Source organism: Giraffa tippelskirchi, chromosome 4, assembly GCF_054371585.1.
Source record: "Giraffa tippelskirchi isolate mGirTip1 chromosome 4, T2T-mGirTip1v1.2.pri, whole genome shotgun sequence".
NCBI classification, from domain to species: domain Eukaryota; kingdom Metazoa; phylum Chordata; class Mammalia; order Artiodactyla; family Giraffidae; genus Giraffa; species Giraffa tippelskirchi.
In genome coordinates this window covers 207,598,677-207,739,785 of record NC_137278.1, presented here as the reverse complement: position 1 = coordinate 207,739,785, position 141,109 = coordinate 207,598,677, and the positions used below count along the sequence as shown (strand labels likewise).

Sequence of the window (141,109 nt, the reverse complement as noted above, 5' to 3'; positions counted from 1 at the left end):
TGGCCTTGCAGCTTGAGGAGGGGCCCAGTGGGCTCAGGCCCTGCTTTCCTCCGCCTCCCGTCTTCCCAAGGAGCACACCTCAATCTGCTCTGGCCCGGCTTCCACCAAGCCACCCAGGTACAGAGCCGGATTCTCGGAGCCGCCAGCCTGGGGGGCCCACAACAGTCTCCCTGGGGTCTCCGGGGGCACCTCGGGGCCTGCGGCCTCCCGGCCCTCTCCCTGTGTGGGTCAGTCCCATGTCCCCCCATCTTTTCCTCTCTCCAGACCCTGTGTTTCCCTCCCCCTTTTCCTCCTTCCTTCTCTCAGCCTGGAGTGGCCTGAAATGAAGCTAAAGTGTCCTCTTTAGCAATTCAAATGTATTAAATGTTTTCTAGCACGAGTGGGGTATTTTCTCTTTGTCTCAAAATCAAAAGCCACTGAATCGAGTTGATTCTTTTCTCCCGCCGCCCTCCTTACAGAGGCCGGAGGTCCTGTCGGCATTCACACTAATCCGATCAGCTTGGCAGGGGGCACCTAGTGCCTGGAACCTGCGCTTCTGGGTCCCTGAGGCCTCAGTGGGGTCCGGTGGCCTCGGCCTCTCCCAAGCGCTGTCCTCCCATCAGATGCCTCCGAGATCTTGTCGCTCCAGGCGAGGGTCATGCTGGTGATGGGGGTAAGGGAGGGGTCGTCCTCTGCTGAACTCACTCCGCAGCCCTGCACTGGAGCACCATACGGTCATCCTCTAGGTGGGACTCTAAGCTCCGAGGGGCCGGGGAACACGGCCAAAGTCAAATGCAGTGTGTAACAGAGGCAGGGCTTGGACTTCTGCACAGAGGAGCATTGGGAGCAGGCTGGCCGACGAGGATCCTCACTCATGACTCCTCCAGCAGGTGTGGTCGCTGCACAGGTCAGGCCCTGGCTGGGCGCTTGCTCCCAGAATGTTCCATTTGGTCATCCCCACGCAGCAGATGAGACCCAGAGCGGGGGAAGGGCCTGCCCAGGTCTCTCAGTGGGTGGCAGGCCCGGAGCGGAGCTTGCATGAGAGGCTGCCTAGTATTTGCTGAGCGTGCAGGGCGGTCCAGGGCTGGGTGAGCCCATGCCCTGTGCCACCGGGACGGACAGCTCTCTTGAGGTGCTGGGGGCTGGGAGGGGGTCTGGAGACACAGGATTTGAAGGCCCTGTGGGCATGGACCCCGCCAGATCCCCTGACCACAGGGGCTTTGCCAAGCCATTACATCTTTAGCTGTGGAACAGCAGCAGCCTACTCTGCCTGTCCCGTGGGGATGTCAGCTGGAGTGGCAGGCCCTGCCGGCACATGGGTCCCCAGGGACCCAAGCACCCCAGGTCCTCTCCCAATCGAAGGTCTTTGCACATGTTGTTCCCTCCGCCAGGAACACTCTGCCCTCCTCTTCCCTCCTGGGGTGGCATTAAGCTGCCACTAAACGCCACTGCACCATGCCCCTGCCACCTGGTGGCACCTAGCACCACCAGTTCGTGCCCGTGCTGTTCCCTTTGTGCCAAAGGCACTTGTCTTCTTGGTAAATATACATTCCCAGTTCAGACATCACCTCCTCCATGAAGCCATCCTGACTTCCTCCCTCTTCCCCACTGGCCCTGTGCAGCCTTCCAGGAAGGCCCTGGTGACAGTGGCCCCCTTGGAGGATGCATGTCTTTCTCTGTCACAAGACAGAAGTCCTTGAGGAGGGGACAGTGGCCGGTGGAGCACGACTGCCCCAACACAGCCATGCCGCTGTGACATGGGGAAACTTGCCTCGTCCTCCCAGCTAGAGAAAAGGCCGTCTGTCTCCACTCACCCGCTCCACCTCTCAGCTCCCAGGGGAGAGTCTAGAGAACCAGCTGCTTCTGGGTCTCCGAGCTACGGGACTGGGAAAGTAAGTTGAGAAAGACACAGAGGGAAGACCTTGACCACCAGGCAGTTCCTGTACTTTCCTATGTTCTAGAGGATTCTGATCACGGACAGGTGGAGCGAAACTGTGAGACAGGCTGAGGCAGGAAGCAGAAGAACAGTGAAGTGGGAGCCCAGGTAGGAGGAGACAGAGAGCTGCAAGGGCGGAAAAAGAAAGAGGATCTGGGGTAGCATGTGAGTCTTCACTGGGGCTTCACAGGTGGTACAGAACCTGCCTGCCAATGCAGGAGACGCTTAAGAGACACCCGTTCAATCCCTGCGTCTGGAAGATCCCCTGGAGGAGGGCATGGCAACCCACTCCAGTATTGTTGCCTGGAGAATCCCATGGACAGAGGAGCCTGGTGGGCTACAGTCCACGGGGTCGCAAAGAGTCGGTCTCGACTGAAGCAATGTAGCACGCACGTGATTCTTCACGGAGCCTGGGCCACGTGGGGCCTTGGGATCCATTCGGGTTACACTGTGTTGTGAAAAACCAGGAGTCCTGCCGTCCCAGTGCATCCCAGCCTGTACTGAACCGCACACGTCCCTGCTGGGGTGAACACCCATATCCGCTAGACCAGGCCGACAACCCCCAGGTTGAACCCTGCTTGCTTCCCAGTTGGGAGTGTGCCAGAAATCCCTTCCCGCCACAGCCCTCGTCTTGCCGCAAGCACTGGGAGGTCCGCGTCCAGGAGCCAAACTGTCCTCTAAACGCAGCTCCCGAGCCGTGTGATCTCTCGAAGATGAGTCACTTGACAGGACACTCTGCTCCTCTCAGACTCCCGCACCCGCCTGCCCATTAGCTTCCGCCGAGGTCTGCAGAGAAAGCGGCTCAGAAATGATGAAAGACTAGAAGACAATCAGGGCTCCTCGGGCCTGCTCGCTAACGCAGTCCTGCTCCCAAGAAGAGCGTGGATGTCATCTGGCTGCCTCAGTGGGAAACCCTCTGCCCTTTTAAGACACGCTTCCCCAGGCCCTGCCATCCAGAATCAGGGAAGGGGCTGGGCACCGTTGAGGGGAGGCAGGGGCGGCCGCAAAGGCGCCAGCCCAGGCATCGGTCGATTTATGGGCCCCGGCTTGGCGGGGTGCAGAGGCGAGAGTTCAGGCTTTGCAGCCTGACTCCATCAAGCCGACATCCCCACTTGCGAGCTGTGGGGTCCTGGGCAAGGGACTCCAGCCCTCTGAGCTTCATCTGGAAAGCCAGGCTCAGCATGCCCATGCCCTGGAGTGGCTGGGATGGATGACTGCGTGGGAGAAGGTAGCAGAAGGGCCCTCTGCACAGCAGAGGCTCAGGCAACGGTGATGACCGTGAAAAGAGGCCATGCTGTCACCAGGTGGGACCCGCCAACCTGGCCAGGAGTGAGGCCCGGATGTAACCTTTGCTCACGGTGTGAGCTGGGGCCAGTCTCCTGACGTCTGAAAACCAGAACTGACATGGTTGTATAGGACTATTGTTGTATGGGCCTTATGAGCTGAAACAGGTGAAGATGCGTGGCAAGCCGTAAAGTAAGTGCTGTGTATATATCATGTTGTTGTTCAGGCGCTCAGTCCTGTCCGACTGTGACCCCATGGACTACAGCTCCCCAAGCTTCCCTGTCCTTCACTATTTCCCAGAATTTGCTCAGATTCATGGGCTACAGTCCATGGGGTCGCAAAGAGTCAGACACGACTGAGCGACTTCACTTTTACTTTCACACTTTCGTGCCTATTGAGTCAGTGATGCCATCCAACCATCTTACCCTCTGTCGGCCCCTTCTTCTCCCGCCTTCAGTCTTTCCCAGCATCACGGTCTTTTCCAATGAGTCAGCTCTTCACATTAGGTGGCCAAAGTGTTGGAGCTTCAGCTTCAGCATCAGTCTCTCCAATGAATATTCAGGGTTGATTTCCTTTAGAATCGACTGGTTTGACTTCCTTGCCTGGAGAACCCCATGGACAGTATCAAAAGGCAAATATCATGACCGTTGCTGACAGCGCCTAGGGTGGCTCTAGGGCTAAGATACACTTTGCGCTGGTGTCTGATGGCTCAGTGGGCTCTCCCAGCTGCATGGCTGGTGGTTAGGAGGATGCACGTGAATGTGTACCACCTGGGCTGTGTGATCTTGTGTGAGTTACTTAACCTCTCTGTGTCTCAGCTGTAACATGGTAAAGTTATCACACTTGACTTCATGTACAGACCCTGGTTCTTAGCAAGTGCCTGAAAGACACGCTTTGATGGCCATCATTCTGAGACATTATGCGTTTCCTCTTTGGTGCCTTTGGTCTCCATTGCCAAGTTTAAGACTCAAAGCCCCTCCAGCCCACTCCCTGCATTTCAGCCAGTGTCTTCTTTCTGGAAGGCACCTTTTGTCATTTGCTCTCCAGCTGATCAGCTTCCCATGACCCTCCCCAGCCCCTTCAGATACAGCCCACCCCCTTCTGACCTCTCCTGCCCAGCAGCTCCAGCCCTGCCAAGGTCTGCCACCCACCAGTGAGCATTTGCACCTGCTGTTCTCCACTCTGGACCCTCAGTGCCCACCCCCCAGAGCCCCCACCTGGGCTCATTCACATTTGCTGTCTCCTCAGTCAACTAACCGATGGCACCCCACTCCAGTACTCTTGCCTGGAAAATCCCATGGATGGAGGAGCCCATGGGGTCGCTAAGACTCAGACACGACTGAGTGACTTCACTTTCACTTTTCACTTTGATGCATTGGAGAAGGAAATGGCAACCCACTCCAGTGTTCTTGCCTGGAGAATCCCAGGGACGGCGGAGCCTGGTGGGCTGCCGTCTATGGGGTCGCACAGAGTCGGACACGACTGAAGCGACTTAGCAGCAGCAGCAGCAGTCAACTAATGTCATTGCATCCATCAGAAGCCGAGGAAACAGATGCTTACCAGCCAAGCAGCTTGCAAAGACCCTGGAACCCAGAAACGCCAGGCAGGGGCTAGGATTCAAGCCTGCCTCGCTTATGTCGGGAGTTTCCCTCTACCTTTCTAGGTTCTTCTGGCTGGTCCAAGAAGTAAACCAACATGAGACAGATCAGCAGGAGAAAATCAAACAGTTTAATAACATGTATACATGGGAGAGGGTCTTTCCCAGTAGCTCAGTGGTAAAGAATCTATCTGAAATGCAGGAGATGCTGGTTCGATCCCTGCATCGGGAAGATCCCCTGCAGGAGGGCATGGCAACCCACTCCTATATTCTTGTCTGGAGAATCCCATGGAGAGAGGAGCCTGGCGGGTTACAGTCCACAGGGTTGCAAAGAGTCAGACACAACTGAGCGACTGAGTACTCACATACACAATATGTGGGAGCGACCCACCCTCTCCCAAATGGTTGAAACTCTTACTGTAAATGCCATCTGCAGCTAAAGACAAAAAGGAATGTCAGCGGTAGTGGTTTGGAACTTCAAAGGGGAGGAAGGCAGTTCACATGGAGATGGAAAAGCAAATGTTTGGAGAACAAATGTCTGAGGGCCTTGCAGAGACAATGGGACCCGGGTGGATTCTGATATCTAAGCCCCGCCCCGGTGTGTTCCCCACCACATCTGTCTGGGGTTCTTTGAAGACACCGCTGGGGAAGCTCTACTCTGGGAACTGGCCCTTTCTCTAAATTCTTTAGGCAGCTGAGAGGAGGTCAAAAGAAATCTTCCTGGAGCCTTCTGTATCTTAAAAACAATCAGTCCGCTGGAGCGGAGTGCAGTCCCTGGGCTGAGGACCTGTGGGTGACTGGCACCGAGTCCCAGATGATTGGGGTGACAGTCCCAGGTGGGAGCTGGACCCCAAAGGAACAGACCCCGGAGGGCCCCCCCATCCCAGCTTACTCCCATCTGACTGTGAGCTCTTCAGAGGGTGCACCACCGCGGGATTCCTTCTGGGCCCCACCACCCCAGGTTTAAGTCCGTAGCCCTGCTCACGCGTTATCAGCCTCCCCAAGCTGCAGTCACGCCAGGCTATAACCTGGTTCCGGAGTGCTCTGTATAATCAGACACCTCTCTGCTTTGCCGAGCTGTTCTTTCCTCCTTGGCCTCTGTTAAAATCCCACTCCTTCCTCAAGGCACAGTCAGCAGTAGGAACTGACCCTCCCTAGGTGGGACCTCCGCACTTCCTTCCACTTCTAGGTTAAGGCTGCTGGGTGTGGGGGCTTGGCCCTCCCGGGTCCCCAGGGCCACAGGGCCTGGCCAGATGTGCATGGACAGCAGGAGAGGGCAATGATCTCACGGGATGGAAGGCCAGGAGCACCCTTGCTGACTCCTGCTGGAGGGGGCCGGGGAGGTCAGCGAACAGCATCCCTGGTACAGGGAACAGCAGGGACAGAGACCTGGGGTGGGACGGTCTCAGCTCCCCTGCGGGGCCAGGATTCCCCAGTAGGCGGGGCTTGAGAGCCCTGGGAAGCGGGTGTCATCCCATTATACAGCTGAGGAGTTGAGGCTGGGGAAGACGGAATTACTTGCCAAAGATCACACAGCAGAGGTGAAGGGGGTGCAGATGCCAGTTGTGAACTCTATCCTGTGCTGTCTCCACCCAAGGCACACCCTGCGTGGTGTTTGCTTGTGGAGCCAGCAGATATTTTGTTTTCTGCTCTTGGAAGGGTGGCAGCCCCGCCCCCTCCAGGCGGCAGGGGTCTGACTGCCCTTGCTCTGCCAGGGGCGCCCCGGGCCATCCTAAGAACCCAGTGTTTAGCGTCCATTATTTCCCGACAAGCTGGAGCCGTTCTGCCTCAGTGAGAACTTCGGAACCATTTCCTCAGAGAGCCACAGGCAGCCCCACAGGGACCGATAGACTCGATTTCTGCCTCGCTCCCTGATGCCGCCTTCCTGCAGCCAGAAGGCTTCTGGATTCTGATGATTTTTTAATGCAGTTATAATCGAATTGAATTTCAGACTCTGGGGGAGCTCCCTGATGCACTGGTCCAGGACCACAGGGCCTCGTTGCAGGAGCAGAACTTGCATCTCGGCCTTCACCTGCTGCTGGTGCTGTCAGGGGACAGCTGGCTGCTGTTTAGGGGGCCATAGGGGATAGGCCTGTCCCCAGCAAGGAGTGGTAGTGGAGAACTGGCACTTGGGCTCCCCAGGTTCAAATCTAGCTCTGCCATTTAGCAGCACTCCAACTCTGAGTGAGCTAAGTCACCTCTCTGAGCCTCAGTTTTCTCATCTGTAAAAGGGGTGAAATTATGCAGGGCTTTTTTTTTTGGTGGGGAATGAATGAAATAGTCCATCTGGAATGTTCCTCTCGGGGCATGGCACCCACCCAGTGTCCACCAGCGGCGTGAGCTGTTGTTGGGGTGCTATTCTGAATGATGAAAGGAACTCATCGCCATCAGAGGGCCCAGGGAGAGGTTGCAGCCCCGAGTGAACCCACTTCACCGGCCCGCCCACAGCCTCCACGGCCTCACACCTGCTTCCCGGCTGGACCTCGCATGTCTCTGGTCCTGTCAGGCCTTGATGCTCATCCTTGCTGTTCCCTCTGTCTGTCTCTTTCTTCTGATTGGCCACCCCTCCCCAACCCAGGTGAAAAATTGAAAGTGAAAGTCGCTCAGTCGTGTCCGACTCTTTGGACCCCACAGTCCATGGGATTCTCCAGGCCAGAATCCTGGAGTGAGGAGTCTTTCCCTTCTCCAAGGGATCTTCCCAACCCAGGGATCGAACCCAGATCTCCCATATTGCAGGTGGATTCTTTACCAGCTGAGCCACAGAGGAAGCCCAAGAATACTGGAGTGGGTAGCCTATCCCTTCTCCAGGGGATCTTCCCGACCCAGAACTCGAACCAAGGGTCTCCTGCATGGCAGGTGGGTTCTTTACCTGCTGAGCTACCAAGGAAGCCCCCCACCCAAGGCTGCCCACCCCCCACTCCATCTTCAGGCTCCGCCTCAGTGCCACCTCTGGGGGGGCTCCCTGGCCCCCCATCACACTTCTCCGCACAGCCTCCGCCCTGACTCCCGTCTCCTCTCCTGACGTTACATCGGCCTCTCACTCTGGAAGCAGAGCCTGCCCCGTCTTCATTTCTCCCTGCCACCCCCCACCTTTTTAATTAAAAATATTACATATGCCTGTGATTATGGCTAATGCATATGCAGACCTTATGGGAACGTGTAGAAGGAAGAGTAAAAGCCGCCTCCGCTCCCATCCCCGCCCCGCACAGACCCTCTCCCGTGAGCCAATGGCTGTTCTCGGTTTCCCTTCATAACTTTAAATAATACACTTCCACCTCTTTCTTATCGACTTCGCACAATATCTGCTGCGGCTCTTGCTCGGAATTGCAGTCTCCTTCACCCACACTCCCTGCCCCTGCCTCTCCACCTCCGATGTTGAGGGGGTTGCCTCTCAGAACCGGCTCCATTGACTCTGGGATTGACCGCGTGGACCGCAGACTCCACCCTGCACCCCTCAGCGCTCCCGGACTCTGGCCTCCTCTGTCTGTTTTGTCACCATCCAGCCAGCAGCTGGGGAGCTTGTCGGGTCAGGACCCTCTCCTACTTAAAGCTCCCAACACAGCTGCATCTACAGTCAAGCCCAGACTCGAGCGATGTGACCCGGCTCTGGGGTCTCTCACCCTCCTCGTCTCTTTCCCCACCCTCCATGACCCCACAGCCCAGCATCACTGGCCCCTCGCAGTTTCTCAATTCTAGCCCTGGTCCGGCTGCTCCCTGGGCAGAAAGCAGGTTCCCCTGCTGGTCCTTCTTGCCACCCACTCCTAGCTTTAAGTGCCCCCCTCCCAGGACCCCCTGCAAGTCCCTTCTGGGATTCCACCCCCCAGATGCTCTCTACCCAATGACCCTGGGCAGTACTTGGCCACCCCTGCATTTTCTCCTGTGTCCTGCATTTTCTATCTGGCCAGGAAGGATCGAACAAACAATATCTGTCCATCTGTGCTTTGTCAGTGGACCAAGCCTAGAGTCAGGAATTAATAAAGAAGGTTTATGAAGTTAGCACGATGTAAATGCTATCTCCCAAGGAGCCATGAAGCGTGATTGGACTGCAGACTTGCAGGTGTGATTCCAACTTTTGAAAATGCACCCCTGGGAGGAGAGCCTGCCTGGCGCCCTGCTCGGATTCTCTGCTGCTCCCACGGCCTGGGCAGCCCCAGCGCCCGTCCACACTGCCCACTCGCCTGGACGCCTGTGTGCACACATCCCAGCCTCAGGTGTGCGTGCAGGGCACGACGGCCCCAGATGCCCGCTCCTCATCCACAGAAGTCTCTGGTCTGCCTTCATCCTGCGGACGTTCAGCTGGCGCAGGGCTCTGTTCAAAACCTCTGCCTTCCAGACTTTGCGGCTCTGACTGTGTGGTCCTTCCGCTTTTCTGCTCGACCGGGAGAACTCTGACCGGGGCTGGCTCTCACCCCCCAGGCTGGGCCACTTTCTCCCAGAGGGAGCTTGCAGGGTTTTTTTCTCTTCCTGTTGTCATTCTGAATTGCGCCAGCTGTGGGTGTTTTCCCACCATCAGTCCCACTCCGCTCTCATCGGCACATTTGACCCCGAAATGTGGGTCTCGCTGCGGCTCGCGGGCGGCACCCCTTCCATCATTATTTCTTAAACTCCGCTTTCGAGTCCTTGTCCCCGCCCTCTCCCGGGAACTGCTCTCAGACGCTCATGAAGCTCGTGATCAGATGCCGACGTCCCTTTCTCACTTTTGTCTCTTCCGTCAATTTGTCCTATGTTTGGAGGTTACTTTGCTGACAGTTCTTCCAGAACCCCAGCTCGATCTCCCGCGGAGCCTGTGCGGTCCTTAGCCCAGCTGCTAGACTGCTCCTGTTAAGCCATCTCCAGGGTTCTGAACAAACCCGCGGCTCTCTGCTACCTTTCTTCCCTCTCATCGCTCAGCACCCAGGCAGAACCGGTCCTGGGACTCTGCCCCTGGGTTGGGGGCGTGGTGTCAGAGGTCACGGTCACCAGCAACTCTGGTTAACAAGAGAGGAGAGACCAGAAGGGCACTCCTCGTCCCCAGTAAGGTAAGGGTCCCCTGCCTCTTACTCCCTGACGAGTTCTAGCCTTTGCACTTGGGCTTCTCTGGGCCCTGCCGGGGAGACCCAGCCTTCCTCTCCCCTCTGGCTGAGGTTTACTGTCCTCTCGCCTCTCCAGCCTGTGCTGTCCAGCCCGCGGGGGAGCCGACGACCGGTCCCTTCCCCCATGAGGTGGTCATCCTTACCCCTGTGCAGTTTCTTTTTTTTTTTTTTAATTAAAAAAGAAGCATTTTGGCATGCAGGATCCCAGTTCCCTGACCAAGGATCGAACCCGAGCCCCTTGCAGTGACAGTGAGGGCCCCTCACCACGGGACAGCCAGGGAAGTCCCTGCCCTGCACATTTTCTGCTCTGAGCAGCCCTGGGCGGGGAGGGCAGAGTCCCAGAGCCCAGTGTGCTGCCCTTACAGGGTGTCTTGGCTATTTTTCCTGCCAAGCGAATTTACGATGTTTCTGTTTCTTTCCTCTAAAGTAAATCTTAAGGCATTGCTTTTCTCCCTGGCTTAATCGGGAACCCGGTCCGCTGTCACCCAGTCATCTCTCAGGCATGCGTAGTTCACCCGCTCTCTGGCAGCTCCAGGGGAGCTGGGCCAGGGGGATGCGGGCTGGGGATGATATGTATGGGCTCAGTCACTTGGTCATGTCTACCTGTGACCTCATGGACTGCAGCCTGCCAGGCTCCTCTGGGATTCTCCAGGCCAGAATACTGGAGTGGGTTGCCATGCCCTCCTCCAGGGGATCTTCCCAACCCAGGGATCGAACCCAGGTCTCTTACGTCTCCTGCATTGGCAGGCGGGTTCTTTACCACTAGTGCCACCTGGGAAGCCCCAGGGAACAATCAGGCTATAGAGGAAAAAGAAGGGGGGGCTAAGGATCACTAGACTCTGGTTTAAAACTGACGTTCAACATGCTGTGTGACTTTCAGGAAGTCACTTGACTTCTCTGAGCCACAACTCTTGCTTGTCTGAAAACACAAACAATATTCCTGCTACCAGGAGCTGTTGTGCCGGGCCCCACAGGTGATAAATGAGAACAGAGCCTGAGAACGGGAGGCCTGTGGCTGCAGGGAGGCAGCTCATCATGGCCACATTAGCATTCATTAATTCTGCCATCCATATGGATGTCCCGCTCCAGAGAGAGAGAGTGCCCGGCCAGCCCCTCCTGGCCTTTCCCATTGGCCACGGGCTCCGAGTTCAGGCCATCAGCATTCGGATGTGATCAGTTGATTTGATTAATGTACATTCCACTCAGCATCACTCCTCGGAGGGGAATGTGGGCTGGAGAGTAATTATAATCAAGTTTGAGGAAGGCTGATGGTATTAATGAAAATCATTACACTCCAGGCAGCTAATCCCAGCAAAGGGAGGGATTGACTCTGTTTGAATTCCTCCTTTTTCAGTTCTGCTCTCCATCAGAACACTTTCAAACGCCTTGTGGGGGAGAGGCCGGCCTTCTTGTAGCCACACTGGCCCTTCCAGGTGTTGCAGGCAGAAGAGCAGGACAAGCGGGCCTGCATTCTTCCCAGCTGCTTTCTGAGCATCCTCTGGACCTTTCCCCTGCCTGTCTCCACCTCTCTCTGTCCTTCTTGGAAAGGCTGGTCGAGCTCTCTGATGAGAACACCAGCCACATGCCGGGGTCCAGGCCTCCTCGCCGGGCTGGATGGAGCTTCCCAAGACCCAGATCAGTGCAGGTCCTTCTGTCCTGCTGGAAACCCTTCCCTGGCTCCTGTTTTAGCCCCCAGGACTAAAGCCCACCCTTCTGCGAGGGCCTGTCTAGTCTGCTTCCCCCACACCCCCTCCCACCAACTCTGCAGCCCCCTCCCCGAAGATGATCGTGTGTCCAGGCCTCAACCCTCCCCTCGGCACGCCCAGATGTCTTGCGGTCTCCCTCATACCTTGTCTACACTGCTCCCTCCCTAGCTCCCCTGGGCAACTCCTACTCACCTTTTAACAGAACCTCCTGCCTCGGCCTCCCTGTGATGAGAACACATGTGCTGTTGTCGGGGCCACTGGGTAACACCCTCATTTGTCTGCAGTCTTGGCCGGGCAGGTAATAACGATGGTGCAGTGGTTCCTGGGCACTGCCACCCCTTTCCCCTCCTCTGGGGACAGAACCTCGGCTGGCCTGGGAGGGGAGCCCCAACTGCCTGCCTCCCCAGGCCCGCCATACACACACTCCCCCGTGTGTTCATGCACACACACCACACACATCCACTGTGCACACACATGCCTGCCCTGGGAGCCCTCAGGGCACGTTGCTTACCAGCGAGCGTGGGGTCTGCACCCCTCGGAGGCCTGCGGCTTTCCTTCCCCATTTCTCCCCAGGGAGGGCTCTCCGTGTGGACCAGTTGAGTGGCACCGGCTGGAGATATCCCCTTTGCTGAGCAACTAAGGCTTAGTTTGGATTAAACTCCATGCCACCCGTGTACACAAGACCAGGGTCCCGTCCCCATTCGCCCCTGCTCCCCAAAGCTGAGGGCAGGTTGCCTGCCTGGGAGACTTGAGTGCCAGGAGCTGTACAAATCCGGGAAGCCCAGTGATGCCCAGGCCAAGGAGTCCACCCTCTGGCACCAGGATGCCTACATCTGCACGGACCCAGGTGCGACTCTGCACGGGTCACAGGACAGGTCACATAGGTCACCGCAAGGTCACATAGCCTTCAGCTGAGCTGGAAGGAGGCCCTGTTCCGGCCTGGGGAAGCCCTGCCCTGGCCTCCTCCCAGCCTGCTTCCCTTCCAGGCCAGTCGAGGTCCTGTCCCCAGGAAGGGGGTGACAGCGCCCAGGAATCCCTACATCATCGTTACTACCTGCCCGGCCCAGACTCCAGACAAATGAGGGTGTCACCCAGTGGCCCCGACAACAGCAGGCACCACAAGTAGAAAACACACAAACACAGGCGCACAAGGCCAGACCCACCCAGACTCTCCTGGGGCGTCTGCAGGGAGCTCCGTTCGGCCGTGTCCCCGCGGCTCTCAGAGTCTGAGCCCCAGGACGGAGGAGCCATGAGAAACCCCAATCCTGCAAGTGTTCGGTCCATGACAGACCACGCTTGTGCGTGCACACGACCCTCGGATCCTCACACGTGCAGGTGTGAGTTACGGAGACAAAGACCATGTGTCCCTCGGCAGACGGGGAAGCCAGGGCGGGGAGAGCCCTTACCTGCTGGTGCACAGGAGTGGGCTGAACACGGACGCCCGGCACCCGGCCAGCACTCCAGGGTGTCCTGAGGGGCTCTGGCCTGGCAGACAGGATGCTGCTTTGAGACCCGGCTTTGCCACCTGCTGGCTGTGAGACATAAGGAAAGCACCTCTTCTGTCTGGGGAGGATGTCGTGAGGGGATGTCTGGCTCAGGGGCCCAGAGGATGGGGAAGAGGCTCCCCTGGCGGGCAGGCCCCCCATCCTGGTGTTTCTGTGGATGCAAAGGTGCACACGTTGGCCATCAAGGCTGCTGCCGAGACGGGGCGACAGCTGGGAGAGTGGGTCTGGAGCTCAGGGAGACCTCAGAGCGCACTCGTGCTGCTGGGCACCCTCTGCGTACAGTGGGGCTAAAACCAGGGTGGGGGCTGGCCAAGGTGGGGGGGCGTGGACACAGACGGGGGGGTGCAGGGCTCGGGGTCCGGACCTCTGGGGGGCTTTGGCTAACCTCCGCCACAGGGCTAGGGTCAAAGGCAGGTGGGGGCGAACACCCCAGCCCCTTAGATCAGAAAACAAGGGACAAGGAAGGCGTGACCAGGTCACCACCACTCACAGCTCTGGGACTTGGGCAGGTCCTGTCTCCTGCTGGTCCCCAGAGCCCTCATCTAAGAAACAGGGGGGGATGTTGAGCCCCTCAAAGGCCAGGGCAAGATTCTGAGAGGACGGTTGGCTGAGCCCCAGTTAACTGTGAAGTGCAAGGGTGGGACCCTGCTCAGCCGCCCCATGGCCAGGCAGCTGGGAGGGGTCCCGGGGGCTCTGAGATCCAGGAGGTGGGCGGGCCTTCCCCAGAACTGATGTCTGACCTCCTCGGCACCCCTAGCAGGCTCAGCTGAGGGGTCTCCTCCGGCAGGTGTCATGCTGAACAAATGTCAGCTGTTCCCTGATCGCCTCTCCCCCATCTTCTCGGGAGCCTATACCCCCAGCATGTGAACCAAGAAGGGTCCTCCAGCCCGACCGACCTTCAAGGCGGATCCCGAGGGGCCCGCTGCTCCGGCCAAGTTGCTCTCTGCGGCTGCTCACCTCTCCCTGCTTCCTGCGCCCCCACCTCCTTAGTCAGCTCCTTATGGACCCCCTCCCCTCCAGGGCTTCTCACACAGCCCATTTAGTGAAGTCAAAGTATTAGTTGCTCAGTCGTGTCCAACTCTTTGCGACCCTGTGGACTGTAGCCCGCTAGGCTCCTTGGTCCACGGGATTCTCCAGGCAAGAATACTGGAGTGGGTTGCCATTCCCTCCTCCAGGGGATCTTCCTGACCCAGGAATTGAAGCCAGGTCTTCTGCATTGCAGGCAAATTCTTTACTGTCTGAGCCACCAGGGAAGCCCACAGACTCTCTGTAAAATACTGTTGGCATCATGTCCCTTCTCCGGAGCAGCTCTGAGGTCTGCCAGTGCACTCAGGATAAACACCAAGGCCACCTGGGTCTGTTCCATGTCCCCCTGGGACCCTCTCCTCATCTCAGGACCCCTCCCCAATCCAGAGCCCTACCTCTGCCCCTAACCGGGATCCAGCCACTCTGACCTCCTGGCTCTTCCTCAAGGCCAGCTCTCTGCCGGCTCCAGGCTTCTGGAAGCTCCTGGATGGTTCCTCTTGGGCTGTCCACATGGTGGACAGTCCTCACCCTTCTGCCCACTTCACACCAACTCCTCAGAGAAGCCACCCCACAGGGAACCTACTGGAAACCAGAGGTTTAACACTCTTCCCTGCGAGTCAGACTGGAGCCCGGGGAAACCAACAGTTTGTAAACACTGGAATTAGGGCGATTAGCGGGGAAGTGGATTCCCTCCCCATTAATTCAAGGCAGCTGCTTTTTATCTCTCCCACGGGCAGGCACAGGGCTGCTCTCCCCGACAGCGCCCAGCGCACCAGCCTGGAGAGAGGGCGGTGGCCTCAGAGGACAAGCGGTGGGAGAAGCCAGCGGGGCTGGACTGAGCCAAGGGCAGATCCCAGCTCCCTGGTATCTCCCTGCGTGACCTTGAGCCAGTCCTTGCCTCTGAGTCTATCAGCGACACCCCGAGTGTCCTCAGTTGGGCTGTGCAGGATGTCCCGGCTTTCAGCTCCCTTTCTCCAAGACAATACGCCCCCATCAGCTACCCTGTGCGCAGACACTCTGGCTCAGAACTGAGCCAGGGGGCAAAGAGAAGGAAGGGTAACTCTGAACACAGGGGAAGCCTGGGAGGCTTCATGGAGGAGGCGGCTTTGATCAGTAAACCTAGACAGCATATTAGAAAGCAGAGACATTACTTTGCCAACAAAGGTCCCTCTACTCAAAGCTATGATTTTTCCAGTAGCCATGTATGGATGTGAGAGTTGGACCATAAAGAAAGCTGAGGGCCAAAGAATTGATGCTTTTGAACTATGGTGTTGGAGAAGACTCTTGAGAGTCCCTTGGACTGCAAGGAGATCCAATCAGTCCATCCTAAAGGAAATCAGTCCTGAATATTCTTTGGAAGGACTGATGCTGAAGCTGAAGCTCCGGTACTTTGGCCACCTGATGGGAAGAGCTGACTCATTGGAAAAGACCCTGATGCTGGGAAAGATTGAAGGCAGGAGAAGGGGATGACAGAGGATGAGAAGGTTGGATGGCATCACCGACTCGATGGACATGAGTTTGAGCAAGCTCTGGGAGTTGGTGATGGACCGGGAAGCCTGGCATGCTGCAGTCCATGGGGTTGCAAAGAGTTGGACACTACTGAGCGACTGACTGAACTCAAGCCCAGAGAGGACATCTGCAGGCAAAAGGGCAGGGAGAGGGGAGGAGCCGGAGCCACGACCTGAGGCAGGAGAGAAGGGAACAGCCCCGGGAGGGCTTGGATGTGTTCAGGGCTGAGTCAGAAGCTTCCAGAGGCCACCCCAAATCAACTAGCCTCCAGGGACACCCCTCTGTGTGTGGGCCTGTGTTGAGTGCTGGGGACCCAGGTCCAGGCCTTGCCCTTGAGGGGCCCCTCATCTGCTCACTGTCAAGTGCTCTGTCCATTCTGTGATGGGGAAGCCCAGGGCTAACTCTGGGCAATCAGGGAGGGCTTCCTGGAAAAGGGCACACCCTGAACGGAGCCTTGTAAGCCAGGCAGGCCGGGAAGAAGACAAAATGACCACAGCACCCCTGGGCTGAGCTGCCAGAGGATCGGGGGTTGAGGGTGGGGGGCAGCAGGAGGTATGTGAACCATCGCTGGTGTCTAGCTTGTAGCTGGAACCGAACCGGACTCTCCCTCTGCGGTATTTGATGATTTTCTCAGCAACCCGCCCTGGGCAGCTGTTACTTTATACCATTTACAGAAAAGAGCCCTGAAGTTCGGGGAGATCAGGTGACCTGCTGGGAACAGCAGGCCAAGGCTAGGGTTAGGGAAGGCTGCCCCAGTGAGGGAAGGCTGCCCCAGTGAGGGCCGTGGTGAAGGAGGAAACAGACAGAACAGGCTCCCTCTTGAAAGCAGGACTCCATCTTGGGCCAGACTGTGGACTCTGAGCTATAAGCCCAGTATCTATGGAAACGACATACCAGCAGGAAAACCAGACACCGCCACCCCCCATGGAAGAGCCCCAGGACTCATACTTAGACTCTCCGCCGCCTAAAAGAATACCCTAATTATCTGTGTAACCGAATAGAATCATACATTCTATTATGCTTCTTGGGATAGGACCACAGGCCTATTGATAATTGTCCACTGTTAACTACCTAGGCTTAAGGCTTATGAATCACGCGTTAAGTTTGATTGTATCTTTCTTTTCCTTTGTTCCTTTCTTTGTTCCTTTGTTTCCCTTCCTAGTTTCAGGGAATTTGGGGAGGTGGGTTTGGGCATGCACACTTAGGGTATATAAGGTTTTCACAAAAACTGGTCGGGGTCCTTGGCTAAGAGGAGACTCTGCCTTGGGCCAAGAGGAGACTCTGCCTTGGGCCAGCCGGTGTAATAAACTGCACTCCCGTATCTGCATTGGTCCTTCTGAGTGAGTTTGTTTCCTGGAATGCGTGGCTACAACAGACCACAGCAGACACTGGCCAGGGGGTATCTGATCCATATCAAGAAAGGTCCAGACAGTATTGGGAGGGCAGCGGGAGCCACTGGAGACTGTAGGCAGAAGAATAAGGTTAGTTAGGCTTGGACTTTTTTTAAAAGTTACTGTGTAAGGGGGGATGGATGAGCCAGGAACGACCAGACCCGTCTGTGGCTGAAAGCTGGGGAAAGGGCGGCCCAGGAAGTCACCGAGTGGAGCGTGGCCAGGGCTCACCTGCCACCACCCCGCGCCCCCCACCCACAGACAGCCCCCACCCGAGCCAGACAGTGGGCCGATGGGGGAGGGAAGGAGCAGGACTCTTGCCACTAGGGTCCCTGACAATGAGGTGATTATGTCTTGAGCTTTGCTTTAAAAAACCTTAATGGATTTTTTCCACTCCATAAAGCCACCCTGTGGTCTAGAAACGATAATTGAGATCTGGGGAACAAGACTTAATGCGGCTGAGAGAGCGTCCGCCACTCCCCACTCCCAGCCCCCGCGATGGAGAGAGAGCTCCCCGGCTGTGAGGTCTGAGCTGTCCACACTGGCCCTCAGGCCTGTGTAACGGTAACCCTACCTGGTGTCCCTCCGTGCCAGCACCCTGCCCAGGGCTCTGCAACCAGGAGCAAACGCGGTCCCCACAGCAGCCCTGCAGGAAGGGGGCCGTTGTTCTCGGGATGACTGTGGTCTCATCCTTGGTACCAACCATCAGCCTCGCCTCTCAGGAGTGGGGGATTCCTGACCCGGGAGTCCCAGCCCTGCCTCCAGCACCGAGACTTGCACACCCCTGGTGATGGGGAGCTCGCCACCATTTTTCACAGTCCCTAAGGTGATCCAGGGGCTCTAACTACCCACCACGTGGGTGCAGGATGTCACAGCTGACTGTAGCCTCTCCTTGTCTTTGTCTCTGCGCTGCCGCCTCCAGCCTCCTTCCCTGCCTGGCCCAGGAGGCCTTGGGGAACCAAGTGGATGGATAAGAGCCACGTGTCCACTGCAGCCCAGCCGTCCCTGTGTTTCTCCTGCACTGAAATCATCCTGGACCCCTGCTCACCTGTCCAAGAGGCTTGAGAAGGAGTGCACACAAGGCCACCTGGCAGCTGGATCCCTCTGTCCCAAAGCCCACTCCTCTGAGTCCTTACCCCCCTACATCTCCTCCCTACACTCTTTGCCAGGAAAGCACAATGACCACAACGACAACCACAATAATAACAGCAGCTAACACATTTGCAAGCACCAGGCCTTGTTTGAAACAGTTCACACATATTGCCTCTCCCTATTCTATGCAGCACACACAGTATTGATTCTCTGTCACTGCTGAGGACCCTGAGGATCAGATGGATTGAGATACTTGCCCAAGGCCACACAGCTCCCTAGGTGTGGGGACCAGGGAGAGTTGTTCTTGCTTGCTTGGCATCAGGAAGCCAGAGGCCCTTTTAGTCCCTGAGGGGCCTCTGACTCTGGGGAGCAGTGTCCCTCTCCCCCCAGAGCTGGATCTACTCCTGGGGCCTGGGACATACAGATTACTGCGCTCCCACTCCCGATGCCAACTCCTTTTCTCTGCAGAGCAGAATACCCCCAAACCCCAATGCTGTCACCAGGCCAGATGTTTACTTAAGGGCCCAGAGGCTCTCCTCAGGGCTTGTACAATGATGGGACCCCTTTGATCCCCGAGTATTTACAGGGTTCAGAGGTCCCTGGCTTGCACCCCTGAGTCCAGCAGTGAATGGGACCAAGGCACAGGAGGACTCAGGGTCCCACATGTGCCTCGAGCAAGTGGCTTCTTGTCCATGGCCCCTTCAGTCCCATCAGCTTTGAGGGCCAGGTCTCTATTTCCTGCACACCTGCTATGTGCCGGGCACCTGGAGTCTTCTTCTACCTTCCTGATCTATAGACCCGTGAGGTGAGTGATGGTCCCATTTCACAGAAGAGGAAAAGTGAGGCCTGAAGAGAAAAGATGGGGTTAACCCAGCCGTCCAGCTGCTGCTGCCAGTTCCCAGTGCAGGCTGGTGTTCCAGAGTTAAGCCTTCCTTCGTTCCCAGACCAGCAGCCACTCTTTTTACTCCCAAGGCTCACTGGTGGCGTTCATCACAGGGCCCTGTGTCACCCTGGGCACAGAAGGAGAGAAAGCTGTTTGGAGCTGACATTTGGATCCGCTTTCTCCTGGCATGATTGGATTTGACTGGATGAGTGAAGAATGCACCCGATTTGCTGAGAATAATTTTTATTTTGCATCTTTGAGAGCTGGCCAAGTTTCAGCTTAAAGAGTACAGAGTCGATCTGCTTGTCAGCTCTTAAGACGGGGCTGTGCCATTAACCCCCTGCCCCCTTCCCCTCCCAGGCCACCCCAGAAGCAGTGTTGTTTGGAAGCAGAGAACATCTGGGCTGTGCCTGATCCAGCCACAGGCCTGCCAGGAAGAGGAAGACAGGGACAGCCCTGCCCTGGAGATGCCGTGCTGGGGGGTCCTGCTTTGCCAGGACATGGAGCAGCCTGTGCCCTACCCCTCCCCACTCTAGAGGTTTCTCTTCTATGGTCCAGGCCAGTTTCTGTTACTAGAAGCACGTGTTGTCATGTCGGGTCTATGTTTGAATCACAGCCCTATGTGATTTGGGGGCAACAGGTTTCATTTCTCTGAGCCTCAGTTTATTTATCTGCAAAATGGGGTAGTAACACATGCTTTGCAGAGCTGCACTGAGAATTCAGAGAGAGCATTTGCAGAGTTCAGTCAGATGCCTGGCAAACCGCGGGTCCTCTTTCCATTCTACCCTGATCTGCCCCCAGCCCATCACTTTCTGAGCCTGTTTTCTTCAGGGGGCCACAATGACACTCCTACCCCCACGAGACACCCCTTTTCATGCCTTACGTGCCTCCTTGCTTTTGTACACTACGCTCACATGCATGTTTGTGTCTGGCTTGATAGTAGGTCTTAAATCCAGTTCTGTGAGTTCCAATTTTGTTCTTCTTTCTTGAGATTGTTTTTAATATTATTGATCCTTTTATTTTCTGTATAAATATTAGGATCAGCTTATCAATCTCCACCCCCAAACACACATACAAACCTGTTGGGATTTGGATTGGGCTAGCATTCAATGTACAGATAAATTTGGGTCAATTTCAACTTGTTACAATATTGAGTCTTCTTATCCATGAACACGGCTTATCTCTCCATCTTTCTAAAGGTCTTATTTGATTTTGCTCAAAAATATTCTGATTTTTCCATGCGAATGTCTTACACTTCTTCCATTAGATTTGTTCTTGGGTGCTTTGTGTTTTGATGTTATAAATGCTTTCTTAAAATGTCATTTTCTAGTTATTTGTGAATGTTATAGAGAAATACAGTTGATTTGGGCATACTGATCTTGTATACAGCAAAGTTGCAAAATTTATTAGTTCTAATAGGTTATCTGTACATTCTTTTGGGTTCTCTGTCATAACCAATAACGTCATCAGCATATACTGACAGCTTTTTCCCAGTTCTTGTACTTTTTCTTTTTCTTGTTTTATTGTACTAGCCTAACGTTGAACACATATAGTGACAATGGGTAGACTTGTACTTATTCCTGATCTCAGTGAGGGGTGTTTTTAATCTCTCATCGTTAAGAATGTTGTTTGCTGAAGGTATCTATAGATGCTGCGCTGCTGCTAAGTCACTTTAGTTGTGTCCTACTCTGTGCGACCCCACAGACAGCAGCCCACCAGGCTCCCCCGTCCCTGGGATTCTCCAGGCAAGAACACTGGAGTGGGTTGCCGTTTCCTTCTCCAATGCAGGAAAGGGAAAAGGGAAAGTGAAGTCACTCAGTCGTGTCCGACTCTTAGCGACCCCATGGACTGCAGCCTACCAGGCTCTTCCGTCCATGGGATTTTCCAGGCAAAAGAGTATTGGAGTGGGGTGCCATTGCCTTCTCCAAACTATAGATACCTTCTATCAGATTAAAGGAATTTCCTTCTCTTCCTAGATTGCAAAATATTTTTAAAATCATGAATATTTGCTGAATTGTATCAAATTCTATCTCTACAACTATTGATTATTTATTAATTTTTGGCTGCACTGGGTCTTCATTGCCGTGTGCGAGCTTTCTCTAGTTGCAGCGAGCAAGGGGCTACTCTCTAGTTACGGTGTGCGGCGGTTTCTCTTGCTGCACAGTACAGGCCCTGGAGCGCAGGCTCAGTAGTTATGGTGCATGCGCTTAGTTGCTCCGCAGCATGTGGGATCTTCCCAGACCAGGGATGGGACCCGAGTCCCCTGCATTGGCAGGTGAATTCTAACCACTGGACCACCAGGGAAGACCTTTACATTCCTTGAGATAAACGTGCGGTTATGCCTTCTATTCTTCTAATGTGATGAATTTTACAGATTGTCAAAAATCAAGTCACTTTTTCAACCTGCAGTAAACTCAACTTGATCATAACATATTGTTCTTTGTGTCTATAGTCAGATTCTATTTTGCTAATATTTTATTTAAGATTTTTGCATCCTTCAGTTTTTTGGACATTGAGTCTTTTCTTTTGCGTTAGTTGCATATTGTTGCATAAAAACTTGCACCCTCAAATCCTGGTTAAAACACTAATCTTGTCTCTAATGGATTCTGTGGGTCAGGAATTCAGTCAAAGGCAGAGCAGGGACAGCTTGTCTCTGCTCTTCAGTGTCTGGGGCCTCAGCTGGAAGCTTTGGAGGCTGGGGACAGGAATTCATATAACGTTTCAATCAACTACATGCTGACTGTTGATGAGGTGCTGGATTGAGCTCCCTCACAACGTGGTGGCCTGAGTCCAGGAACAAATGTTCCAAGAAGGGGAGAGGGAGAGAGGCAGCAAGAGAAGCAGAGAGGCATGGGCGACGCTCTTTCATCCTTTGTAGACCTAGCCTGGGACCTTACCTGACGTAACTCCTGCAGCTTTCTGTTGGTCAAGGAGGTCACCAGACTCCTTCCAGGTACAGAGGGAGTGAGAAGAGGGTCAATCTTATTGTTAGAAGACAGGGCAAACATCTTGGTATTTGTGCCTTTGAAAAACACATTCTTCCCCCTTTCTTGTAAAGTTCTCCTCAGTTTTAAGTATGAAAGCCCTGCTTTGTCTCTAAAATAAGTAGGGAAACATTCCCACTTTTTTTATTCTGTGCCTAGTGTATACGTGATTGATGTTATTTCTTCCTTACTTGTTTGGAAGCTTTCATCACTGAAGCCATGCAGGCCTAGAGATTTCCTTGTGGGAAAGCTTTAGATCATAGATCAAATTCTTTAATAGATACAGGATTATTCAAAATTTTTATTTTTCCTTGTTGGTTTTATTTTTTCTAGGAGTCTATTCATCTCAACTGAAATTTTAAATTTACTGCTTGAGAGAGGTGTTCGCAATACATTTTATTTTTTAGAGCTGGTAAGCCCTGTAGAGATATCAGCTTTTTATTCTTGATACTTCTTTCTGTGTTTTTGATCAGTCATATTAGGAATTTACCAATTACATTATGCATTTGGAAAACAAATTTAATACTTTGTGGATTTTCACTATTATGCTTATTTTCCATTTTATTATTTAAGATCTCTCTCTCTCTCATTTCTTTCCCTCTCAGTTTTTTGAGTTCACTTTGTTTCTGTTGCTTTTCCTGCCTCTTGAGATATTTATTTAAACAACTTCTTTTCAGCTTTTTTCCCCCTGAAATACACATTTTGGGACTATCAGTTTTCCTCTAAGCACTGCTATAGAGACATCCCTTATTTTGATGATTAATTTTAATTATTGTCCATTTCAAACTATTTTCTCACTTTCATTGTGATTTCTTGTAAAACTCACTGAATTTAGAAGTACGTTTAACTAATGATAAATGGTGGGGATATTCTAATTGTCTTTTTGTTTCTGATTTCAGTAAAATTCCACTGTAGTCAAGGAACACATGATTTTACTTAATTGAGATTTACTGAAACTCGCTTTACGGTCTGGCATGTAAGCTATTACGGTAAACCTACCAGGTGCACTTGATGAGAATAAGAATTGTGCTATAAACATAATCGTTTACCCAATTCTCTATATGTCGGTTCAATCAGTCTTGATTGTGTTGTGTCTAAATTTCTGCATCATGAGTGAGTTTTTGTCTGCTCATTCTGTCGGTTACTGAGAAAAATGAATTGCTCTCCCATGTAACTGCTGCTTTTCCTCTTTTAGTTCTGCCCCTTTTTCGCTTTATTTATTTTGAGATTACCTTGTGAAGTGCATACACATTTAGAATAGTGTTTGTCTTCTTGGTTGATTTTCCATCTTTACCTCTATTCATGATTTTTGTCTTAAAGTCTACTTTGTCCGATGTTACTATAGCAGGTGATACTGGTGGTAAAGAACCTGCCTGCCAGTGCCGAAGACCTAAGAGACGTGGGTTCGATCCCTGGGTCAGGAAGATTCCCCTGGAGGAGGGCACGGCAGCCCACTCCAGTGTTCTTGCCTGGAGAATCCCATGGACGGAGGAGCCTGGCTACAGTCCATAGAGTCGCACAGAACTGGACGTGACTGAGGTGACTTAGCACACACGCATGCACTGTAGCAAAGCCCACTCCCTTCTGGTTAAGGTTTGCACGATCTCTATTTCTTTACTTTCAGCCTATCATACAAGTCCTTCTATTTAAGATATCTTCCAAGCAGCATGTGGTTGGATTAAAATTAAACCAATTTAAGTGAGATGATCTTTATCTTATATGAAAAGTTTTTAATTTCTATTTATCCCACCTGTTTTATGTTCCTTCACTGACTTTCTTTATCTTAGAAAAATCAAAAATTTTTTATTACTTAACTTTATCCTTTCCATTAGCTTGTTAGTTACCCTTTCTTTTGTTCTTTTATTGATTACTCTAGAGATGATACCATGCATCTTTGACTTGTTATAAACTAATTTTAGTGACTATATTTACCACTACCTAGAAAATGCAAAAAGGCAAGGACCTTGGTACATTTTAACTTTATTTGCTCCTTCTGTAGATTTTTGTTATTGTTCTGTTGTACCCACATCTACCCTTCATTAGCTCTTCATTTCTGCCTATGTCGTTATGTATCTGCCTGAGATCAATTTTCCTCTCCCTGAAAAACTTCTTTAATAGTATTTCTTTTCTCAAAAGTCGACTGGGAATAAATTCTCTGAGCGGTACTCTGCTGAAAGGATCTTTATTTCACCTTTATTTTTTATGAAATATTATTCGTTTCCACTGTATACATTTTAAAAAATATTCGTTCAGTCGTTCATTCACTCATTCGTTCATTTTTGGCCGTGCCGGGCCTTGTGTGGCACTCACGCCTCCCCTCAGTTGTGGGAGGCGGGCTCTCTAGTTGAGGCGTGGGGGCTCAGCACTTGGAGTGTGCAGGCCTGGCTTCCCTGAGGCACGTGGGATCTTAGATCCTTGACCACAATTCAAATCAGGGTTCCCTGCATCGGAAGGTGGGTTTTAAACCACTGGACCACCAGGGAAGCCCCTATTTCATTTTTATTTTTGAAAGGTATTTTTATAAGGTGTGTAATTCTCAGCTGGCATTTCCTTCCTTTCAGCACTTTAATTAAAGATACTGTTCCATCATCTCCTGGATTGCATCATTTGGTTGAGAAGTCATCGTCGGTCTTATCATAGTTCTATTGAAGGTCACGTGTCTTTTCTCTCTGACTGCTTGTGAGACTTTCTCCTTGTCTTTGGTTCTGTGATAGTGTGTTAGGGGTGACTTAGGGGCTCTTGGATCTTGAGCATCTTGAATCTTGGCTTGAGGCTATTCATCAGATTTGGAAAATTCTTGGCAATTATCTTGTCAAGCATTGTTTAATCCACTTCTTCTTCCCTCTTCTGGGATTCCGATTACATGTATGTCAGACCTTTTATGGGCTTCCCTGGTGGCTCAGATGATAAAGAATCTGCCTGCAATGCAGGAGACCTGGATTCATTCCCCCGATCAGGAAGATCTCCTGGAGGAAGAAATGGCAACCCACCCCAGTATTCTTGCCTGGAGAATTACGCGGGCAGAGAAGCCTGGCAGGCTATAGTCCATAAGGTCACAAAGAGTTGGACATGACTAAGCAACTAACACGTTTCTTTTTCAGATCTTTTAACTGATTCCTGTGTCTTTTATCATCTTTTCTATATTGGTCCTTCTTTTGTCACTCTGCACTGTATGTAATACAGATTTTTCTCACTCATTCATTTTCCAGTTAATTAATTCTCTATTCTGCCTAGTCCACTGTGCTTTCAACTCCATTGACCGAGTTCTTGTTTTCAGTTATTATGTTTTTCTGATCTAGAGTTTCCCTTTGCTTTTTTTTTGGTACATCCTGGTTTGGGCTGAAATTCTCCATCTTGTCACCAATTTTCTTGAATTTACTAATTACAATAATATTCATATCTGTGTCTGATAACTCCAGAATTTACATCACCAGTGCATCAGTATTTTGTCTGCTTTTTTTTTTTTTCTCCTCTCTCTTGTTCCTGCTACTGGTATAGCTGGAAATTTTTAAATGAATGTTGAACACTGTGTACAAATTTGTAGAGCCTCTGTATAATGTTATAATCCTCTTGAGAGGATTGACTTTAGCTTCTGGAGGCATTTAGATTATAAGGAGAAAACATTAAGCCAAACAGAGCTGATTCTGTGCTGGGTGTTAGACTTTCTCAGGCCATCTTTATCTCTGACTTACCCTTATTCCTGGGCTCCCCTGGTGGCTCAGCAGTAAAGACTCCACCTGCAGTGCAGGAGACATGTGTCTGATTTCTGGGTCAGGAAGGTCCCCTGGAAGAGAGCATGGCAACCCTTTCCAGTATGCTGGCCTGGAGAGTTCCAAGGACAGAGGAGTCTGGTGGGCTATAATCCGTAGGGTTGCAAAGAGTCAGACATGACTGAAGCAACTAAACTGAGCACGCACGCACACACCCTTAGTCCTGGGACACAGCCACCTTCAACAGTCAAGCTGTGCTGACACTCCTCCTTGGTGGCTGCTGACCTCCAATTTTTTTTTCTTCTCATGATCATAAATCTGCTGAAAGTTCTGCTTAGATTTTTAGTCTCTTAGCAGCTGCTTTCTGCCAGGCTGATTCTGCTTAGGATACAGTACGCTTTTGGAAGAGTAGTTGGAGAGAGTTCTGGACTCATTTCTCTGTGCTTCTCCTCTCCTGGAATTTAGATCGTCAGGTTCTGGGTGCCTGACAGCCCTCAACTTCAAGTTTCATCTCCCCAGCCCCAAGAGATTTCTAAGAGCTCTGATTAGCTGCCACTCTTTGTCTTTCTTTCTTTTTTTTTTTTTTTTTTTTAAGCTTGGCTCCTTGGCCACTCAGAACAGCTGCCTACAAACTGGAAGATGTCTCTGGGGAAAATCAGCGTGACCTCTTAGCTTTCTGTTAATGAGTTTCCCTCCGCTCTGGATTTGGCCCCTTTGGTCCTGGTTGCCTCTGTAGCTCTCTCATGCCTTTAGACAGACGCTCTGGGCATTTTATCTCACTTTGCTCTTTGCTGGGAGATCAGGAAGGAGGGTGGGCAAGAGGCAATGTTGGCCTCAACTCAGCTGGAGGCAGTGGAGATGGCAGAAGATGGATTGAGAGAGAGGAGGTCGTGGCGATTTATCAGAGGGGGAGGAGGCGTACGTAATGAATGCAGACTGTTTGCTCCTCTGAGATGCCAGGCACACACTCACCAACACTAGCCTCCCGCAGGCTCCTCTCTGGATGCCTAAATCTCTTCCCTCCGCATCCTCTGTTATAGTCCTGACCCCTCCATGGACATCATTTATGTCCTGTCTACCTCCCTCAGGTTTCCCTGGTGGCTCAGTGGTAAAGAAATTGCCTGCAATGCAGGGGACACAAGTTCGATCCCTGGGTCGGGAAGATCCCCTGGAGAAGGAAATGGCCACCCACTCCAGTACTCTTGCCTGGAGAATTCCATGGACAGAGGAGCCTGGTGGGCTACAGTCCAGGGGGTCACAAAGAGCCAGACATGACTGAAGCAACTAAACAATAACCACTTCCTTCACCAGCTGGGAGCTCTATGTCCCCAGCGTTGTCCAGAACTGAGATGATTGTGGCTCACTGAGGGAATGAATTCATTAAAGAAATGTGAATTTGTCTAACAATGACCTGTGGTGAGATGAGTGTCTCCTGGGTCCAAAGGCACCTGGAACAGACTGCTCTGGCCCCAGCTGGGTGTGCAGCATGGTGAGGCTGAGCCTTCCGAGGCCCCATAGGCCCCAGCCCATCTGCTCCCCCAGCAGCTGGCATGCCTGGACCCTACTCTAACTGGGTCACTGGACAAGTCCTAAAGCTGTTCCCAAGGCAATCCCCGGGATGCCAGCTGTGCCCAGCCTTTACCCACTCCTGTCCAGGCCACATGCTCAGCACCATCAACACTTTATCAGGTCAGAGGGGGTGTGTACCAGAGGCAGGCCTCTCCCTGGCGATGGGAGGACCCGGGGAGTGCATGCTTGCAGCAGCTTGGAGGAAGAAAAGAAATAAAAACATCACCACCGGTTACGACTTGGCTTCCCTTGGCCTCTCCTTCCAGGCCAGATTTAGACCAACAATGTGATACCTGGTGCATGCACCCCACCCTCACTCTCCACCTTGCCAGGCCCTCCCCGACTGCCCAACTCCTTCTTTCTCCTGATGACACAGGGAAGAGCTGATGCAGCAAATTACCACTCACCTCTGACCTTCTGGGCCTCCTCTGGGCAGTGGAGAGGAGATCCCTGCAGGGCAGGGGCCACAGGACAGAGGGAGCTCATGGAAGAAGTGCCCAGGCAGGCACAGCTAGGGAAACTCCTTTTGGTCTCAGATGGAGACTTTCTGAGGGGCTGTGGACAGGTGTGGTGGCAGAGTTGGGAGGTAAAGTCAGAGGAGGGGGTACACCAGGCCATGCAGCCTGAGAGTAGTGGGCTGGGGTCTCGGGGGCTGTATTCTCATTCTTTCCAGAAGCTCCAGCAGTTTCTGGTTACAGGGTAAATTCCTAACCACCTCCCACTGCCTCCTCCAGACCCTGGCCACCCAATGGACTCCTATTCACCTCTCAAAACTGCAAGGCTGCCTCCTCCGGGGAGCCTTCCTGAGCCTCCCCACCCCTCCCAGAAAAGGAGTCATTCTTTCTCTAGGATGCCTCCCTGATCTGACTTCATGCTGGGTGGGCGGTCCCTGCTTCAGTCTCCTAGGCCACTGCCCAGATGTGGGCACCTTGAGGACAGTCTGCCTCACCCACTTCCCACTGTGCCCCCAGCTCCCAGTTCCTTGCTTCTCTGAGGCTCAGCCACTCCCCTTAACTGATGGGTCACTTCCCCAACAGGTCACGTCAGGGCCTCTGTCCCCACCATGAGGGGTGACTGAGCTTTCAGGAAGGGGTGACCATCGAGGGCTTGTTTGCCAGCAGGGGAGATATTTTCTAGGAAGCATATCTGGGGCTTCTCTGAACAGAGACCGGAGCCCATCCAGGAGAGGGGCCAGGAACCAAGGGCTGCCTGGCGGCCGAGAACACAGGTGGATCCACCCATGGAGCAGCCGGCCACTCCCCCAGGGCCATCCCGCGAGGCCACGGGCATGCTGCTGCCCTCCCTAGGGCCCTTGTCGTCAGTTTCTGGCCACCGAACAATGGCAAGTTGGTCCCCAACATCCGAGGCATCAGCTGGTCAGAAACACAGGCTGCGCCCGAGGATCTGGTTTGGATATTGCAGGAGAAATGACCAGGGTGCTTTCATGACGATGGGGCCTGGGCTGCCAGGAGAGCAGGGCTGGTGGCCAGAGAGTCCCCAGTGTCCAGCTGGAGAGCCCTCAGGTCTAATGACGTCACTGCACATAAAACCTTCAAGCTCTCTGCTTGTCCTCAGGTAGAGACCAACCATCTTAGCAGGGCCAATAAGGTCCTGCAGGTTCTGGCCCAGCCCTTGACCACCAGCACCCCTCCCCTAGGCTTGGGCCACCCCGAGAGTCCTTCATTGTCTCAGCTACATCCTGAGGTCCTGCCTCAGGGCCTTTGCAGAAGCTGTTTCCCAGGCTGAGAAGGCTCTTCCCCACCTTCCATGTGGCCAGTTGATTTCTCCACGCCCTTGGGATCTCAGCTTGAATGTCCTATACTCAGGTGGGACTCCCCACTCCTCAGTTTGCAGTCATACACTATTGTGTCCCTCAAGGGACTGCAAGCTCCCCCAAAGAGTTGGTTCACCACCGTATCCCTCTGACTAGCCCTGTACCTGACACATGTTTGGTGCTCTATGAATGTTTGTTGAATGACTATGTGAGGGATTTCTGGCCTTGGCAGACTTGAATCTGGGCTCCAGCCTCCCTCTGCCCCTTAACATTTTATGTGATCTCAGACAAGGCCAGCAGAGAATGAGGCCAGCAGAGGCTGCTGGGCACACTCCACGATGAACTGCACCCCAGGGCTGGCTGAGCCCTCAAGAGGCCTGAATGCCCTGCTGGCCACTGCCCCCAGCGCAGTGGACTTTGGAGCTATGCCTGGGGAGTAACTTGCAAGCAGATCTGTGCAAGGCAGCCCCAGGTAGACTTTCATCTCAGTCGATCGGTTCCCAAAGCTCTCCTGAAAAGGAGGAAGGAGATTGTCCCCACGCCCAGCATTTCTTGTGCCCCTGTGCACACACATACATGCGTGCACACACACATCCCCTTTCCTGATGCCTGCTCATCTTGCACACTCCACCCAAACAGATTGAGAAGGGCCCCAGCTGCTGCCTGGTCCTCCAGGTTCCTCCAAGGCAAGTAGGAATTAATCAGGCTGGAAGCAGCTGACGAACATATCCATGGGCTGAAAAGGCCCAGACCCATTGCACAAGCCACCCCATCTTCCTGCTCTGGGCAGATGCAGCCCCAGCCGCCCCCACACTGTGCCAGCCATCCTGGAGGCACCCTAGCCTGCATCCAATTATCTCCAACTACCAGCCCAAGGAACAATGATGGGAGGCTGGGCTCTTATTGACAACTGCCCTGGCCCAGAGGGGCTCTGCCCTCCCACCCCACCTGCGGATCATTCTCAGCTGCAGAGGAGGAGCTCTGGGGGCTGGCTGTGGCCCATGGGTCCAGTGGAGCCAGCTCTGTCTCTCTGTCAGTGAAGGGAGGGGAATGGCATTAATTCTGGTGTGAGTGGCGCTGGGAAAGATTGACTTGGTACGCAGTCCAAGGTGATGGCTGGTTGCAGTCCCAGCCCTGACATGGACCAGCTAGGACCACAGATTCATCAATTCGGTAACAAGTGCATGGATAGGGTCCCCCTTGGGAGGCTGGGTCTTTGGTGACTGCAGCTTTTCTCCAGGCTCTGCCCGTGAGCCCACATAACCTCGGCACAGGACTCCATTCCCTCTTGACCCCCTTCCCAGGGGAAACCCATCCCCTTCCCGAGGGTCTGCTCCCCAAGCCCCACTCAGCTGGCTGATGGCTCTTCACCCCTCGGCAATAGACATGCCCATGACGGACTCAGCATGGGTTGGGGACCTGGGGGTGGGACAAGCTCCATTCTTCCTCCAGCCCCTCACTCCCACCTGGCAGACTCTTTCCATCCTGGTATGAACACTAAGGGTATTTCCTGTAGTTTTTCCAGGTACTTTGGGGTAATACAAAGTCCAGGCAAGTTTAACATTAAAAGTTCAGAGTCTCATGGAATTTAAAGCTTCCGCCTGGCCCAGCCCAGCTCAACATGGTTTTAGGTGCTGGGATGTGGTCACTTTCTCCTCTGTCCCCCATCCTCCCCCACTGCTGGGTGCGGTTCTTACCCCTCAGTGACCGGGCTCACAACAGGGCCTGAAGAAGGGCCAGGAGAGTCTTCAGATGGGCGCAGCCATCTTCAGGGACCCTCCCCAAGGGCCCCAGAGCTTGTGATTCCTTGGGCAATGCCCGTCCTCTGCCTCAGCTTCCAGGATGCCCCTTTCTTCAAGGTTTAATTTGGCCCCAAGAATGAGCCCCTTCGTCCCACAGCTCCTAGCACAGCCCCGCTCCTGGCTCACCTCCAGCCGCCTCTTGTCTGCAAACCTATATCCCCAGAGGACTCCAGGGGACACTGGGCCGACCCTGGGGGGTGGTTTGTTTGCTATCTCCACCCATGTTCCTCCAGCAACTACTGGCACACACCTGTGCTTCTGTGCAAATTACAGCCAGACCCCTTCCTCCAGGCTGACCCCGTGGCATGCCTGGAGTTCAACTCTGGTCACAAAGTGGTGGCTGCCTTTGGGACATATGCCCAGGGCCAGACCGGCTTGGGTGTGCACCCCCTCCAATGCCTCCACCCCGGGCTCTCTTGACACCCCACACTCCCCCATCTCAGCATTGACTACCACTCTCACGCAAGGTCTTGAAGGCAGACACTGCTTCCTGGGCAGGAAAGGGCTCCCCAAGTGTCAGCTGAGTGAGTGGACTGGTGGGGAGCCAGCTCTCCATGAAGTGGGCCCCTCCATTCTGGGCACCAGGAAGCCAGAACCTTGGGGGGTCAGAGGGCAGCCACTGCACCTCGGGAGATTGGTTCCCTATGGGAAGTTCCCCCGTCCCACCCCGTCCCGCTGCATGGGGAGGAGTCCCATGACCCTCTGCCCCCACACCCAAGACCCAAGGGCCCCACCCAATTCCTCTTTCCTTACACCAGGCCCGTCCCTGCGCAGGAGGTGGGGTGCGGGTGGCCACACCTCTGTGATCTCGAACAAGAGGAGCACCTTCTGGAGGGGTGGCCAGGGCAGGGGCAGGGCCTGCAGGAGCACAACCATCCTTCTCTGGGCCTCAGTCTCCGCATCTGTGAAAGGGAGCAGTGAGTCAGGCCCATCTAACCAAGGAGGCTTCTGGGTCAGGGCCCCCCGACACTCCAGCGTCTATCTGTGGACTGGCCCAGAGCTGCCGGCAGGCGCGAGCACCGGCTCAAGCAGTGTCAGATGCGGAGCTGAGCGGGATTCCAGGACACCCTGGGAGGATGCTGGGTGGCGTCCAGACGCTGCTGCCAGCCTGCTCCGCAGGGAACCCTCGTTACCGCTGGGCTGCATCCGGATCCTGCAGGCCGGCCCATCCAGAGGGCTGTCCTGGGCCGAGGGGCCTCAGATCCTGGATGCCAGCCTATGCCCGCTCCTTCTCGGAGCCCTGGGCTTGCTGACATGCAGACCAGGGGCTCCTCAAGGCAACTGCCTGGGGCCAAGGAGGGCCAGGAGGCCCAGGGAGAGGGGCTGATCCTGGGATTCACTTCTCTGCATCTCTCATCAGCTGCTCACAGGATGCCCGCTCTGAGCCAGGCTCCAGGGTGGAGCCCTTCCTGAACTCCCAGAGGTCCACACACCTAGAAACGGGGCCCAGGACTGACCAGTTCAGGCTGGCCTTCCCCTGCCCCTCCTGCAGCCGCCCAGGAGCCTCATGGCGGGGAGGCAGACTGTTTTACAACCGAGGAAGGGAGCCGGGCCAGGCAGAGGGATGGGCCCCAGGCCCCTGGGCCCCTCTTCTAGTGGTCACTCAGCACACGTGCTGGGCGGCAAGGTGGCCCGGTGATCACACACCCCACCACGGGGGCCAAAATGCCGCGGGTGAGTCCTGGTGTCCACCTCCAGGTATTTATCTCGGGCAAGTCTCTCAGCCTCCCTGGGCCTCGGTCTCTCTATCTGTGAAATGGGCTGGATCACAGCACATGCCACAGGTACTGGACACGAGGTGGGGGCGCAGTGTGCGTCTGCTCTCATGGTCACCTGCCATGCAGAGCCTGTGCCAGGTGCCAGGAGAGACAGAGAGAGGCACAGTGCTTGCCTGCCAGACACCAGCAGGTGCCAATTGTGCAATTGGGGTGGGGGGCTTCCCTGGGAGGGGCCGTGGACCAGGACCTGGCGATCAGACTTTTCCTTCCTTTCTGTGGCGAATAGAACAGGCGTGTAGAAGTCGAGTGTGAGAGAGAAGGCCTCCTCTCTGATCCCTGTCCCCAGCCCTGTGCCCCCAGGGTGTGCCCCCTCCTGCCACCATCGCGGGGTGGCCTCACTTCCTCTGCTTCTTTTAAAACCCGCCCTCCACTCCTGGTGGCCACGTGGTCCTGGGCATGTTCTTTAGCCTCACAAAATGGGGTTAAAAAACAACTATCTTACTAAGGATGATAAGAAAAATAAACTAGATAATCAGACCGCCATTCGAAACCCGTCAGCTCCCTCTTCTCGTTTCCCTCTGTTATTTTCAGACAGGCTGAGTTCAAGTGATTTTAGACTCTACTCAGAGGACCCGCAAGGCTCACTTTGCTTCTCTGAACGATCTGCTACCATGATAACCCCAGCGAACCTCTCTGTACCCAGGGCTTCCCCACGGATGGTCCCCGGAGGCAGAAGCCGGGGCCTGGTTGTGACAACCTCCGGCTATGCACCTGTCGGGAACAGAGGAAGGCATTGCCTTTGAGAAAAGCATCTGGGGCGCTCTGAGAGCTGTAAGGACCAGCTCAGGTCGGCCCCGAGGGACCCCGGGGCTCCACTGACATCCCACATAGGTAGCTGCAGGATGTGGGTGGACTCAAGCCCAAGAGGCTCTGATCCTCATTTCACCCCTCTAACATCAGTGCTGGTTGTAATCATTTTCTGAGGCCACCACAGTCCTGGTGGCCTAAACAACAGACTTTTATTTCCCCTCAGTCCTGGAGGCCTGAAGTTCAAGTTCGAGGTTTCAGAGCAGGTTTCTTTTGACCTTCTCTCTCCCCGTGTCTTCACGTGGTCGTCCCTCTGCATGTGTCTACCCATCTCTTCTTCGTATAAGGACCCCAGTCCTGTTGGAAGGGGGCCACCCTAATGACCCTGTGTTAGCTTAGTCCCCTCCTCAAAGGCCCTCTCTCCAAATACAGTCACTCCCTGAAGTACTGGGGGTTAGGACTTAAACATATGCGTTTGGGAGGGGACTCCATTCAGTCCATAGCATGGGTGATTCATCATCATTCTAGAATCTATGGACCATGACCCCAGTGAAAGTGAAAGTGAAGCCGCTCAGTTGTGTCCGACTCTTTGCGACCCCATGGATGGTAGCCTAGCAGGCTCCGCTGTCCATGGGATTTTCCAGGCAAGAATAATGGAGTGGGCTGCCATTTCCTTCTCCAGGGGATCTTCCCAACCCAGGGATCGAACCCAGGTCTCCTGCATTGCAGACAGATGCTTTACCGTCTGAGTCACGAAGGAAGCTTATGACTCTAGTAACTCCTATAAAAACAGCAACCCCCGCCCCCTCAGTGCAGTTCAGTTCAGTCACTCAGTCGTGTCCAACTCTTTGCGACCCCATGGACTGCAGCACGCCAGGCCTCCCTGTCCATCACCAACTCTTGGAGTTTACTCAGACTCGTGTCCATTGAGTCGGTGATGCCATCCAACCATCTCATCCTCTGTCGTCCCCTTCTCCTCCTGCCTTCAATCTTTCCCAGCATCAGGGTCTTTTCAACAAGACTTCTACCCTCAATGGGAAAACTGAGGTGGGAGAGAGTGTGACTTGTCCATCATCACACAGCCAGCCGGAGGCTGAGCAGGACAAGGGTTCGGGCCTGGCTCCTTCTGGAGCCCATCAGCTTTCCATGAGCTACAACAGCCTTTAAAACAGTCAGGGAAGGTTCTGGACTCCCCCACAAGCTTCCTTCAGGGGCAGTGACACGGCCGACTGCTTTATATCAGGTCGCTCGTGCTAGCCAGGGGCCCCCTCCTGGAAGGAGCTCGAGGAGACAGAACTCAGGTCCTATTTATCTTGGCACCATGGTGCCCTGCCCCTGCCTGGTTCCCCAGCTGCTCGGGAATTGTCGGACCGATTCGAGGGTGACTCAGGCACGGTCACTGCCTGGGAGGAACGCACTCGCTCTGCGAGCGGGCAGCGAGCCAACGCACATCGCCACACACGGGACACGCAGCCAAGAGCCGGCCGCTTCTCCCCTCCCGCTTGGGGCCCACCATCGCTCCGAGCGATGGAGCTGACCTTGGTGTGTCTGCTGGCAGAGCTCAAGTTAATCCCGAAGCCGTCAGCTGTCCTGGAGCTGAGTCACGAGGGTGGTTGGCGGGGCTCCTTGGGGGCGATCTGGCCCCCACATGCTTTTGCCTGTGCGTCCATCGGTGCCAGGGGCTCAGCCCATCACTGCAGCCCCCAGAAATACCCAGAGAGTGCACATCCTTGCAGAATGACAAGCCCTGCTGGCCCCAGCCCCGAATTCCTCACCGCTTATGGTCCCAGCCAGCGGCCAGCTGTAAACAGCCTAACAAGGCGGCCCCGCGGGCCCAGGAGCTGCAGTAGCAAAGAACACGTGTCTTTGTCCCAGTTGGAATCTTCTCCCCAAATCACACTGGAGGCGGTGGGCCTCTGGGTGGCAACTCAGTGTGCAAACCCCAGGCTCTAGGGTGCCGGATCCAGAGGAGGGTTCACGGTTGTCAAGCCCCTTTCATGTGCAGCTGCTGCACCAGGAGCCCCACCTGGTATATGGAGGACTGAGTCAGAGAGTCAAAGCACAGCTCCAGCTGCCTTCCTCCTGGCCCCAGACATTGGCTATCCCCTCGCCACATCCTAGGGTGTCTCCAAGCCCTGCCAAGTCCCCACGGAGGCCTGGATAGTCACACTCAACCTCCTTCTCCTAAGGGTCTCCCCCCTTCCATGTGGCAGACTCCTTCCTGAAGCAAACTTCTGTCAGGCTTCCTGAGCCCTCTTCTCCTTGACCTTGAGCTGCCAAGCCCAGCTTCAGCTGAGAATCCTGCTAAGCCACTTCAGGAAGGATACTCACCCCCTCATAGCCTCATTCTCCCGTCCCTTGGTATCTGAGTCCTCGACCTTTAGGCACAATCCTTTTGGAACAATTTAGCAAGAATTCCCCTACCCTTGAAATCTAACCAAGTTCCTCTTGGTAATTTTCTGACCGCTGAGCTGCTCACTCCGCTCCTTGGCTCTAAATCTGCCCCAGATATCCTTGCTGGATCCACAAATTGAGCTCAATCTCTCTCCCCTATCGCAGCAACCTTGGATAAAGAGTTACTTGCCATTTTTAGCCAGTGCCCAGTGCAATTTTTCTCTTGATCACATGCCCCTAGACGCCACCAACCTCCACCCTCACCCCCAGCCTGGCCGTCCTCCTGAAGTTGCTCAGCCCCGAAACCTTACTCTGGGTCTTGGTCCCCAGCAAGCTCGACAGTCAGAGCCCCTGACTTTCCCTACCGGCTCCCCTCCCGGGCAGGCTCTCTCATCCCTCAGCACCCAGCCCCGAAGTTCCCATCTGTGAAATAGGGACGGGAGAAGAGAAACCACACACTCAGGGCAGAAGGCAGCTCTCCGAGTGGAACAGGTGTTCAGCAAACCGGAGTTCCCTTCTCTGTGTCTGGCTCCCGTGTACAAGATGCCTTAAGTCTGCCCACAGAGAAAGAGTCCGCGTTGCTAAGGGTACTGTCTTCCAACAGGGAAAACAAAATCCCAGGTGGCAGGCGAGGGGCGACTCTCAGAAACAGTGACATCTGCCCAGCTCCGGCGTCCCGGTTTATCACTCTATTTCAGGGCTCAAAAGGACAGGCAGGTGGCCAGCCACAGAGCTGAAATTGAATAAAAGAACCGGGACCTTATTGGATGGTTTAGGCTCAGCTCAGCGGGGTGCGGGTCTTCAGCAAGATAGGTTCGGCTGCTCATTTTCTGCTCAACTGGAACAGCGGGGCAGGGGGTCGTGAAAGGCTTTAGATGTTTGTCCGGAGTTTCTTTTCTTATCCACAGGCACGCGGCTCTCAGAACTGGCCGAAATGTCAGCCGTGAGCCTGCCAGGCTCAAGCGCCTCGAGGGAGATATGGGTCCTTACCTGGGCTGGCTTTGGAGAACAGGGCCTGGGTTCCACGAGACTCAGGGCTTCCCTAAGTGGCTCAGTGGTAAAGAAGCCTCCTGCCAAGCAGGAGACACAAGTTCGATCCCTGCATCAGGAAGATCCCTTGGAGAAGGAAATGGCAACCCACTCCAGTGTTCTTGCCTGGAGAATCCCATGGACAGAGGAGCCGGGTGGGCTACATACAGTCCATGGGGGTCACAAAGAGTCAGACACGACTGAGCAAGCAAACAACACCAACAACCATGAGACCTGGCAGCCGTGACTACTCCAAGCTCTTTTAGGGGATGGATGCTTGCTTTTCATGCAGGGAGATGGAAGCCCAGAGAAGGTGAGGGGCCAGCCCAAGGTCACAACACACGGGTGTGGGAGCTGGGAGCCTGGATATGCAGATTTCCTTCCTTTGATGCCCTTTTCAAAAGGTCACTTACACTGTGAAGCCTTCCCTGTATCTACCACCCTGTCCAGGCTGGATCAGGTCCCCCCGGGGCCCCCGTAGCCCGTCGGATCCTAGCATCAGAGCCCAGGCCCTGCTGCATTGCACCCACCACTGATGCACCGCCCTCCTGGGAGGTGTAGACACGTCTGGACACAGAGCCTGCAACAAGGGCTGAATGTGTGAACACGCATCGGCCGTGTCCTACAAGCAGCCTACCCTCCCCCATAGGGTGGTGGGCAGAGGCCCCACTGCCCGGCTTTCTGATCCCCCCTCACACTAGCTCAGATCCCACAGCTGACAGCCAATGACAATCATACTATTAATAACAACAATAATAAAAATAACTGCGGCACGGCCGCCACCAAGGACTGAACCTTACTCCAAACCAGGTGCGTTGCCTCTATGTTTTCCTGAAGGCTCGTGACAGCCGTGGGAGGCGGGTATTATTATCCTAATTTTTCAAAGGCTGAACGAAGGGCTGAGAGCTGCCTCTTTGCTTTATGAGCGAGGGCGTCGCTCCCAGACAGACATTTCCAGACTGGGTGGGGCTGCAAGGGGGCCGCCGAGTGAGGGTCGGGGGCTGGGCAGTTCGAGCTTGGCAGTGCCACCGGCGTCCTGGGGCAGCTGTAGCGAAGCACCACACATCGGGAACTCAAAGCAACGGACATTCACACGCTCACAGTCTGGAGGCCAGAATCGGAGCTCGGGGTGCGGGCAGGGCTGGTTGCTTCCGACGCTCTGAGGAGTGACCTGTGCCGAGCCCCACTACCAGCTTCTGCGGGCTTCTGGCCGTCTTTGGTGTTCACTGGCTTGTAGGTGCAGCCTTCCATGTGTGCCCCCATCTTCACATGACCTTCTCCCCACAAGTCTGTCTCCAAATGTCCCCTTTCTATAAGAGCACCGATCACACTGGACCAGGGCTCAACTGACTGTACTACAACCTCATCTGAACTTACTCATATCTGCAACAATCCTATTTCCAAATAAAGTGCCGCAGTCTAGGTGCTGAGGGTTGGGACGTCAACATGTAAATCTTGGAGGGACATAGTTCAAGGTGAGCTTCCCTGGTGGCTCAGCTTGTAAAGAATCCTCCTGCAATGCGGGAGACCTGGGTTCGATCCCTGGTTTGGGAAGATCCCCTGGAGAAGGGAAAGGCTACCCGCTCCAGTATTCTGACCTGGAGAATTACATAGACTGTATAGGCCATGGGGTCACAAAGAGTTGGACAAGACTGAGTGACTTTCACGTTCACTTTTGCTTTAGTTCAATATATTGGAAACGACCCTGATGCTGGGAAAGACTGATGGCAGGAGGAGAAAGGGGTGACAGAGGATGAGACAGTTGGATGGCATCACTGACTCAGTGGGCGTGAGTTTGAGCAAACGCCGGGAGACAGTGAAGGACAGGGAAGCCTGGTGTGCTGCAGTTCATGGGGTCACAGAGAGTCAAACACAACCTAGCAACTGAAAACAACAACAGTTCCAAGTATAACAACAATCCAAGGGCACCGAAAGGTTGCCACAGGTAATCAGGGCCAGCCACAGGGTTAGGGAGGCCAGGCTGAGTGCCAGGTGGGCCCTGAGCCCTGGGGACAGGCCAGCCAGAGGAGGGGCCACATGGGGGCTCGGAAGGCACCAGTGTGCATGGGACACCAGCCGCTGCCGAGGGGAGTGTGGCCTTGGCTCCCCATCCACCCCCACCCCGCTCCTCAACTCAGAAACCTGGGGTGGTCTCTGCCCCTCCCTCTCCCTCAGCCCCCAGACCTGAGCCCCCACCCACCTAGAGAACACTTGAGTCCGTTTACTGCTTACAATTAAACAAGCACATAAATCATATAGCAGACGGCAATAAATGTCCCAGGGAAAAAGAAGCTGAGAAGGCAAGTGGGAAGCTTCAGGAGGTGAGGGCTGCTTTAGAGAGGCCTCCTCTCAAAACTGACATTTCCACCAAGGCAGGCAGGAAGGAGGAAGCCAGCCTCAGGGATATCTGGGGACAGCAGAATTGTCCAAGAAGCAGGACAGGCCAGTGCAAAGGCCCTGAGGCAAGAGTGGGCTTGCTGGAGTGGGGGAAGGGTCGATGGGAAGGGTAGGGGAAGGGAGTCTCAGAGGCAAGTTGGTTACATCATGTGCCCCTGGCCCAGGGCTCAGCCTCTGACCCCCACCTGTTGCAAGAGGAGCTGCAACATCTGCATCAAGACCTCCAGGCCCACTCTCTCTGCACAACAGGCCTGGCTCCCAAACCGGCAAGAACAAACAGTGCGTGATTTCCATGATTGAAATCATTTTATATAACAATATCAAGAAACCCAGGGGAAGAACAGTGAAGAAAGCCCCCAGAAATAATGAAATAAGATGATGACGGCCTTGCTATGAATAGAAACCCCATTTGCAAAAACCGCACCAGGGATCACAATATTTCTAAATCTTCCCGTGGCTTCTCTTTAATTGCCACAAAGTACCATTTTCTTCCTTGCGCTTTAATCAACCAATTTAGATGTATTACCACGCTTGACACCACCTTGATTTCTGATAAATGAAACAAAAATATTTAAAAAACACTTGCGTGGTTGAGAGCAGCTGGCCCAGATACTCGCCCATGTTCTGCCGGATGTCTCCGCAGAATCCTGGTTGGTTCGTTCGTTCGGCAGATTTTTGCTGAGCGCCTACTGTGTGCTGGGCCCTGGGGGGGACAGTGGAAGGCAAGCAGATACTGAGTCCAGCTCCTGGGTGGTGGAACCGCCAGATCAAAGGGGCATGTGTAACAACAGAGCAAACGGACAAAATGCACAGACAATCAGGAGGCGCTTCTGCCACGGCGGGGGGAGAAAACAGAAACCAGACTGAGAAAGGGAATCTTAATGGGGGGACGGGCAGTGAGACCCCTGAGGCTTTACTGAAGAGCTGACATTTCAGGAAGGATTTGATGGAGGTGAGCAGCGTTGCTGTGTGGTCCCAGGACCAGTGCCCAGCGGGGAGGGTTCCGTGAGCCGGCTTTGCTCCAGGCGCCATGGGGCTGTGAAGGGTGTGAGTCTGATTGTGGTTATCGCTGATTGGCTCTGCCGAGTTCTCAAAAGGGACAGGTGGGCACGCATCTGCTGCACACCTGTTGGGAGGCAGAGGGCATGGGGGTGGGGGACCACCTGGTCCCCACGAAGAGGGATTTCACTATAAGCAAGGGATGCTTCCAGAGGCTCAAATCCTCCTCCCACTCTGCCTCACTCAATCCCCTGCCTGAGACACCAGGGGCCAGACTCCGGGCTGGAAAGGGATGCTGCCCCAGCCCCGCCCACCATCTAGAAACCTCTACAGTCTGTTCACGTGTCTACAGGCACCTCCGGGTCCCCTGAGACGCAGGCCCAGGCAGGAGAAAGCCCGGGGCCCCACACAACCCATCCCGATGGGCAGGGCAGCGAGCGCCACCAGCTTGGCTATGCAGCTTCACGATCTGAGCCAGAGACCAGGGCTGCGCCGCCTGCAGATGAGGTGGGGGAGAGCCCCAGACAGTCAGGGCTCTGGGCGTTTCTCCTGGAGCGAGGAAGCTTGTCAGCCGAACCGATGGCTCGTTGGGCCCCTAACGCAACGCCACCCCAGCTGCCATGTGTCTCCTCTCCTCTGTCTTCTGTACACCAGCGAGGCACCTCCGCCACGGAGGCTTCCCAAATGCAATCGCCGGCTCTGGACTGCAGCTGCTCCCCACTCCAGCTCCTGCTTCTCTAACGTCCACGCCTAGAAGCCTCTCTGCTGGGGTCCATTGTTCCCCTAGGCGGGCTCTGGGCCCTGTGCCTGGTCCACAGGACTCAAGACAGGCACCTTTGCCAGGACAGCCATGGGGGCACCACCATGTCCAGCCCCACTCTCTCTCCTGGTCTCTCCTGGAGGGGACCCCTGGGCACGGAGGCTCCAGCGACACAAGACAGACCCTCCGACTGCTCCCGCCAGGCTGGAGGTGGAGGCAGCAGCCCCTCCCCCTTGGGGGCTTGAAGTAGGACAGGAGCTACTTGTCCTTCCTGTCCTCCTCTGCTCTGGTTTGAGCGGGGAGCCCAAGAGCTGGAGAAGTTTCCCTGATCATTTTCTAAGTCTGGGGAACCACCTCACTGATACTCTACTGAGAACTTCAGCTTTATTTGTGCATCGCAAGTGCCGGATGGACACCGGTCCATGACACTGGGTGATGGAGGGGGGGCCGTGATGGGGAGAGGCTGACCCCAGGCAGCTGCTGCACTTGTCAATTGTCCAGGCGAGAGTGACCGTGGCGTTTTAGTGGGGTTGCTGTGGCTGGAACCGGGCAGACTCCAGCAATGGTTCAGAAGTGGGGTCCAGAAAGCCTGGGAGGGGCATCCGATTGGAGGGCAGGAGGGAGCCCAGGGCCACAGAAGGGGGTGGGTTTGGGGCAGCAGGACAAAGTTCCACCTCGGAGCTGCCTGCAGACCCGGGGCCTGAGCACCTGGTGATACGTGTTTGGCACTCAGGAGAGATTTAGGCCCAGACGTGGGACTTGACGGCCCACAGAGGGACAAGAGAGGGAGGAAGTGGCACAGTTACAAATACAACCAAGAATCACCCCCTCCCTGACACCCCCTTCCTTCTCTCCAGGTGGAGAATCCCTGGTCTGCAGCAGTCACCGCGGTACCCCTGTTGAACGAATGAATTATTACTCCAGGCCACGGTGGGAGGGTTTTAAGCTAAAACCTTAATGCAGAAACCGGCCCTCATTATACTGATTGTGTAAAGTACCCCTGAGACCGCTGGGTATCAATACTGTCTGGAGGAGGTGGAGGAGCACCCAGGTCAGCTGCTTTGGGAAAACCCCTGACCTGCAAGTGGGGGCGGGAAGACACCTGTGCACTCACCTCCAGTGTGTCCACGGGAGGAGGAAGCCGTCTGTGCATCTGCTGGCAGCTCAGGATGGTGCAGCACCAGGGCTGCAGGACAGCAGCCCCTTCCCCTCCCAGGCTACACAGTCTGTCTCTACTGGCCCCAGATCCAGATAAATCCCCATGTCATGGAACCCCAGCGTAGATACTGTCCATGTATGTGTGAGTTGCTGTTGCAACATCCCTGGGAACCAGACTATACTTGATTGCCCCTGGGAATGGGGAGCTCTCTATCTGAGGGGACAGCCTATTCTCTCTCTTTCATCTCTGAGAGTTGAGGCTGTTCCTCCATCCAAACCTGCTCAAATGGCCTCCCTGCCAGTCCCAGGCACCACCCCCTCCCCCAGCCACTCCCCACCAGAAACACAAACAGTGCGTCCGTTTCGTCTCCTTCCCAGCTTGGTCTCCAGAGTTCATTTCCTGTGCCAGTCACCACGCCCAGCCCTCCTCACAGAGAAGCATGACACCAACACCAAGCACCTACTATATGCTTCAGAAGTGCCTACTACGTGTCACTGGGTGTGCATATCTCCCTCCACAGCACTGTGGCACATGATGATGGGTGGGTGAGTCTTTGGCTGGACAATAACAAGAGTCATAATATTCTACCCAGAGCTAATTTTTATTGAGGTACCAGGCACTCTTCCAAGCATTTGTTCCAAGTATATTTTTTAACTAATGTAAAGGCATGGCAACACACTCCAGTACTCTTGCCTGGAGAATCCCATGGACAGAGTCTGGCAGCTACAGTCCATAGGATCACAAAGAGTCGGACATGACTGAAATGACTTAGCGCACACACTCACACATGCATGCAACAATTTAATGCTTGTAACCATCATTAGAGGGGACTGCATGCTGGATTGGGAGATGAGGGCTGTCTGAATGTGTGTTTTGGTGGGTAGACAGATGGGCAGGTGAGATGGGCCATTACCCCCATTTCATGGTGGGGGAAACGGGCTGGGAGAGGTCAGGTGAGCGGTCTGAGGTCACACAGCCTGTGAGTGGCTGGGGTTTGCCCCAGGCTCTGAGCTGCTGGAGGCTCTTGCCTATTCACACGGACTTAGGGGAAGCCAAGGCAGGAGTGCGCTCTCAGCAAAGCTGGACGGTGGAGGTGGGGCCTGGGACAAGGGCCTTTGTCCTCCAAGTCCACCCGCAGGTGCAGGATCTGGGCGGGGATCCGAGGCAGCTCCACACCCTGAAGTAAGGCGTGGCAACATCCTCACCTGGGAAACAGAGGCCGGAGGACAGGTGCAGAAGGTCACCCACGAGTAAGCGGCCAAGCCAGGATTCAGACACCTTCCCACACTCCAGGTGGACCCCAAGGACTGCAGCCGTGTGCTGGCTTGGCACTTTCGGAGATGGAAACTCCCCCCTCCCTCTCGCTCCTCTCCTCCCAAACAGCTGGCCGGGCTCAGCCGTGCCCCAAGGATGCCAGCAGCAGCTGGCCTCGCCATGGGGGGGACAGGATGTGCCCCCCTACCCGGCACACACATAGAGTGGAGGGCAGCAGGCTGCTCGGGTTTCCAGGTTATTCTTAGCTGCTCGGGGCCCACAAGCAAGGTCACCCTGTTGTCCCCGAGAGAGAAGTGACTCAGATTCAGACACGCAGACAGAGGGCCTACCCTGCTCTGGAAGGCGAGGGCCGTTTCTGGTCCCGAGAACAGGCCAGGGCGAGCGGCCAGGTGGGAACTCGGCCACGAGGCCCTTTCGCTGGTCCTGTTTGCTCTCATTTAGTGGGTACACAATTCTGTCACTGGTCCTCTCTCCCCAGCAGGTGCCAAGGCCCCGAGGCCCAGGATGCCCGTAGCCACCAATGTAACATCTTAGCACCCGGACAGCACCTAGCACGCAGGAGAAGCTCCAGCAATATTTGCTGAATGAACTGACTAGTCTTTGCACCAGCCCCAATCTTATTTTTGAGAAATATGTACTGTCTGGTGGGGGAAGGCAGACACTTTATTAATAATAATTGTAGCCGATTGTTTGTGAGCACAGTTCGGTCAGCTTGGCATAGTGAGCACGGCCACACCTCATCAATCCTGGTGACAACTACACAGGCGAGAATCCTGGTCTTACACACGAGGAGGCCGGCCCTGGTGAAGCTGGGGGTCACCTCCCACAGGGACCTCTGTGCTGACTTGAAGATTGCGGGCAGGGACAGGAGACCCTGGAGAAAAGAGATTTTCCTGGGCCCCGAGGTGGACAGTGGGGACTGGCCTTCCAGAAGGGGCACCGCATGAACAATGGGCACAGGAGCCTGAAGGCACCTATGGGGGAAACCACGGCCCTTTAGCAAGTCTGCAGGCGCTGACAGTGAAAGGCTGGGTGTCCAAGGGCACTGGGGCCAGAGGAGGACTTGGGGCTGTGTTTTGGTGAGATCCTCTTGGCTGTCATGTGGAGGGGACACAGGAGGGCCTGGGACAGCTTAAAGGGACTAAGGACCAAACCCAGCCAGGGCTGTCAGGGGTGTAGACAGTTGGAGCTCCGAGAGTTGGTGGGGTAAGGGGTGAGACAGCGGCCAAGGATGACGCCAGGTTCCCGAGGCGGGTGTCAAGGGAATGGGGTGGAAACAAAGTATCCAGGCTCTTCCCCTTAACTTTGACCTCTCGTCCACTACTCCCTCTGCCTCATCTCCCAGCCCAGCCAGCACCCCATCCACTTGACCAAGCACCTGTCCAGCTCTCCATCACAAACACACATCAGCCAGGCACCTGCCCATCTGTGTACCCACCAAAACACACGCTGAGGCATGCCTCATCTCCCAATCCAGCGTGCAGTTTCCTCTAATGATGGTTACAAGCATTAAATTACTTAATGAATATACTTGGAACAGATGCTTGAAAGAGTGCCTGGACCCTCAACAAAAATTAGCTCTGGGTAGAATATTATTACCGTTGTTATTGTTCATCCAAAGACGCACCCACCCATCATCACCTGTTAACCCATCTAGCCACACATCTATCACTCATCCACCCATCATTCTCTCATCCATCTATCCATCAACCCCCTCCTTCATTCATTTCTCCATGAAGCTCTCCATCTAGCCAACCATCTTCCTGCATATTCATCTTTCCATGAGCCCGTTCACCCGTCATCCACACACCTACCTACCCATCCACCCATCATCTATCCATCCATCCACCCACCTACCCGTTATATACCCATCTATCGATCTCTCCACTCATCCATCCATCCACTCACCACCTTTTCACGCATTCTCACATTCCCCCACACAATCACAAGTACTCGTCACTGAATGCCCAGTCCTCTGTTCATTTCTCAGGGTGCGAAGACGTGGAACCATGAGTCCTACTCAAGGACTCGCAGTGTCATTGGGAAAGGCAAGCCCACACAGAGCAGTCACCTATCGATACGTGAGTCTCTGCTCCAAAGGCCAGAGTGACGCACGAAAAGCTGATCCGTGTGGACTTCTCAGGGGAGTCTTCCTGGAGGAAGGAGAATTGCCTAGAACTGATTTCTCAGGGCCCTCCCCAAACACCAGCTCACCAGCCAGCTTGCACAAATCAGGCTCCAGTGTGCTCCACCCCACCCACCGCCCCTCTGGTTGCCTCTCACCTCTGCAAAAATTATCTTGTCATTTTTTTCTTATGACACATCTAAGCTGTTGAGACAGCAAGCTCTTGCATGGCTTTATCCTAACAATAATAAATAAGCACTCCATCCTGAAGGTTTTGAGTGCACCTGCCGGCCCCAGGGAGGGAGGAGCAGAACTGGGAAGCGCCCAGGAGACAGGGAAGAGAGGGTTCTAATTACACCCTGGAATGAATCACGGCACCTTTACGAAAAGGAACTTCACACATCATTATCTGCCGTGGGAAGAGCAGCTTATTTAGGGTGTGGGGATAATTAATTAAAGTTGGGGAGGCGCTCGGAGAGCTGAGGATGAAAGGTGCAAGACAAGTGCCAAATGTGCTTATTAATAAAATATTGGTGCCAAGTTGCAGATGAGGCCAGGTTGTGCAGCGGATGTCCCGGCGGGCGCTGGGAGGGGCGTCAACTGCTCCTGGCTCCTGGGCTGGGCCTATGCAAACCACTTATGCAACTTCTCATACCGAGGCCTGCTCCAGGCCAGGCCCGGTGGTGGACAGTGTGGGCGTCCTGGAGCAGGTCAGACCCGGGCCAGCCCTCGGGGAGCTCCCGGCGGTGACAGACAGTAGCTCAGTGTGACCAGAGCTGCGATGGACAGAGGGATCCACCTGGCTCAGAGGAGGCTTCCAGGAAGAGGACACAGATGACCTGGGTCCTCAAGATGAAAAGAAGCCAAGAGGGACAGTCCAGGAAGAGAAAACAGAAAGAGCTGGGATCTGGAGGCCTGAAAGAACCGTCGATTCAGGAAAAGAGGAGCGTTGAGCAAGCCTAGGGTGGCCTTGAGGCGGGAGATGGAGCTTGCTAGCAAGTGGAAGGCAGACTTCATCCGGAAGGAAGGAAGAAGCCAGCAAAGGGCTTTAAGCAGGAGGGTGCTGCTGTCAGGCTTGAGTTCCACATGGATCTCTTTGGCTCCCACTGGAGGATGGTCCACTAGGTGGGGTAACCGAGTCAGGGCGACTGCTGGCTACTGCGCACGTCCAGGCAGGAGACAGAGAGGCTGGGGCCGGCAGCTCCAGTGAATACCAGGAGCGGCTCAGGGGCTGGAAGTGGAGGGTTCTTGGGGCCCTGCCTGATGATGCCAAGACACCTGGAGACTGGCAAAGGTGTGGGCCTGCATGGTCAAGGGCAGAGTGCCCACACAGATGGGTCCCTGTGTCCACAGCACTGACCTCATCCTGCTCTGACTGTCAGATTCTAGGTCCCAGGGTGGGGCCTTGGCCAAGGGAGTGTGTGGAGCATCAGTTCTGTGGACTCCACCTCTGGGGAGGTACCAGGAGCCTGCCAGCTGCAGCTGTTGCCCACCTACATCCAGCCCTGCTCCCTGCGGCATCTGATGAGGACCCCATGTCCTCTTTCCTCCCCTAGCCTGCTCGGGAATCCCCTTATCCTTTATGAGTGGAGGAGGAGACCTCAACTTCTCTGACCAGAGGTTCTGGCCTGGGTTTGAGAGCTGGGCTCCGAGATCAGGCAGATCTGGCTTTCAAGAGTCTTAGGTGAGTTACTTCCGACTTCAGTTTATGGGTCTGTGAGATGGGCATGATTTTAGTCCACATCACATTAGGCCATATGAGGCTTGTCAGATGCATAGGACAGCACCCAGCACACAAGGCTCGAAGCTACTGGTTGTGGTTATTTTCACAATGCTGAAGACCCAAAGCACCCAGTGTAGTGAGTCACACATATTAGGTGCTTAAGGCCTTGTGTCTGTTATACTGATCAGTAAATACCAGACTATAGGTATTAGCTACTAGTGGGGTAGAGGCAAGGGGAGCCAAGTAGAGGCCCTACGGTGTGCCAGACACCTACTAATTTGGCCTCAGCCGACCATTTATTAGAGTCCCTGAAAGACAGGAATTGTCCCCATTTCAAAGATGAGGATACTGAGGCTCAGAGAGGGAAAGTGACTTCTGATGCAAGGCAGACCCAAGAGTCTGACTCCAAAGCTGGGGGCTTATTTTTTAATTTTCACATTAAAATAGGATGTTAAGGCGGCAAGAAGGCTTCACATGCTAGGGGACCTTGAGCAAGTCATTGGGTCTTTCTGAGCCTGTTTCCTCATCTGCAATTTGGGCTCATGTTGCTCACCTTGGAAACTTTCTCCGGCAGGCCATTGTTCTGAGGTTCCATGTCTGCAGGCAGCACCCCAGGATATTCCCATGATGTTCTGGGAGTGGAAAGCAGCCCATATCCTCTTTGGCTGGGCTCCAAAACCAGGCATGGTGCTCTGGGAAGGCCTTAGAGCAATATGTGAGCAAGGGTGACTGCAGAGGGCCTGGCCCCTCACGTTCTCTGGGTCTGGGAGGGCTGAGACAAAGGCATCTGTCTCCTGGACACCAAAATGGGGCCACATTTTCTCTGATCAAGAAAGTGATGTGAATAGTATACAGCGTTCTGAACTTGGAAATCTAACACAGGGCAGGCAGCAGCTGCCACTCACCTGCTGTGTGACCCTGGGCAAGGTACTTAACCTCTCTAATCCTCCCTATCCTCAGTTGAAATGAGGCAAAAATTATTATTTGCCTTGCTTTTGGGGGGGGGGGGTGCTGGTGGGACGCATGAGAAAATGTTTGCAAAGCCCCAGACATGGCTTAAGGTGCATGAATGCAGACTCTGAAAGCTGGAGTCTACTTTCCATTCCCTGCTTCCAAAAGAGCCAGGGTCAGCCGGGGGAGCCCTCGGACAGGGGCTGCAGGCTGCCCCAGTCTATGGCTGAAGGCACTGCCCCCCAACCTTCATACTCCCCACCAAGCCCCCAAGTAGCCGTTCAGAGGTTCTGATTCATCACAGATGTTGACCGGTGAACAGGCCACAGCTGGCAGGCAGCCAGACAGGCGGGGGCTGCCTGGCCAGGGCCATGGCTCCACTCTGCAGCCAGGCTGGGGCCAGCATCCCCACAGCCGGGATCTTCACCAGAACAGAGTACAGACAGATGCTGGAAGCCACTACCAAAGGCTCCTTCTTTTTCCTGGGCTCTGTGGAAACACAAGATTTTGCAATAACAAAGGTCCCTCTGTGAGGTGCGGCAAGATCATTTATAACATCGGGAGAGGCCCTCAGCAGAATCAAAGAAGTTTGGAATTCCGAGCCTGGCCGCGGGGGCCTGAGCTGTCAAACCCCGGACAACCTGCCTCCCAATAGCTGGGCTCAAGTGCAAGACGCCAGCCCTGGGCTGACCAGCCAGGGCCTCACCCTCCTTAAGCCTGAGCGGCTTGACCGGCAGCAAGAATAGAGCAGGCGGGGAAACTGAGGCCTGGGGAAGCAGAGCCAGGATGTTCCCCCAGTCCAGGGCCCCCTACTCTGCTCCTCCTTGCATCGAGGTCAAGGCAGGGACAAGGGAGGTAAAGACTCAGGCTCAAATCCCAGCTATGCTGTTTCCTAGCTGTGTGACCCTCTTAACCTCTCTGGGCCTATCTATCAAAAGGGATGACGAGAAGCAAGTCCTGGGGTGGTCATGAGGATTCAAGGAGACCACCCGAGTAACAGCAGGGGCCGCAGAGCACCCAGAAAGTGGGAGAAAAGGTAGATCCTCGTTCCAGAGAGGTTAGGTGACTCTCCCAGGGCTTTACTGCTACAAAATCTATCATGGTCTAAGCTGCCTTGTCCCGCCCTGGGGGATTTAAAATGACTAATCTTTGCTCCTTGGAAGAAAAGTTATGACCAACCTAGACAGCATATTAAAAATCAGAGATGTTACTTTGCCAACAAAGGTCTGTCTAGCCATAGCTATGGTTTTTCCAGTAGTCACGTATGGATGTGAGAATTGGACTATAAAGAAAGCTGAGTGCCGAAGAATTGATGCTTTTGAACTGTGGTGTTGGAGAAGACTCTTGAGAGTCCCTTGGACTGCAAGGATATCCAACCAGTCCATCCTAAAGGAAATCAGTCCTGAATATTCACTGGAAGGACGGATGCTGAAGCTGGAACTCCAATCTTTTGGCCACCTGATGCAAAGAACTGACTCACTGGAAAAGACCCTGATGCTGGGAAAGATTGAAGGCAGGAGGAGAAGGGGACAACAGAGGATGAGATGGTTGGATGGCATCACTGACTCAATGGACATGAGTTTGAGTAAATTCCGGGAGTTGGTGACGGACAGGGAGGCCTGGTGTGCTGCAGTCCATGGGGTCGCAAAGAATCAGACACGACTGAGTGACTGAACTGAACTGAACTGAATCTTTAGAACAAAGCCCCTACCCTCACCCCCTAGACAGAGGCTTCTGAGAAGGGGCTGCCAGGGCAGTAGAAAGAGCTGGATACCTCAGATTTCTGTCGCAGGACCGCCTCTCCTTGAGCTGTGTGACCTCAGGTTCATTACACGACCTCTCTGGGCACCCTCCTTACCACTCTGAGATGAGGGTGCTCCCTGTCCCACTCCTGCAGTTGTTTGAGGTATTAATGAGTGTGGAGGACGCGTGACTGAGAGGCCTTGCGTATGCCAATTATTTTGATTATCATGGTTGTTATTGTTATTCAGGGGCTGCCCGTGGGGAGGGCTGGGCTGGGTGGAAACTGGGCCTCCAGTTCCGTGCTTGGCTCAACCTACCAAATTGCATCACATTAATTCTCATCATTTGCACACCGGGTCTGAGAGGCTGGTGAGACACAGTGAGGCCACGAGAGCCGCCAGCTGCAGCAGAACGGAACCCGGGAGACACGCGTGGATGGATTCTGTCGCTGTTCACATAAGCTGGTGGGGTGGGGGTGAGGGCTCCGAGGGCATGGGTGGGAGTCTCTCACTCCCCCCGCCAAAGGAACCTCTCTGCCTATGCCACGGGTCTCATGCTGTGCCTCCTGAACGCCAGGGGGCTGAAGCTGGCCATCATCCTGATTCAGAGACGAGGAAACCGGCTTGGGGAGGGGAATCGAACTGCCCAAGGCCACCAGCTGGCAAGTGGGGAGCCAGGATTCAAACCCGGAGGACTGAGAAGCCAGGGCTTTCTCCATCACCAGCTCCTCCTGCAATGCTAGAGCTGGGGTCCAGGAGCATGACCTGCATTCTCCGCTCTTCACCTACTGTGACAATGACAGATGGGCTATCAGCTCCTACCCCAGGGGCTCTGAGAGCAGAGCCTGGTGCCAGCTGAGGTTATTATCACTGACAGTATACAGACGAGGAAACTGAGATCTCCTGTTTCCAGCTTTGGGAAGGGTAATTGGGCGTCCACCACCTTCCCCCCTACCCCCCACTGCCAACCCTTCCTGGTTCCTGCTGCCCTTTAGGAGCAGACGTGTTCCCAGGGACTCTGGGCCACACGGCGGTTCCTGACTCCTGGGCACCAGCAGGCTTGGAGCCTCAGAGTCCAGAGGCAGGCAGGTCTGCAAAGGGGGGCTCTTCCGAGTTTTGACGTCTCTCTGGGATCAATACCTGCTGCCTTCATCAGCTGCCCCAAGCGAGTAGCAGGGTCCTTATCTGCCAGCTCTGTCCAGACTGATAACAATGGTGTCTTTTCTTCCCCATTTATAATTTTCTAAAGCGTGGAATTTGCAACTGTTCATAAAACAACTGGCTGACATCTCCCCAACATCCACCTGGGCAGCTATCAGGGTGTGTGTTTAAAGGAACAGAATCACTCAGGAATATGTAAGTGCTAAACTTGAGAACAGGGAATCGTGCTGACCCCCAACATGTGCCCACGAGGGATCCGGGCTGCACTCTGAAGAGCACAGAAGAGACAGGGCCGCTCATGGGGATGTGGGGATACAGGGTCAGAACACGGGGGCTGGTACGCCAGGCCAGGGGGTACAGGTACAGGGTCAGAACACGGGGGCTGGAATGCCAGGCCAGGGGCTACAGGGTCAGAACACGGGGGCTGGTACGCCAGGCCAGGGGGTACAGGTACAGGGTCAGAACACGGGGCTGGGATTCCAGGCCAGGGGCTACAGGGTCAGAGCATGGGGGCTGGAATGCCAGGCCAGGGGCTACAGGGTCAGAGCATGGGGGCTGGAATGCCAGGCCAGGGGGTACAGGGTTGGAACACGGAGGGCTGGAATGCCAGGCCAGGGGGTACAGGGTCAGAGCACGGGGGCTGGAATGCCAGGCCAGGGGGTACAGGGTTGGAACACAGGGGGCTGGAATGCCAGGCCAGGGGCTACAGGGTCAGAACATGGGGGCTGGAATGCCAGGCCAGGAGGTACAGGGTCAGAACACGGGGGCTGGAATGCCAGGCCAGGGGCTCAGACCTCACCCTAGGAAGGTGCAGCCACGGAAGGCCTATGGACTGAGGGTGCTAAGCCAGATGGTATGGCGCAAAGACCGGCCCAGGGCTCTGCAGGGGGAGGGGCAGGCTGTAAAGATCTTTGTGAAGTTGCTCAGTTGTGTCCGACTCTTTGCAATCCCATGGACTGTAGCCTACCAGACTCCTCCGTCCATGGAATTCTCCGGGCCAGAATACTGGAGTGAGTAGCCTTTCCCCTCTCCAGGGGATCTTCCCAACCCAGGAATCAAACCGGGGTCTCCCACATTGCAGGCGGATTCTTTACCAGCTGAGCCACAAGGGAAGCCCAAGAATAGTGGAGTGGGTAGCCTAGCCCTTCTCCAGGGAGTCTTCCCAATACGGGAATCGAACCCCGGTCTCCTGCATTGCAGGCGGATTCTTGAGTAATTGAGCTATGAGGGAAACCCAAGATCTTTATACCTTTTTACCTCTTAATCAGAGAAGGTAAAGATCTTTACCCCCTAGAAATTAAGGAATTTTGGTACAAGTGGCTGCTGGGTGTATTGGTTTCTCTGTGTGTAATTTAGCAGCTTAAAACTGCGCCCCTGTATTATCTCACACTTCTGTGGGGGCAGAGTCAGGGCGGACTCAGGGAGGTCTCTGCTTAGGGTCTCAAGAGCTGGAAATCGAGGCCTCGGCCCAGCTGGGCTCTTTGGGGAGGGTCTGGAGAGACTCCAGGCTCCTTCAGGGTGCTGGCAGAGTGCAGTTTCTGGTGGTTGCAGTACTGAGGCCCCCGTTTCATCCTGGGTGTTGGCTGGGGGCTGCTCTCACCCCCCTGCCGAGACCCCTCCATCTCAGCATCTCACTGTCTCCCCCTCTTTGCCGTCCTCTTCTGCTGACAGCAGAGAAAACTCTCCTCCTTAAAGAGCTCTTGTGAGTGGCTTAGTCACACCAGACAATCTCCTTATCTCCTGATCTTCTTAATCAACTGATTAATAACATTAATTACATCTGCAAATCCCCTTTGGCCGTAGCGGAGTAACACCCGGGGGAAGGCGATGAGGCCTTCTTGGAACTGGGTCTGCCAAGTGCCTTTTCGAAGGAAACAGAAGCCCTGTCCTCTTGGCTAGGAGGGCTGTCAATGGTTCTGCCAGACCTCCTGCCAGGGCCAGAGGAGAAACTGTGTCACACCCTGTGGCCCAGAAGGGAGGCAGGGGGCAGGTCCCAGTGAGTTTATAGCCCCTCGCCTGGCACAACTTGGCATCTGTACAGCGTGTCTGGCCTTAGGAAGGCCTCTGAACCAGATGACTGACTGTTCTCACGAGTCTCGAGAATAACACTCAGTTATGCCACTCAGTGGCAGTTATGGCGGGGTCTAGGAAAAGACCCTGATGTTGGAAAAGACTGGGGGCAAGAGGAGAACTGGGAGACAGAGGATGAGACGGTTGGATGGCATCACCGACTCCATGGACATGAGTTTGAGCAAACTCCGGAAGAGAGTGAAGGACAGGGGAGCCTGGGGTGCTGCAGTCCATGGGGTCACAAAGAGTCAGACACGACTCAGCGACTGAACAACGGCAGTGGCTTATACATAGTGAGCACCTACTGTGTGCCTGGCCTGGAAAAATCCAAACTCACAGCATCTTACAGAGGAGCAAATTGAGGCTGTGAGCATGACCCAGGCCCCCAGGGCTCCCAGTTCAGCACCCCACTCCAGAACCGGTGTCCCTCATCACTGGGATGCCCAGCCGTCCACGTGACTCCACCCTGCAGCCACAAGGAGGCTGGGACTTTGCCACCACCCATGACTCCCAAAGCCAGCGGGGAGAGTGGGAGCAGCAAGGGCGTAAAGATGGCAGGGACTCAAGCCTGGTGCCTCCAAGGGGCAGGGCTGGGCAGCAGAGACTGGCCGAGGGCAGGTTCCTCCCGGGGCCTCGTCTCCTCCCAGGTAAACGGGCTGTAGTTAGTGCCGCAGTAGGCCAGAGAAGGCAATGGCAACCCACTCCAGTACTCTTGCCTGGAGAATCTCAGGGACAGAGGAGCCTGGTGGGCTGCCATCTATGGGGCCACACAGAGTCGGACGCGACTGAAGCGACTTAGCAGCAGCAGCAGCAGCAGCGGTAGGCAGGCCATGGCCTGGGGACTTCAGCCTCCTTGGATTGAAAAGGGAACAGGCTCAGAGGGCTGAGCGCCTTGTCCACCACCTCCATCCACTTCCTTGAGGGACCAAGTGGCCCCCAAGCCAGGCCTGCAGTTCAGACCCCAGCTTGGCTGGATGACTTGGTCAGGGGGAGCCCCCAGTTCCTTATGTCTGGAATTTGGGAAGTGGGGGCTTAGAACCCTAAGATCTTGAGTCGGAGCCTGAGGAGGAGGGAGGAGGAAGGACTCCGGGGTCCTTGTGACCGCGGGGGGCTGCTCCCTAGGGAGGTGGGGGATGAAGGCAGAGCCAGCATGCGGGCTCGTCGTGGCTCCTCCCCCGGCCCACTCCAGGGGCTCAGCCTCTGCGTACCTCCCTCCCCCCTTCCCAGAGGGGCTCACTGGGCCTGGAACTCGGCTGCCCCCCCCCAACTTCTAATTAAACAGCAGCAGTTTTGACGTGGCAGGTGATCTTCTCGGGAAGCCTGGCTTTAAATTTAGCTCCCTCCCCAGCCAGCCCTTTGAAAAGGCTGCTCTCTCAGTGGAGAGCGAGGAGCGTGAGTCATCCGCCAGGCCGCCCGCCCGCCCGGGTGAGCAGCGTTTGCGTTTGCGGGGGAGCAGGCCTCCCGAAGACAGAGAAATAGTAAATAGGGCCAGGATTAAAGGCGAAGCAAGGAGTGGAGCACCCGCCCAACTTGACTCACAGTAGGTGCTCAGAAATGCGGGTAGCAGCGGGGGTCAGGGTCATTGCCGGTAAAGCCCAGCCCCCTTCATTTCTCCCCCAGCCCCGCCCAGAGTGGAAATACACAAATATTTGTTGAATGGGTCCATATAGGCCAGTATTTTTACGGGTCTCACCTGATTCGCCCAGAGGTCCCAGGAGTCTGCCTTGTCCTGCTTCCATGGATGTGAGAGGCTGAAAATGCTCCCCCACCCCACAAAGATAGACTCTGAAGAATCCCCAGAACCTGAGAACCTTACTGTATATAGGGCGGGAAGAAAGGGGCTTCAGAGATGCAATTAAGGTCAGGATCTTGAGATGGGAGCTTATCCTGGATTATCTGTGGGCCCTAAATGCAATCACAGTGGAGCAGAGTTGGGGTGGGGGGTGGGGGCTCTGACACACACAGAGGAGCAGCCACGTGGAGATGGGGCAGAGAGAGGTGGGAAGATACTCGGTTTGATGGGGCCACAAGCCAAGGGTGCCGGCAGCCACCAAGAAGTGGAAGAATTCTCCCCCCAGAGAACCTCCCGGTGGGGGGAGCAGCCCACACTTTCAGCCAGTGACACTGATTTGGGGATTTCCGGCTTTCAGAACTGTAAAAGAATATAAAGATACGCTGTTTTAAGCCACCAGGTTCATGGATATTAGTTATCACAGCCTCAGGAAACCAGTGCCCAGGAGTTGGGAGAAGTGACCTTGCCTGTGGGCACACAGTTGGTAAATGGTCAAGCTGAGAGTCAACTCCAAGTCTGACCAGTTCCAAAACCCATGCATTTTTCTGCCCACTCTGCCACTTTCCGGAAGGACAGAAGGGCCACTGATGCAGATCACGGCACTCACTTATTTAGGATAATCAACAGGACTGTCTCCTATTTGATGCAGCCCCTCGTTTAATCCCCATGATGACTCTTTGCAGGGGTAGAATAATTTCCATTTAGTAGGTGAGGAAACTGAGGCTCAGGGAGGTGAAGTGGCTTTGTTAGGGAGCCTGACTGTAGGGAAAGGAAGGTGCAGGGCCCCGGACTCACACTGAGGGCAGCCCAGCCCAGCACAGAGAACAGTCACCTCTCAACCTAAGTCCCCCTGCCACCAGTCCAGCACTGGGCCCTTCAGCCTGTTTCATAACCTCTTTGCTCCTTGGTTTCCATCATACTCATGGGATAATCATGGTCTTCCTCCTTGGGAGGGTTTACAGAAGCTGAGCAAAGTGCGTCATATATCCCGCCTCATCTAATCTTTAAAATGTTTCGTGAAGGAAATGATGCTGTGACCTGTTTAGGGAAGAAAACTGTCACAGGTGTGGAATCTGGGCTTGGAAGTTGGGGGTAGGGGGTGGGGGAGGAATCTGGGCTGGAGCCCTGGTCCTGCCTTTTGCAGCTGTGTGGCTTAGGGCAGTTGCCCTAACCCCTCTGAGCCTCAATTGCCTCACTTGTAAAATGAGGAAGCCGTGACCAAGCACTGTGGTGAGGAATAAGTCAAATAAGGTGTGTGACGGGCTCAGCCTGGTTTCTGGAGAGGTGCAATCAATGCCTGTAAAAATGGAGCCAGAGCTGGTGACACCGCAGACGTGGGGTTTGCAGGGGTGAGGTCCACCTGCCTCCCGGGGCACTCAAAGCCACTCTCCCTTCCTGAGCCACCGATCAGTGAGCCATCCTCACTGCCATTCCCTCTGCCGGGCCCTTGAAGAGGCTGCAACATCCCCTAGACGACCATCTTTACCCCCCAGAGGTCACTGGGCCGGGGACAGGTGGGGAAACTGAGGCTTAGTGAGGTTGGCTCAGTCTGGCCCAGGGAGGTCCTGCAGGTGAGGGGTGAAGCTGCTGGGGAGAAGTGGAGAGAAGGGGGGTATGGAACAGGGGCCGGGAGCCCACGCCGTCCTCACGGAGGCCCGAGGAAGTCGGGGTTTTCTCACTGGAAACTAGACAGATCTGGTCTGCTGCGAAGGAGTCTCCGGCCCGAGTCTGACCCTGCCAGGGGCCACCTCAGCCTGACCCCGGCCCTGACCACCTCCGGAGGAGGGGCCGCCTGCAAGGGATGTCTGGCTCAGCACCCGCAGCGGGAGGCGCGCGGCAGGTGGGGCCCTCCAGCGGCCGGCCGCCGGAGGAGGGGAGGCTGGAAGGGCCGCCCGGCCAGCAGCCAGGTGGCCAGAGCGGGGCTGGTGTGCCCCCCGCCCGCCCCCCTACAAGAGCTGCGCCGGCCCGAGGGCCGGGGAGCGGCCAGGAAGGAGGCAGGTGAGTGTGGCAGGGCTGGGGAGACGGAGATGGGCTGCCGGAGGAGGAAGGAAGAAAGGAAAGGAACAGAAGGGAAAGGAAGAGGGGCAGCAGAAAGGAAGGAAAAGAGGGGGGAGGAGGGGAGGAGATAGAGTGGGAAGGGGGGAAGCACAAAAGAAAGAGGAGGTCGCAGAAGGGGAGACGCAGAGACACCGGAGCGGGGAGAGGGCGGGCGAGGGGAGGAAGAGATTGCGAAAGGAAAAGCCGGGAGAGAGAGAGCGAGGGGAGCGCGGGGCGCCGCGAGCGGGAGAGGGGGCAGCAGAGGGCGAGCGGCGAGCGGCAAAGAGTGAAGTGGGCACGGCGGCGGCGGCGGCGGCGGCGGCGAGCGTGGGGCCGGCGAGCATGAGCGCGGCGGCGGCGGCGGCGGGCGCGGCGCGGGGCTCCGGGCCGGCGGGCGGGCGGGCGGCGCGGGCCGCCCAGTAGCCGGCGGGCGGGCGCGCGGCGGGGCGGCCGGCGGGGCATGCGGCCGGCGGCCGGTCCGCGAGCCGGAGCCCCAGCCCGAGCCCGCGCCCCGCGCGCCTAAGAGCGGCCGCCTTCCCGGCGCTGGCCCCGGAGCCCCCCGGAGCCGGGACAACTGTTGCGGCGGCGGCGGGGGCACCGCGGGGGCGTAGGCGGCCCCGCGCCCCGGCAGGCGGCTCAGTCCCGCGGGCGCCGGCTCCAGGCGGCGCAGCGAACAGCGAGCGGGCGGCGGGCAGGAGGTGAGCGGCGCCCCGGGGGCGGGCCGGGCTGGGGCCGCGCGGGGGAGGGGCGCGCCGGGCCGGGGCAGGGGGGTGGGGGGGTGGGGGGGTGGGGTCCGAGCGCAGCGGGGGAGAGGGGTCGGGGCGGAGCTCCTGGAGGAGGAGGGTCTCGGCGAGTTGTGGGGGGCTGCGGATCTTCGGCTCCCTGGCTCCCCGAGAAGGGGGTGCGGGCGCCCGAGACGGGCAGGGAGAGGTGGGCGCCCTGGGAGAGGCAAGTTCGGAGCATCGAGGGGTCCGGGGTGCTGTAGAAAGGGGCCGGGGACGCCCGGGGAAGAGTCTGGGGGCGGGAGCTGCGTCGGGCAGCCGGCGCCTTGGCATTGGGGTCCGCGCCAGGGCTCACCAAGGTCGGGGTCGCTGAACCTGGGAGAGGACCTGGGCCGGGTTCGAGGAGCAATCCAGGGCGCACCGTGCAGGGACGCGGCCGCTGGGACCGGCATTCGCGTCCGAGGCGGAGACCGGCGTCCGAGGACCAGTGCAGGAACTGGGCGAACCTGGAGCCCCGTGCGCGCCGGGCAGGGTTCCGGAGCCAGGCTGGGGACCCGACCGGTTCCGAGGGTCCCGGCTGGGCGGCGCGGGCAATCACGAAGGCCTCTCCAAGTGCGTGTCCCTCGCTCGCCACCCGCCGCGTGGTCCCAGAGGAGCCGCCGCCGCCGCCTCCTGGGGCCGAATCAATATTGATTCCGCGCCCGGGGGCTGGGTGGCCTGGCGGCGGCCTCCGAAACGCCTTAGTGCCAACGGTTGCCATGGCAACGAGACCCCGAGCGTCTTCAAGTTATATTTATTCTAATTATTATTATCATTATCAGTGTTAGTATTTGTTACTCAGGCAGAGGAAACCAGAAAGGAGGAAGAAGAAAAGCCAGTGTGTCCTGGCGCCTCCAACTGTCATCTCTCTAGAGAGCTACGCTGGCTGGTGGGCCAGGCCCGACCTCCTGGGTCTGGTGCCCCGTGCGGGTTTCCCCAGCCGGCACCCCTGGGGCAATGGGGCTGGGAAGGCGACTTATATAATCTGCCAGCGTGCCTTGTGTCTACCGTGCCTCTCCTGACCTCTCCGATCCCTTGTCTTAGTGACTGCTGCTCCTGCCCAGGGAAGCCGAGGCTGGGATGGGTGGAGCGGAAAGTGCCTTGCCCCAGGAATCACAGCCGGCGGCCTCCAGCCCTCTCTCCCCTCCGCTTTGTGACCTTGAGCAAGGCACTTGACCCCTCTGAGCCCCTGTTTCCCCATCTTGTAAAGTAGCTTGGGCACCATGCCTGCCTCTGAAGGTTGCTGCGAGGTCACACCGAGAAAGCTCTGTGAGTTCTGACTGTGTGACCCTGGGCAGGTGTCTGTCCTGTTCTGGGCCTATTTCCTGGTGTGGAATGAGGGCCTGGACCCCACTGTATCTTTAGTCACTGGCGTCCCGCAAATTTCACTCTGGGCTGCTATGGAAATACGGTAGAGCCAGCAAGTTGTGTTCAGATCAGGCTAAAGGGAGCTCCTCCGTCACCCCCTGTTCCCTCACCTGCCAGGTGGGCTGAAGGTGGTGGGGAAGCTGGCAGCCCAGCCCTGGTCTTGGGGTCAGCCAGGACCATAACCATGCTGGTCAGTGTTGCCCAGGATTGGGATCCGTCCCCCACAACCCCCAGACTGGTGTCTGCTCAGGGCGGGACCCGTCCCTGAGCACGAATCCGTCTCCCCCAGAGAGGCTGTTGTCTGTGCCTGTCCAGGCTGGGGGCTGAGTGTGGGGCAGGAGGTGGCTGGAAAGTTCTCTGTGGCCAGGCAGCCCCCAGCCCTCGCAACTCGAGCTGAAAGCCCCAGGGAGGGGCTGTCACCATCACACTGAATTCCCCACTCTGTCTCAGGCATCTGGGAGGTATTGGACTGGCGGGGAAAGCTGGGGGGCGGGTAGATTGGTTCTGAGCCGCGTGGGGTGTGTGTGCGTGTGTGTGTGTCCCACCACGCCTCTCCCAGGCCACCAGCCTGAAGCTTATGGGGGTAGCTGGACTGGACAGGCTGAGTGGAGGCAGGGCCAGTGCTGCTCAGACCTTTGTGAGTGAGAGAGAGAGCAAGGAAGGCCCGTCCCAAGGAAGCTGAGGATGGCATCCATCCATCCCTCTGTCCGTGTATTCGTTCCCTCCCTCACTCCTCTTCTTCAGCCAAACTCAGCGAGCCCCCACGTCTGCTGCTGGAGGGCAGCAGCTCTGCCCTTGCCGCCTCTTAGGGAAACCAGTCCCCTACAAGCCAGTGGGGATGGAGGGCTTCCCCGGAGCAGGGGGAGGCTGAGTAGGGGGGATGCAAGTGGGGAGAATCTGCCCAGAGACCCTGCGGTGGCTTCAGGGCTGGGGCACCCTGGTCTGGAAGGCAGGCAGGCATGAATCAGCCAGAAGAGAGGAGCAGTGGTATTTTCCTGGCAGAGCCCCTCCAGGGGCACAGATGTGGACACACAGCAGGGAGGGAGGCATCCTATAGACAGGCGGGCGGGGCTCGGAGGTGGGGTGTGTGGAAGGGTGGGGAGGGGGCTGCTGGACTAGGGCGCAGGGGGAGATGGTGCAGTCGGAGCAGGGCTAGGACGGGAGGGCAGGTCACCACCACCGCTGCCCATCCTGGGTGTGGGTTAGGTAGTGGGACTGGGGCAGGGAGGAGGGAGGGATGGTCAGGTTCAGCCTTTGAACTGGTCCACAGCCTGTGGGTGGAGCCTGTGATTGGGGTGGGCAGAGGGAGGTTTGGAAGAACAAGGAGAGTCTGCTTTCCGGCTCTCTAGGACAGTCAACTCCACCTTGCCAGCATGGTGGGAGAGGACTGCTTCCTGGCCTGGCCCTTGGCTGCTGCTGGGAGGGGAAAGTAGCAAGTGGCCACCAGATCTGGCAGCTCCAACTGCCCGAGTCTATGACAGACGACTTCATTGTCACGAGTATAAGGATTTGCCTGAACGGCAATGGGATTGCACTTGACCGGGAAAGCCCAGAGGCCCACTCTGCACTAGGCCCTGTTCCGGGCAGGCACTGAGCCCATTTAATTCTGCACACCAACCCTGTGAGCAAGCCATTGTTAATTCAGTTGTACTGCTGAGAAAACGGGCTCAGGGAAGTTAAAAGTAACCCAGCTACTCTCGTGCTCCTAACCACTATGCTCCACCACCTGGAGCTCAGGCTGTGCCTGATGGTGACCCTGGGGGTTCTTCAGACACTTTGCTGAGTCTCATATCCTCCTGGTCACTGTCCTGCTCACTCTCTTCTGGACTGATCCAGAGTGTGGCCCATCTTAGGCTCAGAGGAAAACTATCACCTCCCTCCTTGGGGATGCTCTGCCTCTATTAATGCAACCTCTTACTTCAGCTTCTCTCCAGCTGAGTCATACAACAGATTTATATCAACCTTAGGATGAACTCAGAGCCCCATCTCCAGCTCTCCCAGAGTGGTTTTTCCCCAGCCAGGCCACTCTTTCTAGAAGTTGCTGAAGCAGTAGTCAACTCCTGAGCACTATGGGGCCTTGGTTCCTAAACACTCCTCTGGCAGGTGGGGTCCTGACTATCTGGAGCCAGTGAAAGTGGGGAGGGTGACCAGAGGCCCTGCCCACCCTGGCCACAGTCTCCCGGGGGATGCCAGGTGCCACCCACTCTGTTGGTGTCAGGCTCACCCTGCACAGGGCTTGTTGGCAGGGGAGAGGTCCCACCCCTCCCTCCTCCTTCTCCCTCTCTTTTCTCCCTCCCTTCCCTCCTCCCTCCAACACACACATTCCTTGACCCCCTTCTCCAGTGTCTGACCCCCTAGGAAGTTAAAGAAGCAGCCAAGCCCCCTCAAACCTGCCCCGAGACGTGACCCGGGGCACAGGATGTTTGATGACTGACTATATGAACAAATACCTCTCTGAGCTGAGACGGTCACTGTCCCAGCACCCCTGGACCTGCTGGTACACCCCCTTCCCATACCCCAGCTTGGCCCACATGTGACAAGCTGCTCTTCTCTTTCCTCCTTAGCTGCGAGCAGGTTGAAAATTCTCCAGAGGGTCTTCTCGGGACGTCCTGATGTGATCACTCACTTGCTAAGCTCTTGCTATCTGAGCCTGGGTTTTCCCGTTCAGCAGTGCAGCGATTTAGCGCCTGTCTAACAGGTTTCATGAGCGTTGCGGTGGGGAAAGTCACGGGCAGAGTCTGGGGCGTGGGAGCCCCTACCCTCCGCATCCTGCAGCTGGGAGAGGGGCAGATAAACTCAGAGACCCCAGCATCTTCGAGGCCTGTGTGTTGTACTGTGATCTCGGGAAGCCCTAAGAAGCTGCTGCTTTAGGGCCTGATAGGGAGCTCGAAGCTTGTCCACCTACCCATGTAAGTGGGGACCCTGGGGCCCAGGGCTGGCTGGCAGCGTGCTCAAGGTCACAGTGAATTGGGCATCCTGGAAGGTCAAGGATGTTCACGATATGATGCTGGCCCTGTCGGCATCGTTCAGAGGCATCTGAGGCCGCTGCCTGGCGTGAGGGAGGGGGCTGCAGACGTGAAATTTGCCCCCAAAACCCTGAGGCTCTCCCGTCAGGGAAAGGCTTCAGAATCTCGCCCCCCCTGCCCATGCAAGTGGAGAAGCAGAAGCCGTGAGATGAAATGCAAATGCCTCCTGTCCCACCTTTCCAGCCACCAGCCATGAATGGAGCGTTCCCTTGGCGTGCTGTGGACCGGCTGCCCCCTCTCCTCCCCGGTCTGGGGCTCACACTCCCATCACCGCCCATCTGTCCACACGCACACCTACCTCAGCAGATGAGCACAAACTCGCCTTCAAGAAATTAAGAAATAATGCATGAGTTTCCCAAATTACACCCATTTAACACTGAATTAAGTAAGTTCTGGAAGCTTTTAACAGAGCCCTGGGAGGAAGGAAAGAATTTTTTTTTTTTTTTTTTGGTTCACACTTCCCTGGAAAATGAGACAAACCGTGATCTTTTAAAACCCAGCTACATAATCTGATTATTCCTTGCTGGCAAGCATCTGAGAAATGCCCAGCGGAGGGCGGAGACGGCCGCTTTGCCGAGGCTGCTAGATTTGCATCGGGAAATTGGGAAAGTTTGTCTCCTGCACCAGATTGGAAGCTCCCTGGCGCATGATGGGTTGAAAAGAAAGTGCCGCTTTCTTAGATATTGGCACAAATTAAAAATAAAGGCAAATTCCTTCCATAATCCAGCTCAAGAATTTCCTCCACGGCTCCCTGAGCGGGTTACTGAAACGATGGTGATTTGCTTTCACTTCAGGCTCCTCGTCTTTGTCAGGAGAACCGTCCACGCACAGCTGGGTTTATAGACCAACAGAATATGCATTTAAGCTCTTATTCCACCTTTCCAGGGCACCTACCCTGTGCCAGACACAGTCCCAGACCCAGGGAACAAGAGATGGTTAAAACAGGACCCTGCCCTGCTGGGTTTTGTGGTGTGTCTGTTGGAGGCAGAAGAACAGAAAAAAAAAACAAAAAAAACCCACCAGACACCTGTGAGGTCCCACCATACCTGAGGGGTCAGGGAGGGCTTCCTGGTGGAGGTAAATTTTGGCTTGGGTCTTAAAGGGTGGATAGGAGTGTGCCAGCACAAGGGGGCAGAGGGCATTCATGAGGCAGAGGAGCGGCCTGAAGAAAGACTTAAAATGGGTCTCAGACATCTTTGGATCTTTGGATTTTAATGTTTGCAGATTCCTTTATTACAAAGCCCGTTTTTTGTCCATTATATTCCAGCACCCTCAGACAACCCCAGGGCCAACTTCCTAGGTTCCTTTTCTCTGAGGAGAACAGAGTCTAGAGAGGAGAATCAGATGGCCATGAATGCAGTCCGAGCTCTGAAACATGAGGCTCTGGGTTAGCTGGGCTCTATGGGGCCAGAGGAACATATCGTAACCTGCCAAATGGACATTCTAAACATTAAGTCAAAGAATAACAGAATTACTAATACCAAAGTCCACAAGATCCTCTTTCTGCTCCTCCTTCTCAGCTACAGCCTAGGCTGGGCTTTAGGACAGGAGTCCCAGGATGTCCATGCCAGACCTATGGGCTCTGAGCCTCAGTCTCTACATCCAGAAAATGGGAAGATGGAGCCTCTCCCTCCCTGTTAGTGGAAAGCCTGGGATCATCACTGAGCCCCAGAAGCCTGGCCAAAGAGGCCTCGTCAGTGGAGTTCAGCCTTCAGCTCAGGAGGAGCCCAACACACCCTCCCACGGGCTTGCCTCTAAAGGGCCCCGTTGTTTAGATTTTTCCGGGAGCAGATGCGGAACCCGGCATCATCTGGGTGTCACTGTTCAGAATCTGATCCCTGAGATCATGAGGCCTTTGGGGGATAAGCAGGGCCTCTGAGCTGAGGCCCATCGTCAGGGCGACAAGCAGAGCTGCGGGGAAGCTCCTGGCTCCTATCCCAGGAGAGCAGCCTGGATCACTGAGGCTGCACTCAGGGCTCCACTGTGGACCAGTCTCTCCTCTGCCTGTTCCTAACTCTGACCCTGGGCAGGTTATATAACTTGTGAGCCTCAGTTTCCTCATCTGTGAAATGGGTTGTTGTGTGAACCAGATAAGATAGACTTGCAGCTTAGCGCATCGTGTGTATTCATAGACACGTCAGCTCTCTGTAATCTCACTTTATTACCTGTTACTCTGTGAACGCTGGTCCAGTATTTTGATGAAGCAGCTGGGAGGAACCCAAACCTGATCATCCAGGAATCCCCAGAGCAGGGGATTCCAAGACTGTGGTTGTTGATTAAGTGAGAAAGTGAATCTAGTGGCCCCTAGAGCGACGAGATGGCCAGCTCTGGAGCTCACCTGCCTGGGTTCATATCCCCTACCTGCGGCCAATGCTGGACTGCTTATTTCCCTCTCTGAGCCTCAGTGTCCTCATTTTTAAAATAAGCTTGATAATGTTGATGATAGTCATAATAATACCTTACAAGGGTGGTTTTGAGGATTCAAGGTGAGGACTGTGACATTCCAGGCTCCTGGATCAATTACAGTGATAACTATTATTTATCATCCCCAAGCTCTGGAAGAAGGTGTCAAGATTTGAATCCCAGTTTCAACCCCTAATAGCTATGTGACCTTAGGCAAGTTATAAAACCTCTCCGAGCTTCAGTTTCTTCCTCTAAAAATGGAGAAGCACTCACCTAGCAGAGTTCTGGCAAGAATGAAAAGAGTTGATTCGAGGAACACGTCCGGTACAGAGCCGAGCACATAATAAGTACTCAGTAAATAATACTGTTATCATTGTCAGCACCACTACATTTAATAACAGAACACTCAGAGAGCACAGAAGCAGTGGACTTTCTCTCTGTCCATGAAGAGTAGAGACCACCTTATTCCTGATTTAGCTGTTGTAGTCAGCTTCTAGCTCAGGCATGCTTTGGATGGATCTGTGAACGAAGGGATGGACTGATGGATGGATGTGTTAGTTGCTCAGTTGTGTCAAACTCTTTGCAACCCTATGGCCCTATGGACTATAGCCTCTGTTGATGGAATTCTCCAGGCAAGAATGCTGGAGTGGGTAGGCATTTCCTTCTCCAGGGGGTCTTCTCAACCCAGAGATCAAACCCTAGTCTCCAGCATTGTGGGCAGATTCTTTCCCGTATGAGCCACCAGGAAAGATGGATGTATGAGTGAATGGGTGGATGGATGGATAGATGGGTGGGTGGGTGGGTGGATGGATGGATGGATGGATGGGTAGATGGATGGACAGGTTGATAGACAGGTGGATGGATGAATGGGTGTATGTATGGATGGATGGATGGATAGATGGGTGGGTGGGTGGATGGATGAATGTGTGGGTGGATAAATGGAGGAAGGGATGGATAATGTATGGGTGGATGGATGAATGGACAAATATATGGGTGGATAGATGGATAGAGGGATGGATGAATGTATAGGTGGATCGATGGATGGGTGGATAGATGGATGGGTGGATGGATGCACAGGTTGATGGACAGGTGGATGGATGAATGGGTAAATAAATGAATGAGTGAATGATGGCTGTCAGGAAACATTGAAAGCCTAAGATCGGGGAAGCTCGGGAAGGGGCCCAAGGACTGGGGCAGAGTCTTCTCTTTGAGGGCTATGAGCGATGGGATAGAATGAGTTTTATAGCCAGATATGATCTCTCTTCTCTGCGTGAACATTTGTCCGCCTTCCAGGAACTGGGGGTGAGGGGCTAAGTCTGAAGACCCAGGTTGCTTGGTGTCCCTGACAGTTTGGTTTGGGAGCTGGACAGAGCTGTGTTCAGAATGTGGCTTCCTCTTCTTTAGGGCAGGGAAGTCCTGGTGCTTCCCGGAACCTCTGTCTCCTCCTCCATAATATGGGGGAATGATGTTTCCTTTGGGGGCGTGGTGATGCACAAAGATCACAAATTGAGCATGGTGTGTGGTTTGTGAAGGTGCGTGGCAAGTTGGAGGAGGTGCTTGGACTCCATACAGTGGACAGCAGATTGCAGGAAGGTTCTGAAGCTGGGGGAGGCATGGTGCAGGCAGTGTGGACCACTAGCCTGTGGGCCAGCTGATTCCTTCCAAAGAGGGCACCAGACATGGGCTCTGGAAAAGAGTGAGAGGGGAGGCACCGCCAACCTGCTGAGGCCACAGAATGGCCCCATGGATGGGGTGCTGGGCCCAAGACCCCAGGCTCTGGAGCCCTGACCTGCTGGGAGGTCCCCCAACTTTGCCTAGCCCTGTTCTGGGTGCTTTGCAAATACTACCTGATTTAATTCTTGTAACACACCCAAATAAGGATGGCTATTCTTACTTGAGGCTCAGAGAAGGGCTGTGGCTTCCCCAGGGACACATAGCTGCTAAGTAGCGAAGCCAGGATTCAAATCTTCCCATGAGGGATGGAGAGAAGGCAGGGTACCCTCCACGGTCAGGAGAGGTGCTGGCCTGGAGGTGTGAGTCACCACACTCCTGTGTACCCCCTTACATATGGATGGCCTTGCCCAACCACCTCCATCCTCTCTGCCTCAGTTTCCTCCTCTGCAGAGCAGGGTCCACAGCAGACCCTCCTGCAGTGTGTCTGTACGAGGGTCACGGAGGCAAAGCACTCCAGGAGGGAGGCCTCCACGGGTCCCACCCATTTGTCACTATTATTTGCATTTCTCCTCTTTGGCAGAGAGAGACATGGGCGAGCAAGTCCTTGGGGACGGGTGGGACATGGCAGGACCCAGTGAGGGTCTGCACTGGGGTTGCCTCAGCATCATCTGGGCCTGGAGCTTGAGCCCAGTGGGTCTTTAACATCTGGAGTCTGGTTTCTGCTGTGCCTGGGACCTTCTCTGAAGGGGCCAGATGTCAGACAGGAGCAGGCAAGCATTTACCTGGATGTGTGTTGTGTGACTATTCACTCCTAAGCCTGCACTCAGGGCTTGTCCTGCAGAGACTCTGGGTCCACAGAAAGACTGTTCTGCCTGGGTCCAAGTCCTGCCTAAGGGACTGCCCTGATGGGAGTGAGAACAGAGGGCAGGGTAGCAACTCTGCCTGGGGGAAAAGGGCCAAACGTCAAGGAGGCCTCACTGGAGGAGGTGGCACCCAAGGATATGGAGGATGAGCTGGACAGGTGGGTGAGCAAGGTGTCGGGGGATCTTGAGGAAGAAGGAACAGTGCCTACGGATCCCAGAGGAAAAAGTCTGGGAAACGTCTGGATGGCATGGCTGTCCCATGGTATTTTTGGAAAGTTGTTGAGGCGAGGCCGTGGAAGTTGGCAGTGGAATTTGGCAGTGGCTTGATCTCCAAGGACTCTGGCTAGTTAAGGAGTTTGGGCTTTATAGACTCAGGATGGCAGATATGTGGCTTGAGTACCACCACCGGCCACTGCTGTGCCCAGGGCAGACAAGGCTAATCAATCAATCACTGCATGGAGTCAGGACATGCTCTGGCCCAGTCCCCCCGCCCCCACAGACCTGACCAGTTGATCCTGTAGGCACACACAATGACACCTGTTTATGAGAGTCCTTCACAGCCACTTATGGTGTGTGGCTCACCCAGCACCCAGAGCCCTTTCCTGATTAGAGGTGGCAGATGGCAGCCTCCAGTTCCACCCCGGGCCCCCGGGCTCCCATGTGGCTCCACTCTCCCACAGTGCAGGGTAAGCTCCATCCTTCCTGCAAAAACAAAGTCCTTCTGTCCAGTGGGTCCGGGCACAAGCACCCTTCTGGGACAGCACGCCCACCTATGCTGGGGGGCCCCCCGTCCGTCGCCTGCAGGTCCTCAGGCTAGCAGGCAAGCCCAGGCAGCCCCCGATGTCTGGCTGGGGTCTGGCCAAGGAGTGGGGTCTCCGGGGGAGGGGGTCAGGGCCTGGCAGAAGTCTGGGGAAGATTAGGAGGCTTTTCTCCTGAAATTCAGACAATTGGACAATCTGTTCTGGATCGATTTAGAAGCAGTGAAGTGAAAAAAAAAATCAGAAAATATAGTGTGAAAGCTATTTTCTCTCTCAGTAGGGAAGAGCGACGAGCTGGAGTTTATTTGTGGACTGTCCGAGGCCGTGGCCAGGGCCTCTCACCCCCTCGCTGCCTGTTCCGCCACTGCCCTGGCCCACTCCTACCTCCACACCCAGCCACCTCCTCCTCCTCCGTGCCCAGTGCTGGGCTGGGCAGCCAGGGGTCTCAGAGTGGCGTCCTCACTGGGCAGCCTTGGGGAGCCAGCGGTCTGCAGGGGACTCACATGGCTGCACGGGACAGGCAGACAAGGCATTTCCATGCCAAGGGCCGGCCGTGTCTGTCTCTTCACTCCTATATCCTCAGGGCCTAGAGCTGGGATTGGCACCTGGCAGGTTTCCTGCCTGAGTGATGGATGGAAGGGAGGGAGGGAGACAGGAAGGAACAGAGGCTTTGAATGAAGTGACCCGCTCGTGGTCTTGTGTTTGTTAGCGGTGGAGGTAGGGTTGGAACCAGAGCTGTGACCCCAAGACCTGGATGTCCCCCCTCCATCTCTGGGGCCAGGAGCAGGTCTGAGACATCGCAGGGTTTCTCCCACCACAGGTGCTTTCCTTTCCTGCAGACACAACTCCCGAACGGGGTCTTTCACCACTGGGGCCAGGTGCCCACGGGTCTGTGTGGGGCCAGGCCAGAGTGGGCGGGGGGGGGGTCTGCAGAGAGGCAGGAGGGCAGCTCCCACCTCCCCACTCTCCAATCCGTCCCCAGGGGTGGTGGCATACTGAGTTCTGAGGGAGTTCAACCGGGGGCTGGATCCCCGGGAAGTCCTGAGTGTGGACTCCAGCCCGGGCGGAAATGGGACCAGCTGATTCCAGTCCCCAGAGAATGGTCTCTTCTGTTTTCGCCCTGGGCACTGGGAGAGGGGGAAATTCCAGTGGTTCTGTTGGAGGGTGTGGCAGCTCCCTCCCCCACCCCCTATTTCCTCCCCAAATACCAAGGCCAAGAGCCAAAGGCCCGTCAAGGAAGAATGTTGACTTGGAAACCAGACCAGCTTGGACCCAAGTCCCAGTAGCTCAGCTACTGTGTGATCTTGGGCGGGTGACACAACCCCTCTGAGTCTTAGTTTTCTCATCTGCAGACTGTGAGCAGTAATACCCTTTAAAAAAAAAAAAATTAAAAGGAGACGATCTTTGTCAAATGTCCGTCATGGGGCCGGACAGCACAGAGGAAGTCCTCGAGAATTGTCTCTTTCTCTCATTTCCACATGTGGAAGGCCAGTCATGAGATACAGTTTAACTGTTGTTTGGGTTCTGTCTGCACCCTGGAACCCAGGGACTCCAGTCCAGGGCAGGTCCCCCCAGTGAGAAGGGGGGCGATGCCACAGTGCAGGGAGCCCTGAGAGCCCCAAATGTCTCCGCGTCTACCCTTAGCCATGCCGGGGATGTGCAGACTGTGCCAGGCAAGGTCAGCTTGGCATCAAGGAGGGAACGCTGTGATTCCCTGAGATTCTAGAGATCTGGGTGCCAGCCCCGGGTCTGCTGTGTGTGAGCTGCGTGTTCCTCAGAAATGACAGCCTCCCTGAACCTCTGTGTCCTCCTCTAAAGCTAATAACCCACCTACCCACCCACCCCCGCCACCACTTCTCAGTTTCACCCGCAACCCACCCGAGAGAACAGACGGGACAGCGTAAGTGACAGCTCTAAGCGAGCCCCTGGGCCAGGCAGATAGGAAGGGAAGCCCCGCTTACAGACCACGTCCTGAGCTCCCAGCTCGGGTGGGTTTCACATATTCTGTCTCATGGAATCTCGCCTGCCCATGTGAGGCTGGGGCTTAGCACCCCACTTTATGGGGAGAGGCCCAGAGAGGCAAAGGGGCGTGTCCAGGGTCACAGGGCAACCGTGTCCCCCCGCCCGCAACCCCACCTCTCCAGCCTCTTTTTGGCTGCCCTCTGCCAGGCGTGGGCCCAGCACCCGCCTCCCCAGCAAGTCCCATCCTCACATCCCAGTTCTGATCCGGTTTCCTGTCGACGGTTCTCTCATCAATGCTTTTTGATGTTACCTCTCCATTCCCCAGAAATTTTGGAGCCAGCGTTTTCCCCACCGCAGCGCACTAATTAGACCTCCATAATACTGTTTACCTAGATGTCAATGTATGCTATAAAATTTTGCAATTTTTTTTTCTGCACCGTAAGCAATGCTCGGTTTTGAAAAGGAGGAAGCCTGCCACGATGGGCCTGGGAGTTGTGTTCAGCCCCTGGAGGACCCCTGGGAGGAAGGCTATCCTGGCCCCAGGCTCTGCCCAGTGGAGCAGGGACCTCCCCTGGGGGGGGCAGGTTGCTGTCAGCCTGAGGGTGGGGTCTTCCATCCAGCTGGGGTCTGTGCTCTGCCCCTTGCTCTCCCATCCTTCTTAAGCATCTTCGGTGTCAAAGCCCCAGGGTCAGAGCCCACCTGGGGGATGTCAGGGGGCCTCCGGTCACTCTGAACGCCTGCAGACACATTTATTATGGATTCTTTTGTCTCCAGAGTGCAAACTCAGAATGGGTCACCAATCAGGGGAGGACAAGTTTAAACAGAGAACGTGCTGGCTGACCCTGGCTTTGCTGGGGAGGTGCCCCCAGGCTGGGAAGGTGTGAGAGCAGACAGGAAGAGATAAATGCCGGTGGAATGGCTCAGAGGGTCTGGTCTGATTCCGGAAGCCAGCCGCTAGCCAGACACCTGCCGGCACCTGGACATGATGACCTCGGGCCTAAGAGCTGGCCTCCCCTCCCGTCTCCTAAGACACATGAGGCTGCCGCCCTCTGAGACCAGGATGAGGACTCAGGGAACACATCTGAAGGGGCAAGGGTGAGTGGGGTCTTCCCTCCCTCCCAGCCCCCTCCCCCCCGTCTGGTGGCTGATCAGTCTTCTGGGGATGGGATGGCTGAGGAGTTGAGTTTGGGGTGCAACACACGTAGGGTGCTGGTGGGGGGGTCCCAGGAGTGGAGATGAGCAGGAAGCCACTGTCAGTCCAGGTCAGGGCCCAGGAGAGCTGGTAGGAGTGAGCAAGTGTTAGCAAGCGATAGGGAGGGTGGCCTAAAGCCACCTCCTGCCACCTTTGGAAGTGTCCTCTTTTATCTCCGCACTCAGCCATTGCCACCAGAGAGCCCTCCTGGTGTGCAGTCTCCCAGGGGAGACCCTGCTTGGCTCACTGAAGACCAGTGTGGCTGGCCAGGCTGGTGACCTGGTGACCTCCCAGGCCAGTGGGGGCAGCCGAGCTTTCGAGCGGGGGCTCTGGGCCTGGCCTGGCTCTGGGCAGCTGGCTGCAGGGTCACCTCCAGCTCCGCTCAGCAGCTTTGGTGCCAGTTTACAGAGTGGGCTGGAGGCTCGTTAACCCCCAGAAGTAGAGCCACTTCAGGGGAGACGCGTGGATGGGGGGCCCTTCCAGGCCGGGCTGGGTGGGGGAGCCAGCTCCGCACCACCCCTGTGGTCGCTGCTGCGGCCCTATTTGCATAATTTTGAAGTTGATTGGCCTGAAGGCAACTTTGCTTAATCACAGCTGACAAGTCTCTGGTTGCAACAGCAGCTGCTTCCAATTAGCCGTGTTGGTGCCGTGGTTTGTTAGACTCACCCAGCAGCCCCTCTCCCAGCTCCCCACCTCCCAGCCCCTTTTATCAGGCCCAGAAGGAACCCGGGGGGGCCTGTAGCTGCCTGGGGAACGTGCCTCTTAGTCCCTCTGTGTGGACAGGCCAGGATGCAGCCGTGCGGCCCTGCCAGCTCCCGGGAGATGCTGCCACACTGGGCTGTGACTGTGCTTTGGGTACTGAGGCTCCAATGCGGGGGTGTGAAAACTGGGATGCCTGGTTTTGTTAATAAAGTTTTATTGGCACACAGACCCCGCCGTGCAGCCCGTATTGTCTAGGGATGCTTTCTTGCTCTGATGGCAGCGTTGAGTCATTGTGATGAGACCTACTGACCCACAAACCCCTTAATATCTATAGTCTGGCCCTTCACAGAAAAATTTCCCCTTCTCTGACCCAGCCCAGAGGTTCTCATACCTGAGCATGCGTCAGAATCCCTCGGAAAGCTGGTAAAATACAAATTCCTTGTCCCCACCCTGGTTCTAGTCCAACAGGTCCCAGGGGGCCACAGCCAGCGTTTCTAACCTAGCTCCCAGGCCCACACTCCAGGCCGCACTGGTCCAGCCACCTCGAGGGTCCCTCAGGGCAGTTTCCACCCAGCTCATCCCTCTGTGAACACCACCCTCACTAGACAGAGGAGGAAACCAAGGGTCCGAGGGGTCCCTGCTTCTGCGCGGTCCTGAGCTGATACACTCTGGCTCTTCCCCACCACCTGCTATGCCTTTGACCCAGACACCTCTCCCCAGATACAGCATACCCCAGGGTACCCCAGGCCCCCAGCTGGGTCACCTGGCTTGGTCAGTTCCCTATCTGGGTTCTACACTGGGGTCTGCCATTAGTAGCACTAACTCCTCAGCAAGTGAGAATGTCAGTCTTCCTTGGGATAGGGGCGCGTGCTCACAGGAAATCAGGCCGTCAAGGGCACCCCGTGGGGGCTCGGCTGCCGCCCCTCCCCCGACGCCTGCACTAGATTCCCAGCATCCGATTGGTGTCATCTCCCCGCCGGGGCAGAGACCCTGCTGCCACCCCCCGAATCACCTGCTGTCACTCTGCGGATGATCGAGGGTGCCTCACACCCAGCACCCTCTTCACACATCACCTTCCCGTGGCCTGGGAGCGGTGGGAAGGCACAGGACACCCACTTACAGAGGCTGGGCGACCTGTCCGAGAAGGCAGAGGAGGTGGCGGTGGAGTTCTCTGCCCGGGTTACATCACATGCGCCCACCTGGTTTGGGGGCACATTGCTGAGCTTAGGAGGCTCGGTCGTGACCAGTGTCACCAGTTTACGGACGGGGAGGCCGAGTTACCTAGATTCGTGACCAGGAAATTCCTGAAGGGGCGGAGTATCTGGGACTCCCCCGGGAGGAGGCGGCAATCACACAGAGACAGATCCTTACGGGAATCGGAACATCCCGGCAGCAGGGATAAACATCCTTGACCCCGCCAGCCAGCATGACGGCCGGAACAGGAGCCCCACGTCCCCTGGGGCCACCCCCATCACCCCCGCTCCCCTCTGTGCCCCTGTCTCAGTTGTAGGCATTCTTCAACAGCACATTTTCCATAGTCCTTTCGGACAGTGCAGGGTGTGACCTGGGGATGGAAGTTCCTCCCTCGGCCCAGGGTTGCTAGAACGCCCCGTGACGTTTGCTGTGGCTGCGGTTCGTTTGAGCGGCTGCAGGACGTTCGGTGTTTGGACATCCTGCAATCCTTCTCCCGTCCCTCCAGCTGGACTATCTCCAGAGTTTCCATCCCATACACAGGGCGGCCGAGAAGGTTCTTGCACCTCGCGCCCGCGGCCAGCAGGGCCTTCGCTGAGCCCGGGGTGGGGGGCGTTAGTACTGCTCATCACAGGGTCTCCGAGGACTCGCCGTGCGCAAGAGGCTGCCCTGAGCTTGCTGTGGGGTCCTGCTCCCTCCAGGGACCCCCCACCAGCCCTCCAGGCAGACCGATGTGTGCTGTGATTACAGCCTCTTTTAAAGAGGAGCAAATGTGTTCCTCCTGTGTGGGGTCAGCACCCAGGGTAAATGCCATGATGCCGCCATACTTTCATACGATGATGTATGTGCCCAGCATCTGGCTGAGGCAGCCCAGCTCAGAGAGGTGAAGGCACTGGCCCAGAGTCACACAGCCAAGCAGCGGCAGAGCCCAGGGGCGGATCCCTTCCTTCTGGTTCTCTGCTGCTGTGCTCAGCCTCAGGCCAGAGGCAGGGGAAGCCGTGTTCCCAGGGTGACTGCTACCCCCAAACCAGTCCTGTGTTTACTGCACTGAACGGACCCTCTCTCCCGTGTGTCTTGGTCTCTCTGCCTCCTCTCTTACCCGTCCTCACTGCCGGATGCTCTGGTATGAGTTGTGGGAGCAACTAGCACACAGCTAGTTGGGAGACCAGCTAGCTGGGTGACCCAGGGCGAGTTACTTAAGCTCTCTGTGCCTCGGTTTCCTCATCTATAAACTGAGGGTAAACTCAACACCTCCAGGCTGGCTCGGGCACTTCTCCTGGGCTCCCTCAGTCCCCTGGCTTTGTCCTCACAGCACCAGTCACCCTGGGCTGCCACTGTCCACCTGGATGGTGACTAGATGAGGGACACCCAGGCCCGTCTGGACCCGGCGCTCTGTCTGCCGTAAGCAGAGCACCTGTGACTTCAGGGGACAAGAAAGGTTTATCTCTGGCCCTGCTCGGGACAGCAGGGTCCCGCGATGGGTGGGAGGGAGAGGGAACCGGCCTCTGTTGTGGCCTGGCTTTAAAGGCCACTGTGGCACTGGTCACAACAGAAATGCCAGCTACAGACGGGGCAGTGGGACAAGACACAAAGTGTTCTGGGTGTGGAGATGGTGCCCGGAGCAGGGGAGACCTGGCTGTAGAGGCCCACGGGCCCTTCAACTAGGTCTAGATGGTTACATGATGTATTTTTAACAGCAGCCGATGCAGGCAGCCCTCCCTGGCTGAGAGGGCTCCTGCTGCCAGCTGGGGATGTACTGGGGGTTTGGTATGTGTGGAAGGGGGCAGCTGGGAAGCCAGCCCAGCTGTGGAGTCAGGTGGACATACCCCCCTCCCCCGGCTCTGCGTGTCTGGAGAGCAGAGCACAGAGCACAGTAGGCTGAATGCATTCACCAATGCATCTCGCCAGGGCAGTGCCCGGCATGGAGGACAGCTCCAGAAGTGACATCACTGGCCAGCATCTGGCCAAGACCTTGACAGTCTCTCTCATCGTGTGATATGTTAGCCCAGATGCGCCTCTGTAGCCCCAGCTCAGCTGCTTCCGAGCCGTGAGACCTCATGAAAAACGGCTTCAGTTTGCTAACCTGTGAAATGGGACTCTTTGTGGGGTGTTGTGAAGACAGAAAGGCGGGGATACCTGAGCCTGGCCCCGGAGACAGTCCCCGGGTGGCGCCCCCGGCCCCGGGCCTGAGCTGGGCCCCCGCCACTAATGCAGGGCCAAGGCTCTCTCCAGCTGCCCGGTCTCCTCCCACCCCAGAAGGACCAGCTGAGCTCCCATCCACACAGGCTGGCAGCCATGCTTCTTGGCCTGAACAAGGCCCGACCGAGTTGCTCTCATTTATTGGGGTGTAGGCTTGATCATGGTTGGGAGTCTGGAAGGCCAGGGCTGTGAGGGACAGGGTTCCTGGGTGTCCCCAGATCCACGCCGTGCATAGGTACGACTTCCTTTGGAGCAAACCCCTCTGAGCCCAGCCAGGAGCCAGGGTCCCCACCCTGGACAAGCACCTCGCCTGGGGGAAGAGCCGGGCCAGGCTGTGGAGTGACGCTCAGTCCCAGAAGGACATGAGGGGCCCCAGCGGAGGCTGTGTGGGGCAGGTTAGGGGCAGGGGGAGAGCAGGCTCTGGGCAGAGAGGCTGGGCGCTCCACGTGGGGTGCACAGAAGCTGGTCCCAGACCACCAGCTTGGGTTCTGGGTCCTCTGCCTGCAGGCTGTGTGACCTCAGGCAAGTTTCAGACCATCTCTGTGTTTTGGTGTCTTTGTGTCAAGAGCTTAGCTCAGCGGGCGGGGGAATAGAGGGTCAAATGCTCAGAGGGGCTGGTGCTTTGTGGACCAGTGAGGAAGCCGGGATGGGAGGGAATTCAGAGTGGGGGAAGAAGCATGAGACTCCAACCTAGGGCAGCTCCAGCCCCCTCCCCCAACCCCCTATCCCCCCTTTAAGCTCCTCCCCAAAGCCAGATGCCTTTGGGGCCCAGCCCTGGTGACCCAGTGCCCTTTCTCACCTGTCCTTGGCTCTCCTGATGGTCTCTTCCTGTGCACGCGCCCGCCTGGCCAGCCTGGCATGGCCAGGCAAAGGACGTGGTTAGGCAGACCTCAGGGCCGTGGTTGGCCGCCCCGGCGTGTGAGCGTGGGCGGGCACCTGCCTGCCTCCCCTCACCCATCAGGTTCAGGCCTGAGGCTGGAGCCATCCTGGCCGCAGTAGGTGCTCAAACGGCTCGGCCCCCCCGCCCACTCTGCTTTACTAGTCTTCACCTCTGCTTCCCTCCCCTTCCTCACCTGAAAGGGCCAAACCCCTGGTTTATGACCCTTGGGGGCGGCCCCGAAGAGGCCCATCAGCACCTACTGTGTGCCAGGAGTGCTCACAGGGCCCTGCCTCCTGCTCCCACTACAGCTGCCCCCTCCCTGAGCCCGGTCCCACCCTTTGGCAGTTGCACATGCCCAGCTCCCTGCTGGCATGTTCCCTCCCCAGGCCCACCTCACCTGGTCCAGACGAGCCTGCTGGCCTCTCCGATCTTGTGTTCCCTGGGGACACCCTCAACCCAGACCAGGTCAGGGCCCGCCTCTGTGCTCAGGGGCCCTGAGTCACTGCACATGGGAATTTGGTTGGCTCCGTGGGGGACGGGACGGGTCTGTTCAGCCCGCCAGCGTGTCTGCGATCCCTAGCTCAGTGCTGCTGGATGGATGCCTCTATCACCTCCTTGGCCGCTCCCAACAGCCCTTCAAGGGGGGCATATTATCCCCACTTATAGACGAGAAACTGAGGCTGTGCTTTGACTTCTGTTCTCTGGTGAAGAAGGGTCCCTGGGGCCAGAGCCCCCTCCCCCAGAGGGAGCTGGAAAGGGGCCCCCAGGGTGGGGAGGGAAATCGGGGCACCCTCTGACAGTCTGCGCGTCTGTCTTTCCTCTCCCTGGCCTGACACTTTTAAGTGATTCATTCTTCATGTGATATTTTTGTGTTTCTCCAGTGGGGGAAAAAAATACTGCTGGGATTTCCAGGAGTTGGTTGTTTTTTATCTCCATGGTGTAGCCAAATAACTCAAGAGAACAGATAGAGGCAGAGGGCTTCCTGAGGTCTCAGCTAAGCTCTCCCCTTAACTGGGGGGAGCAATGTGCCTTTGGCCATGGCCCCAAGCAGGAAGCAGAGCATCCAGGCTTCCAGTGGGACTCAGGTTTCCAGCCCAGCCTCAGCTGCATGCCCTCGGGTAGATCGCTCCCCTCCCTGGGCCTCGGTTTCCACGCCTGTGAAATGGGAGAGCAGCAGGGCCCACCTCAAACATTCAAAGAAGGGACCTGCCTGGGGGGACCTGGTGAGAGCCCAAGAAGGGTGGATGGAAACTAGCCAGGTTTAGAACCTGACCCCAGAGCCTAGTTGGTGGGGGTGGGGAGGATGCCCTTCCTGGGATCAACTAGAATGTTCTCTTGAGGGAGGGATTTGGCGAGCAGGTGGTTTCCAAGTTGCCGGTGACCTGCACACTGTCCCATGGTCACTCCCACGCCGACACCCCACAGGGCATCTTGCAGAGCTCACTGCTCCCCTCCTGAGTTGACCCGACACTGGCCATGTAGATCAAGCACTATCAAGCCTGCCTGATATGGGGACGGTGGGTGGGGTCAGGGGATGTAGATCCAGGACTCTTCGCTGTCCCACCTGGGCTCCCTGAGACTCTGGAGTTGGGTTCTTGGCTTGGGTGCGTGGCCTCCACCCAAGGCTGACCCCCGAGGTCACTCCTGGTGTCGGCAGTGAAAGTTGCCATCCTGTCTCAGCGAGAGGTCATGCTCAGGCCCCTGACTTCATCTTACCTGTTCCCATGGGAATGCGCTCTTTGCAATAGAGCCAACCTGGCATTCAGGTCCATGAGTGTTGACAGAGTTCCTGCTCTTTGGGCAGCAAACATGTATTCAGCACCTACTGTGTTCAAAGGCTCCTCTGTGGGGGGTAGAGAGGCACAGAACTCACCCCCCCCCCCCAAGGAGCTTGTGCCCCACAGAGAAGCAATTAACAAGCAGCGAGGCGGAAGGAAGTCATGCACGTGTGATCAGTTGCCCAGTCGTGTCCGGCTCTTTGCGACCGCATAGTCTGTAGCCCTCCAGGCTCCTCTGTCTGTGGGATTTTCCAGGCAAGAAGTACCTTGGAATCGGTTGCCATTTCCTCCTCCAGGGGATCTTCCCAACTCAGGGATTGGACCCGCGTCTCCTGCGTTGGCAGATGGATTCTTTACCACTGCGCCACCTGGGAAGCTGGAAGGAAATCAGTGCTAACTAAGGGCACTAGTCTTGAAAGAAAGAGTTCAAACATAATTTCCTTTGCTCGAGGGCACACAGCAACCTCTCAGGTACCTAAACCATCAACTTTAGAAAGAACGGTAGTCACCACCAGATAAGAGCCGTTTTCGGAGCAGTTGCTAACTTCCTAGATGTGCTGGGTTCCCTGCTAGCAGTTCTGGTGCTTTCTGTCTTTCTCAGTACCCCAGCAAGGGGCAGGGTCATGGCTCCCATCTTACAGATGAGGAAGCCCAGAAGACTCAGCTACTTAGCGGCAGGACTCAGATTCTAGGCCAGAGGAGACCAACTCCAAAACCTGTGCCGTCTCCCCCCCGGCACCCACTGTGAGCCCCCTGCTTGGGGTCAGACAAATCTGAGTTCGAATTCCAGCCCTGACACCCTCCAATTCTAAGCTCTCTGAGCTCAATTTATTTGAAAAATGGAAATGATAATATCTGCATTCATTCAACCAGTCCAACAAGTGTTTATAAAGGGCTTACTTATGTGCCATTAATGGAGCATTTGCTAATTTACTAGACGTGCTGGGTGCCCTGCTAGCAATTCTGGTCCTTTCCATCTGCCTTCAGTGCTGGAGACCTGGGTTTGAACGCTGGGTCAGGAAGATTCTCTGGGAAAGGGGAAGACAACCCACTCTAGTATTCTTGCCTGGAGAATCCCATGGACAGAGGAGCCTGGAGGGCTATAGCCAGTGGGGTCACAAAGAGTCAGACATGGTTGAGCGACTAGCTTGTGCCGCCAGTCCTGGGTCCCAGCCCTTATCCAGTTTACAGTCTGCAGTCTAGGGGAGCAGACAGGCATAGCTCAGACAGAGCCACTGTACCCAGCACGCAACTATGAACTACCATCTGTGTGCGAAGGAGAGGTGGACAGGCTGTGAGCGCACACAGCAGGGTTCCCCACCTCGTGCCTGGGTTGGGGGGACACCTCTTGGAGGACACAGGCTCTGGGGGATTCATCTGAATCTGCCAGGTGAGGGGTGGGCACAGGATGTGGTGGGGGCTGTGGTGAAGGGGTTGCAAGGTGGCCAGTGTGGCTGGAGGGTGGGCCTCCTGGCCAGGGAGGGGTCAGGACCCTGGCAGGAATCTGGCCTTCACCCCAGTGCTGTGGGAGGCGCTTGGAAGGTTTTTTGTGTTTGTGTATGGGTGTGCACGTGTGTGTGTGTGTTTTTTTTATTCGGCTGTGCTGGGTCTTAGTTGCAGCATGTAGAATCTAGTTCCCTGACCAGGGATCCAACCCCGGCCCCTGCATTGGGAGTGAGTGAAAGTTGCTCAGTCGTGTCTGACTCTTGGCGACCTCATGGACTATACAGATCATGGAATTCTCTGGGCCAGAATGCTGGAGTGGGTAGCCTTTCCCTTCTCCAGGGGATCTTGCCAACCCAGGGATCGAACCCAGGTCTCCCGCATTGTAGGTAGATTCTTTATCAGCTGAGCCACCAGGGAAGGTGGAGTCTTAACCACTGGACCCCCAGGGAAGTCCCCCCTTGGAAGGTTCTAACCAGGGGTGGTACGATCAGATTTGCGTTTTGAAAGGCAGCTCTCTGGCTTTGAGGGGAGGGTGCGTTTCAGGCACAGGGGTGCCAGGAAGCCCCGTGTGCTTGACTGATTCACGGAGAGGGTGCAGGCCATCGAGGTGGGAGCAGCGTGGCCCTCAGGGCCAGTGTGAGGTTGAGAAGATGGGGAAAGGGACCCACCACAGCCTGTGGCCGTGACTGCTGGCCATGTAGCCCGGAGTCCGGCTGCATGTCCCTGCTGCCGGGCCCATGTCCGTCCTGCTTCCTGGCTTCCCGCCCGCCCACCGCTCCCTCCACAGGCCCCCGGGGTCAGGAGGATACGCTCTGATCTTGCTTCACACCGGCGTCTATTCCTGGACTTCACGTTTGGACTGAGATTTCATAACCTTGAAGGGGGCGTTGTCCTTAACACAAAGGTTCACAAACTCAGGGTTATGGAAGGGCCTGGACACGTGAGGACTTGCTGGGGGGTAAACTCACCGCCGATGCTGTGTGCGCCGGTCCCCAGTGTGTGGGGGTCGTGGCAGGAAGGGGTGCACACCTGTGCCCATGTGTGCAGTTGCAGATACGTGTGTGCACACGTGTGCTGCCTGGAGTGTGACACACCCACCTGCCCATGGGGACCGGGCACAGGAGCAGAGTGCGGGCTTTGAATCCTGGTTCTGCCCCGCCCGCCCCTCCATCCGCACCCCAGGGAGGGCAGGGGAACAGCCTCAGGGTGTCAACATGTAAGTGAGCTCGTCAGAGTCCTCGCCTCCTGGCCCAGGGTGGGCGCCCAGCTGCTGTCTCCAGGGTTAGTTCCGATCCCTGTCTTGTGGGCACCTGGTCTGCCCTCAGGACTGTTCATGAGGCCCCAGAGGGCTCTGCCGTTGTTTCGTTATTAATTCACAGAGTTCATACTACTATTAATAAGAAGAACACCCGGGCTTAGTTACTAACTCACCAGAGATCACTCGCTTCCTGACTGTCCCCCACGGTCCTCGTAACTCACCAGGGATCACTCACTTCCTGACTGTCCCCCACAGTCCCCATGTCATCCTGTGGCAGCCAGACCTGGTCCTTCTTGTCTGTGGCTGAACCCCACCCCTACCCAGACCTGAGTTTGGCCCCTAGCAGAGGCCTGTTCACTGATGGGCGTGCAAAAGAGGACCCATTCCCTGGACAGTAGGGGTTGAGAGGGTGAGCCGCCAAGGTGGCTTCCTGGACCAAGTGGCATTTGAGCCGGGCCTTGTGGTAGGCCCGATGTGGACATCTGAATTGGGGGAAGGGATGCCCAGGGAAGGGCCAGCCTGAGCAGAGGGCCTGACTTCTGTGCTCTGCCACCTGTGCCCGGCGCCCAGGAGGCTGGCATGGGACCTGTCCTCGCCCTGCAGAGCTGCAGCCCTGCAGGGATGGGTCAAGGTGGGACGTGTTTGGGTGACAGGTGTGTAACTAGTCACGGGCCCTTCTTCATTCTCGATGCTGTGAAATAAATACAGGGCACAGGTGGCCGGGTCTGAAGAGGCCAGGCGCCCCCTCGGCAAGGGGTCTGGGTGCTCCACCCCACCGCCTGCTGCTTGTTTTTTTCCAACCAGTTTGCTCTCAAGTCAGGACACAAACAAAGCAGGCAGCATGCTCTCAACTGTGCCGCTGGAGCCCACCCAGGGGAGTGAGAGAGTTAGAGGGAGGGAAACTTCACCGAGAGATGGGCACCCCCTGCTGAACCTCGAAAGCTGGTTCCAGGCTGCCCAGCTGCAGGAGAGCGGAAGGGTGTCCCCAGCATGGGGAACATGTGCAAAGGCCCAGAGGAGAGGCAGCTCCTGGAGGGCTGTACCTTGGGGAGCAGAGAGCAAGAGGCGGCAGCAAGGGCCAGACCACCCAGGCCCCGGGGCGTGGATTTGAACCCGAGGAGGTGGGCGGGATGTTGGATGGGTGCTTCGGGAAGCTGGCCCTGGGCCCACAGGACCTGGCCTGGTGCGCGAGGCTGGGGCAGAGGCAGCTGGCGGCCGGCGAGGAGCGGCGCTCCCCACGGACACTACTGAACTCCAAGCCCGGTTTCCAAGCCCTCGGATGCGTCACGTCGTTCAATCATCCCAAGGACTCAGTGAATTAGCTACTATTTTTATCCTCCTTTTAGGGCCAAGGAGACTTGTCCCAGAACACACAGGGTGTGGTTACAAAAGGTGGAGCCAGGCAGTGTGGCCCCAGTTCAAGGCCCGCCCTCCGAGGCCCGCTGCCCTTGACCCGGTCCAGGCAAGAACTGATGCCCTTGGCCACACCTAGGGAAGCTCGTGGAAGGCTGAGCAGAAGTCTGGGAGAAGCTGGGAGAGGGTGAGGAATCTCTAGGTGTTGGGTCAGTGGCCGCCAGGCATACGGTGTCCTCGGGGTGGGGGTCTGGGGCAGCGGGCCCTGCCCAGCGCCCCTCCCCCCCGCTGCCCCGTCCCCAGCCCTGCCTGGCCTGGCTGACTCGAGAACCGATCTGTTGTTGTTGCCGGTGGGGTTTAATTCATCTTCACCGGCTCTGTTTCTCTTCACATGCCCTCCTTCCTTTCCACTCAGGCCTTGCCAAATTCGGTGTTTAAAAATACTCCTCGGATCTGGGAACAGCAGTCCCTGGCTGACCCGAGGAGCGGACACAGAGATGCGTGCCTGACGCGTGCTTCTGGGGGCCGTCTGCTTGGGGAGTCCCACTCATCCAGAACGTTCTCCCTGCGATGGGAGATTTTACTGTCGGCCACCAGCTCCCACGGTGGGCAGTTCACCGGTTCTCAGAGGAATAGAACCCAGGACGATCAATTAGGGCTTCTCTCGTAGCTCAGTCAGTAAAGAATCTGCCTGCAGTGTAGGAGACCCGAGTTCAATCCCTGGGTCCAGAAGATCCCCTGGAGAAGGGATAGACTACCCACTCCAGTACTCTTGCCTGGGAAATCCCATGGACAGAGGAGCCTGGCGGGCTACAGTCCATGGGGTCGCAAGAGTTGGACACGACTGAGTGACTAAACCACCATGATAAATTGAATTTGTCTGTAGTAGATGTGACTTCCGGGGGCTGGGGGGCTCCGGAGGCCCTGGAAACTCCTAAGTGCCTGGAGGGACTGCGTGCTTGGAAACCGGGCTTGCTTCCTGGCGGAGCCACTGGGCGGCTGTGTGACCACAGGCAAGTCACTTCACCTCTCTGAGCCTTGGTGTCCTTTACCGGATGGGAGTTTGATAGCTGCTTCATTGGGCTGTCAGGGATCATTTGAGAAAACATGGTGAAAAGCCAGCATACAGCACCCATGGAGAAGCCGGCTGGTCTGAGCCAGACCCAGGACGCAGCCCCAGAAGCAGGGCCGGCCCAGTGGGGCGGGAGGGGCAGTGCTCAGTCCTTCAGTCCAACTCCTGCCTCTGCTGGGGGGACTGCCCCCAAATGTCACCAGTGGGGGGGTCCCAGGGGGTGGCACCTCACAGTGTGACATGCCCAGGTCCCCCTCTGCAGGCTCCGGGGAGGGGCCGAGGTGACTGTGGGTGCTGTGGACGGCGTGGCCTCTGGGCTGGCCCTCTCGCGGGAACGCCACGGGGCTGGCATCCATGGAGTTTCCGAAGCCGCTCTGTTCCAGCCCGGCCGGGAACAGAGACGCTGGCTGGCTTCGAGCTCTGCTGCCTCGAGTCATTACAAATGGAATTTTTATGTAAGTTCCCAGTGACTCTCTGCGGGGTTTTCTTTCCACCGCTAATTCAGCCTTTGTTACTGGCACCTGAGCTGCTTGAGGGGGGCCTGGGGACGTGGGCAGTCCCCACCCCAACCCTTGTCCCACCAGCAGGGCCGTGGCGTCCGTCACCCGTTGACTCATCTTCAGGCGGCCATGTGGGGGGACGTGGGGGGGATTGGAGGCATGAATTGGGGGGGCTGAGCAGATCACAGGCGGGCTCCACTGGACGGGGGATGGACGCGGCAGGCACAGTACATCCCCGTGGTGGGGACACCTGTTGCTTCAGTGTCCCCAAGAAGCCAAGAGCTGGAGTCAGCCAGGTGGGGGCTCTCACCCGGGCTATGTGACCCCCGGCTGCCAAGCCCTGACCCAGGACTTTCACGGTCTGATAGAACAGGGCGTGAGGACCAGTCCCATAAGGTAGAGCTGGTGGGCGTCCTCACTCAGCAGACCCTGAGTCCCTAGAACCCAGCCCAGGCCTTGACCCAGAGAGGGGGATGCTGAGAGAATACAAAAATGAATCATTGAATTAACACATTAATGACAGACGGGATGGAATATGATAAGCCTCAGTGGAGGGACAATCTTCTTCCAGCTGATGGAATTCAAGGCAGGCTTCCTGGAGGAGGTGGCATTAGACCAGCTTCTAAGGCAGTGCAGGATTTGGACTCACAAGTAAGAGAGGAGGGCGCCCCAGGTGTGAGTGATAGCCCCCCTCCATACACGCAGGGCTTTGTAAGAAGTAGGAGCAGCAGGGGGGAGGGCTGGGCCTGTGGTGGAGGCTGACCCCCACCCTAGCATTTGTTCAGTGAACCCACCAGCTCTCAGATTGCAGCCCTGGCTCAAAAAGTGGGTGGCCCCACCCTACAGGGGCCAGAGGAGCCCAGAGTCTGGAGGCCTGTCTTGGTCCTCAGGGAACCCTCAGCTTTCTCATCTGCAGAATGGGGGCTTGGGATCTGTCACTCCCCACCCCCTCACAGGACCTTTTCCAGGGTGGATCCTTAGGTCTCCCCAGTATGAAATCCTTTCCTAAGCACTTTTAAATGCTTTAATCTCCTTCATCCTCCCAGGAGTGCCCTGAAGGAGGCGGGAGGAGGCCCAGACTCAGAGCAATTAAGAAGCTGTAAGCCCGTGGGAGCAGGGCTGCCCATGGTGGTGGGGGAGGGGGAGCAGAGAGGCCTGGGTGGAGGGGTGGGCGGGGGCCCTCCCCAGGGGCTGGCACCAACGTCACCGTGAGTAAGCACCGGGTGAAGGCATTCCGGCTGCGTCTCAGGGCCCTGCCACCCTCTTTTCCTATTCTGGCTCACCACACTTCAGAGCCGCCCTGACATGCTGGTGCCTCCCTGCCGCCCCTGCTGCAGGTGAGCTGCCCAGGGAGGGGCCACAGGGCTGGGGCAGGGACCTGCCCAGGAGCGCCCTGTGTTTGGTGGTGAGTCTGACCCCCTCTCCTGGTCCGACGCTTCCAGCCTCTGAGTTGCCCCTCACCTGCCAGTAGGTTCCTGCCACCACTGAGGATTCAGAGCTGCATTGGACCCATGCTGGGGTCCCCGAGCTCTCCCTAATCGGGAGAACTGTGAGGGCAGAGGATGACATACAGGACTTCGCTTGGCCCAGAGCCTGGCATATAGTAGGTGCTCAGCAAATTCATCCCCAGCCACGTGCAGCTACAACCCCATTGGAGCTCTAGCAGTCCACGCCGACTACACAGGGGACGCTTGGGCCTCCTCCCCAGCTTGAGCTCTCAAACCCCTGTGGAGCAGGGGTGATGATAGTCAGGGAACCTGTCCCTCAGGTTTATCCTGAGGCCTCAACAACCTGATGTAAAGTAGCCACAGGGGGCCAAGGCCCTGCCTTAGGGGGCTTGCAGGTACCCACCCCTCCCACATCCTTCCCTGGCTCCTTGCTGCTCCCACCTCAGGGCCTTTGCACCTGCTGCCCCCTCGGTCTGCAACACTTCCTCCACCCTCACCACCCGCCTCCAGAACGCTGTCATCGTCCCAAACGGGACGGGAACTCTGTCCGCAAGGAACACTTCCTGTCTCTATGAACTTGACTCCTTTAGGGACCTCGGATGACTGGGACCATCCAGTATTTGTCTTTTTTGTGTCTGGTTTGTTTCACTGAGTGTAACATCCTCAAGGCTGACCCGTGTTGTCACCTGTGGTAGCGTTTCCTCCCTTTTGAAGGCTGAGTAATGTTCCACGGTAGCACATGCCACGTGGTGTTTACCCATCACCCATCGATGGGCGCTCAGGTTGTCCCTTCCTTTCACTACTGTGAACTGTGCTGCTGTGGACGTGGGTGGACACGTATCTGTCTGAGTCTCTGTTTTCGGTGTTGGGGTGTGACCCCAGGGGGCTCGTAGCCTTTGGACTCCTTGTCCGTTTGTCTGTGCCCTGTCACCTCTGCGCACTAGAATGCAAGCCAGGACAAGAGCAGCTTCTATGGCGTTCCATCTCGAGTGCGTTTGACTTGTTGCTGGGTCCCTAATGCCTGGAAGGTGCATGCTTGCGGTGTAGGGGGGTGGGGGTCAGGGCAGGGGCGGTGAAGGGAAGTCCCCATTAGGACACAGCAGGGAGACCTGGGTCCTGCCAGCCCCTTGCAGGTGCACAAGCTCACCTCTAGTCCCCTCGCTCACCCCCATTCTCATTCCCATGCCCACCACCCTCAGCCTGCTGGCTATTTCCACCACCTGAGCCATCCGTCCCCCTTTAATTAAGTCTGGTTTTGCCGTGAAAAGAAAGGGAGGTGACAGCTGACTGGTTGGGGAACTCATCCATCCCAGAAAGGAAATTGGATGACGGTGTTGCCACAGTCTGCATCCTGGCCCCTGCTCCCGGCACACTCGCGTCCACGCCCGTGCCTGCTGGCCCCGCCATGGGCAGCGGAGCCAGTGGTCCACTCCGCAGGCGGGATAGCCCGCAGCTGGCCTCTCCCGCTCTCGTTCTATAGGCAGCGCTCGACGGATCAATGCAAGCCAAACGATGACCAGTTGTGGCCAGCAGCCCTTGAACGTGCTCGCCGTCCTCTCGTTGTTGATTTCTGCAGGTAGGACCCCTGGGATGCTCGGCGGGAGGTGGGCGGAGGGGGCGGGGGTGGGCAGGGACAGGCAGGTTCCTTCTCGGGGTCACTGCTAGCCCAGCCAGAGTTATGGGTGCTGGCGGTAGTCACCCTCGTGAGGAGCTAACATTCGGCAAGGCCCCATGTGTGTTTGTCTCGGGGATCTCTGCTGGAAGTTTCTCGAGGATGCTGCGGGGGTATCGCTGGCTGCCATCAAGCCCTAAGAGAAGCTCTTATGTGCAGTGAGTTCTCTCCTGGCCCTGGCAAGTCAAAGTCAGGCAATGTCGTAGTCGCCCCATTGCGTAGAGGAGGAAGCTGAGGCTTGGAGGGGGAACTGGCCAGCCTGAGACGGCACAGCGGATGTAGGGGCTGGATTCCAACCCAGGCAGCATCATGCCAGGTCCCCGGCTCCCAGCACCCGACAGTCTCCGAGGTCTCCCCCTCCCCAGTCCCGGCAGGAGGGCTCTCACACGCCCCTTCACCAAGATGAACATAAACCGCGTCCTTCGGTTGCTTTAGGGTAAAGCTGGCCACCTGGAGAAGGGGCACCTGCCTCCTGCCGTCAGGGCTGGCCCTGCTCTCAGCAAGGCACCTGCTGGCTCTGTTTCTCCCTCTGTCTGTGTCCCTCTCTGTTTCTTGGTGTCTCCCTCTGTCCTGTCCCTCCCTGTGTCTCTGTCCCTCTCCCCCTCTCTCCTTGTCTCTCTCTTTCTCAGGCAGGCGTGCACGTAACCCCTCCTCGCCTCTTGCGACAGGGTTGTGGATGCCAGCCTGCAGCTTCAGGTCCCTTGCCCCTTTGCTGGCCATTGTGGCTCAGAAGGAGGCCATGAAGGGCCCCTGGGATGGCAGCGCCAAAGCCAGGCCAAGGCCAGGGGTCTGGGGGTGGCCACCGTGCACAGAACTCCTTCCCTGCAGCGGCTTTCCTGAGTGTTAGCTCTTCTTGTCTCTGGAGGAGAGGGACTCATCACCCATTTACAGATGAGGAAGCTGAGGCTCAGGCCAGGAAAGAGACCAGCCCCAGGCCATGCAGTCAGAGAGCACAGTCACCTGGCTGTTAAGTGATGGCCCTGCAAACCCTGAACTTTGCAAGTAGGGGGACTCATGGTCCCCTGTTGGTCCTCGAGATCCCAGTCCCCGAGAGAGTGGCTGTTCCCTTAGTGTTCCCTCTCTGCCTGGGCCCGTTTTCCTGGTGACTCAGGATGCACAAGCCTCCTAACCACTATCCCTCCGTCCTCGGGCCCCAGGGCCCTGCTGCGCCTGTGACTGAGGCCAGAAGCACGGTCCTTTATCGTCCATTCTGTTGCTTCCCCCCTCCCTGCTCTAAGCGGGCCCTATGTGCTGTTCACGGGTCCTCCTTGGGGCCCCCAGCCCCCGGGAGACCGCTGGTCTTCCATCACCAAGGACAAGGAGGCACAGAGAGTCCCTGATGGCTCAGGTGGTCCTGGGTGTTCCAGGGTTCCGACCAGTGTCCCAGCTCGGGGCCCAGGGCGCCTCGGGCTCCCTCACATTCTTCCTCAGGAGGCAGCAGTGGCCTTCTGGTCTCTGTCAGACGGTCAAAGCAGGTGGCACCGGCCCTCCAGGGTGGCCAGGGTGAGCCACTGGGGACTTGTGCGCATCCCCTTCTGGGCCAGGCCCCCCTCCCCACCTCCATGGCAGCACTTCCGGCTCCTCCAAAGCCCGGCTCAAAGGCCCCTCCCCAGCTCTGCCCCTTCCCTCCCTGGGTCCTGCAGCCACAGCCTCTCAGCTCAGCCTCAGGGCCCCAGCTGGTCTTCGCCCCATCGGGAGTTGCTGACACACCCAGCCCCCGTGAGCTGAGTGTGAGCTGATCCCCCGGAAGATAGAGCTTCTTCATTGACCAGGACAGGGCCCAGAGCAGTGGCTAGGATTCACTTCCTGCCTCCGCCCCTCGCTTCCTGCCTCTGGTAAGTTGTTCCTCCAGGCCAGTGGGTCCCAAACCAAGTCTCTTTGCATCCCCTGCAGGCCTTGCTAAGACTCAGACTGTGCCCCACCCACCCGCCCCAACTCCAGAGTTTCTGTCTCAGAATGCGGGGCTCCAGGCGCTGCATCTGTGACGAGTCCCTGGGGGATGAGGACATGGCAAGTCAGGGACTGTACGTCGAGACCGATGCGCTCAGCCTCAGTTTTCTCCTCTGTACCTGGGGACGCAGGAGATCAAGTGAGTGGGTGAATTCACCCAAGGCTTCCTTAGTGACCTCTGTGTCCTTAAGATGGACTTTTTTCTTTCCAAGGCTCAGAAGGGGTTCTGGAGAGCTCCCCTGACTTCTGAAAGGCTGGGACCCTTCTCTTGCAGTGGTCCCGCTTATCCCCACAGATTAAGGTGCTATACTTCTGGAAGGGGCCCAGAATTTCACAAGGCCACCCAAGCCAGCCTTGGCACCCCAGTACATGAGACCCGCCCACCCACCGACCAACACCACCCAGTTGGGATCCCCTCGCCAGCCCCAGGCACTGGGAGCTGTGTGGGCTGGAGTCTAATAACCTCTCAGCAGAGACAGAGCTCTCAACTAACTGAGGCGCTTCTGCAGAACCGGAGCCTTTGTGGTTGGAGAAATGTATTCAGCCTACGAAGCCCCTTTTGAGCGATACAAATTAGATACAGCAGTCCCTTTTATGAAGATACTAATTAAGCTGGAGACAGCGGGCTCCAGGTTTTTTTCCATTGTTATATTTGTTCAGGCTTTCACTCCTGTTTATCACCATTGGCACGACTAGTAAATACTGTCCTGGGCTTAGATGGCATTGCCAGTGGCTAAACACCGATCTCTGGCCTTGAGTCAGGGGAATGAGGGTCCGAGGCCAAGGAAGCTTTGTCACCAATTGTTGTTAGAGTTTTTGACGGTCTTTTATGTGTTGAAAGATGAAGAGGTAGAAATTGTGTTTAAATTCAATGGTCTAGGGAACTGAGTTATTTATGATAAGAGCTGGGGCCACCAAGGCAGTCCCTTGGGGGCTTCTGGTTCTAGGGCATCAGTTTAGTTGAAACTAAGACCCAAGGGGACGCCGCTTTCTCCACAAGCAGGACCTGGTTCTTGCACGCTTGTCGCTCACCACCCAGGCCAGCCTGGACTTGTTGGCAAGCCCACCACCAAGTCCGCCCAGTGAAGGAGGAGTGGAGAGGGTCCTGGACCTTGGATCCGGGCAGGCCTGGATCGGATTCCCGCTCCACCACCTCTAACTGGCTCAGACAGGTCACCGTAGGCCTCTGAGCCTCAGTTTCTCCCTCGGTAAAGTGGGATCCCAGACCTGCCTCTTAAGATGGCCAAGTGGATTAAATCCGATAGAACCGGTGAAGCACATAGTAGGTGCTCAGTTCGTGTTGATTCCTAATTGGATGCCTGCTGTATGCAAAACCCTTGGAGAGGATGCCCTTGAGGCTAAGATCAGCCCTGCCTGCAAGGAGCTCCTGGGCTGGGGAGCACAGTATAAGGGGGATGGTAGCCCAGGGGGGCCTAGGAGCTGTCAGGAGCCACAGCAGGCTTCCTGGAAGAGGGGAGGCTCACACTGGGCCACAGAGGCCTCCTGGCAAGGGAAGAGGCAGCAAGACCCTAAAACAGGCCAACCAGGCTCTGCCCACGATCCTCACGGACTGACGGGTGTCTTGGGCCAGCTGGGCCTGGTGAGGGACCCCCACCAAGCCTGGTGACTCTGTTTTCCAGTCTTGTCCGCGCATTTCCGGGTCTGTGAGCCGTACACGGACCACAAAGGCCGCTACCACTTCGGCTTCCACTGCCCCCGGCTCTCGGACAACAAAACCTTCATCCTCTGCTGTCACCATAACAACACAGTTTTCAAATACTGCTGCAACGAGACAGAGTTCCAGGCGGTGATGCAGGCGAACCTCACGGCCGGCTCCGAAGGCTACACGCACAAGTAAGTACCACGCTGGGGCCCCAGTCCTGCTGCCTTGGGCCCCAGTCAAGCCAGGGTGCTGCCAGAACACCCCAACCTCCCAGCCAGCTGTGGAGTAGTCAGTGTGAGGATGGGTGGACCTGGAAGGAGTGTATGCAAGTCTTCAGGTGACAGGTTTTCTGGGCTGTTCTGTCCTCTGGACTTTAGCCTTCTCATCTGAGAAATGGGCACATGACATGATACCTACCTCTCAGGGCTGATGGAAAAGTGAAATGAGGTCAAGAATGTGGAAGACTTTTAGTGCTTGGACCTGGAACCCATGGGACCCAAGTTCCTTTTTCATTCATTACTTGTTCAACAAATATTTGTTGACATTCCTGACTTAGAAATTAATCACATGCAGTCCCTTTCCCCAAGGTGATTAAAACACACAAGACCAGGGCCCTGATGGACGGGATCTGACTGTAGAGAGAGAGGAGGAGTTTGCTGGTAGAAAAGCAGTGAGAATATGCTAAGTAAAGGCACGTGGTATTAAGACAGTACCCACTTATTTATCTTATTATGAGTGAGCATATTGCACATTTTTAAGAGCCTCTGCCTTTTCCTGTTGAACTTTTGGCCTTTTTCCTATTTATTCATAGGAACTCTTTATATATGAAGGAAGTGGGATGCATTTCAAATATTTTCTCAGTGTGTCTTTGAGTTTGTGCTGCTTTTTTCTTCATGCTTAGTTTTTAATTATTATACAGTCAAATTGTACCCATATTTTTGTCTTTTATGTCTGGTGGGGTTTATACCATACTGAGAAAGGCTTTTCCTACTCTGAGATCATAAAAAAAAATCCCTTCATGTTTTCTTTTACTTCTTGTATGTTTATTTTCTTGCCTTCAGATCTTTGATATGTCAGGAATTTGTTTGGATGTAAGATTTCTTTTTTTTAATTTGCATGCAAGTAGTTTATGTAGATGTTTATTAGGAATCTAGCTTTACTTTTTTCCTAAATGGATAGACAGTTACCCCAATAGGAATTATTGAATTGTCTGTCTTTTCCTCACTGATGTGAAATGTCAACTTATTGTTTACTATAATATACTAAATGTGAGTGTCTGGGTAGATTGTGGTGGCTTTCATTGGTCTGTTTATGTTTGCTAGTACCTCATTGTGTTAACTACTGTTGCTTTTGATATATTTTAATGTCTTCTTAGTCTATTCCCCCAGATTTTTTTGCCATATAAACTTTATAATTAGCTTTTCTAGTCTCTCTGCCAAAAAAAAAATCTAGCTAGTATTTTTTGTAGAGATTGTGTTGGATTTATAGATTAATTCAAGGAGAATGGACTTTTCATGATGTTGAATATTCCTTTCCAAGAATACAGGGTGCCTTTCCATTTGTTCAGTTTTTCTTCCATAGTGTTTTAGAGTTTTCTTCATATAGATATTGTATGTATCTTTTCATTTATTTGTATTTATTTCTTTTCATGCTGCTATTTTATAATGAGGTGTTTTTTTCTACTGGTAGCTCAGCTGGTAAAGAATCTGCCTGCAATGCAGGAGAACTGAGTTCAGTCCCCCTGGAGAAGGGAACAGCTACCCACTCCAGTATTCTGACCTGGAGATTTCCAGGGACTGTATAGTCCATCGGGTTGCAAAGAGTCAGACACAACTGAGTGACTTTCACTTTCACTTTCTTCTACTAAATCTTCTAACCAACTGTTGTTTAAAGGCTAAAACCTAATGATTTCTAAATATAGTTTTTTTTACTCAGACACCTTACTGAAATTCCTTATATTTGTAATACTTTTTCAGTTGACTCTCTTACATGTCCAATTATGCTGTTTGCAAATAATGATGATTTCATCTCCTTCTTTCCAATTTTTGTGCCTCACTTCTTTTTCTTGTCCAATCATGTTGGCTAGTACCTCTAAAACCATCCTTAAAATTGTCAGTCAGTCTGATCTCCCTCCTGACTTTAATGGGGATGCTTCAGATATTTTCCCAGTAAGCCTGAGGATGATTCCTGGGGTAAATATACCTTTTCGTGGTAAGAAAAAATATCTACTTGCAAGGAGTGGGTTTGTTGAGCGACTACTGGGAGGATCAGTGTCACCCCTGGGAGTGGTGGTGGTGGGGAAGGTCTGAGCCTCGGTCTCTCTCTGACGTTGGGGCTTGGATGTTTTGCCACCACGCCATGCTCGCTTGGGGGAAGCTGCCTCTTCCCTCTGATCAGGCAGGAGATGCAAATTGCTTGACTATCATCTAAATCTCTCCTCCTCCCACCAAGGCCAGCTCCCCAGCCTGCCTTCCTCAGATGCATGGGTGCTTCCCTTGAATATCTTGCCATCTGCTCAGACCTTAGAATAATTCTGTGTGAAGTAGTTCAGCAAGCCTCTTCTGTCACGAGGGCTGGAATCAAGCCTGGAACTTGACCCAAGCCTTTTTATAAGACCAAAGACTCATTTCCTAAGCCAGGAAGGCGGTGCCAGGACTGAGGTTAGGACCCCAAAGTGTTGTAGTTGCCGGCTGAAAGCCAGACAGAAGACAGAGGCTTGGCAAGGTGGCCAGACTTCTCCAAGGCTCTGGCAACTGGTGTCTGGGATCCTCGTTTTGAAACCCACAGGTTTCTGTGATCTGCACATTCACACAGGATGCCCGCGGGACTCTCCACTGTCTCAGCACGGTGGGTCCCGGCTGCGGATAATAAAGTGTCGAACCACAAAACAAGGCCCTTCCCTGGGGGTGCATGGCCACATTGAGGAAGTTTAGCTTGGTTTTTATTCTGGAACCTCAGCAGGCATTTTTGGAGCAGGCAGCATGGGGCCGGCTCTGTGTCAACCTTCTGAAGTCACCTGGGAGCCCACCCTTAGTCCCCTTGACGTGGGGCTGTATGGCCCCAGGAAGGCGAGGCGTGGAGAGGCTGGATGACTTGCCTGATGGAGGCAGCCAGTGGGAGTGGAGCCTAGAGCCTACCTGGATCTAGAGATGCTTTAATAAATCCGAGACTTCTGTCGGTGGTGAGCCCAGAGCAGGGACCCCCTCCATGACCCCATGGACATGTGAGCCTCATCTTCCTTTCGGGGTCACTCTGTGCATTGTGAGACACTAGCCACCACTCACTAGAGGTGGGGAGCACCCCCTCCCCACTGATGGGCTGTGACCCCCAACCATGTCTCCTGACTGCCGAGCATGGGATGCAGGACTTTCCTGGCTGAGAGCACTGCTCTGGAGGAATGCCTCCTCGTCACTCTCCACTGAGCTTCCTGTCACCTCCCTTCCCACAGATGTGGAGAGAAGCTCAGAAGAGCTGGGCTGCACTCCTCAGCCACGATGTTCAGTGCTCCCGGGCCTCATGAGGGAGGCGTGGTGCTTGGTCTCCCGCATCCGAAAGTGTAGGAGAAGGTGGGAGTCACACGGTCCAGAGGAAGGAGCATTTCTGGGCAGAGTTCCCTGCAGCCTGAGTATGAAATGCCAGGGAAAGAGTGCAGAGAGGCAGCAGGGGCTGGCATGGTGTGCTGGGGGCCCCTGGGCTGGGGCAGAGGGGGCGGTGCTTGGGCTTCCTGTTGAGGGTGGTAAGGGGCCCTGAGGGCTTCAAGTTGGGTTTGTACTCATGGATGGTGCAGGGGCAAGGACCTAAGACATTGCAGAAGCCATGATGGTGACCTGGACAAGACAGGGGCCCCGCAGAGGGGAGGGGCCGGGGTCACCCAGTAGACAGCCAATGAGAGCTCAGATAAGAGGCCCTCGAGGGCCTCCTGCTTAGCTGTCTGAGCTGAGGGCCCTTGGGGAGAAGGCCTGAGCCCAGGGAGCTGGACCAGGGCCTCATGTCCAGCCAGAGCTTGTGTGAGAGAGGGGACAACTGGAAGATGGGCCAGTGGGAGTGGGAGGATAGGTCAGTGGTGAACGGGGTGGGACAGGCCTGCCTGGCCGAGAGGTCCTGAGTGCTCCAGGTGTGTGAGGGGAGCCAAGTAAAGTCCTCCTTTAGGACCGTCCTGCCCTTTGGGGCTCTGATCTCTCTGGGCAGGACACCTGTGTTGTCTTGTTAGTCCTCACAGCTACTCTGAGAGGAAGGAAAAAGGGGCTGGGCCAGGCTGGTCAGATCACCTGTTGCAGCCACAGTTGAGGCCGAGGGATGCTAGGGCCCTTGTTCTACCAGCGGACTTTGCCACCCCTGGGTGCAACTAGAAAGCCAGGGCTTGTCTGATGCTAGGGAGTGTGCCAGACCTCAGCCCAGAGGCTGGATGAAGGTTAATACCCATCTAGATGGGCCAGCGCAGCTGTGACCCCCATTAGGGCTTTATGGAGATGCAAGGGCTGCCTGACACTCTCCCGCCCCACCCAGTGAATCAGCCAGGAGGCGGGGCTGGTGGCAGGCAAAAGGAGAGTGCTTCTGATGACTTATTTATTTGTGTTTTTCTGGAGGAACAGAACGGTCTGTTTTGGTTCTGGCTGCCTGGCAGAAAGGCAGGCAGAGCGCAGGAAGCAACCTTGCCAAGCCCACCACCTCGGGGAGGTGCTACTTCTGGCCACTCGGGCAGCAGCCCTGGTGTTCAGGAGTGTGTGCACACCCTCCCATGCCAGGTTCTGGGCAGGACGCTAGCAGCAGTGACCACCCAGGGCCCTGAACAAGCAACAGCAGCATCTGTTCAGGGTGTGGGGTGGGACGGGGCATGTGGGGTCAGTGATCAGTGCTCTCTGAGGACAGAGGTCATCCCTCTGGCAGCAGATCATGGACTGGAGTCCTTGTGCAGTGCATGGGTGTTCCTTCACGAGGCAGATGGGCTTCTAGAGGTGGGAGCCTGGGACAGGAATTCTCAGAAGACAGCAGAGTCCTCAAGGCCTCACCGTGGGAAGTGATGGGTTTTCAGTTTTCCCTTGGCTGCAGTGAAACCTCTTTCCTCCTAAAGCTTTCCTTTCCCCAAATCCAGAGGTGCTCTAGCCACAGACACGATGGCCTCAGGAACATACCTCGTCCATCCTCACCCGGGACTTCCCATGGGTAGTGATGGGACCCCACCTGGCCTCAGCCGGCTGACATACCTGCTCCCGTCCAGGAAGGTATTCAGCAAGATTTCTCCATCAGAGAAGGCTTGGTTTATTGCTTGAGAAGCCCCAGAAGAATTTGAATCAGTAAATATCCCGATAGATACTGAAAAATTGGTATCTATGGTTTTGGCTGGCTTCTTATCTTGCTTCATAAAACAGCCTCTGTTTTATCTTCTGACCTTTATAACACACACATACAAACACACACACAGATACACACACGCTCAACAAAGGCCCCTGCATCTGGATGAAATTAATTTCCAGATCACATTTTTAAATTAAATTTAAAAAAAAACCCAGAATGCTCCCAGCCAGCCAACCATGGAGAGGCCAGGGAGCTGCCTGGGGACGTGTCCATGACCCAGGTTTCTCTGCCGGCTACCACCTCCAGGGTGGCCTCCCTTGCAGGTAAGAGGGAGTCAGCAAAGGTGGCACCTCCTTCCAGTGCCCCTCTCCTTTCTCTGAACTGGAGGGGGGCCGTGAAATCACACTGTCACCCCAACCCCCATGCCAGTTAGACTAAGCTGGCTACGGAGGCCTGTAGCCCAGCAGTGCCTGTGCTTGCCGTGACGATGACATGCTGAGATGCAGGATGCCCTTGCAGGGGAGGTTGGACCCTGTCCTCAGTTCCCGGTAAAGGGTGAGCCAGGATGCATGGGCCAAGCAGATGCGGGGAATTCCTGCCTGGACATCTGTCTTAGACTTGACCTTGGGATTTCCCCCCAGTTCAGCACACTCTGAGGTCACATGGCCCTGTGTCTAAATCCCAGCGCGGCTCCTCCCCAGCTGTGCAGCCTTTGGTGAGGACTTCGCCTCTCTGGGCCTCATTTCCTCATCTGTAAATTAGGGAGATCAACTCCTAACTCACAGTATTGTTGCAAAGATTCAGAAACACAGGGCATGGTGATTGCTAGTATTACTATCAACTACTAGAGAATATGAGCTTCCCAGGTGGCGCTAGTAGTAAAGAACCCGCCTGCCAGTGCACGAGATGCCGGAGACAAGGGTTCAAGCCCTGGATTGGGACGATCCCCTGGAGGAGAGCATGGCAACCTGGAGAATCCCATGGAGATGGGAGCCTGGCAGGCTCTAGTCAATAGGGTCATAAAGAGTCAGACACTACTGAAGTGACTTAGCACGCATGCACGCACTAGAGAATGTGCATACAGAAGGTAAAATCTAGTGAAGAGGTTATGAATATCAAGGCTGCCATTGTCACCAGCTTGCTTTGAGCACTCAATATGTGTTAGCTTAAGGAATGCCTGAAACAGCCACAGGCTGAGCGCTGGGCACACAAAGATAAGTTAGACACTGACCTCAGCCTCAAGGAGATCTGATCTCAAGATGCAGATAGTCCTACAAGACAGCAAAGACAGCAGAGTGTGTTCTGGGAAACCCAGTGGTTTTGGAGGCTCAAGGGGAGGGATTGGACTTAACACAGGACATCAAGGAAGGCTTCCTGAAGGAGGTGACAGCTGCAGGAAGACAGGGAGGTGGGGCCAGCTGCATGCACAGGAGGTAGGGGGCAGAGAAGCAGCATGGATACAAGCCTGGAGGCAGCTTGTCTGCCCAGAGAACATGGGTGGCACCTGCCTTAGGCAGTGTTGCGCAGTGGTTAGGGATGTGTGCTCTGGAGCTGGACTGCTGGGCTTCAATCCTGGCTCTGCCACTTCATGGCTGTGAGATCTCAGATACTCTTTTAATTCCTCTGAGCCTCGGTTTGCATCTCTGGGCTGAGGATGATGGCAGCAGGGGTTCCTCCCTTGTACGTTTTGAGGGTCGGACAGGCTAGGATGTGTAAAGTGTTTAGAGCGATGCCCACCAGCCACTTCTTTGGTTGCTGTTGTTGTTTCTTAGCCCTGGTGGTTTAGGCCTAGCCGTGGTCCCGCTCCCAGCTCCTGTGGGCGTCGTGGACTCCCTCTCTGTGGGGCAGCATCTGCCCACAGCTGGCCCTGCCTCTCCCTCCCCTCTCCCCTCCCCCAGCCCCCGCGGCTGCTGCCATGGGAACCACCCAGGAAAAGGCTGGCGCTTTGAGCAACCCTGTGGGAGCTCCAGGGGAAGGTGGAGAGTGGTGCTGGGGAAAGCAGGGGTGCTGGGGTGTGGAGCCAGGTCCTCCCTGTGTCCACGTGGACTCCTGTCTCAGCTTGTCGGACCACACTGCCGGCCTCTGCTCCCTGGCAGGAATTCACATCCACACGTCTCCAGGCGGAGCTGGCTTCCCCTTGAAATCAGGCAGCTGGAGGGTGTGGTGGGGAAGACTGCCAGTCAGTCATTCACACCTCAGCAAGAACAAGCCCCTGGGACAGCTGCAGGCCTCAGGGAGGTGGTGGCTGGAGGTGGGGCCGCAGGAGGGATCCAAGGTGCTGTGATGCAGAGTTGTGGGGTTACTCATTCCTCAAGCAGCCCGGAAGCCCCAGGCACCTGGCAGTGCCTGCTGCAGGAGAGGTGCTCAGGACACCCAGAGCCTCCCCTCGAGGAGACCCCGCCCCAGGTGTGGGGAGGGAAGGCATTCCAGGCAGAGGGCTCGCATGCATGTGTTGTGTGAGTGAAAGTCAGCACCCTCTGCCCGGGGCCCAGCGCGGAGAGGGGGGCTGGAGGACTCGAAGGGGAGCAGCCCCCATCTCACTGCAGGGGCCAAGGCTGAGCATGGGTGAACCAAGCGGGAAAGATCCAGAGCCTGGAAACCAAGACTGGGAGGAGCTCCACTCTCCAGAACCAGAGACACACTCATGTCCTCCCAGGCTGCACAGCAAAGCTAGGCGGAGAAGGCAGAGCCGGGCCTCCAGGCTCCAGGCTTCAGACAGCATCTAGGGGGACCTGCTCTGGGGACCCAGGACACTGAGGGAGCCTGTCTGCTGGGAGTTGGGGCAGGTCTCTCCCTGTGGAATGTGGGGCAGTGGGGCTGGGCGCCGGCTCTGCCTCCTGGAAGCCCCTCCTCTCTGCCACCCGCCTGTGCACGCGCACCTGCACAGATGCCCACAGCAGGCAGCAGATGGAGGAGGCATTTGAGTGATTAATAAGTCAGTCCCTTTAAACAGCCGCAGTCCCGGGTGAGCACTGTTTGGAGCTCGGCTACTCCAGCTGCCATGGCGAGGCCAGGAAGCAGCCTCCCCCACCATCTGGGGCACCCTGGGAAGACTCAGACCCTGGCCTGGGCGGGAGGATACACACAGACCCGGCTAGCATGGCCCCAGGTGGTGGGCGAGGGTTTGAAGGGCACTCAGGCCAGAGGGAAGGCCTGACCCAGCTGGGTAGGAGGGGCAGTGTATCCAGGATGCTTCCTGGGGGAGGCAATCTCCAAGAGGCGGTGGTAGGAGTCAAGCAGGGGAAGAAGAAAGGGGCTGGAGGGATTGAAAGGGTTGGCTGGGCAGAAGGTATGGCCCCTGTGAAGGCCCAGTGTTCCCACAAGCTCCTCGGGGGTGGAGGTGCCTTGGCAGGAAGCCAGCACCCCCTTCACGAAGGGACATCTACGGCTCAGATACCCCATCATCTCTGCTTTTGGAGGACAGACTAGACCTCAGCGTGGAAGTGCTGGGTGAAGAATAAGAGAACTGATGTCAGGGGCCCTGAGACCCCTGGCTGTGCGGTCTGGGGTGCCTGGTGGGGAGGACTGAGTCAGGGAGTGGCCGCGGGGCGGGCTGGAAAGGCACATGGCTGGTGGGGCAGAGGGACTGGTGTCTGCTGCATGGGGTGGGGGGAGGGCGGCTGAGCCCACGCCCTGATTCCTGGCCTTCTGAGAGAGAGGGCGGAGGGTGCGATGGAGCAGGCCGGGGCGGAGCTGGTCCTGGGTGGGGATGCCTGGCTGCATTCCATGCAGAACTTCGGGGTGCTCGGTGGCCCCGGGTGGGCGCTGTGAGGCAGGAACTTGGGTCTGTGCATCCTAAGACAATGGACTTCCTGCTTTTGTCCTGGACTCGGAAAGATGGGAAGAGCTGGAGGGGGAGGGGAGGGGGTGGTGAGAATTGCCCAGAGAGCGTCCTAGGTGGTGGGAACAGCTTCAGCAACAGCTAAGAGGGTGGGCAAGCGGGGGCCACCTGTGGGAGACAGCTGGCCAGTCTGGGCGTAGCACCCACATGGGCGGAGGGAAGGAGGGTGAAATTAGGGGCTCCCACACCATGAGAGCCCCAGATGTCCAGCTGAGAATTCCTTCCAGAGGGTCTAACAGTGTGTGCACCCTCCACCGGAGTTCCTACCCAAGGACATGGGGTCTTGGAAGGGGCTGCTTGGGTGGGCCAGGGCCCAGGGCAGTGGGATCTGGGAGGTGGCCAGTAGGGCAGGTGGGGGAGAGGCAGTGGTGGGGGCTGGGCATGAGAAGAGGGAGCCAAGATTCCCTTTCCCCCCAGAGAGTCCCACCACCTTCTCTGAGACCCCCGAAGCAGCCTCCGTACCACGTCTTCTAATCGACCCCCTTGCTAAACTGCAGCCCCCGTGGGGGGTGGTCCTGGTGTCTCTCAGCCTCTCTCTGTTTGCCTGCAGCAACTACACTGCCTTGTTGGGAGTGTGGATCTACGGCTTCTTCGTGTTGATGCTGTTGGTCCTGGATCTTTTGTATTACTCGGCAATGAACTACGACATCTGCAAGGTTTACCTGGCGCGGTGGGGCATCCACGGACGGTGGATGAAACAGGACCCCCGGCGGTGGGGGAACCCTGCCCAGGCCCCCCGGCCAGGGCAGCCGGGCCCGCAGCCCCAGCCTCCCCCGGGCCCCCTGCCGCAAGCCCCCGAGGCTGTGCACACGCTGCAGAGCGACAGCCACACCCCGCCGCTGATGACCTTCCAGAGCTCGTCCGCCTGGTGAGTGGCCGCCGTCGCTTGTCTTTGACGAGCTTGGAAAATGCTGAATCGTTATTGCTGCTGGGTCTGGCTCATCGATTACTGGACTATTTGCTTATTTGCCAAGAAAGATTTGAAGTGGCTCCTGGTAATACCATGTGCCTGTATGGAAAGGTTGAAATGGAGCTTAGGAACAAAGCTTGCAAGTTTGTTTTACTCAGATTCTGGTGTGAGAACTGTTGGCACTGAGCATGGAATGGAGTTGCAAGTTTCCTGGCTGCCAAGGCAAAAAGGGAAATTGGATGATGGCTTTCCTGGCTGCCAAGGCAAAAAGGGAAATTGGATGGCTTTCCAAGTTTTCAGTCTGGTCAGAGGCCGCAAATTGTTCTGCCAGAGGCTGAGAGAGAAGCTTTTTTTCCAGCATAAAGTTTGAAAATAAGCATGTTACTGGGTTCCATTGTGCAGAAAGGTGTCTGAGGGTGATACAATCAGGCTGCTCAGTGATGGCTCAGGGGAAGGGAAGAAAGTCAGCAGGGGACGTGGGATCTTGGTTGGCCTTATGCGGTGGCTACCCCAGCAGATCCCCCATTATCCTGCCCCAGGAGCACGTTCATGGTCAGTGCAGTTCTCACATCTATTTGTCTCCAGTCTGGTGGGGGATGGGGAATAACCCAACCTGGGGGTCCCTGGGCAGTGCAGGGCTACAGGGAAAGGGGAGGGGATCTGTGTGTTTTGGAGCAGGACCCCACTGTGCCAGGGACAAGCACCAGCCCCTGGAGGAGCCAAGCTGAGCACAGATGCTCAAGTTCAGGGTCAGGTGCGGGGTTCAGGTACTCTGCAGGGGCGGAGCTGCAGCCATGGGCATGCAGGGCATGGGGTATGTCATCCCAGGACATAACAGTACTGAGTCAGCCTGCAAGATCCCGGTGCAGAAACCTACAACACGGTGATCCCTGCCAAGTCCATGAGCTTGACAGGCAACCCAGCCCCGGCTCTGCCAGTTACCAGCTCCGTAACTTTAGGCAAGCCCCTTCACCCTCTTAACCTGCCAATCCCTGTGAAGGAGCAGAGTGTAAGAACGTACACTGCCCATCTCCACCTCCCGCCACCCCAGAGTTATCCTGAGGATCAAACAAAATGCCTGGCGCATAGTAGGTGCTCAGCAAACCGTTGCTGCTTCTTTGTTGGAAATGCGGCCCAGCTAGTTCATGATCATTTAAGTAGCTAACAGATTGTGACCTTTTCAATAATGGATGACTTAAATAATTAATAAGATACACTTAAATCAGCTTGTGCTTATTGATCGAGTAATTGCCCCATCTGTCACACAGGAGACAAAGAGGCAGGCTTGCTCAGCTCGTTTGGACAAATGTGGACTAGCTGGGTCCTCTGGGCAGGGCCCTGAGCCAGGCTCCCGGTGATGTGGAGGTGATGGGTGGAGAAGGGGCCGCTTTTCACTTTGAGGAGCGGGGAGAGGACGCACAAGCCCACCCAAAGCTACAGACCATGAAACAGCTGTTGGCTCAGCTCCAAAGGTGGGGTTTCCTGAAATGTGGGTCTCTCACTGTAGACACACCTGGGGTGTTTGTCAAAATAAATTCCTGGGTCTCAGCCAGAGTCTCCTGATCAGAAATCTCTGGAGGTGATGCCTGTAGGCATGACAGTTTGAGAACCACTGGAAAATGTCATTCCCAGGAGCCAAGTGCTCTGAGAGCTGAGAATCTACCATGTAGATGAAGGTAGTTCTGCCCCATCCCTCCATCCCTCCCCGGGTACTTGACAAGACCACGATGTGAGCCTGTCCTTCTGGGGAGATGCCATTCTGCCTGCAGGCAACCCACTCCAGTATTCTTGCCTGGAGAGTCCCACGGACAGAGGACCCTGGCAGGCTACAGTCCACAGGGTGGCAGAGAGTCGGGCACGACTGAAGCGACTTAGCATGCACACGCTGCTCTGCAGAACCCGGGATGGTTTCCCTGCACCATAAGGGACCGCGCTGGTCCATTTCTGAGTTGCTGCATCTGGTCCTAACAGCTCTCAGTCTCTCCCTTGCTATTAACCCTTGCCTGTCTCCAAGGTCTCCCCCTTTCCACATGGTACACATCACGTGCCTACTGTGTGCCAGGCGCTGTGCTGTGCTATCCAGATAAGGTTCGAGGCAACCGGCTGTGGAGGGGAAAGAGCGTGCAAGCTTTAGGGGGTGGTCCATGATGTTTGAGTTCATGGCAACTGTATGAGAGGCTGAGGTCACGGCCCACAGGGTCTGCTGTCTGCAGGGGGAGACATTTCATTTTGGAACTCAGGGCCTCTGTGTGCCCTCCTGGGTCGCATAGGCAGACTCACAATGGAGTTTCCATCACTACGTGAGCCTTCCTTCAAGAACGAGCATCAGGAACATGCAAGGGCCTACTGGGGGGTAGAGGGTCCCCTGGGTGCTGCCCATCTTCTGTTCTGCCCTCCACACTCTGCGTGACCTTGGACCGGGGCTTCCCGCTTGGGCTTCTGGTTTGCTAGCTGAGGGGAGAAGGGATGGACTTTGAGAGCGGAGCAGACCTTCATGTTGCTGGGTCTCCTTGGTTCAAGGAGTGGGCACCCTCAGCTCCAGCAACGTCTGCTGAAGGCTTGCTGTGTTCTGGGCACTGTTTGCATCCTTTCGTTCTCACCAGGATCCCATGGGCTAAGTGCCCACGGCACGGGCTCCAGTCCCAAGGTCCCCAGTCAGCAGGGTCAGTATGTGATGGGGGTGGCAGGCAGGTGAGCAGTCTGGCTCCAGCCCCTGCCCTCCTGCCACTGGCCGGCAGCTCCCCACCCTCTGGGCCGCCAGGAATCCCTGCCCCCTCCTGGTGTGGACCTGTCTTCCTTTACGTTGTTCGGTTTGGCTAAAGTTCCCCAAACAGCCCCTGCCCCTCCCTGACTCTGTGCGGGAGCTGGGGACGCAGACGCAAGTGGGGCAAACGAACTCAAAGTTGAGAGCAACCCTCCCGGGAGGGAGGTTGCCATCCCATACAGGAGGGCACAGCCAGCTGTGGGGCTGAGCTGGCCGAGGTCAAACGAGCCTCACCTTGTGGACAGCGGTGGGGGGCAGGCAGGAGGTGGGCTGTGACCTGGTGAGACGGGCGTGCTCCCGGGTGCTGTCAAACCAGGGGTAGGGGTGGCTGGAGAGTGGGGCCAGGGCACTGTCGTCAGTGTTTCTCCCGGAACAAGAGCTCGAGTCTGTGCTGCTTTACTCCGAATTGTCACCCGCGTCTTCCTAACACCCACATTCCAGCCGTTGAGAGTGCCTCCCCGGGGCAGCGCGGAGATGCGTCTCCTTGAGCACGGAGCCCATCAGCTGCCCCCTAAGTCTGGCTCGTTCTCTCTCTTTCAACTTTCACCTCCAGAACTCTTCATGGCCTCTCTCTCTTTCTCTCCCTTCCCCATCTCAGCTCTGTATTAGGTGAATGATCCCAGCTTCTCCAGCTCCTGGAGGCGCCTGCATTCCTGGCCCACAGCCCAGCTTCTCCCCACACGGGAAGTGGGACCAGGGGTTTTCCTCTTGGAAGGGGGGCTGGGGAAGAAGGGGGTCTTGCTTGGTTCCCGGAGCCTCCACCACGTGGAGCATCCCCCTTCTGAGGTCCTCACACGCCTGTTCTGAGCCCTTATTTGGGGATGGAGGACTCTGGAGTCAAGATCCAGCTCTGGACAACTCCAGGGGAGACCGAGGCAGGAGGCTTGTCATAGGCACCCCAGAGGGGAGGCCCTAGGGGGCTGCCGCTGCCTGGTCCAGTGGTTGGGAGGAGGGCTGGGCCTGGACACCCAGCAGTGGACTGAGTTGACCCTCGGCACTCCAGCCGAGTCCTGTGTGGGGCTCAGTGAATGCTCAGAAACCCACAGAGGAGGCTGTGGGCACTGCCCCCCCCACCCTCCTGCAGACAGCCAGCAGGGTGTCCAGACTCAGTGTCAGGACACAGAGACACAGACGGGAACAAGATCGGAGACGGGAGAGAGAAGGAAGTAGCCACTGCTGAGTGCTGACTGCGACCCAGACACCCGTCACCGGCTCCATCAGTGGGGTTGGCACCTGTCAATCATAAAGCCATCATCCTTCATAAGTGGACTATGTCAGTGTCATCATCTCTGTTGGTGTTGTTGGAAGCAGCTCATCTGTTGGGGCAGGAGTCAGATGGCTCAGATTCAAGGCCCACCTGTGCCACATGCGGGCTCTGCAGCCTCAGGCAGGCCACGCCACTGGCCAGTGCCTCGGTGTCCCCTTGTAAATACAGGCAGGGGTCGTATCACCCTGAGAACTAAATGGGCTGATCCTGGTACAGGACTCGCCCTGGTGCCTGACCCCCAAGTGTTGGCGATTCTTGAGGTCATTTCACATTTGGGTAAATAAACACGGTATGGGTCCTGCCCTGCCAGGATTGACAGGGAGGGCAAAAGCAGTCTTCACTCCGCACCCTGAATGGGCCAGCCAAATGCCACTTGTCCTGTAGGGGTGTTGAGCCCCATTTTCAGATATGGAAGCTGGAGGGTGGGGGGCTAGAAGGAGTTTGTTGACCTGCCCACGTCAGCCAAGAAAGGGGAGCCTGAGCAGGGCTCCAGCGCAGGGCCAGTGGCCTCTCTGCTGGGGGCTCGCAGAGCCTCTAGAGAGGTGGCCTCTTCCATGGGAGCGGGGAGGAACCTCTTCATCAGAAAGTCCTCCAGCCGTGCATGGGCTGAAGTGGGCCCCAGGCAGCCCCTTAAAAAGCAGTTTCAGAGGCCAAGCATCAGGGGCCCCATATCTCAGAGCATTACGTGCCTCTGAGGCCCCGGCAGACACACACTGCCTCCATCTCCTTCACCGGAAATGCCGTATCCTCACCGCCTGTTTCACCTCTTGGGATGGCCTTGGGGCGACCAAGGCCACCTCTCATCACCGTTGTCCAGAGCAGGGACCCCACGGCCCCTGAGTTGTGGAGCTTTTGGTCTCGATCGGGATCGGGGACAGTCTGAAGGGATCAAGGGCAACTGCCTTTGGTTCATTTCAGGAAGAAGCCAGCTTTCCCTTCGTTTACAGGATAACAATCTCAGACCGCAGCGTTTCCTGCTGAGATCCCATGCAGGCTCCGTCTCCCCTGGCTCATTTCCTTCTGAAAAGTGGTGACACGGTGCCCCCACTATTTGCTCATCACGTCCCCCTGGAGAAGGAAACGGCAAACCACTCCAGTGTCCTTGCCTGGAGAATCCCATGGACAGAGGGGCCTGGTGGGCTGCAGTCCATGGGGTCTCAAAGTCAAGCGTGAACGGGTGACACGCTTCTCCCTTGTGCACTTGACACGCTGTTTTTCTTCCGCGTGTAGGGACGTTTCACCTTGACGCCCCTCACGCACCGGCCGGCTTACCGGCCGCAGGAGGGCAGTTCTGGGCTCTGCGACTCCTTCCCACCGCCCTCCCCTGCCTCTCCCCACACCCGGTTTTCTTTTTGCCCCAGCTCAGGGTCGAGCTCCTGGTGAGTCACACCTCGGTCATTGTGCCACGGTTCCCCAGGGTTGGAAACTGCGCCCACCGCAGACATGTTGTGTCTGGTGTTCAGGGCACACAGTAGGTGCTCAGCAAGTGCTGTTTGGTTGGCATGGCAGCTGCAGAGCTGGAGCCACCCACCCTGCCATGTCATCCTCACCCTCAAGCTGTGTGCCTGATTGCCAGCGCCTGCCCCCCAGGGGTGTAGGGGGGTCTAAAGGAGAAAGAGGAGGGGGCCTGGGGTGCTGTGGGAACCACCCAGGCTTCTTGCTGCAGTTGTGGGGAGAGGGGTTCCCAAGACACGGTGTTATCCCCCCTGCTGCTGTATCGCCGTATTCATGTGAGTCGTTGTCACTGGGGATCGCTGTCAGACACTCCTGGCTTTGAATCCCAGCTTGACTCCTCTGGACCTGTCTGAGCCTCATTTTCCTCATCTGGAAAATGGGGACAATCACAGCCTAACCTCACAGTGAGGTCTTGGGACCCGATGACATTCTGGCTGCCCTCCAGGATTCCCCCCACCCCTCGCCTCGCCCCATGGTCCCTGCCTGGTTCCCTCTGGTTCATCCCACCTACCCATCGCCCCAGGTAAGGGGCTTCAGCTCCTATTCTGGCCCCCAAGACCCTCCCCAGCCTACCTCAGTCTCTCTGAAGTCTCAGGCTCTGCCCTTTTCCCTCTAAGACACACGGGAGCAAGTCGAGCACTGGAAACCTAGGTGACACTTGCTGTTTAGACGCACCCCATCATTATTTCCCTGATAACTACCCCCCTGAGAACTGAGCTGTGCAGCTTTTTCATCCCCTTTTACAGATGAGCAAACACAGGCCCAGAGAGGCTAAGTGACCTGCCCACAGCCACACTAGTTAAGTCCACAGACCTCAGCCAGGATATCTCTAGTCCAAAGTCTCCCAGAATGAAGTCCAGTCCTGAGCCAACCGCCGCAACCCCCGTCAATCTCAGAGCCTCCTTCCGTCTCCCCACTCCCTCACCTAGAACCCACCCAGCTCATTGCAGAACTCATCCATGCCTCCCCTGTGGGGTCCCTGGAGTTCGCCCGACTCCGGAGCCTCCCCCAACCCCGGGCAGAGCGCAGCCATCACTTTCTTCCCGGCTCTGCGACTAGAGTCTCTGGTGTGTGGTTTCTGCAGGGACACCAGCCAACGGCGAGAAATTCCAGAAAATTAGGAGACAAAGGGAGAGGACAAGATATCCTCTTTCCTTGGCTTCACATCAGACACCGAGGAGGCCTCCGTGACTGGGGTTCAGAAGGCAGTGGATTCAAAGTCGGGCTGGAGTTTCAGTGCTCGGGGCTTCCAGCTGGGTCAGGACATTCCGGCCCTGTCCCCTTGGATCCTCATCCTCCCTGGCTGGACCCTGCCTTCCCCCCACCCAGCCTGGTTGACACGGGAAACCACTCTCTGCCAGCTCTCCCGGTTTTCACCCTGTTCGCAGGGCTTTGGTGAAAGTCTAGGAGAGTGTTTGTTCATCAGCGTGGCTCGACAACTTGGGGGAATACCTGAGGAGGGGGTGGCGGTGACGGAAAGCCCAGCCCGGAGCCTCGCTTGCTGTATGTCCTCGGATGCGTTGCTGGCCCTCTCTGAGTCTCCGTACCTGCTCTGGACAACGGTGAAGAGAGGTGAAGGCGGGCACACAGAAGGGCCCAACCCGGGGCTCGGCACACAGTAGGACTGCAGGGAGCACTGATGCTCTTCCTAGGGAACACCCCCTCTCCCCTCAGCAGCTGGCCAGTCCCTCCTTACCCTGGGGAGGGCAGAGAACCAGACTTCTCCGTGGGGGCGGGGGCTAAGAGGGAACACTTGGGCTTGGTGCTGGGGAGCGAATGTGAAATAAAAAGAGCGCAGGCGCAGATGGGCGCTGCTCCAGCACTCATGCCGCTGCCCCGTGTTCCTGCCCCAACCCCACTAGAACATAAGAGCGAGTGAGGATTTTGTCTGCCTGGTTCAGTGCCTCACTCCTAGCTCTCAAATGCTCATTTGACAAATCCTCATCTTAAGGTCAAGAAAACCAAGGCACAGAGTTTAGATAATCGGTCCAAGGTCACCTAGCTAGTCACCTGCAGACTCAGCATTTGAATGCAGGCCATCTGCTCCAGCCCAGGCTGTCAGGGCCAGGTCTCCAGCCTGGTCCCTTTGTCCAGGGAGCTGGATGGGAGAAGCAGGCTGGAGTCAGGAGACAGAGCTTGAGGGCCTCCACATCCCCCTGAAGCCTTGGGCGGGAACCGGCTCCTTGTGGCAGAGTCCAGCCAGGGCAGGATGGAGGGCCAGGGAAGGGACAGGGAGGAAGATGGGGTGTGTGGCATCCAATTCTGGTCCAGAGAGGGGCAGGGATGGGAGCCGATCTCCTGCACTCCTGTCCTGGGTCAGGCACCTGAACACACAGTGAAACTGACTCAGGTGCAGACAGTGGCAATGAGCGATCAGATCTGATTGGAGGGAGCCCAGAGGAGACACCTGCCCATCCTGGGCATCAGGGAGAGCTTCCTGGAGGAGGTGACGGCTGAAATGGTCTTTAAGGATGAATGGGAGTTAGGCAAAAATTAAAAATGCAGCAGGGAGGGTATTCTAGTAGGAAAAACAGAATGTACACAGGCTGCGGTGAGGGGTCAGGCCCACAGAGCCTCCAAAGGAAGCAGCTGTCCAGGCACACAGTGCATCTCAGAGTTCTTTTCTCTGCTAGAATAATCAGGTAATCAGATTCTTTTTCTGGTGAAATCCCCTTCACTGACAATATTCCACAAGAGGCCACAAATGCCCCCCAGAGAGTCTTCTGGGGCTCACAGCCTCCTCGTTCTGCTCTATCCCTACCCAGAGAGCCACAAACCCTGACAGAGACCCCCAACCCACCCTCAAAAGAAATAGCTGGGTGCCCGAGACACCCCAGCCCCTGGGGTCCAGAAGGAAGGAGCAGGCCATGTCCAAAGAGACCTGGGGCTCTGCTGGGGGATTTTCCCACTCGTACCAACGAGTAAACTATGATACTGGAGCAAAAGGGAAGCGGGTGGATGAAGTGGTTTGGAGGGAAAGCCACGGGCAACCCAGAGTTCGAATCCCACGGCTGCCCTCCTGAATCCCATGATCTGGGCGGTTCCCACAACATCTCACCCTCTTCCTGCCCGCCCCACCCCAAGGCTCAGGGTCATTGGGAGGGGGTGATGAGTGCCTGGGGAGGCGGGGCTGTGGGGAGCCAGCGCCCAGGGCCCTCCTTGCTGGTCTTAGTTATCACTTCCCTGTTTAAGCTGTTTCCTCTGCCTCAGCCCTCCACCAAGTAGCCGTGACAGTTTCCTTTCTTTTCATGCCAAATTTTCCATCATAAGATCGCCCCTGCTCAATGGAGAGCAGGCGAGGAGTAGGCCAAATGGGCTCCCCACCTAATGCGGCTCCTTCTCCCCTCCAGCCCTTGCTGGTCATCAGCGCCTTGTTTCACTTTTATGGTTGCTGCCTTTGCACATAAGATTGTGTGTCTTGGGTTTTTAGCTCAGCTTTATGTCACAGAGAGCTGCCTGCATTATTGAGAAGTTTTCATAAGCACTGCTTTAATGGCTGCGTTCATCGTGCCTTGAGAGGCAATGGTCCATCGCTCCTTGACCCGCTTCCGTGTCTCGGGCCACCTGGCGGCTTCTGACCTCCCACCCGGCAATGCTTCTCTTCCCCTCTCAGAGCATCGCTTGGCTCGTGCCCTGGCTCCCTCGGCCTCCAGGATGAGAGGGTTTTTGGAACCCCCTCCTCACCCCTGCCCAGACTCGGGCCCCGCGGTGATGGAGTGCTTACCCCTCCGAATCCAGCCGCCTGCTAGTTCTTTATAGGCAGGAAGCAGTGTGGTGAGGGGCAGACCTGGAGGCTTAACAGATCTAGGTTCAAATCTTGCTCCCCCATTTCTTGATGGCTGGAGGACCTCCAGCAGGTGACTTAGCCAAAGTGCCCTCAGCTGGAAAGCAGGTGCTGAAATCAGCCTCACTAGGGTGCTGTCTGTCTAAATGAGACATGGGAAGAGCCTGATGTATAGAAACTGCTGTGCACACGTTTTCCATCTCTCCCCAGCATCTCATCGGGGTACGGCAGGCTTTCTAGGATGTTGAAGGTGGCAGTCAGCTGTCCCCAGGGCCCACAGCCCTATCGGCTGAGTGCCAGAGGGCAATCAGCACGGGAAAGGGTTTCAGTGAGTGAGTAGGAGTTTTCTGGAAGTAGAGAAGGGGCAGAGAGAGCAGCTTGGCAGTGTGTCCGAGGAGGGAGAATGCTGAGGGAAAGCGGGGAGCCCCAGGGAGCCCCTGGTCCTGGGCTCTACGCCTCGCGGCTTCCAGCCCCTCGGTGGCCTCACCTCAGCCCACCTCACTGCTCCGTCCTCACCTCCCCAGCCTGAGACGCTGCAGGGCTCTTATTTGAGCCTCTTCTCCCCACCTTCACCACCCCGGGAACCCCACCCGGGCCATGTTTCCGGTCTTGTCCAGCTGCACCGGACCCCTGGCTCCGTCTCCACCCCCACCTCCCGTCTCCCCTGACTGCGGACTCACCCGGATGTTCAGTAGACACGGCGGACACGTGCATCCCGGGACCCTTGCCCCCACCCGCTGTCTCCTTAGGACAGAACCTCAGAGCCAACTGGAGCTCACCCTCCTTTCCCTCTCCACATGTCCTGTCGTCAACTGTATACTTGCACGAGCCCAGAACCCTCCCTCCACGCCCTTCTCCCCAGACCAGCCATTCCAGTCCGTCTTCTCACCTCCTAAGCCTCTCTGCTTCTCTCCTCTGCCTCCCACCCGCCCCACACACACACAGCAGCAGCAGAGGGATCCTTTCCAAACATGACTCAACACCCACCGACACCTTTCTGCTAGGGGGTGAGTCCAGGAACCTCTCAGGCCACACAGCTTGACCTGAGACCCCCTCCCCAGTCCCTCTGCCCTCCTCTCTCCCAGCTGCTCCAGCCACACTGGCCTCCCGGGTTCCTGAGCTGGCCAAGCCCACCCCCACCCCAGGGCCTTTGCACCTGCCACTCCCTCTGCCCGAAACGCTGTCCTCCCAGACATTTGCAGGGCTCACTCCCTTCCTTCCACCAGACACCTGCTCGGATGTCACCTGCTCCAAGAGGCCTTCCCGAGCCAAGGTTTATAAATAGCAACAGCCACCCCCACCCCCACCCACCACACCCCTCTCCTCCCCCTTTTTCTCTTTTGGTTTCTACGTGGAGCTCACCACCTCTGTTGTGTTTGATTTCTTGTCTCCTGTCTCCTTTGCTGTCAGGAATCCTGAGGGAGATGGGATTGGTCTGTCCTGTGCCTGGCCGTGCCCCCAGCACCCGGAAGCAGGTGCTCAATAACCAAGTGTTGAGTGACTGCATCTTTGCCTGCCCGGAGCCGGGCACACAGTGGGCACCTGGTAAATGTGATGAGTGAATGGCGTCATTATTGTTAACCACAGGAGCTCCCATCTATTGAGGAACTGGTGAGCGAAGCTGGCCACCCTGGGCTCCATGCACAGAGGAGGAAACTGAGGCTCAGAGAGAATTAGCAGTTTCCCCAGGGCTGCACAGTGCCTGAGCCGGCATTCACGCCCAGGTCTAGCTGACTCACGCATGAGCAATGGGCTTCCCTGCACTGGGAAGGGGGGTCTCCGCCAGTACCTCTCCCACTGTGGGAGCAGCACCCTGAGATGGTGCTCACGAAGCACCCAGCCCCGTGCTGAACCCGATGATGGGTTCCCTGTGCAAGTCAGGCCTTACCCACCCCGGGGGCAGGACCTCGAGGGTCCCCCAAAGGGTATGAGGTCTGGGGCTCCAGGCACCAGCCCACCAAGCCCTCTCTGGCTTGGACACAGTATAGACTGGAAACCATATGGGTTCTGCACCAGCTCCGTCAAGGCTGCCACATGCACGTCGTCGGGTTGCATGGTTGATTTGGCTTGGTCTGGTTTTGGAGTCTTCCTCCTTGCCCTTGCACCATTTGTGAGGGTCTCTTTCAGCCCTCAGAATCTTTCTGGAGACCCAAAGAGCGGCTGAAGCAGCCAGGAGCCCCCACGCCTCCATCTGGCTGCTTGCCACCTGCCTCCTACCTCTAGGCACCCTGCCCTGTCCAAGGAGGTCCTGGCTGCACAGCAGCAAAGCAGTACAGGCTGGTTTATAGAAAATGTTGCCTCCAGAATCTCACGGCCACAGCTAGCAAAATTGCAGAGAGCCCAGCTGCATGGTCTTGGAGTCAGAGCTGGGTTCAGACCGTGCCTCCACTTGACAACGGGGGAACTCAGGCAAATTATCTCACTTCTCTGAGCCTCAGTTCTCCCATCTGTAAGATGGGCGCAGTAGACTGACCCTGCTGGGTGACTGTGAGGATTAGAACAGGGCCTGGCCTGTGAAGGGAGCCTCCGTAAATGCTCATTGTAATTATTGGTGTGTTATTAGTGCAAGAATGAAAGTGGAGAAGAGAAGCCACAGAATCTGCCCGCACCGCCCCCCCACCTCCGGCACACACACACATACACAGGTGTTTTGCATTTTCTGCTTTCTTATGCACGTGCTTTTACACGCTTCCAAGAATGATGTACAGTAGGCCCCCTTATCCAAAGTTTCACTTTACCCAGTTTCAGTTGCCTGTGGTCAACCTTGGTTTAAAAACATTAACTGGAAAATTTCAGAAATGAACAATTCATAAGTTTTAAATTGCGCACCATTCTGAGCAGCGCGATCAAATCTCACGCCATCCCACCCTAGACGTGAAACATCCCTTTGCGCGGGGTGCTCCGCCCGTCCGGCACTTAGTGCTCTCCGTTATCACAGGGCTCGCGCTCAAGTGACCCTCACGTACTTAATAATGGGCTCTCGGAGCAAGAACAGGGATGCTGGCGGGTTGGCTGTGCCAAAGAGAAGCCGTAAGTGGTTCCTTTTAGTGGAAGGACGGAAGTTCTCAATAAGGAAAGAAAAAACAGCTAAGATCTTGCTAAGATCTGTGATAAGAATGAATCTTCTACTCGGGAAATGGTGAAAAAAGGAAAAAGAAATTTGTGCTAGTTTTGCTGTCACATCTCAAACTGCAAAAGTAATAGCCACAGGGCCTCCTAACTGCTTACCATAGATGGAAAAGGCATTAAACTTGTACGACAAGATACTTTGAGAGACAGACCACACTCACATAACTTTTATTACAGTATGTTGTTATAACTGTTCTATTTTCATATTAGTTGCTGTTGTTAACCTTAAACTGTACCTAGTTTATAAATTAAACCTTATCATAGGCACATATGGATACAAGAAAACATGGTCTGCAGAGGGTTTGGTTCTCTCTGTGGTTTCAAGTACCCACGGGGGTCTTGGGATGTACCCCCCTCCATGGTTATGGGGGGACGACTGTACTCCCAGTTCTGCCTTCTAATTTTATTCACCTAACATTAAATTAGCCGTTACCCTGTGGTTTTGACTTAATTTTTCTAAATATCAATGTAGCAGCTCCCCAGTAGTCCAGATTCCATATGCTGGCATTAAATCAGCCATTTCCCCACTTACACAACTTAACAATATATATATTTTTTACTATGATGAAAACATTGCAAGGGGGAGGAACATACTCCGGCAGGTTAGGGACGGCAGCAAACACTTTTCTGTGTTTATGGTTTCCCCTGTTTTGAAGCATGTCCTCTGCATAGATTCCAGGCCACTGATTACTGAGTCTGGGGGCGTGACAGGTATGGCCCTTTGTATCAGTGTCAGCCTCATTCCCAAAGGGACTGTGATCCACCCGCAGCTTCTGAAGATGCAGCCCCCTCTCCAGCCTGGGGATTGCTTTTTTTAAATTATTTTAAAAATGGGGTCGAACACCTCGCCTTTCCTCTGTGAATTAACTGTATTTCCTCCCCTGCGGTGGAAGTGTGTGCTAAATCACTTCAGTCGTGTCCGACTCTCTGAGACCCTGTGGACTGTAGCCCGTCAGGCTCTGCTGTCCATAGGATTCTTCAGGCAAGAATACTGGAGTGGGTTGCCATGCCCTTCTCCAGGGGATCTTCCCCACCCAGGCATCAAACCCGTGTCTCTTACGTCTCCTGCATTGTGGAGGATTCTTTACCACTAGCATCACCTGGAGAAGGCAATGGCACCCCACTCCAGTACTCTTGCCTGGAAAATCCCATGGATGGAGGAGCCTGGTAGGCTACAGTCCATGGGGTCGCTAAGAGTCGGACGGCTGAGCGACTTCACCTTCACTTTTCCCTTTCACGCACTGGAGAAGGAAATGGCAACTCACTCCAGTGTTCTTGCCTGGAGAATCCCAGGGATGGCGGAGCCTGGTGGGCTGCCGTCTATGGGGTCGCACAGAGTCGGACACGACTGAAGTGACTTAGCAGCAGCAGCATCACCTGGGAAGCCTCCTCTCCTGTGGGGGTGCCACATATTTTACCATGACTCCAAAACAGGAAATAATTGAAGCCATTTCCATCAACAGCATTTGTTTCCTGAATTTCAGCTCCTGGGTGTTACTCTTGCCTGTGTACCCCTCTCCCTTGTACTATTTACTTACTACATTTTTTATTGATCTTAAATCAAGCCATTTTTTTAAAAAAGAAAACCCAGAATTGCTCTAAGCACTCATATCTTTGGTATAAGAGTTACTTTTTTCCCAGGAAACTCTCTTATGCGATGGGAGGGAATGTAATTGGTGCACCCACTCTGGAGTACAGTGTGTAGATTCCTTAAAAAAGTAAAAATAGAACTATCATATAATCCAGCAATTCTGCTCCTGGGCATATATCCAGAAAAGACTAAAACTCTAATTTAAAAAGATACGTGCACCCCAGTGTTCATAACAGCACTATTTACGATAGTCAAGACGTGGAAACAACCTGTATCTATCAACAAATGAATGGGTGAAGAAAATGTGGTACAGATATACAAAGGAATGCTACTTAGCCGTAAAAAAGGATGAAATAGTGCCATTTGCAGCAACATGGACGGACCTAGACTTGGGTCTTATCATACTAAGTGAAGTATCAGACAAAGACAATTGTCACACTATATCCCTTCCCTGATAACTCAGTTGGTAAAGAATCCGCCTACAATGCAGCAGACCCTGGTTTGATTCCTGGGTCGGGAAGATCCTCTGGAGAAGGGATAGGCTACCCACTCCAGTGTTCTTGGGCTTCCCTTATGACTCAGCTGGTAAAGAATCTGCCTGCAATGCGGGAGACCTGGGTTCGATCCCTGGATTGGGAAGATCCCCTGGAAAAGAGAAAGGTTACCCACTTCAGTATTCTGGCCCGGAGAATTCCATGGACTGTATAGTCCATGGGGTCGAGAAGAGTCGGACATGACTGAGCGACTTTCACTTTCATCACTTATGTATGGAATCTAAAATGTGATACAGTGCACTTATTTACAAAACAGAAGCAGACTCACAGACATAGAAAACAAACTTACAGTTACCAGAAGGTAAAGGTATGGGGAGGGGTAAATTAGAGATTGAGATTAGCAGGTACACACTAGTACATACAAAACAAACAATAAGGCCCCACTGCAGAGTGCAGGGAACTATATTCAATACCCTGTAATAAACCATAATGGAAAGAATATGAAAAACATTATATATGTTTATATACATGTAACTGAAACAATTTGCTGTATGCCAGAAACTAACACAATTTAACTTACAGTAAATCAACTATACTTCAGGTTTTTTTTTTAAGTTACATTTTTCCTAATACATATAAAATAAACCCATAAACATATCCAAGAGTTGGGGGGGGCCACCTCAACAGAAAGTGAAAGTGAAAGTCGCTCAGTCATCTCCAACTCTTTGTGACCTCATGGGCTATACAGTCCATGGAATTCTCCAGGCCAGACTACTGGTGTGGGTAGCCTTTCCCTTCGCCAGGGGATCTTCCCAACCCAGGGATCGAACCACGTCTCCCACATTGCAGGTGGATTCTTTACCAGCTGAGCCACCAGGGAAGCTCAACAGAACTGGCAGTTAAATCTTGAGACATTTCCGGAGCCTGTTGTTAAACACAGCCACTATAAAAATTCAGCGATAGAAACTTCCAATTCAGTAGATCATATTAAACGCAAAAGTGATAGATATTCAAAACTCTTCACTTCCTAATTGTTTTGCTGCGTCTGCTCCTTTCTATGTGCTTGAGGTCTGTTTGTCTGTGCGGTGGGAACATGCAGGAGGCTGACTACCAGCCACCCCTTCAGGGCTACGCACTCAGCAACATCATGTTGGCAGTGTTTGTGTTTACACCATAGAAACGGGCTGTAAATGCTGCAAACCAGGGTTTCTTTTCCCCTGCAGAACTGGTCGTTAAATGTTTACCAGCTCACCGCTGTACATAACGGCTCAGATGCTGGCACCTCCAAGGGTCTGCCTGCCCCAGTAGTCTGTGCCCCTTACTATGGAGAACAGATGTTTTCTTAGGTGAAGGCAGGGTCCTGGCGTTCCCGGGGACATCCCAGCAGCAGTAGCCAGGATAAGAAGCAAGGTGGCTCCAGGGGGAGATTCATCCACCCTTCCCAGATCCTAGTCCTTCCAGGTGCAGAGCATAAGGGAGTGGGTGCGGCGAGAAGACAGAGAGCATGGTCGGACCTCTGGCCACACATCTGGCTCTCAGTCCCCGAGGAGACCTCTTGGGCATCCCTTTGCAAACCCTCTGGTGCCATCTGCCCTTCCTTCTCTGAAAGAGTCTGCAGCAGGAACCCTGAACTCCCTGATTTATTCAACCAGCGCTTTATCCAAGGTCAGCACTAGGTCGTGGCTGGTGCTGAGTGCTGGGGGTGGAAAGATGAACTGGGTTTAGTCCTGCCTGCAGGGAGCACTGGCCGGTGCTGGGCCGGAAATCCCTCCACTTGCTTTGCCTGGAAGATCAAGGTATTCAGCCTCGGGGTGAATATACCTCGGGGATGGTTTGGGGAAAAAAATCCCTGAAAATGCACTTCCAGAGTGAACTAGACCCACTCTGTCTGGGCCCAGGATGCAGCTCAGCGAGGTGCGGGAGTGAGGGCTTTGGGTCCAGCCAACAAGATCCGTGGGCCCTGTGACCGTGGGTAAATCACTCACTCCTCCAAGCCTGTTTGCTTGTCTGTGAAAACGGGGACACCAAGAGGACAGAGGGGGTGCCTGTTAGGAGCCTGACACAGAGCCGGTGCTTAGCCCTGTGGTGCCCCTATGCCCAGGGCCCCACTGCCAGGCGGGTGTGGGTGCTGTGTACACACATAGCATATAGTGGGTGTGGGTATGTGTGCATGCAAAGTGCAGGGGTGCGGTTTGAGTGTGATGTGCGTGTATGTGTATTGTGTGTGTGCATGTGTGTGTGTGTGTAGTGTGTGTAGTGTGTGTGTAGTGTGCATACTCATCTCTGCCACCTCTGCCCCCTCTTGCCGCCTCAGTCCTGACCCAAGAGCCATGGGCAAGGGGCATGGAGGAGGGGCCCGGGCATCTGAGCAGCTAGGGGTGAAGGAAGATAGAAACGGGGCAGGTCAGCACCCAGCCTGCGGGAGCAGAGGTGTGAATGGCGCCAGGGCCAGGGGCCAGGAGCCACACACGACAGCCTAGGGTCAGGTGCAAACGCTCCGAGGAGGCACCTTCATTTCCCAGGGATTTACAGAAGAGTGGACCAAACCCTGAGCCCCGGGCCAGGCTATGGACACAGAATGAATCAGAACCCTGTCTCAGACCCCGTGAGACCCTCATCCAAGCCTGGCCTCCATGGCTTCCTTTCCCAGCTCCCCACAGGCTCCTACTTAACCCTCAAAACCTTGCTCGGGTCGCTCTCCTCCAGCCCAGGAGGACTTCTGTCCCCGTTCCCCGCTCCCATCACAGGCAGGACCACGTGGTCTGTCGTCACCTCTGTGCCCACTGGACTGGGCAAGAGCAAGGACAGTCTGAGTTCTGCTGGGGCTCCCAGTGCCCGGAGCAGAGCCCTGGGCTGGGAGTCACGGCGGCTCGTCCCCCCAGCACACCGCTGACTGCTGTTTAACCTCGGGCAGCCCTGTCCCTCCCTGAGCCTTTCTGTCCCCACCGTGTCAGTCGAGGGAAGGGACAGAATGCTTCCGTGGTGCCTTTCAAGTTAAAACCTCCCCGACCTTCTACCTGGCTAACGGAGACGTGGACAGGGACAAGAACAGATGTGGAAAGCGCTTTGAAAAATTCATAGCAGGAAGCCAAGGGAGAGAGGCTTTCCTTTTGTGGGGTGGGAGGAGGGGGGAGCTGTGGACAGAGCTGCGGATGAAAAGGACTGTGTCCGGAGCACTTTGTGGCATTTAATGTAGAATGCAAAGCGCCCGGGAAAGCAACGGCATCAAATATTTACCAAAGCAGCATTAAAAATTCACCTTTAGGATGCAGAGATTTAAAGACCCCAAGCTTCCTGCGAAATGCCACAAGGCAGGAGGGCGAAATGATGGGCGAGAGGATATGCATACGTCGTGAGCAATGATGCCCCCAGAACCAGGCACTGCTCCCCATGAACCCCTCCTCCACGCCCCCTGCCAGAGCAGCCTCCAGCCCTGCATCTGCAGAGGCACGCTGGCAGCCCGCCTCGGCCATAAGCCTTTCTGAGGCTCCCGTGACCTGCGGGATAAGAACAGGCCCTCGGCTCAGCCTCCATGGCCCTCTGTGGTCCGGCTTCTGCTTCTCTGGGCAGCTGAGTCCCCTAGGATGAGTGAGCTGCTGAGGTTAAAGGAGTTAAAGGAGGTTGAGGTGGGATCGGGGGACGTTCCAGGCACTGGGAGTGGCCTGTTCAAAGGCACTGAGGCAGACAGATGCAGTGTGTTCATGCATCAGAAGCAAAATCAGGGTGCAGGAGTGTGCAGAGAGAAGGGGAGCACAGGAGGGGTGGGGTGGGAGATACAGGGGGCTCTGAGGTGCAGGGTCATGGTGAGGAGGAGGCTTCCTGATCCAGGGCGGGGGGAGCCCTCCAAGAGAGGGTCAGGGGCCTTTTCAGAAGCTCCCCCTGGCAGTGAGTCCAGCAGAGGCCGGCACTGGCTCACAGGCTGGGCTGTGGCCGGAGCAGAGGAGGTAGGGGCAGACAGCCCACAGGACCGGCTGTGGATTGGGTTGGGGGTGGTGGGGAAACGAGGGGCTCCAAAGACCATGCCCCAGACTCTGGCCTGAGCCACTGGGGCGATGCTGGTAGGATTTCCTGAGATGGGGACCGAGGGGCAGGCCTGGCTTCGGGGATCAGCCATCTGGAGTCTGAGGTGCCTTTGAGCGTGGACGGGGTGATGCTGCAGACAAGTCAGGGAGGAGCTCGGGGCGGGGGCGGGGGAAACGTGGGCTGAATCCCAGCTTGGATTTGGCCGAGGGGCCTGTCACAGAATCATGCCGTGGAGGGGCGGGAGGTCACCTGGGGTGAGGATGGAGTGTGGGGCAAGGGACCAGGGACGCTGGCAAGGAAGTGTGGGAGGAGCAGTCCCGAGGCTGAAGGGACCCAGGAGGCCGGAAGCAGGGTGATTCTGGGGAGCAGGGTCGGGCGGAAGGGCTGTGGGGACCCGGCCTCAAATGCCAGGACCTAAGGCCCCGCCCTCTGCCCGCTGCTCCTAAGATGTCCCATGCCTGATGCAGAGATACAGTCAGCGGGCTCCTCCAAACACACCATCTCCGCCCCCATCTGCCAGGCCTCTTATGATCCCGGGATGGCAGCAGGCTTCTCCCTTTGGGGAAGGAAGTGAGGTTTCACATTAGATTCTTCAAAATGAAGCAGTGCTTCAGAAGACCCCAAATCATTCTAATTTTTCCACAAACAAGACCCGTGTTTGATGGTCTCTCGTTTTTCCAGGAGACCCGGTAACCCAGAGCTGCCCATCTTCACCCGTCTAGAGGACCAACAAGATGTCTTGCTAGAGGCAAAATAAAAATGGCCTAGAGGGTCTCTAAACCCCCTTTTGAAATACCTTTTCTCCCCACTTAAGACAGCCATGCTCTGAGCGCTCACCGTGTGCGAGGCGCTGTAACACTCTGCCTCCTGTGACCTTGACAAAGTCCTCACTTAGCAGAAAAGTAAACTGAAGCCCCTGGAGGCAGGTGACTGCTGGCCGGTGGTGGGAGTGAACACGGACACTCGCCATGGGTCTGCTGGGACCCCAGAGGCCTGGGCCCTGTCTTGCTCCTGACAGCTCTCGCCGGAAGCAGGGAAGGATGAAAGGAAGCTCTGACCCAGAGAAGCCTGATCGCTCTGGGGGTCGTGGAGCCTGGCTGTGTCTGCAGGACTGGAGGGAGGGATCCTGAGGCCAAGCTAGCAGCAGGGAAGGAGGCCAGGAGAGGAGGAACCTCTTTCCAGGCAGCCTTCCTTCACAGCAGAGCTGCTCTGCTCACTAGGTAGTGAGCTCCCCATCACTGGGTTGTGCAAGCTGAGACTAGAAATTCATTTCTGGAAGTTGTTCACTCTTTCCCAGTTAAAGTATGTGAAGTGCCCATCTTAACAGTACAGTTTGGGGAACTTCAGTCTGAGATGGTGAACATTCTAACATGCAGAAGGCTTCCTCCCGACCCCTGAATACCACTTCTCTGACATTCAGCCCCTGTCATTTTTCCCAACTGTAGGCTCTCCCTAGGCTGGAATTGGATGGTGTGGACCCTAGGGTCAGCATCTCTCACACAACATTTTTTTTCTGTGAAATGAATTCCTCCATGATGTTGCACATATCAAGAGTCTGTTCTTTTTCACTGCAGTATAGTACTCCACTATATGGGCTTATCACATTCTGTTTATCCCTTCACCTGTTGAGGACATGGGTTGTTTCCACTTTGGGATGATTATCCATAAAGCTGCTCTGAACATCCATGGCCACATGCTCTGGTGAACAGGTAGACACAGTTCTCTTGGGTGCTTAGGTGTGTCTGATGGGTGCTGTAAACAATGACCATAAACTTAGTGGCTTAGAACAGCACAAAGGTATCCTTTTATAGTTCTGATGGGCAGAGGTTCCCAAGGAGCCTTATGAATACCTGATGTCCAAGTGTTGGTAGAGCTTGTCCCTTGGAGGTTCCAGGCAGAATCTGTTCCCGGAGGCAGCCTGTGTTCCACAGCTCGTAGACCCTTCCTCCGGTTGCATCACTGTGACCTCTGCTTCCATCCTCACATCTCCTCTGACTCTGACCCTCCTGTACCCCCTTCTTTAAGGATCCTCGGGATGACCCTGGGCCCACCTGAGTAACCAGTCTCCCCATCACACGGCCTCATTCCCAGCTTCTGGGGATTAGGACAGGGACCTCTTTGGGGGCCCAAGCTGTGCCTACACAGGAGCACTTTCAGCCATGGGACAAGGGATATGTTCAGCCTCAGCACATGTGGTCTCTCAGTTTCCCAAAGCAACTGAACCTCTTTGCCCTCCCTGAGTCGTGGGTGAGAGCTCCTCCTCCCCCACCTCCTCCCGTCTTTTTCATCTTAGCCCTTTATTTCAGGGGCGTGGAGGGCAGCCTCCTGTAGTTTTACATTGCCTTTTCTCCATGCTTGCGTTTCAGTTTCTATCATCATTCCATGAGCACACCTCCTCCAGGCAGCCCCCCATACCACACCTTTTGCTGCTAAGAGTGCTGTGCTGGGGTGGGGGACTGCCCTCTTACTGCACTGTTCTCTTCTTTGAGATGTGGTAGCAGTGTGAGTATGGTAACCTCTCAAGTTGCTGTGAGAATGCACTAGAAATCGAGCTGAAAACTCCAGTCTCCGGGGCCTGGCTCCTGGTCTCCGGGGGAGCTCTTATCAGCGCTGAGGGCGCATTATCTGCAGCTCACCTGGCAGTTAGTCCTGTTGCACATCTGACTCCTCTGCTTTTACCAGGAGCCTTTATTATTACCAAGTCTCAGCCTTCTGGAAGTGTTCATTGTTATTCAAATTGCCAGGTGCTCCATCTTATCTCCCCAGTACCTTTGCAGACGCCAGCTGGAGACCCTCCTCATCCCCACCCAGGTCCCAGGCCGCACCTCTCTCTCCAGACTAGCTGCCCAGCCCAGCCTCCCCCTACCCAGCCCGTCTAGGAGGGGCCAGCGGCTGGCAGCGCAAGCTGGACTCCTGGCTCCAAAAAGAGCTCCATAGGTGACTCTGGGCAAATTGCAATACCTCCCTCTGCCTCGGTTTCCTCATCTGTAAATGGAGGAAGTAAAAGTCCCACTTTCTAGAGTTGTTGGGAAAGCAAAGTGAGATGAGGCGTGAAAATTGCTGGGACAGTGCCCAGTCCAGGAGAAATCCCCCATCACGGCAGCCCTGATGCTGGCCTTGCCTGGAATTAGGAAGGATCTTGTCTGCACCCCCAAGCCCTGGGGTCACGCATGGGCTGATCCTAGATTCCTGGAAGATCCCAGGTCAGGCACTGTGACCCTCTGCTTGGCATCTGCTAAGGCAGCTCCCTTTCCTGGAGTGCCCTCCCCTACTTCCGGCAGTGAGTTTTCCCCTGAGTCCCCGCCCCCATCCAGGCCACGCCCCCAGACCTTCAGCGCTGACTTTATGTGGATCTGTTGCTTTTGTTCTGGGAGTCCCAGTGTGGGTCCCCGCTAGCTCTGAGTCCTGGAGGGCTGGGCCCATGCCCGGCAGGTCTGTGCTCCAGCACCCAGCTCAGGCCTGGCAGAAGATGCCACCAGCAGGGGCTTCCGGATGCCATCATCCTGCTTTGGTGTCCCTTGCATGGAAAGGCCTTGTTTTTGAACCAATTGCGGAATGATGGACATGTCTTTGATCCTAATCTTCGACTTTTACCCACACTGCTGCAGTAAATGAGCTTGTAAGAATTTTGCCCTTGTGGGCGTATTTGTTGGATGATGGTTAAGTGGAATTACTGGGTCAGAGGGCGTGTGCATCTGTGACTTTGGTATGTGTCAAGCTGCCTTCCAGAAGTGAAATGATGTCCTTCCCACCAGCACAGAAAGCAGAGGCTCCCCCCTCCCCACCCCGCAAACCAGCAAACATATGGTGCTCTCTCAATCTTTTTGATGTTTGCGGGACTTGCTTGAGTAGAGGAATGTGGAAGTTTCTTTTGGTCCATGCTCTGGAATGCTTTCCCATTATGGCTTTCATTTGCATGTCTCTCATTTTAGACTTTGGTTTTGCGATTGGACAGTTTCCTTCTTTTTGGCAATTGGTTTGTTTAGATACTCTCTTCTGAGATTCTTTGGGTAATTTCTATTTTCTTAGAAATTCACCCATCTCATCAGAGTTTTCTGATTTTGTTGGACGAGTTGGGTGGATAGGCCTCCTCTTTCTTTTGTTATTTGTCTGTCCCCTCAGTCTTTACGGAGTACCTGCTCTGAACCAAGTGTCATTGTTGGTCCTGGGGGAAGGCAGTGGGCCAGGACCACTGAAAAGTCCTACTTATATATGGAGCCTAAAGACAATTTAAAATGCATCTGTAAAATATATGGAGTATCAGATGGTGATAAGTGCTAAGGAGAAAAACCCCATGAGAACAGGGAGAGAGTTGATCGTGGAGTCCAGCTTTTGATGGGGTCGTCCGAGAGGGTCTCAGTAATGGGTGACTTGAAGGACATGAGGGAATATTGTTGTTCAATCACTAAGTTGCATCCGACTCTTTGTGACCCCATGGACTGCAGCACGCCAGGCCTCCCTGTCCATCACCAACTCCCGGAGTTTATTCAAACCCATGTCTACGGAGTCAGTGATGCCATCCAACCATTTCACCCTCTGCTGCCCCCTTCTCCTTTTGCTCTCAATCTTCCCCAGCATCAGAGTCTTTTCTAGTGAGTCAGTTCTTGGCATCGGGTGGCCAAAGTACTGGAGCTTCAGCTTCAGCGATAGTCCTTCCAGTGAATATTCAGGATTGATTTCCCTTACGATTGACTGGTTTGATCTCCTTGCAGTCCAAGGGACTCTCAAGAGTCTTCTCCAGCACCACAGTTTGAAAGGATCAATAGCCATGTGTTTATCTGGGAGAAGAGATGGCAGCGTGCTGGTGCAGGTGCTATATTGGTCCAAGTTCTTGGAGAAATGCAACCAACAGGATAGACATAGATAGAGTGAAGACGCAGATATAGGTTTCTATATATAAATCTAGATATAGACAGATATCTCTATATAAACAGATATCTCTATAATATAGATAAAATATATAAGATCTACATAGAGATATATATAAAGAGATTTACTCTGAGGAACTGGCTTCTGCAGATTTGGAGATGCAGAAGTCCCAAGATCTGTAGGTGGCCAGCTAGAGGCCCAGCAGAGCTGATGGCCCAGTATGGTCCAGGTCTGCAAGGCCTGAGAACCACGAGAGCCAACGGCAGATGCCAGTCCAAGTCTGATGGCAGGAGAAGGCTGATGACCAGCTCAAAAACGGGCAGGCAGAAAGGGAACCCTCCCTTCCCCTGGTTGTTCCTTGACCCTTAGTGGATTGGAAGAGGCTTACCTGCCTTGGGGAGGGCGATTCACTTGACTCAGCCTACGGATTCAAAGGGGAAGTTCATCCAGAAACACCTTCACAGACACACACAGAACCATGTTTGATCAAGTATCTGGGCACCACCCCCACGGCCCGGTCAGTTCAGTTCAGTTCAGTCACTCAGTCATGTCTGACTCTTTGCAACCCCATGAACCGCAGCACGCCAGGCCACCTTGTCCATCACCAACTCCTGGAGTTTACCCAAACTCATGTCCATTGAGTCGGTGATGCCATCCAACCATCTCATCCTCTGTTGTCCCCTTCTCCTCCTGCCCCCAATCCTTCCCAGCATCAGGGTCTTTTCCAATGAGTCAGCTCTTCGCATCAGGTAGCCAAAGTATTGGAGTTTCAGCTTCAACATCAGTCCTTCCAATGAACACCCAGGACTGATTTCCTTTAGGATGGACTGGTTGGATCTCCTTGCAGTCCAAGGGACTCTCAAGAGTCTTCTGCAACACCACAGTTCAAAAGCATCAGTTCTTCTGCGCTCAGTTTTCTTTATAGTCCAACTCTCACATCCATACATGACTACTGGAAAAACCATAGCCTTGACAAGACAGACCTTTGTTGACAAAGTAATGTCTCTGCTTTTTAATATGCTATCTAGGTTGGTCATAACTTTCCTTCCAAGGAGTAAGTGTCTTTTAATTTCATGGCGGCAGTCACCATCTGCAGTGATTTTGGAGCCTCCCAAACTAAAGTCAGCCACTGTTTCCACTGTTTCCCCATCTATTTGCCATGAAGTGATGGGATGGCTCAGTCAAAGCTATGGTTTTTCCAGTAGTCATATACAGATGTGAGAGTTGGACCACAAAGAAGGCTGAGCACCAAAGAACTGATGCTTTCAAACCGTGGTGCTGGAGAAGACTCTTGAGAGTCCTGTGGACAGCAAGGAGATCAAGCCAGTCAATCCCAAAGAAAATCAACCCTGAAAATTCACTGGAAGGACTGATGCTGAAACTGAAGCTCCAGTACTTTGGCCACCTGATGAGAAGAGCCAACTCATTGGAAGAGACCCTGATGCTGGCAAAGACTGAAGGCAGAAGGAGAAAGGGGTGACAGAGGATGAGATGGTTGGATGGTATCACCAACTCAATGGACATCAATTTAAGCAAGCTCTGGGAGATAGTGCAGGACAGGGAAGCCTGGTGTGCTACAGTCCATGGGGTCCCAAAGAGTCGGACCCAACTGAGCAACTGAACAACAGCAACAACCCCCATGGCACAGTCAGGTTGACACGTAGACTGAGCCATCAAGGCTGCAGCAGAGTGAACAAAAGAGGGAAGATAAGGGGTGTGACCAGAGAGGACAGAGTGGAAAGTCTTTGGCTTCTACTCTGAGTGAGATGGGAGCCAGTGAGGGTTTTGAGCTGAGGGGTGACATGAGACGACATACCGTAGATTTTCAGAGGATCCTTCTGGCGAGCAGGAGAGGAGCACTCTCCTGGAGAAAAGACAGAAAGGCTGGACTAGTGAGGAGGCCACGGCAGGAGCGATGGAGGAGGCAGGAAGGGCACGGCTGGTGGCTACACCTGCAGGCTTTATTGATGGTCTGGTTGTGGACGTGAGCGAGCAAGAAGGGCCAAAGATGCTCTGGGAATCCAGTGGTCATTCTTGGTTTGCATTTGTTTTGTTTCTGCCCATTCTTTTTGGTGTAGTTATGGCAAAACACACAACAAAATTTCCCATTTTAACCACTGCACTTTTCACAGGCATTGAGTACATTCACAGTGTTGTACAACCATCACAACCAACCATCTCCAAAACTTTTTCATCATCTACCCATCCTATTTTAGGAAACCTTTACGAATCATTCTACCTTCAGTGAATTTTGTGTGTAATCCAGTCTCAGTCTTTCTTTCTTAGCAAGTGTGTATGGCTCATTAACATTTACTAATATGGCAGCTACATTTAGCCTTAGTTCTGTCATCGTAGTTTATGATATGCTTTTTGCTTTTATAGCTTTTGTGGGGGTTGTCAGTGTTCACCATATGCTCCCTGTTTTCCTTGTTTTATTTTTTGTGTATATGTCTTCTGACAATTTTGAAGGCTGTGTTTTTCATCCCATAGTTATCTTCATAATTACACTGTCATATGATACCCTTAATCCTCTGTTTCTTTAGACAATGTTTATTTTCTCCTTACTATGAGTGATGTCCAAATTAGAATATTTCTACTTTCTCCTCTCCTTCTCCCTCTTCCATCAAATGATTTTAGCTGATTATATTAGTTTTTCCATTTGCCTTTGTACCTCTAATATTATTTCCATCTCTAAACAATTTTCTGGACTTCTAGCTATAAACACAGAAGACAGTTTACATATATTACCTCCCTCCTCTGACCTCCACCCTGCCTCCTATAGTTTATATCAGTTCTCTGTTATCTCTTTTGTTCTTTTTTTTATAACAGTCACAATACATTAGTTTCAGACATGGTCCTAAAGCTAATTAGATTGTCCTCACCAGTACTCCTGCCAGAGTCACTCTGCTTACTTTTGGTTATCCTAAGCGTTGTTGTTGTTCAGTTGCTCAGTCATGTCCAGCTCTTTTCAACCCCATGGACTGCATCACACAAGGCTTCCCTGTCCTTCATGATCTCCTGAAACTTGCTCAAACTCATGTCCATTGAGTTGGTGATGCCGTCCAACCATCTCATCCTCTGTCGCTCCCTTCTCCTCCTACCCTCAACCTTTCCCAGCATCAGGGGCTCTTTGCATCAGGTGCCCAAAGTATTGGAGCTTCAGTGTCAGCATCAGTCCTTCCAATGAATATTTGGTGTTGATTCCTTTTAGGATTGACTGATTTGATCTCCTTGAAGTCCAAGGGACTCTCAAGAGTCTTCTCCAACACCACAGTTCAAAAGCATTAATTCTTCAGTGTTCAGCCTTCTTTATGGTCCATTCTCACATCAGGCTTCCCTGATGGCTCAGATGGTAAAGCGTCTGCCTGCAATGCAGGAGACCCGGGTTCCATCCCTGGGTCGGGAAGATACCCTGGAGAAGGAAATGGCAACCCACTCCAGTACTCTTGCCTGGAACATCCCATGGACGGAGGAGCCTGGTAGGTTACAGTCCATGGGGTCGCAAAGAGTTGGACACGACTGAGCAACTTCACTTTCTTTCTCACATCCGTACATGATACTGGAAAAACCATAGCTCTGACTATATGGACTTTTGTCAAAGAAGTGATGTCTCTGCTTTTTAATATGCTGTCTAGGTTTGTCATAGTTTTTCCTCCAAGGAGCGAGCATCTTTTAATTTCATGGCTGCAGTCACAACCCACAATGATTTTGAAGCCCAGGAAAATAAAGTCTGTCACTGTTTCCATTGTTTTCCCATCTATTTGCCATGAAGTGATGAGACAGGATGCCATGATCTTAATTTTTTGAATGATGAGTTTTAAGCCAGCTTCTTCACTCTCCTCTTTCACCTTTATCAAGAGGCTCTTTAGTTCCTCTTCACTTTCTGTCGTTAGGGTGGTGTCATCTGCATATTTGAGGTTATTGATACTTCTCCTAGTAATCTTGATTCCAGTTTGAGCTTCGTCCAGCCCAGCATTTCGCATGATATACTCTGCATCAAAGTTATATAAGCAGAGTGACAATATACAGCCTTAACCTACTGCCTTTCCAATTTTGAGCCAGTTTGTTGTTCCATGTTCAGTTCTAACTGTTGCTTCTTGACCTGCATACAGGTTTCTCAGGAAGCAAGTAAGGTGGCTGGTATTCCCATTTTTTTTAAGAATTTTCCATAGATTGTTGTGATCCACACAGTCAAAGGCTTTGGCATAGTCAATGAAGCAGAAGTAGATGTTTTTCTGGCATTCCCTTGCTTTTTCTATGATCCAACGGATGTTGGCAATTTGATCTTTGGTTCCTCTGCCTTTTCTAAACCCAGCTTGTACATCTGGAAGTTTTTGGCTCACATACTATTGAAGCCTAGCTTGAAGGATTTTGAGCATTACCTTGCTAGCATATCAAATCCCACGAGTATCCTCTATTAATTTATGCAAGAAGGGCTCATGCGGGCTACAATTTTTAAAATGTGTTTTAAACATTTTTCTGCTGACTTTATATTTAAAATCTGGTTCATCTGGGCCTTAAATTCTTTCTTCATTCATTCATTCATTCAACAAAGTGTGAGAGTTAATGTTCCAGACCCTGGCAATACAAAAATGATCACAACACACCAATGCCATGACCCTCTTGTAGCTTATTATCTAGTTGGGAGAGACAAATGATAAGCTAGACCAGTAGGTAAAATATTTGGTGTGCTGGATTGAGATAAGTCTAGGGAGAAAGATAAAGCAAGTGATGGGGGACCTGGCTCAGTTTTGTGAAGTAGAAGAGACAACTGCACAGACTTTCTCACCCAGATCCCAGTAATGCATACTGGGGTGTTGGCTCTGCCCTTCAGAGCATCACTCACTCTGGAAACATGGGCGTTACTGGCTCAGTCAGAGCCCTTCCATCAGCTCCACACCCTTGACCCTGGAGCACACACTATAGCTTGATTGAAAGTGGTTTATCTGTTGTTCAGTTGCTAAGTCGTATCTGACACTTTGTGACCCCATGACCTGCAGCTTGCCAGGCTTCCCTGTCTTTCAGTATCTCCCGGATTCTGCTCAAACTCATGTCCATTGAGTCGATGATGCCATCTAACCGTCTCGTCCTCTGCTGACCCCTTCTCCTCCTACTCTCAATCCTCCCCAGCATCGGGGTCTTTCCCAATGAGTCAGTTCTTCACATTAAGTGGCCAAAGTAATAGAGCTTCAGCTTCAGCATCAGTCCTTCCAGTGAATATTCAGGGTTGATTTCCCTTCAGATGGACTGGTTGGATCTCCTTGCTGTCCAATCAGACGCATGTAGCAGAAACACGGCTGTAGTGGTGTGGAGGTAGACTGTCTTGGACTGTCCCCAGAACCAGGTTTCTCCCTGCGTCCCTTCCCACCTCACCCACATTAGTGAAGGTCTTTCATTCTCATGCTCTTCCTCTGGATCCATGCTCCCTTCCCAGTAGACTTCAACTTACATGGCATTGGCCAGAGTGGGTCATGTGGCCACCCTTGTCTGCAAAGGAGTATGGGAAGGTGAATATTTGTGACTGGGTCATTGCTCCTATAAATAGATATAGGACTGGGGATTTACTGTGCCTGCCACAGATGGAGTTTGTGTTTCTGTTCCTCGTTATCCTTATTTGGAAGTGGTCTCCAGGAGAGAAAGGACAATGGCAATTCACCTCTGCCAGTCAAAGCTGTAAGTGCCCCCATGGGCTGATGTTTACACTCCTGACCTTATCCCAGTGATCTGCTGGCTTATCCGTGTGCCAGCAGTGTTCTGGTTTCCTCTCCATGGCTTTGTATGATACAGTCATAGTCAGTGATGTGACTCCAAGATTCGTAATGTTTTCTTGTATTATTATTATGAGTGTTATCGGGAGCTGTTCTTAATATCTTCTATTTGTTATAACAAGGGTGACCATATGGTTTAATATCCAAAGTAGAGTACTTTTGAGGGTGAAAGGGGAACAGTATTGAAAATTATAAGTATTAACTGGGACTGTCATAAGCCAAGACATTATAATAACCCTGGTAATCACTGAGGCAGAAAAACACTGTTGGTTTTTATAAGTTGATCTGATGTCTTACAGATTGAAAGTTGTATCTTTATATCTGCACTCTGTGTTCTAATAATTAGCTTGTTGATTATCTTGGGTTTTCTATGTACATGATCTGCCAATAATGGTAATTAGGGTTCTTCTGTTTCATTCTCAACTCTTTGTGCTTTTTTCTTATCTTATTGCTTAGGCCAGAGGCTTCCCTGGTGACTCAGATGGTAAAGAGTCTGCCTGCAGTGCGGGAGACCTGGGTTCAATTACTGGATGGGGAAGATGCCCTGGAGAAGGAAATGGAAACCTACTCCAGTATCCTTGCCAGGAAAATTCCATGGACAGAGGAGCCTGGCAGGCTACAGTCCATGGGGTCGCAATGAGTCAGACACGACTGAGTGACTTCACTCACTCAGAGGCAGTAGTGCTGTATGGAACCATAGTGATGGCAGACCTGCTTTTCTTTCTTCCAGCCTTAAAGTCAAATGATTCTCAGTGTCTAGGAGACAAAGATGGCATGTGTACAGAGAAAAACCTGGCTTCTCCTGTCACTGAGGCCAGACAGAAATGTCCTCATGAAGGAGACACCATGTGATATTTTGTTCCCTTCTGCTTTCCTAGAAAACCCTTTTGCCGTGCCTCAGGATGGGGGAGGTGAGACCCAAAGCATGTGGCTCAGCCTCCAAGAAGACCAACTTCAAGACGCCAGGGAGAGCCAAGACAGCCGTGGCGGTGGTGGAGGAGAAAATGCTACCTGTGCCCAGACCCCCTTCCTTGGACTTCTAAGACTAGGAGCAAACAGCGGTGGGAGGCCAGGGTGCAGGAAGGGGCTTCTGAGCCACCCGTCTGCGAGCAATAGTCCCACTTTGGGCTGGTGGCTTCGGAGAGGTGGCACCATTGCGGACTCAGGATGACCGACACGGCTGCTCAGGCCAAGTCAAGCAGAAGGATTCAGGCCTGTGCGTCCTGCCCGTGGTTCCCTTGCCCCTGCTCCCTCCATTAGTGGCCCGTGGGCCTATCCGTGTCAGAATTTTGAATGTGAGTGTGTGTGAGTGTGTGTGTGTGTGCGTGTGTATGATTAGGGGTGTCTTTTTGTTCGATTGGTTTTAGTGGGGTCCCCCAAGTTCTCTGATGGACCTGGGTCCCCTTGTGGTGGGGGTCCCAGCCAGCTCTTGCTGGCAGCTGTGAGCCAAATGGAGTTGGCAAGCATGGGGTACAGCCCCACTGTGCCTCCAGGGGTGCTTTGGATGCGGAAATGCCAGTGGGGATGCGTTCTTATGGAATTTTTTTCCCATGATGACAGTGATAATGAGAGACACATCTCAGGCCATCTAAGGGGCAGGCAGTAGATTGACTATCTTCACACACACCCACTCTCATCACTTGGGAAGAGACTAGGATGAACTCCCTGCAGAAATGGCCCGGGGCTCACAGCCAGGAGGAGACCAGTCCTCGGCTTGACCTCAGAGGTCTAAGAACCCAAAGTCAAAGCTCCCCAGCCCAGGGTACCCCTAGTACAGTCCCCGGAGCATCTCCCCGGTGGCTTCTCAATGGGTGGGCCATTGTCCCAAGCTTTCCACCACTGCTGCCCCGGGACCCTCTTACGGCACATTCTGTTTAAGCACCTACTATATACCAGGCTTGCTGGGCAGTGATCTGGAAAGGAGATGAGTCCGACAGGCCTCCTCCTTGCCCCCAGAGGGAAGACACAGACACACAGACCTTTGCTGGACAGAGTGATGAGCACTATGGAGACCCAGAAGGGAAGGTTCTAGAAGCCCTTCCCATTTAAGGCGAGACTTCCATGCAAACCTGGATGTTCATAATATCTGTCCACTGAGCTCACCACCACCGCCATCCACCCCACTGCCCCAGGGCGCACACATGGAAGGGCATGATCTGGGAAATGATCACAGAAATTCCTGAAGGCCAGACTGGCAGTGTAGACACCCTCATTCTGCTGGTGTTAGTGATGCCAGACTCTCCCCCAGCATCCAGCTGGGTGGGTCCCTGCTCCTCTGCTCCAATACCTTTACTCAGCTAGACCCACTGTCTCCAATGGACCCTCCATCCATCACATGTGGCAGAGAGCAGGCAGACTTGTGGTGCTGGTGTCCTATCTGGGGAAGAAATAAGCAGTGAGTAGGAAGGTAGTAATAGCAGTGAGCCCTAAGCCAAGAATTCAATCAAAACGGTGTTCGTGAGGGTCCTGTTAAGTTTGGCCAGTCTGGGAAGGCCTTTCTGAGCAGATTCAGCCCAGACCTGAATGATAAGCAAGAGCCAGCCATGGACACTGAAGATAGAAGAGCTTTCCAGGCAGAGGGAACAGCTAGTGCAAAGACCCCGAGGCAGCAACTGGCTTGATGATCTCAAGGAACCAAAAGAAAGTCAGGCTGGCTGGGATGCAGAAGAAAGGTGGGAAGAGAGGTAAGTGAGAGCCCAGACACTGTGGTTCACTGAGAGACACCTGAAGCTGGACAGACATAGCACTCATCCTCTGATAAAGCAGAAGGACATTTCAAGGGCATCAAGCATTCTGCATCCAGCCTGGCTCATCAGCCCCTCAACAGCCCCATAGAGAAGGGACTTCTCCCATTTCATGGACTAGGATACTGAGACTCAGACGGGTCAGGTGGCTTGCCCAAGGTCACAAGGGAAAGCTGAGGAAGTCCCAGACCTATAGCTTGAATCTCATCTCCTCCAGACAGTGCTGCCAGAACCCAGGGGTACAGTTTGGCAGAGGCCAAGCTGGAGAACTCTGCTTAGGGTCTTGCTTAGGGATCGGCAATGCTTCTTTCACCCTGGATGCTGAGTCATCCCTGGACCTGCCCCGGGGACTTGTCCAGCAGAGCAGCTGTTGCCACGGAGGGTTGCTCAGCCGCCATTCGGCACAGCTGGATCAGCCCACATCTGCATCCCATGCACGGAACCCTGGGAGTCAGAGGAACCCCAGCCTGGGGGAGGGGGTTGGGCACAGGCCCAGACTCTGACATCAGCTCTGTAGGATGATCAGGGTGACCTTGGGCAAGTCCTGTGCCTTCTCTACTGTCCGTTGCCCCATCTTGAAAAGGAAGGGGTTGGACCAGGTATTTAAGGGGCTTCCTGAGGTTCCGGATGGAGCTCATGCAGCTGTTCACAGGGAGACACTTTCTCTGCCAAGAGGGAGCCGGTGGCCCTGCCTCCCTGCCACGAACACCGGGCCCAGGGTCACTGTCACAGAGACCAGCAAGCCCTATGGTCCCCTGATTTGTATCGCTCAGCTTGAGAACTTGCAGGACGCTGCTCCTGGCCCCACAGTCTCCAGGAGGGACTGATGACCCCTTGGGTGTTATGGTCGCAGCCGGTGAGGGATCAGAATGCTCTGTGGTAAGCAGGTGGCCCCTCACCATGTAGCTCAGCAGACATCACAGACTTAGCAAAACAACCGGGCAGCCCGGGACGCAGGGGACAGCCTGCGGGCACCCACAGCCCTGCCCCTGCCCCACCGGGCGGCCCTGGGCAAGTCGCTCCACCTCCCCAGTGTGTGGGGTGGGGGCCGTGGCTGGAGTGATTGGGGGGTGAGGGCCGTGTGGGTGGTGTGGATGCCCATCTGAAAGGCATGCGTGCGGTTCAGCCCCTCCCGGGGTCCAGAGGTCCTCAAAGCCCCTGGGAGATGGGCCACCCTGGCAAAAACCTGTCCCATCCTACCATGGCAAATAGACATGCCAGTGAGTAGAACGCCCCTGAGAAGATGCTCAGGGTAGAGACAGGTTCAAGTAGAGATTTACAGACTTAGTGTTTTTTAGTGACTCCCAAACCCGTTTTTTCAAGCTGCCTACTTTTACTTTTTACTGTGAGCTTCTGGCTATTACCACATACTTTGCAAAAATAACAACAACAATAATAATACTATGGAAAGAAAAAGAAGAGAAAGAAGATGGCAATACATCCGCTGAGGAATCTGTCCTTAACCCCTTGTATTCGTAAGGACTTATTCCCACTGGGAACTGTGTGTTATCACGAGCAGTTTTATGCTTTCCTTATCGTCTGTGTTTAGTGTAATTGTGCGTTTTGGAATCTCTACGCAGAACCAATACCTGGTAGCACCCATGGGTCTCTCTGCCCTCACCTGAACCTCAGAGATCCCCCTGCAGCTCAAGGAGCAGCCTGCTAGCACAGGAGGGCCCGGGACCACCAGATGCCAGCCCGACATCTGATGCTGACCGGGACCTATAGGAAACAGGCCTTAACTGAAAACACACACTCACACACGTGCACACACATGCGCGCACACACACACACACACACATGTGCACACACATGATTCTGCAGGTAGAGCCCATCTCTCTGATGCTTTATAGAGAAATAGCAGGTAGGCAGCTAGTGTTCCTGGGGCAGTGGTATTTCCCTTCTTCATCTGAAACCTTCAGGCAAATTCAGCCCCCGGGCTGGAAAGGACTTTGGGGTATCAGAGAAAACACGACCAGGAGTGGGGTTGGCAGTCTTCCTGAGAGAAGCTTCCTGGCTCCCTTGAGGCCATTCCTGTCACACCGAGATTATGGGTGTAGCAGGAACTGGCACCATTTCCCATGCACCCAGCAGATGCCCAGACACCTGCCCACACCAGGCTGGGGTCCAAGCCCTTGGCTATCTGTCCAGACCACAGTCCCTGCTCAGGCCCTGTCTCCTGGCTCCTCTGACACCCCATTTAGTGTGTCTGATAGAGGTCAGGCCATGAAAGAAGACAAGTTTCCCAGAGTCTCAGGCTTTTAAAAATTGTTTATTGGTTTATTTTCATTTCTTCATCTTGGCTGATTGGCCCCCACCAGTAGGAGGAGTCTTGCCCTAGGTGGTCCTGAGAGGTGAATTTGCAGATTCGGCAGTGACCCCAGTTGACCTGACAGCCTCAAGCAGAGATGCTGGGGGCGTTACTTGTCAGTGTTGAGGGGCAGCCGTGTCATTGCAGAGACGTCTGGGTGGGCCCCCCTCTCTGCGGCAACTTTGGGGGATTCTTATCTTACTGCTCGTCAGCGAGCATCAGATAGTGTCTGCCTGTTCTCAATGGCCTTCTGGAAGGTCAGTGGGGCAGCTGCCCACCCAGTGAGGGGTGACACTCTGGTCACTGCCACCTGCAGCCCCAGAACCCACCACCCGGCTAGGGTGATGTCCTGTCTCCTCTGGAAAATCCACACTTCACACCATGTGACCGACTCCAAGCTCCCCAGCTCCTCCTGAGGGCATAAATGAAGCGCCAGATGGTACTTAAGTTATCATAGGCAGCTTTGGGGCCCGTGACCTGAAAACTCAAGAGTTGAGTTGAGCAGTCAGGTGAGACAGAAGATTCTAGAAAATCCATTTGCTCACACATGCTTTCATTCATCTATTCAACAAATATTTACCCAGCGCCCCTCTGGGAACAGTTTCTGCTGCAGATGGAGAAGTCAGGGGAACCCGCCGTGTCCGAGGGAGAGGCTGGGACTCCCTGTGAAATGACTTGTGCCTGATGGTTAGGAATGCTCAAATCCACAGGGAGAATAAGTGACCCTGGAGGTGGCATTGTTACCCCCCCTTGCCCCACCCCCAAGCCTCCAATCCAAAACGCTGCCAGATAGCTGGTGCTAGATAGATGCTTGGCGAGTCAGTGGCTTTGACTATCAGTTACACTGTACCTAAAACTCCTATCTTCCCATCAGAGCCCTGACCCATGTGCCCTTGACAGACTGAAATTCAGGGCTGCTGCAGTGCCCACCTCCAGGGGGCACCATTTCTATAGACGGCGCTGTGAACAGCCGCCCCTGGGTTGGTGCAGTGAACTGCTCTGTGAATTGCCCTAAACTGCTCTCTGAAATGTGCGGGATCCCATCGAAGCCAGCGAACACCAAAAGTTACAGATGCCATGGCCTCTGCAGGCATCTGGCGTGGCCACAACTGGACCCAAACTGGTGACCCTGAGAGAATCTCTTTTTGGAACCTCACCTCGAGTTCTCAGTTCCTTCCTGTCTCTTCCCCATCTTCTGGGTTAAAGCTAGTGGGCTATGTCATGGTCAGCTAACCAGTTAGAGTCTAGGTGATGGGCAGTAACTAAGGGGACTGCGAGGGTGAGGGGCCCAGTCCCCCTGACCAGGCGGGACCCCCTTGCTCCCAGCCAGACAAGGGCGCAGACAGACTGGTCTCTCTCCTGTAAACCCGCATTTCACGTGTGCAGGCATGGGGTCTCTCTGAGAGCTGATAACCGGGAAAACCAAAAACTAATAATATTCCTAATAATAATATAATGTAATAACAATAATGTGTTTTACACAGACCGCTGTTGCACTGCTTTTGTCTTTATATACAGTAGTTTTTATAAAGATGTCCTTAGGTTTTAATAAAGGAGTGTCACATCAACTCTTCCCTGTCCTGAAATTTGCTTTCATGTTCCACCGTGTCGCCGGGAGCAGCTGTGCTCACATCTGTTGTCAGGGAGGGTGGACCCCCAGGGCCTGGGGGGTCTCAGCTGAGGAGCTGCCTGGAGTGGCGTTAGGGGCAGCCAGTCACACAGGATCCCCCCAGAAAGCTTCAAAGGGTCCAGAGCCAAGGGCAGATCGAGAGGCAGATGAAGACCGCCTCGCAGAGGGCAAGAACCGGGTGGGAAAGTGGACAGGGCCGCCCAGGGGGGCATTGGCGGGTGGCGGACGGGTCAGCGACAGTTGCTGGGGACTCAGCACCGTCCCTGCCCATGTCTGTGGACAGCGCAGGCAGAGGGAGGCTCTGCTGGTCAGTGGGTTTCCGGGCCCCACTCGGAAGACAGCCCCCCAACAGCGGGGCTGCCCTCAGGCTGGGGGGTTCATGGCAGAGGACCAGCCTCCACGCTCCAGCAGGGACAGACACGCTTACTGGGCAAATAGGGTTCTGTGCTTCCAACAGCTGCCACCCAAGGGGGGTTCACGCTGGAACGTCTTTCCCTCAGTCTTCAACCCCATCATTCGCACCTGGGCCAGAGTGGTGGCAGCCCTCTGTCTGGGTCCAGCTCAGCTTGGGGTTTCAGGCTCAGGTGCTAGTCAAACCCTCCCCACCAGCCCACCCGGTGGGCTTGAGCTCCACCCCTAGGTCCAGACTCTCAGCACACACCCTCCTCCTCCCCAAACCTCCCCTCACACCCCCACCCAGCCTCCTGGCTAGAGCAGAGAAAAGGACCAGGCAAATATTGGGGGGATGGACAGGGTTAACGTCACTGTTTTGCTGCTGCAGGCACGTCCTTGGGGCAAGTTGAGGATCTTTGGAGGCTGTGGGGAGGGTCTTTCATGCCCCTGTTTTCAGGCAAGGAGGGCCAGGCCAGGATGCAGCCTCATACCCACACACATGCACCCTCACCCACACACACCTCCCTGCCTTGGTGCTGGGAGGGGGACAGAATAACCTTTTGAATAAAGATTCCGCTGGAAAGCTGTCTTCTGTCTCCCGGAGGTCCCTTCCCCCATATCAGGGTCAGCTCTGGCCCCAACTGCCAACAGGGATGCCAACATGAGAAAAGACAGTGGTGCCTCCAGAGGCCTCAGGATCTCAGGTGCCCAGTCGAATATCTCAGACTTGATCCTATGGGCAGCAGGGAGCCGTGGTCAGGCCGGGGGCACAGGAGAGACAAGATCAGTCTGTCCTGGGGGGACATCAGGGTTTGGGCCTGGAAAGGATGCTCTCCGGCAGGACTTTGTAGGCTGGAGGCCGTCAGCGACGACGGTGGAGAAGCTGAGCGACGCCGGCTCCCGGCCCGCTTCTCTGTGCCCCTTTCCTCTCCTGCTCGGCCCCTGAGCCATTGGACACAGCCGACGGGCACTTCCTTAGCAAGGAAGCACAGTCTGTGGTCCATACTGGACAGACACCACTTCCTCCCCGAGAGAAATGTCTGCAGGAAATAGGGCCACCTGCCTCCACCCCGGGAGCAGGCCAAGGGGTCCTCCTGGGATGACTGTCCTCACGTCACCCCGGCCCCAAGCCACCACAAAACGAACCAGCCAGGCTTCATCTATGCTGAGTCCTATCTCAAAATTCCATCGCCCGTTGCCTATGACAACACCCCCTTCAATCTTGTATCATGGGTTACCCCCTCTGGTGGGTCAGTACCACTAGCATTCAAATAGGCCTCCGTTTCAGCCATCTGAAAGGCACACCCCACCACGCACCTCCAGCGATCAGACTGTGCCCCGACCCCTTGCCCGGCCCATGAGAGCAGCTGGAAGCCTTAGGCCACATGTATTTTTTAAAACTGCCTGAAGGCACTAGAGAGCTGACCAGGTAGCAGAGGATTTTGACTTCAAGGCCTGGAAGAAAACAAGCTCAGAAACAGGAGGTGGCGTGGGCTGCTTTTTCCCTGGGGACTTATTGATTCTGAAAGAGGGGCTGAGAGGATGAGCCAGGCTGGGGGGAGGGGTGGGAGTCCAGGACCGCTGGAGGGAGGGATGTGCAACCCCCGTTACTGATGGGGACCCCAAAGGCTGCACCAGGAGAATACGATGGAGCCCCTGCAGCTCAGTTCTGCTTCCCCTGGGGGCCCAGAGACACCCAAATCCTGAAATCTCTTTAAGGGGATCCCAGATTGCTAGCATACCCACATAACTGATAGCAACAAACACTGATCTTCCCCCAGAAGGATTTCATCATTCCAGGCTTCAAAATATTTCTGCAAACCATTTATCAAGTCTCTACACCCTCAGAGGTAGCCAGACACGGGATGCAGCAATATGCATAAGAAACAGCAGAAACAGATCACAGGAGAGGCCCGCAGAGGCTCCAAAACAACCGCACTTAATAAGCTCAAGATGACAACCCGCTGCAGTATCCTGCCTGGAGAATCCACGGACAGAGGAGCCTGGTGGGCTGCAGTCCGTGGGGTTGCAAAGAGTCGGATATGACTCAGCGACTAAACAACAACAACAAAATACTCAAACCACATAAAGTTATGTCTAAAAACTGAAAACCAAATGCATAAAATATATAAATATTTTATATAATACAGCCATATTATAAAAATATTATATAGGAAGTTTTTAAAAGAGCCAATTAGAAATCATAGAAGTAAAAGTATAATTACCGAAATTAAGATCTCAGTAAATGGGTTTAATTTACTGAAGCTCCAATACTTTGGCCACCTGATAAGAAGAGCTGACTCATTGGAAAAGACCCTGATGCTGGGAAAGATTGAAAGCAGGAGGAGAAGGGGACGACAGAGGATGAGATGGTTGGATGGCATCTCCGACTCAATCGACATGAGTTTGAGCAAGCTCCGGGAGATGGTGAAGGACAGGGAAGCCTGGCGTGCTGCAGTCCATGGGGTCACAAAAAGTCGGACACAACTGAGCTACTGAATAACAACAAAATGGGTTTAAAGACAAACAAGTCAAGAATGTCTGCTCTCACCAGTGTTTGTCAGGATAGAGCCCAAAGTTCCAATCAGTGCAACAAAGGCAAGAAATGAAAATAAAAGGCATGCAGATGAAAAAGGAAGGGTTAAAACTGTCTGTATTTGTAGAGATGTGATTGTCAATCAAAAAAAAAAAAAAAGCCAAGGAAGCTACAAAAGGGACTTCTAGAACCAATAAGTGAGTTTATAAGATCACAGATGAACACACAAAAATCAATTGTATGTCTAGGTACTAGTAATGACCATATGAGTAATACAATTATTATAATACCATTTACAATTTCTTTAAAAAATTGAAGTGTAGGGACTTTGCTGGCAGAGTCCTGTGGTTAAGATTTTGCCTTTCAGGGCAGGGAGTGCGGGTTTGGTCCCTGGTCAGGGAGCTAGGATCTCACAGGCCTCCTGATGGAGAAACCAAAACATAAAACAGAGGCAATATTGTAACAAATTCAATAAAGGCTTTAGGGACTTCCCTGCTGGTCCAGTGATTAAGAATCCACTTTGCAATGCAGGGGACATGGATTTGATCCCTGGTTGGAGAACTAATTTCAGACGTGACGTTGGAGCAGCTAAGCCTGAGTTCTGCAGCTACTGAGCCAGCACACTGCGGAGTCCACAGGCCACAACCAGAGAGACTTCGTGTTGCAACCACTGCAGCCCACACACCACAACTAGAGAATGCGTGCACCACAATGGCAACTGAGACCTGACACGGCCAAATAAATAAATAAGAATCCACGACTATAAAAACTTCAAGAATTAAAGTGTAAACCTAAGAAAAACACGTACAGGACCTTTATACTAAGACTATAAAATGCTGCTGATCAAAGATCTAAATAAATGAGAAAATGCACCTTGTTGAAGGATTGGAAGACTCAATGTGGTAGAGATGTCAGTTCTTCCAAAACTGATATATAAAGTAAAGAGTTACCAAATACTGCATCATTAAGCAAGTGTCAACCGACCTCAAAGGGCATTTTTTTGACCACAGTGCCATTAAGATAAAACTCTAGGAAGAAAGTAATAACTAGAGAATTCCCACTTGTTTGGAAAACAAATAGCCTAAGGTCAAAGAAGAAATCATAATTGAAATTAGAAATATGTGAGCATGAAGGAAATGATACGCATTAAAACTTGTGAGTGAAAGCCACTCAGTCGTGTCCTACTCTTTGCAAACCCCCGGACAATACAGTCCATGGAATTCTCAAGGCCAGAATACTGGAGTGGGTAGGCTTTTCCTTCTCCAGGGATCTTCCCAACCCAGGGATCGAACCCAGGTCTCCTGCATTGCAGGCAGATTCTCTACCATCTGAACCACAAGGAAGCCCAAGAATACTGGAGTGGGTAGCCTATCCCTTCTCCAGTGGATCTTCCTGACCCAGGAAACAAACTGGGGTCTCCTGCACGGCAGGTGGATTCTTTACCAGCTGAGCTACAAGGGAAGCCCTTTAAAACTTGTAGGGTACAGTTAAATTAGTCCTTAAAGGGAAATTTAAGCTAAAGAGCATTTATTGGTTAAAAAAAAAATTAAAGGAGTTCTAAATAAGTGAAGAGGCATAATGTGTTCATGGATTGGATGACATTCTTCCCAAATTGATTTACAAGTTTTGCTGTTCAGTCACTATGTCATGTCTGACTCTTTGCTACCTCATGGACTGAAGCAGGCCAGGCCTCCCTATCCTTCACTATCTCCCGGAGTTTGCTCAGATTCATGTCCATTGAGTCGGCAATGCTATCTAACCATCCTCTGTCACCCCCTTCTCCTCCTACCCTGAATCTTTCCCAGCATTGGAATCTTTTCCAATGAGCCAGCTCTTCACATTAGGTGGCCAAAGTATTGGAGCTTCAGCTTCACCATCAGTCCTTCCAGTGAATATTCAAGGTTGATTTTCTTTAGGATTGACTGGTTTAATCTCCTTGCAATCCAAAGGACTCTCAAGAGTCTTCTCCAACACCACAGTTCAAAAGCATCAATTCTTCAGCACTCAGCTTTCTTTATGGTCCAACTCTCACATCCATACGTGACCACTGGAAAACCCATAGTTTTGACAATGCGGAACTTCGTCCGCAAAGTGATGTCTTTGCTTTTTAATATAGAAGTTTAACTAACTGCCTGAAAGCTAATGATTTAGCCACACTTCTCACAAATCAAAAATAGTATAGCCAAATAAGCCAAAGGAAGAATAGAACAATGAAGATGAATATGGAA

General features: G+C 54.8%; 1 protein-coding gene across 9 annotated transcripts; it reads left to right on the top strand.

Annotated features, from left to right (window-relative positions):
- Window positions 1-56,745: 56,745 nt before the first annotated feature.
- Window positions 56,746-135,890, top strand: SHISAL1 (shisa like 1). 9 transcript variants are annotated; one of them, XM_081591757.1, is made up of 6 exons: window positions 81,786-82,785; window positions 83,107-83,299; window positions 86,273-86,368; window positions 90,055-90,268; window positions 99,764-100,081; window positions 130,146-135,890. In XM_081591757.1, coding segments are annotated over exons 2-6 (642 nt in total). In that variant the 5' UTR covers window positions 81,786-82,785; window positions 83,107-83,286; the 3' UTR covers window positions 130,147-135,890. The 9 variants fall into 9 exon arrangements, with proteins under 9 accessions (XP_081447888.1, XP_081447882.1, XP_081447889.1 ...); XM_081591762.1 differs by lacking the exons at window positions 81,786-82,785; window positions 83,107-83,299 and adding an exon at window positions 56,746-56,919; XM_081591756.1 differs by lacking the exons at window positions 81,786-82,785; window positions 83,107-83,299; window positions 130,146-135,890 and adding exons at window positions 56,746-56,919; window positions 110,804-112,960.
- Window positions 135,891-141,109: the final 5,219 nt, after the last annotated feature.

What these genes read in the sequence shown, in the direction of transcription:
- SHISAL1 (XM_081591756.1), top strand. Translation starts at nt 86,305, where the DNA reads ATGACCAGTTGTGGCCAGCAGCCCTTGAACGTGCTCGCCGTCCTCTCG. An exon ending in CTCGTTGTTGATTTCTGCAG is followed by an intron (nt 86,369 to 90,054) that starts GTAGGACCCCTG and finishes TCTGTTTTCCAG; the next exon opens with TCTTGTCCGCGCATTTCCGG. An exon ending in TCCGAAGGCTACACGCACAA is followed by an intron (nt 90,269 to 99,763) that starts GTAAGTACCACG and finishes GTTTGCCTGCAG; the next exon opens with CAACTACACTGCCTTGTTGG.